The following is a 118558-nucleotide window of genomic DNA, read 5'->3' as shown; positions in this document are numbered from 1 at the left end:
GCTTTTCTCTAGTTGCGGTGAGCGGGGGCTACTCTTCGTTGCGGTGCGCAGGCTTCTCACTGCGGTGGCTTCTCTTGTCGCACAGCACGAGCTCTAGGCACGCGGGCTTCAGTAGTTGTGGCTCGCAGGCTCTAGAGCGCAGGCTCAGTAGTTGTGGCGCACAGGCTTAGTTGCTCCGCGGCATGTGGGATCTTCCCGGACCAGGGCTCGAACCCGTGTCCCCTGCGTTGGCAGGCAGATTCTTAACCACTGCACCACCAGGGAAGTCCCTATGTGTAAACTTTTAATTGAGTATAGCTGTCAGAATTTAGGGCATTTTCAATCAGTCAGCCAACCGTATTTACCGTGAACCGGGCTTGTGAAGGCAGTGGCAAGCAAGACAAAAGGCCCTGCCCTTGGGGAGCTGACAGGGAGTATCATCGACTTTGGGGAAAACAAAAGTAAACATATAAATAAACAAGAATTTCAGAAAGTGCTAGAAGTGAAGGAAATAGATCCCACTTACGGTATAGAGAAAGACAGGTATGGAGGTGGTAGACGCAGTGGGGAGGGGGCAGCTGGCTACTTAGATAAGGTGACCAGGATGGCCTTGACCTTCGAGCCATGACCTGAACCATAAGAGGCCAGTCTTTAGGCTGAGGGAGGAGCTTTAGGAAGTGGGAACAGTTAGGAGGTGGGAAGGAGTTTGGTGTGTCTGAGGGACAAAGCGGGCGGAGGGCGGTTGGTTGGAACAGAAGGGAAGGGAGGCAGCTGAGTCTGGAGAGGTGGGTCAGGGCCCCAGGGGAGGAGGCTGTGCGCTCCTGTCACTGAATGTGTTCAAGGAGAACTTAAAGGGTTCCTTATCCATCTTGGGGCAGTGTGGACGAGATAACCTATAAGGGCCCTCCCAGGCGAGAGCACACTCTGGTACTTTCCACCGTGTACCTACCCTGCCTCAGCTGCTCCATTCTTCTGCAAAGCAGATAATTTTAAAAAATAAAACAAAAAACTGTCTTAGGATAGCCTGAGAGATGGTTCCAGAGCCCATTCCATCCACTTCAAGAGGAGCTACTAGAGTTTTTCTACAGAAGTAAGCAAGAGAGAGAGAGCAGGGAGCATTCAAACCGTACCAAGAAAGACGAGTGCAGGGGCTTCCCTGGTGGCGCAGTGGTTGAGAATCTGCCTGCCAATGCAGGGGACACGGGTTCAAGCCCTGGTCTGGGAAGATCCCACATGCCGCGGAGCAACTGGGCCCGTGAGCCACAATTACTGAGCCTGCGCGTCTGGAGCCTGTGCTCCACAACAAGAGAGGCTGCGATAGTGAGAGGCCTGCGCACCGCGATGAAGAGTGGCCCCAGCTTGCCACAACTAGAGAAAGCCCTCGCACAGAAACGAAGACCCAACACAGCCATAAATAAATAAATAAATTAAATTAAATTAAAAAAAAAGAAAGACGAGTGCAGAAGGGCTTCCCATCTTCACACAATCCTGTTCCCAAGTAACTGCAGCTTCTATGAATGAGACATTCCCTCCCTCTCTTCCTTTCCCTTTGTGGTAATGTGTAAAGGGCTTGGATTTTGAAAAGGAAAACAAAGCAAAACAAAACAACTCTGGCCAACTGATTCCTAGTTTTCAATCAAATTGTGTCACAGACCCCAAGGAAGAATAGTCATCTTCATGAGAAGCAAGACTGGTTCTGAACAAGTTGTCCTAACTATGGGAATGCTCATCTGATATTACTTAAAAGGAAAAATCCAACTTAACCAATGACTATGGCATAGTCAGCAACAAGGCTCACCCATGCCACACGGCCGGAGAAATGGGAATTAAAGTGCAAGTGCCCTGGAACTGCCAACAGCAAATAAGAATTCAGCTACTCTTTGACGACAAGCCAGAGCACATAGATGGATCCAGAACCACATCCTGGAGGAATGTCTCATTATCAGGTCCTGGCTTCTTGGATGTGTAGGGTCAGCATGACTCTACATGTCTCAAGAGGAATCCTGGGGCTGGCAAGGAACTTCCAGAGGTGAGAGTGTCATTCAAAGAGTTACAGGGGGAGACAATTCATACCTTCTCCTTTCCGAGCTCACCCAAAAGTTAGAAAGTTCTTCCAATTCAGATGTCTGGCTAAAACTCTGGCCCATTTCCTTTAATCTTCAGCAGAGAAGACATACCCGCTATTCTTTGTTTCTCGACATAGGATCCTAATTTTACTTGGAAAATAGCTTTTATTAAATATTTGGTTATGAAGATTATCTTTTTTATATATTGTTGGATTTGGTTAGTAATATTTGATTAGGAATTTTGCATCTGTTTATGGGGGAGATTTGCGTGTATTTTTTTCTTTTACTATCTTTGTCAGGGTTATGGCAGCCTCATAAAATAATTCTTTATGCCATAAAATAGTTCTTTACATCTTTCCTCTTAATCTAATCAAGATTCCCCAGAGAACGCTTCCAATCTCCTGCCCACTAGGGTTCTGGGAGCCTAGTATGACTGAGGACACAGAACCCCTTAAGGTACTTTCATCCTCAACTCAGTTTCTGACCTCTAGGCCATAAACTATTTTTCTCTATGGAGAATAAATCTTCAATTGGCTGCTGCTGAGAGGGGGAGGGGCAGTCACCTAGCTACCCAAAGCAGGGAGGGAATCTAACAGACATTCAGTAACCCTCTTTTTACTCCCAATTCCCAGAGTAACGCTCTCTGGTGCTACCATATCTGAGCTTTGGGGGGATTATGCAATTATAGATTGGTTTGCTTATGACTAGCTGTCTCCACCACTGGCTCAGGATTCAACTTTTTCAGTTCCGCTAAATCTTTCAATGTCTCAATCTGCTCTTCAGTTTGTTTCCTCTTTCCCTTCTTCCCGGGGTTTGGGGATTTATGTCTTCCAAACAAATCCCTTTACTGTCACTTTTGACAACATTAAGGGTATCTTCTATTTTTCAAATATCTGCAGTATAATAGTATGCTCCTTTCAATTTCTTTTGTGTCTGTGTATGTACTTTTTTGGGATCAGTCTTGCCAAATATGTTAATTTGCTTAATTTTTTTTTAAGAGAACTACTTCTAATATAAAATGGGAAAAAGACAGTCTCTTCAGCAAGTGGTGCTGGGAAAGTTGGACAGCTGCATGTAAATCAGTGAAGTTAGAACACACCCTCACACGATGCACAAAAATGAACTCAAAATGGCTTAAAGACTTAACCATAAGACATGACACCATTAAACTCCTAGAAGAGAGCATAGGCAAAACATTTTCTGACATAAATCGTACCAGTGTTTTAAGTCAGTCTCCCAAGGCAATAGAAATAAAAACAAAAATAAACAAATGGGACCTAATCAAGCTTACAAGCTTTTGTACAGCAAAGGAAACCATAAACAAAATGAAAAGACAACCTACAGAATGGGAGAAAACATTTGCAAATGATGCAACCGACAAGGGCTTAATCTCCGAAATATATAAACAGCTCATACAACTCAACAACAAAACAACCCAATCGAAAAATGGGCAGAAGACCTAAATAGACATTTCTCTGAAGAAGACATACAGATGGCCCTAGGCACATGAAAAGGTGCTCAACATCACTAATTATTAGAGAAATGAAAATCAAAACTACAATGAGGTACCACTTCACACCGGTCAGAATGGCCATCATTAAAAAGTCTACAAATAACGAATGCTGGAGAGGGTGTGAAGAAAAGGGAACCCTCCTACACTGTTGGTGGAAATGTAAGTTGGTGCAGCCACTATGGAAAACAGTATGGAGGTTCCTCAGAAAACTGAAAATAGAACTACCATATGATCCAGCAATCCCACTCCTGGGCATATACCCGGACAAAACTATATTCAAAAAGATACATGCACCCCTGTGTTCATAGCAGCACTATTCACAATAGCCAAGACATGGAAACAACCTAAATGTCCAACAGATGAATGAATAAAGAAGATGTGGTACATATATACAATGGCATAGTACTCAGCCATAAAAAAGAATGAAATAATGCCATTTGTAGCAACATGGATGCACCTAGAGATTATCATACTAAGTGAAATAAGTCAGAAAGAGAAAGACAAATACCATATGATATCACTTATATGTGGAATCTAAAGTACGGCACAAATGAACCCATCTACAAAACAAAAACAGACTCACATAGAGAACAGACTTGTGGTTGCCAAGGGGGAGGGGAGAGGGGGAGGGATGGACTGGGAGTTCGGGGTTAGTAGATGCAAACTATTCCATTTAGAATGGACAAACAGCAACGTCCTACTGTATAGCATAGGGAACTATATCCAATCTCCTGCGATAAACCATAATGGAAAAGAATATTAAAAAAGAATGTATATATACATATAACTGAGTCACTTTGCTGTACAGCAGAAATCAGCACAACATTGTAAATCAACTATACTTCAATAAAAAAATAAAATGAAAAAAAGAAAGCCAAAAAATAAAAAGAACCACTTATGGGAATGTTGATCCTATGTTTAATTTCTGCACATATCTTTCCTATTTCCTTCTACTTTCTTCAGGTTTTTTTGTACTTCTAATTTCTTGAAATAGATGCTAAACTCAATTTTTAGCCTTCCTTACATTCTAATAAACTTTTAACTCTATAAAATCTAAGTACTATTTTATCTGTATCTCATTTTGATATGTATTTTTATTATTGTTCAGGTTAAATTTCCTTTTAATTAGTTATTAGTTATCATTTTTCTTTAGTTTTTTTTTTTTAATTAATTAATTTATTTATTTTTGCTGTGTTGGGTCTTCGTTTCTGTGCGAGGGCTTTCTCTAGTTGTGGCGAGCGGGGGCCACTCTTCATCGCGGTGCGCGGGCCTCTCACTGTCGTGACCTCTCTTGTTGCGGAGCACAGGCTCCAGACGCGCAGGCTCAGTAGTTGTGGCTCACGGGCCCAGTTGCTCCGCGGCATGTGGGATCTTCCCAGACCAGGGCTCAAACCCGTGTCCCCTGCATTGGCAGGCAGATTCTCAACCACTGCACCACCAGGGAAGCCCTTTTCTTTAGTTTTTATAGCTTTATTAGTTATCTTTTAATTTTTGGTTTCTAACTTGATTGCATTGTGGTTTGAGTGTGGTCTGCATGGTAACAATCCATTGAAATTTGTTGAGATTGACTCTATTGCCCAGCATCTGCTCAATTTTTGCAGAAGTTCCATGTGTGCTCAAAACAGAATTAGTAAGGACTTCTCTCGTGGTCCAGTGGTTAAGACTCTGTGCTTCCACTGCAGGGGGGCATGGGTTCAATCCCTGGTCGGGGATGAATGAGAGATCCCGCATGCCATGTGGCATGGCCAAAAAAATAAAAAAAAAGAATTAGCAGTTGTTAGATGCGGTAGGATACTAGATGTCTATTACATCAAACTTATTAAATGCTTAAATCTTCACCTGATTTTTTTGGTTGCTTGATCAATAATTGAGAAGTGTTAAAATCTTCCATTATGATATTGGGTTATTTGTTTTTCCATGTAGCCATCAGTTTCTGTTTTATATATTTTGAGGTTATTAGGTGAATACTAATTTAGAATCCTTCAATTTTTCTGGAGAATCAAGTGAGCATATAATTATGTACTGATTCTATCCTTAGTAATGCTTTTTGTTTTAAAGCCTACTTCCAGAGCCACTGTGCTGTACAATTCCAGGGAGGCTGTGAAAAACATATCCCAGAATTAGTCTGAGTGGCCATAATTTTACTGGTTATTAAGATAGCTATACCAAATTTATTTCGGTTAATACCTGCCTGATATATCTCTTCTATCCTTTTTTATCCTAGGTACTGATGTCTCTTATAATCAACTTATGGCTGAATTTCTTTTAAAAATCCCATGTGACAATTTGTCTTTTTTCTGAAACATTTAACCCATTTATAGACATTGTTATAATTATTGACACATTTAGATTTCTATCTTATTTGGATATGGTATTTGTCCTGTGTTTTCTTTTCTTTCCCCCATCTTGTTTTATTTTAAAGTTAATATACTTATCTTCTTCCTCAATGACATGAGGACTTCAGAGTATGTTTATTTTATTCCAATCATCTCCCTCATTATCTATTTTCATGTATTTTGGTTTTATCTTTTTTTGAACCCTGTAAGACTACCCACAGTCACTTCTTGTTTAGATGGTGCACGTGTTTATCACTTTGATTCTACATTCTTTTGTTGAATTTCAGACCTTCTATATTAGATCACTATTGTTCTGCTTGGGCAACAGTTTTTGACTGAAAATGTCTTATTTCACCCTTGTTTCCCCCCTCCCCACCCTTGTTCTTCAAAGACAGTTTCACTCAGTATAGAATTCTAGGTTCATGGTTAATTTCTAATTGTACTTTGAAGGTACCTTTCACTGTCTGCTGTCATATATAGTTGCTGATGAGAAGTTAGCTGTCAATCTAACTGTCTTTTCTTTGGAGGCAATCTGTATTTTCTTCCTGGATGCTTTTAAGATCTGTTCTGGGGTTTCATCATGATATGTCTAGAAATGGATTTATCCTGCTTGGAACAGGATTATTAGAATATTGTAAACACTGATTAATGCTTGAGCCTTTAACTAATGTTATCTTGGAAAGTGCTATGACAAACAATATTCCATGCTAGAACTGAGAAGGTTCTTGGAGAGCCCGAAAGGTAGGGACTCAGGCACTGATGGAAATGTTGATTAGGGTGCTGTATTTATTTGCTTTCAATGAAAGAAAGGCCCAGTCTTAGTAAAATACATACTCTTCAGCCCATTCTAAGGCTGGACCTAGCAGAGCCTTACTTCCCACCCTTGTAGAGACCCTGGATCTTGGTGAAAGAATGGTTAAGCGGCAGGGGCACAAGCCCTCCTAAATATGGTGCCTGGAAGCCCTCTGCAGAAGCCAGTGAAGATCAGCACAGGCTGGGAAGGATCATACATCCCATAGAGAAGCTAAAGCAGGGCAGCCCTGAACCATCTTGCTGTTTTTTCACTATCAAGAACACAAGTCACCTGGTTGCTTTCCTTCGTAGCTAAACAAGCACACACTTCCTAGATCAAATAAGCCAACATACTCTCATTTAGCAAAGTGTTTTATTCAAAAGCTTCTCAGCACCATCTAGTTGTCAGAAAGAATGGATATCCCCTTTTTATGCCCACCCAACTCCCAAACCCAGAGGCAGAAGTTAAACCATTTGGCGAGAGCTCCCTCTAATGATTATAATTCAGATCATGATAAGGTTTTGGTTGTTCTCTCACCTACTTTCTCCAACCCTCTACTTAACCATGACTCAAGTAGAGCTGTGTTCCCCCACAGTTCAGAACAACAGGAAGGAATCATGTCAGTTTTGATCAACCTCCCAATCCTGGGCTATTAGAGGCACATGAAATTACCTTGAAAAATCCGAATTCAGTGACTGCCACCTAGGAGGGACAGTGTTACTGTCAGGCAGCATGCAGCTTTGAGAGCTCGAGTATCAGGGCGCCCTCCCCCCACTCTACTCTAGGAACAAGGAGCACTAAGTCCGCTTTCTCTCCACACACCTCAACTGCTCATCCTCTCCTGCCTCATAAAACAGACACTGAACCAGACTGGTGTGACAGACGGAAGACGAACAATTACATCTGATTAAAATGCTAAGAGATCCTGAGCTGCTGGAGATGAGGAGAGTCGATAGTATGAGCTGATCTTTCCCTTTTTTTTCTTTAGAGAGTATTTTGTTTCAGCATAAAGCACACTTTCCCAAAGAGGTTCCTGGAGGAGAAATCCAAGAGTCTGACTGTGTCCCATGGGAACACACAGTCACCTGTGTAACTCTGGCTTCAGTCCCTGGATCTGTCCTTTGCAGCTACTTCAGGTCCCACGGGAGGAGGAAAAGCTGGAGGCAACGTCACTCGGCCAAAGCACCCATGGGGTCCCAGGCTGGCAGGACAATGGGCTCCTGCTCCAGCACAGCCAGCACCCCTTCAGGGACGTGCTTCCTGTCTACCACCACTTCGTAGACGTATTCAGAGAACCACTCATCCGTCATGCACAGGTAGCCTGGAGGAAAGAACAGAAGCCTCATGAGTCCGGAGGGTGAGGGGCAAAGAGCAGAAGCCTTACTGGCACTATAAGAAAGTCTCTTACAAAACTAACATTTGTACATGTTTTTCAGCTTTCCCATCTATAACCTCACTTAATCTGATTAAGTCTTATTAGCAACCCTGTGAAGCAGACAGGACAGGATGGCTATATTTTTACCAATTAGAAAACTGGGGCTCAGAGTAACTAAGTGATGTACCCAGGTCAGAAGTTCAGGGCTGCGCCTTGGACCTAAGGCTGCTACCAGATCCTGCTATTCCACTGCCCAGGCTGCCTTCCTGACGGTGAGTCAATGACCCTAAAGGTAGGTGGAAATGTTTCTTGCTCATACAGCCATACATACATAGGGGGTTAATCTCTAGGGTGAGAAGGGCAAGCATACCAGTTCGATTCTTACCCTACCCACCTTCTCAGCATCCGTGGCTGCTGTCTCTCCTTCCTCTCTACCATAAATTCCTACAACAATCAGCTAAGCTATTAGGGGAGTCCTGATGGGGCCTGATCATCATTCCCAGGTAGCCACTTATTTCCAGATGATACTGGGTGAGTCGCTGCTTTCTTAGAAGGAAATCTGTGGTGAGGATGAGGCAGAACTGAAGACGAGACAGTTGCTCAACGTATATTCCTCACAAAGGCCCTGGGATTTATGGATCTCTCCAGTGGCAGGACTGTAGGGGGCTCAGCTGTACTAACACCCCAGGCTGAGAGCTTAGCTGAGAAAAAGTGTGGCGTCATCAGGTACCTATCCTAGACACCTGCCTCTTCCCCTCAGGGAGATTGTATCTCAGGCTCCACTAGGACAACACAAATTCCTCTTCAGGATCACACGTCCAACAAACTGAAACAGGGGGGAAAATGCTTCACCTGAGCCACTGCTAATACAAAGAGCAAAATTAAAGCAAGAGATGAAAGAGTGTGTATTTAAAACAAGGATGGGCCAGGGAAAGAGCACAGAGGACAAAATTGTGTACCTACACAGGGGTACTGTGTGCCCCTACACACGCAAGGACTCACAGGAACTAGCAATCTCCCTCTTCATCATCATCATCATCATCTTACCATATCTGGCACCTGCTGTATACTAGACACTTGAGCAATTTTTCTCTGAAAGTGTCTGTGCAAATCTAGGTCTATGCTATATCATTTCCCACTACACAGGACCAAGAGGAAGGGAGAGGAGGTAAGTATTTCTCCTAAGGTGATCTTCTAGTACGTCGGTTCTCAAAATTCCTGGCCCCAGGATCAAGACTGTACACTTAAAACTACTGAGGACCCTAACAAGTTGTTTATGTGGGTTATACTTACTGATATTTACCGTAGTAAAAATTAAAACAGAAAGTTAAAAATACTGGTGCATTTAAAAATAAGAATTAAAAAACGTGAATATTAATAATATATTTTTAGGAAAAATATATTTCAAAACAAAATAAATTTTAGTTAGGAAAGTGGCATTACTTTACAACTCAGAAGATAGCTGAATTCTTGTACCTGCTTCTGTGTGCAATCTGTTGTTTTGGATGAAGTAGATGAAGCAAATCTGGCCTCACACAGATACGTTGTCAGAGAAGGAAGACCTTGTAGATACCCTAAAAGGGTCCCAGGGACCTGGCAGGGGTCCTCAGACCACACTCTGAGAACTGCTGCTCTAAAAGCAAGACTGATTTAAATAATTAAAAGGCATCATGACGGTTAAGTCTAATTTTGTAAGCTAAATGGTGTGACAGAGGACATTATTTAACTTGAAAACACAGCTGCTCTGGGGAGCTCATCTACGCCCAATTCTGCTCCTGCGACAGCAGTCAGACAGCTCGTCCTGATGAGGCACCGCACGTTTACCCTCACCAGAAAATGTCCGGGCAAGTGTGCGAGGGCTCTCATCCCCTCACGATCCAGTGTTCCTTTCTCAACAGGAGATTCAGGGAAGAAGAACACAGACAAACGCTGTAGCCCGTGCCATTCCAAAGTCCCTGGCCCCTACCATCACCTACATTACTGCCACTAAGTTCTAGCAGCCAAAGCTTGGTCGGCCGAAGGGCCAACCAGTACCATTCCTTGCTGCAAGAAATGTAAGTAAGTGCTTCCTGAGAAAGTCAGCGTCTGCCTTGTCTAAGAGTTCTCGTGGGCAGGAGACCAGGCTACTAAACGCTACACCATTTGAGACATTAGGCATCCTTCCCCTCACCCTAATGCACGCTGAATAAATCCTTAGAGGAGCTCGGGGCAGTGAGGCAGGTGAAGGATAGAGGCAGATTCATGTAATAAAGTTCTGTATCCTTATGACAATACTATCATCACACAATCAAATAAGTCTTCAAAGAATGCCCAGAGAAAATGGACAATAAGTACATCTACACCATCTTGTTCCAAAAGCAGGAGATAAGAGTAAGTCCTTACAAATTAAAACTCCTATCAATTGCAATCCACCCTTTCAGTGTCCCTGCCAAGAGGGCCTGCCTTGATTAGTCTCTCTCTTCAGGATATGAGTTCTTTGGGGGCCCACAGAAACCTCATAGTCTAGGTGGCTGCCAAGTAACTGCGCCCTGCGTAGGTAATGAACTTGTGGCCGCTGTAACTGTTGATACTGCGTGTCTTGGAGTTTGAATGAGAAGATTAGGATCAGTGTGTCTAAAACCCAAGTGAGGGCTGTGCAGAGGAGCAGTAAGGCAGGATGAAAGAGGCCATTTTGATTTGAGGAGAGTTGCAGCTTCTAGCCCTTATGTACTCTGGCCATTAGAAACTGGTGTTCCCCGAAGGAAAAAGGAAAAAAGAAAAAAAAAGGAAAACAAAAAATCTGCTCCAAGGATCCCGAGGTTCAGGGAACAAGGCATTCAGGGAAACAGATAAATGGATAAAGTAAGTCAGCTTTAGGAACTAAATTAAATTTTGTTCAAACTTTAATGTCTTGTTTACATGCTATGAGGAAGAAATAAAATAAGTGAACAGTCCCTCAAAGACACTGGCAATGTTTCTGTATTTGTTAAGAGAAAGGGCAGTATCGGCCTGTAAGGGGAAAAAGTGTCTGTGGATACAGCTCTAGGCCGGTTAGGCCAAATTCACTCAGAAACAGAAGAGTTTCGGATGGGTTCGTTTAAGGGAAAGAAGAACTTTACCCTAAGAAAACAGTTTTCTGAAATCCTGCTAAAGATCTAAGTTTTAAACCTCTCAAACTAAATTAAAGTGATAAATATATTATCATTTATGAATTAGATATATTTTTTGCTTTGTTCTATGAAGTATTTCACCTCACTAACAAACTATTTGTGGTTAAAAAAAAATATATATATATATATATATTTTGCTATTTTAAAAAAAGGTATGACAAAATCAAGTTATCAGCTCTGCTGTGATGGATCTGTCTGGCAGCACAGACCTAAGGAAGCCAGACGACTGAAGCCTCATTAAGTCACTGCCAATCTTTCACCTGATGCTGATAACTCAAGGCTGAAGAAAGGCTCCCAGAAAGGAAAGCAAAGGCTTTACTGACACTTGTCTCGTATTTCAAACTTCCTAATAAATAGTGAGAAACCACTTCACCCAACATTAATCAGTCATTTAAGATGAAGTTGCAAAGACTACATAGTAACATGTATATAAAAAACATGGATATAAAAACAAGTATATAAAAATGGCATATCCTATATAACTATGTTAAAAATCCAGATACACAGGGGGAGAAAACATGAAAAAAAAAAAAGCAAAATGATAATTTTATATCACTGGGTAGGTGATTTTCCCCCTCAAAATTCTGAAATGTTATATTGCTTTTTGATTCCTTAAAGATTACCCAAATAATTAATGCCCATTATAAAAAATTCTGGAAACACAGGAGGAGGAGGAAGGTGAGAAAAAAGAAGGAAGAGGGGCAGAAGGAAGAGGTGGATGGTAAGAAGATGAATATAAATTTTAAAACTGCCTACAATCCCACCACCTTGGGATAAGCCCTATTCAGATTTATCATCCTCTGATAAAAGTTTCTACATATACTCTGTACATTTAATAAAAATGAGACATCATCGTGCTCTATTACTAGAGTACCACACATGCTGTTTTCCAATATTGCTCTTTTCACATGGATAAAAAAAGACACCTATCTACATCTTAATTTTTAAGCTGAATTTGTATGAATAAAACCAAAATGTATTTAATCAATCCCCTACTGTTGGAATCTGGATTGTTTTTTTAGGCTTAGAAACAACACTGCTATAAACATTTTTGTAATTAAACCTTTGTGTACATCCTTAATTATCTATCTAATTTCCTTATATCCTCATCAATACTTGGTATATATAATTACAACTTTCTTTTTGGGTCCAATGTGAACTTTTGTCTGTGTGTGCTTGCTATTCACAGTTTTCTTTTATAAAGAGTCTGTTTCGGACCTCTGCCTAATTTTAACTGGTGTGTTTGTCATTTTCACAGTGATCAGTAATAGTGCTCTCTATATTAATATATTATAATGATTGCAAACTTTTTTTTTCCTATTATGCAATTTGCCTTCTAATTTAGTTGATGATGTGTTCTCTAGTATACTAAAATTTTTTTTATTTTATGAAGTCAAATTTATCAATCTTTTCCTTTATGACTTCTATCTTTTTTGTTATGCTTACAAACATTTTTCTGCTACTATATTAAAAAAATAAATAAATAAGAGAGAAAAGTAGGGTTAGTGGTAAGAAAACATAAGCAACACAATCTCAGTGAAAAATCCACCACTCAGTAAGGCCTCGGCACAGTCTAGTCCCCAGCTATGAACATACACAATTTTAACAGGTAATTAAGTAGTGACAATCTGTCAACCACTTCTGTTGGTTACCCACTGTGTAAAGCATGCCTTACATTTGTACAGAGTATGCTGCAAATGTACAAAAAGACACAATCCCTATGGAACGGAATTTGGCAACGTAGAAAAAATTCAAATGCATTTACCCTCTTCACTAAGCAATGCCATTTCTGGAACTTCATCCTACAGACAAAACAATACTTACATGCAGACAATACATGTTTATTCAGGCACAATAATAGTTAATATTTATTCAGCTCTTACTATTGTCAGGCACTGTTCTAATCATTGTATGATATTAACTCACTGCAATATAGTTTGTAATAGCAAAAGCCTGGAAATGACCCAAGTTCCATTAGTAAGGGAACTGGCTAAATAAATTATGGTACATCCAGACAATGGAAGATAATGAAGCTGTACTGATGTGAAAACGTACTGACAGGCCTCAAAGACATGCTGTTAAGTGAAGTGAGAGCAAGATGCAGAGTGGGGCATAAGCTATGCTACCTTTGCTGCACTAAAATACACTGGAAGGATACAACAGAAATGAACAGAAATGGGAAACTGAAAGAAGGGGAGGTGAAAGGAGTAGAGAGTGACAGAGATGGAAACAAGATTCCCCTTTATATACTTTTTTGTACTTTGATTTTGGAACAATGTAATTTTATTATTTATTAAAAGAATTATACCTTAGAAAGCAAAATAAAACAAAACACACACAGGGATCTGTAGGGAGCTTAGACTTCAAAATGCAATTTTACATCCACTATCCTTATTTTGATTTTAATCCTCACAGCAACACTACGAGGCAGGCGGGGTTGGTATGAGCTGTTTAAAGTCACATAGCCAGTAAGTAAGTAAAGCCCAAACTCAAATCCAGGTCTTAACTTCAAATTCGGTCTTTTCCATGGGGCTCAGCTTCCGCACTCAGGGGGGCAAAGAGAGTGGCAGGCAGTTATGACCTTGGCCAACAGGTAACTGCTTTATCTAGCTCCTCATCTAGGCACTGTCTAGAACCGGGTCCCATCCGCTCACGCACCCCACATCCAGAGCCATGAGCCCAGGTTTTGCGGGGTCCATTTATGAGGTATTTTGTGTCTTTAAATCAAAGAGATGTCATGTGTTCTAAGTGCATTTATTTAGAAGGCTGGAGAACAGGATGGGCTGGACGTTTTTCAAAAAGAAACAAACCCACTACTTATGAGACAGATATCTGGACACTGATCTGAGGAGAAGCTTCTTTTTCCTCCAGAGTAAAACACAAACGTCTGGTCTGTGGTTCAGGTTCCTGAACCTTTTGCTGATAAGAGAAGGGATACTCTTACAGCTGGATATTACCTGTAGCCTCTTTCAGAAACAAAGGCTACAGAAGATTGTGTTTCCCTGGTAAGAAGGCAGAGTGGAAAATGTGGTTGGGAAAGAGGGTTGTTTTGGTTTGTGGGTTGCATTTTTTTCAACCATCAAACCACAACAAAGTTCAGTCTGCAGAAGTGCACACTTCCTGAGGAAGTGCCCTCTGCTACGGAGTCCAGAAGAAGCCTGTCCACCTCTGGGCTGAGGCGAGAAGGCAGCACACCAACCAGTCTGATTTTTTTGTTTCCCTGGACGGTGAGCATGATCCAGGCAAGTCCGAGATCGCACAAAATCCTGCCAGGATCTCTGATGTTGGACAGGAGGAGGAAACACAACTTTAGGTGTCATCCAAGGGTCTGTTTCCTCACCGAAACTCAATGACTTCTCTCTAACCCCACACATCATTACTCCTATTTGTTTCAGGCAAAGCCTGCTTTCTGATCATTCCTCAAAAGCTCCACTGATGGCAGGCCACATTATTTCTTGGCCCCAGGCCTCGGACTGGCCTGAAGCATGCTTCACAGGTCAAGAGCTACGCTTCTCAGCTCCCCTTTCCTTGGCCTTCCACTTTGCTTCCCAAAAGAGCCACAACCCTAACATCTTTCCCAAAACTCTGCTCACCTTTGAAGAATCACTAAGGAGCCTTCCCTGTTCCAATCACTCACCATCTCTCTTGTAGTTTACCCCCTTTATTATTTTGCACTTATAATTATAAAAGCAATTTATTTTGTTTTTTTCTTAAAAGGTCTTTTTAAAAAATATTTATTTATTTATTTATTTATTTTTGGTAAAGCAATTTGTTTTTACAATAAATTGCTCTTATAATAAATTGCAAACACCATACAGAACAAGATTTACAGCCTCAATGGTCCCAGCTCAATTCCTGGCCTCCCCACTCCCTGTACCTAGCATTTGAAAGAATCAAGTACAAAATGTTCCTGATGTGGTATTAATAGCACAGTTGGGCTTCTACCCTCACCCCTCCTAAAGTTTCCAAAACCTGCCTTAAAGTCCAATCCCGAAGCCTCTCCCACTGACTCATTTTCTGGCTGCCCTGCTGCAGCACTATTTACCACCAAGTTCTCCCTGACATCATCTAGTTCCATGACTTCTCCCTAACCCCTCACCCATTTCAATAACCTCAGCTTCAATGTCTTTCTATTGTCTCCCCACTGAGGGGGCTCTGCCCGGTTCCTCCTCTTCTGCTGTCATCTGCCTTCCTGAAGAAATCATCCCTTCTCCTGCTTTTCTTGGTCTACTTATCCTATATCTTACAGTCTGAGGAGCACACCATGAATGCCACTTTTGTCCCATCACAGCCCTCTTCAAATCCCCTTCCATGTCTCAGGTGAATAAGTATAAATTCCTCTGAGGGTCAGAGACATTCGTTCCACCATGGTCTGTGCACGGTTCCCTGCATCCCATCAATAAATGTGAGGTGATGCTATTGCTAATGGGTTTTCCTGGGCACTAGGTTTATTCGCCTCCACTGCTTTCCTTCATGCAACTAAGCCCACATGACGAGTCATCCATCCAGTAAACTGGTATGTAGTCCAGTGGTCACACGAGGGTCTTGAATTCTTAGAGACCTGACGCTAGAACCATGGGCAAGTTAAGACAGCCCTCTCCCAGAGGGAAGGATTAAGGAGCCTTATGTTCTCGCTCTCCTGCTCTCACCTGTCTACAGATAACATTAACAACAGTAACAACAATAGCTAATATTTTCATGCACTTCTTATATGCCTGGCACAGTTCTCACAACAACCCTATGAGGTAGGTACAATTATTAACCCCATTTTACAGGTCAGAAAACTAAGGCTTATAAAGGTTAAATACCATGACCAAGGCTACACAGCCAATAGGAGGGACTGCCAGGATGTGTTCCCAGGCATCTGGTGCCAGGTTCTGTGCTTAACCTCTATCCTCCTCAAAGCAACGCAAACACACCTGGGACACAATCTGGTGAAAATGACAGATCCTCTCTAGAGGAGAAAGCAAATACACACACACAAATCTATATTAAATGTGAAGAGATTTCTCCCTGAAACCAATGCCTGCTTGCAGGTTAGGAGGAGCCTCTGTTCCATAGTTTGTCCCCCTCTCACAAATGGTAGCCCTCTGCTAGTCACACACTTGAATAAGGAAGCAACGGTCAATCTTCCTCTGTTCCACTCACATGAACTATTTTTTAGCTTGAGTCATGCAGGCTCGTTGGTTAATGAAGATGGAGGATGAGGAGTCCCTCTGAAAGAACTCAGATACCCGAATTTGATAGTAGCAGTGCTTTTCCCAAGCCTGGAGAGACATGAAAACCCTGAGGTGACAAAACAAATTTTTATCTTGCTCTTTTACAGGAAATCAGAAGCATCCACTTTTAGCTCATATAATTTTCTCTTATTTCTGCAAGTTCAGCTTAATATTGTCTATAATTTATATTATCTGTGCTAGAAATCCACTAAATCTCAAACTGATCTGCAAATAACTGGTTATCTTTCATAGGTAATATACATTTTCAGGGAAGCTGCCTGTGTCACATTAAGAAATCTGAATTCCAATTCTCTCTCTGACACTGTGCAACCTGAACAAGTCAAAACCTCTCAGCATGTTTTCATTTTTTCACATCAAACATGGGTGTTCATATCCTGAGTTACTCTACATGATGCCGTGGGGGAAAAAAATACAAATACATTAGCAAATGTTGAATTCCTATGAAGCAAGATGTTATTAACTCTATGTCCTGAGTACCTCTGACAGAAATATGGAATATTCATTGAACTTTTTAGAGTTATATAACAGTATACAGTTTGATGGCTATATATAAACTATAGGACCTCATAAGGAAGTAGTCATTATCCGTTGTTACTGATAGAGAAATGTGAAACCATAAGGAGACAAATTACTGCCCAGGATCTATAATCAAGAAAGTAGTAACTGTCTCTCTTGGTTCCACCATATAACATTATATGAAGGATATGATGAATTTTGTGCCTAGCTTTGGACATACTGTTTCCAAAATCACATGGTGAGGCAATTTAAAGGCCATACTTTTGGTTTTTAGAAAGCAGCAGAAGTCCAGATGTAATGTGAATCAGCCACATAAATTTCTTTCCAGATTAATCTCTAACATGCCAAAGCCTCTTTAACTGAAATCATCAAGAGACTCCCTTTTATGAGGAAGTCTGGAAATTTTACTAAAATGAAATCAGGAACAGAAAGGCTTATTTGTAAGGAAAGATGAAGAATGTGAGTTAAAAACAACTTCAAAGTTGAAGTTGAAAGGCACAAAAGCAATTTGAAAAATGAAAACTAATCTTGGTTCAAAATGAAAATGTAGAGAAACAAATTTTTGAAAGATAAAGATTTTCCTTCAGTGACCATTGCAGAGTTAGAAAATAATATTCCTCCTAACCTTACTAAAAAGTTGTATTATTTAGCATATTAAGAAACTAGACTACAAGCATTAAGAACTATGTTATGATAATTCTACCTTCAGAGCTCTGATGTATCAGACTTTAGAACTGGAATATCATCTCATGACTAAGTGAACCAATCATAAAAAGAAGTTCCATAATAAGACTGGTTCATTAGGGAGACCATCCAAGAATTTAATTTATTGAGTATCAACACTTTTGTTATATGCATGGCAGAATGTTGATAACTATTGAAGCTGGGTGATGGGCACATGGGGACTTCTTAATACTATTCTGTTTATATATGCTTGAAATTGTCCATGATAAAAAGTTAAAAAAAAAAACAGAAACAAAAACAAAGAACGATGTTATAAAGCAGCATGGACAAAATAATCCTGGGAAATTTTTGGTGGTTACATACAGTTTTTCACTTGCCCAACTCACAATGTGCTAACTCTGGACACAAACCACTCACGAGGTGCTCCACCCTCCCCTCCTTATTCAGATTCCCAGACATAAGCAGTGCTCTAAGAGCCCTTTCTCCTGACAGCAGACATTTACTCGTCTCCAGATACTTTATACAAGTTTTATGTCTCCGTAGCCACTAGTTTCTGGTCACCAAGATCATAAATTGATCTGGTATGCCCATGAGTAGACTAGATGTTACTAGAACAGAGAAGCTTGGAGGAAGCACAGTTTAGTGGTTAAGAAAACAGGCTCTAATGTCAGACTGAATTATAATTCTGGCTCTACCACTTTTTAGTGAGATGACCTGTAGGTCACTTTGGCTTAAAGATTATGCTCTTCTCAGATGAATTTCTGACCAAGAGTAAGAAGCACCAAAGGTTATCACCCCTATTTTAAATTCTTAAACATCTTACAAACTACTTGATTCTAACAAGCCTATCAGCTTTTCAAAATGAAAGACAATGTAACAAGTCCCAAGGTCTGTTCCCTCATTCAACTATGAAATCCATTTCTAATATGATCCATAAACACACAGTCAAGTACTTCAAGAAGCAGGGGAGAAAAGAAAGCCACGTTGGTTGTACACCATCTTAGATATGTATCCAATTTCCAGCCCATCTGACTAAGAATACTAGAATTCTAGAATACTAGAATACTTCACCAATATGAAGTAACCCAATGGCTTCAATAAGATAAGAATTAATTTCTCCCTTTATGTGTCTAGTGGTCAGAGGTAATATTTGTCCCCTTTGGGAAACAGTCAGGTTATCTGATTTAATTAGTAGTCTCATGACCAATGGGAAAGACCAAAGCCAGAACTGGGCAGAGGGAAAAGGCAGCCTGCCCAGGTATCTCTGCTCTGTTCACCTCCAGCTTGTAGTATTATCAACATTGCTTTTTGAGAAACCATCAATCTTAACAAGCAGAAACCCCATAGAGAACAGTAACAAACTGTTAACAATGTTATCTACAGAAACAAAATCCTAGCAATGCTGTTTAAGGTTGTCCTGTCTCCTGAAAGAGCACAAAAGAGGTTCTGTCTCACACATGGCAGCCAATGCCCACCAGGATGACAGACGGGAGGGTCCTGCTGGGGTAAACACACATCGCCAGCATAATAGCACACTACGTATTCTCCTAAGGTCAGGCCAAGTGTGCCAATTAAATTAGATCATGTTTTCTTTCCTTCCTTCCTGTTAAGTCAGAAAGAACATTACCAAGAAACACATGAGAATAATTTATTTTGGCTTTGAATGAACTATTCGCTACCCCCACTCAGTTCAATTTATCTTTTGGCTCTCTACTGAAATGCTTTACTCTGTGTAATCTCAGGCATTTCAGTTATTCGAGAACAACAAAAAAGTTAGTTTAGTCTTAACTAGACAGCTGCAGGTTTCGCTAGGAAGGATTATAGGCAGACCACAGGGATCAAGACCCCAGCTCTTGGGACGAAGTGAGAGAGTGGCATGGACATCTATACACTACCAAATGCAAAACAGCTAGCTAGTGGGAAGCAGCCACACAGCACAGGGAGATCAGCTCAGGGCTTTGTGACCACCTAGAGGGGTGGGATAGGGAGGGTGGGAGGGAGACACAAGAGGGAGGAGATATGGGGATATATGTATATGTACAGCTGATTCACTTTGTTATAAAGCAGAAACTAACACACCATTGTAAAGCAATTATACTCCAATAAAGATGTTAAAAAAAAAAAAAACCAAGAAGGGAGTATCACTGTCATTAAAGTAAATTTTAAGAAGTAAAATGGTGATATAATGCAAATGTAAAATAAACACGTGTTAAAGATTTTATTCAACTCACTACAAGAGTGAACCAGTAAGATAACACAATCAGTTCAAAGAGCCAAAGGACATTTGAAAATGTGTGTGTGTGATATAATTATGTGTGCTTTATAATATAAATTATAAAATTCATATAATTATGTAAATAATTAAATGTTAGACTTCTGGGTTGGAAGCAAAACTGGTTAATGTGCTATAGTACAATAAGCTATAACCTTTGAACTTAAAAAAAAAAAAGACCCCAGCTCTCTCAACATAATAATAGAATGAGTAAGTCAGCAGAAGCAAAACTTTTATTGAGTTAGGAGTAAAGAGGTACAGTTGAATGGAAAAAAATAAATTAGCAAAGTGGCCTAGAATCCTCTTTAAGAGTAGGGATTTAGGTTCAAAGTAATAAAGACAATAACTCACACTACACAGAACACAGAGCTTTTGCCTGACTTTACAAGTGTTTATCCTCTCTTAAATGGGTATCACTACTATCTACAAACTCAGTGACTGTTATAGATAGAAAAATATCTCAGAAACAAGCCAACGTGTCCAGGCTGGTCTAAACAAACCATAAATTTAGTCCTTTTCCTAGACACTAATCTTTACAATAACAAACCATTTACAGGGACCAAATAAGACCAAAAATGAAACAGAAGCTACAGAGTTTCATCTGAAACAATAGCTTATGTTTTAAAATGTTACAAATACCAAATCCTTCCAATTCAAGACAAGCTTTTCCTTTGCATCCACTTCTTAACCACCATCAACTTAAGGGATATAACTGAATTCTGAGTTGTTTGTTTTTAATCTTTTTGCTAGTTTCCTTATACCCACCTCTACCTGATCCCAATGTTTTTGTGTCTTAAAATGAATTTATCTTATAAGAAATCACCAATTAAAAAATATGTTGCACTTTAATTCATAATAGTTAATTTAGCAAGTGCCCCATAATCACAGAACAATAACAGAAATCACAGATGGGGGACATGCAACTACCTGATGATGAACAGATACGTACCAACAGCACTGATACTCGTTTACATATAATCACTGAGCTGCTGAGTTTCACAGCAGATCCCAGGGATAGTTAGCCAAAATCCACCAATGATCATTTCATGGGGAGATGAAAAGACTTGGAATGACAGATTAAATGGCCTCTAGGTGTTGGCCATCACCTACTAGCCTGTGCCACTCAATTGCAGCATACTCAAGTCTTGTCAAGGCTCTTCTAAGACAGTAGTTTTCAAATATAAACGACTGAAGCCCCATCTGCTCACTTCCAAACCTCCACCTTTTACCCTTGGAAATCTTAGAGCTCTAAAGAACTTAGCTGTAAAATCACTTAAACAAAGAGGGAAGCAACAGGTAAAGAGTTGCTGAGATCGCTATTTTCTTTTTCTTTTTTTTTCTTTCATTTTGTTTTACTTTTTTTAAAGAAAATTTCTGGCTGATTGCTGCTTGGGTGAGATAGCTGAAGTTTGATTCCAAGTGTCTGGGTAATCTCACTGGATTCCCTACCTATTTCCTTCCAGTCTTCTAACTAGTCTAGAGAGCTGTGGTTAATGCGTCCTTCCTAGCCAGAATCTACTGGCTAAAAGTAAGAAATATGGACTCTGGGAAACAGCTGCTACAAGATGTGACCAGCACATAACACACACGCAAATACATGCTGACATGCATAATATTCTCTGGTAGTTGCCACTTTTTGGTCTGAAACTCTAAAAATTAAAGCATAACAACACCTTAAAAGGCTTTTATCTACTAAATCTACTATGAAAAACAGTCTTAAGAAATATGGTCTCTAAGATTTGCAAGACTACACCCTAAACAGTTAATCAATGGTGATCGCTGGGTAGCAGGATTATTAGAGATTTTTTTCCCCTCTTTTGGCTTATCTGTAGTTTTTATTTTTCTACAATTCATATATTACCTGTGGTTTTTCTTTAAGCCTAATTACTATAATTTACTTATGACTTCTGCCTGCGTTTTGATTGTCAGAATAAAACCGTCTAAATGGTAACCATGGCATTCTTTTCCTCTTTAGACTTCACAACTTCTCATGAGTCTCCAATACATGCCTAAAGTTTCTTGCCAATCCCATTCTCCCACTAGAAAGCTTCTGATTCTCTAGAGAGTTAGTGCAGTAAACGAAAATGCACCAAACTCCATACAGCAAGTGTCCTGGCAAAGGGCAAACTTCTTACTGGCCAAGTGATTCTGGTACAAAGAGGTCTACTAGGGTCAGCACGGTTTGGAACAAATGCCAGCACATACTGATCTCAGAGCCAACCAGGGAGTTCAGGCCTACCATGCTGGTCGTAGGGATCCTGGGGGCAAACTAGATCCTCAGATTTTTCTCCAGAATAGTCTAGCTAATAATCTAGCTAATGGGACCAATTACTGAAAAATAAAAATGATCCACACTAGGGCAGCTTTTTCTTCCCATTAGGAGGCAGAGAGTAGAGCAGACCTAGTCACTCTGAGTTAGTATTACCAGATTAAGCTTACCTTTGTGGCCGTGGTCTTCACCCCACGAATTTTCCACTCTCCATTTCACGAAAGCACCCTCCTGATCATCCTGCAAAAGAGTGGATGACAGTGTGTAGTCTGAAACTAGATCCGTCCTGATGAGGTGTCATGTAATTTTAGCTCTTATTCAGCCACTCAGAAGAAAGAGCCTTCGCTATACAGCAATGATATACATGACCAGGGCCGTATATCTTCCACTATAACCAAAGGGATACTCTAATAGAAGTGGAGTTTGAATCTCTTGGGGTGAAAATGCAATAAACCCAGCAAAGCGATAAATACTATTTTCTCCTTTACATTCTATTGCATACAGAAAATAAGCACATTAAAATGCCTCTTGGCTAAGAAAAACAAAATATTAAATTACTGAAAGCAGTGAACACCATCTGAAGCCAGAGACTCTTGCTTTTAATTAGTCAGCATTCATTGCAAAGGTACCCCACTGTATTTATTTTAGAAATGATTCTAAGACCTAGTCAAGAGTTTAAAAAAGAAAACAAACACATTCTCATCAATACAGCCTACTTTTCTTTCTTAGGGGAACCGAGTAATGACACTCTCCAATGTGTTCTTTTATTGATTCAGTTACACAAATACTGAATTTAATACAATAGAGATTGAATGGCAAACCAAACACTATTTTCATAAAACAAAACCCAGACAGTTCTGTTCTCCTTCTATCTTCATTAATAAAATAAGCTCAATTTTCATCTTCTTAAAGGGACAATGATACTCATCCTGATAACCTTCATTTATAGTCTTTATTACAGTGACGCAGAGAGGGGTACGAAGGCTGCACTTGGGAAAAGACTGTTCTCTCTCACGTTTACCCAGGGCATTAGCTGATGTCAAAACAACTTAAATCTTTGTAGCATGAGAAGAGAGCTGGCTCCTGAATTATCTCCTAATGATTTCATCTGTCAACTCCCACCTGCATAAAACTGCATGAGTCTCATCTACATGGGATTTGATTTTACTCCTGACAGTTTTCTTGAATCTCAGTAATTTTCAGTCTCAGAAATAGCCAACAATCAAACCCACAAGTTTCAAACACCCTTATCTGTACTACCTACCCCTTAATCTTAGCCCCAGGTACCTTTAAAACCACATCAATAAACTATACATTCTGGGGCTAGCTTATTAAATGTTTTGGTTTTCTACTCCCTGCATTATAGTCCATCTTTACTTTCCTTTTAAATATAACTGTTAGAATCTGTATCACCTAAAGTCATTTATTATAGTAAGTTTGAAAATGTTTCCTCTTCTTTCCTTTGCCAATGAATTCCTGCATGACCTAGATCAAGCCATGTCATCTACAAATATAGAATAATATCTGGACCTCCCTCAGAGGGATTCCAAGAAACCAGAAACAAGAAAGAATATCCCAGAATACTTACTAGCATTTATCTCTGCATTATCATTCAAATGCAGTGCAAACTAGTTTTGTAGTGGTCAAAAACTCAAAGTGGAAGGAAGAGAAAAATCTCAATATAAAATTCCAGTTATGATAGTGTCGATTCTGCTTTATAATATTTACAGGTAATGCAGCTCCATTTCCCAGAGGGGGAAAAAAAGCATATTAATAAACCATGCCAATGAAAGAATGGAAGTTCCAGAGAAAACGACATGGAGTATGTATGATTTTTATTTCTGAAAAACAGGAATACTCTATAATAGAGATGGAAAATGATAAAACCCAAAACTCTCTTGGAAATTACAAGGTTTTTAGTTTGTTTTCCTTTTTAATAATCCTCTGAATAGTTTAAAAGTTTAACTTTAAGGAGCTTTAGTTATAAATCCACTGAATTTTACAATATAGGAGGTCTAAACATAAATATGAACAACTTAATATTTTATTCTAAGTATTTTAGTAGTATTTTATTCTAGTTTATTTACTATAGAAGTTTATTTCATTATTTACAGTATTTTACAAGAAGTTCCTTCTAATATTTTGCTTCTAAGGTCAAGGTAGTTATTCTGTGACTTTCTTTCCAATTAGGCTAGGAAAAGAACACTTTTGCTTGCAGTGGTAAAGAACTAAAGTATTCTGAAGTCTTCTCTTCTTTATGATCCCAGAGCACAGGAGTAAATATCTATTCTACAGCCTAGAAATGAGGAGGCTTATTTGTGAAATAAAACTGCACTTGTTGTTTCCAACAGTGTGTCTTAGAAACAGTGATATTACTAGTCAGAGTATTTCATAGGAAATTCAACATACTTTTTACATCCAATTTCCTGAAGCTCTGCATAAATCCAGTAATGAGCATGGAGTCTACAAATTATTGTTATTGACATTTTACTGCAGAAGAATCTGAATGACAAATGAAAGGAAGGTGAGTCTGAACATAAGTCATCAAGATATGAACACTTTCAGGGCACATTTTAATTCCTTATTAAACTCAAGTTATTCTCTCTCAAGTTCCCTTGCTGACCTCTTTTCACACCAAGAATTTCCAAAGTTACAGAAAAGCAGTTACTTCCTTACTCCCTGCTGACACAAATTCTGCTCCTCATGGAAAGTTTCTATTTTTATTACTTCTGAGCATCCAGCCAAACCCCAAGTGAGGCAGGTACAATGTCTTGTTAACTTTTAACAGAAATCATATACACTATGAAGAAGCTCTGCTGGATTAAATGGTCTGCAGGAGCATGTAGATCCATCTATGCAAACACTGGAGTGGGCACGCTGAGGGTCATACCTTTTCTGAGACAGCAGTGAAGGTCATGGCGTGGGTCATAAGTGACTCACCAAAAGTCAGCCTCTCAGCTTTATTCATGTTCTTCATGGAGACACCAAACACTAACTCGTGGTCATAGCTGTAAAAGAGAACAATAGCACAGAATATAGAGAGTACAATCATGGGGGATAATTGGCTTCTGGTTGTAAAAGGATCACAGAAGAACCTGAAGGGGCTTTGCAGCTCCAGATATATCTGGGCTGTAGCTCTTTAGAGAACGTGGTACATGCAAAATTTAGCCTCTCAATGGGATTCCATTCTCTCTGTGTCACAAGAGTACTCAGAAAAATACGAAGTTATTAAACATAAATTCCCCAAATCAAAAAGCTGACAAGATAAGCTTGCACTGTCATTTTGGCAAGAAAACTTAAAAGTTTCTGAAGTAATTTCTTTCAAAAATGGTCTCTTTTGAGCCGGCAGAAACACTCAGTTTCTGAATTCATTTAGACCACTGCTAACTGTGAAATTTAAATAGTGTCAAAATATTGGAGAATATTTTCAAAGTTTAAAAAACTTCATGAATTCTCTCTTTTAGCAGATTTCCTTTCTCCTGTTGTTAACTGTCAAGATATTTACTCAATTTCCTACAAGTAATAATTACTTACAAGTAATGTTAAAGTGATATATTTTAAGTCAAGGAATTTGAATGATTCAGTTCACAAATGAATCTTCATTGTCATAAACAACCAGGAGGAATGCTTTAAAGTGTGTATGCATATTAGTCCTAGTTGTCATAAAGACAAAATACATAAGGTATCAAAGTAATAGAAGTAGTTAAGAAGGCTCAAATAGCAAACAAGAGATCTGGAAAACCTTTCATTATATCCCCAAACGCACTGAGCAGATTTACACGGTAATCAATTACTATTATTTTTATAACCTTTCGTAATCCAACTTTTTGTTTTTTGGCTGCATTGGGTTTTCATTGCTGCGTGTAGGCTTTGTCTAGTTGTGGCGAGCTGGGGGCTACTCTTCATTGTGGTGCGCGGGCTTTTCATTGCAGTGGCTTCTCTTGTTGCGGAGCACGGGCTCTAGGCACGTGGGCTTCAGCAGTTGTGGTGCACAGGCTTAGTTGCTGTGTGGCACGTGGGATCTTCCCGGACCAGGGATCGAACCTGTGTCCCTGGCATTGGCAGGCAGATTCTTAACCACTGTGCCACTAGGGAAGTGCCAGTAATCCAACTTTTAAGTTGCCTTTTTTAAAAAAAATATTTATTTATTTATTTGGCTGCACCGGGTCTTAGTTGCGGCACACAGGATCTTCATTGCCGCATGCAGGATCTTTAGTTGCAGCATGTGGGATCTTTTAGTTGCATCATGTGAACTCTTAGCTGCAGCATGTGGGATCTAGTTCCCTGACCAGGGATTGAACCCGGGTCCCCTGCATTGGGAGCATGGAGTCTTAGCCACTGGACCACCCATGGAAGTCCCTTAAGTTGTCTTTTAAAAAGTAATTATTGTACAAAAAAAAAGACAAAAAGTATGTGGTATCTTTGATAAATACTTGGTATCAAATACTTGGCATCACACTGATTATATCTTTTACAATACTACTTTGAGTGTTACATTGTTTTTTTTTTTTAAATCAAAAAAAAATTTTTTTTAAGTGTCTTTCTGATGTAGGATGACTTTTTAGGAACGTCCAACAATTTCAACTCAGATATGAAGTATGATCTTGACTTCCCAGGTTAGAGCATATAAATATGTGGAGTTTCTGCTATGAATCCTCAAACTCTACAAAATAGAAAAAAAGAGACCCACCCTCAGGCCAACCTTAATCTTTGAGTGAACCCGAGCTGAGTCACTTCGTACCAAGAGTGTACTCCAACAGTCACAACCCACAAATTATTTTCTATTTTAAATTTCTTGCACTCACACATTCATGTCACTGAGGCCCAACTTGCCATTGAAGTGCTTTCCAACATCACAGCCAAACCATACAGCCTAGAAATAGAGGAAAGAAGATGAAAGAAGTCAACATAAGTTCTTCCTATTACACCAAAGAAGTGGGAAGAAAAGGTTTTAACCCCTATGCAGAAGACAAAGAAACAATACCAACCTCTCCATCTTTGATGGAGGCAGCAACCATCTTTTTCAATAAGTCAATGGGCTGGTTGTTATATAGAGTTTTCCTCCCTCCAACCATGTTGCTTAAGTAGTCCACCGTGTAAAGTCTGCTGTACTTATGGTGGGGCCGAGGGTCATTCACTAAACAAATCTATTGAGATCAAGAACATGTTGATTAGAACATAAAACCAGGAGTGTCAAGCAAGATACAGACCTCTCCTTTAAGTTCATATATTTGTATCAAGCTTAGCGCCTCTGCCTACAAGAACAAGCATTACACATTGTTAAATAACTGAGAAACAAAAGGTGGCAAGGTCATGTGAGAGAGGTCCCTGTATATCCTAATTAGTATAAGGGACACATTTGGGAGTTGCATCAACCTGTTTTTCCTACTGGCGGGAATCACCCCGAAACTAATTCTGCAGAATTGTGTGCACTGAGTAAGGCAAGATGGCGATTCACGAGTCCATCACTACAAGACCTCTGCTCTCAAGTTACCAGAAAGGCTCAACATCTGGCAGTACCACAACTGAGTTGGGACTCCAATCATAAAACAACGCCATGTGCTTTTAAGACGGTCAAGATGCCAATGAAGAAGGGGCGCTAGTCATCTTGCTAGGCAGGTGGAGAAGCCCTGAAGTGAGCGGGAAAAACTAGGATGGGACACTGCTCCCTTCCGCAAGAGCGTCCCAAGAGGGGCCCACAGTAGAGTGATGCTCTGAACCCATGGTAAGAAACACCCAATATACTTTTATTGTCTTCGCACCTGAGAATGACTCAGGGCCCAAATCAGGGGAGCATATGGGAATTAAACTGACTGCTGGCCCATAGTTAGAAAAGTCTCTGAAGAGGAGCACTGGGGATCCTAATATGACCAACTGAATTGGTACATAAAATACCTCAGAGGAAGGAGGAAAAATTTTGTTTACTGTCTAGTTTGATGACCATGCATGGTAACCCAGGAATCGAGTATTCTTTCTTGTAGTCAACAGGCATTTGAAAGTAAACAGCCAGTGGCTGCCAGTGCCAGTCTCCAACCTTATCTTCCATATTGAAGAGTGGCTTGACATGTTCCTTGTAAAACTTCAAGGGTGTTATGGGGCCAATCTTCTGATAGTTTTTATCTTTGTCTCGATACTCCCAGGTAAACGTCTCTGGTGGATTACCCAAACAGATGCACACCACTCTGAATATCTGGAAAAAAGGAGGACAGATGAGCGATGGCTAGGGGGAAGCAGTATTTTTTACCTCTACCTCTTCATTTTCTTCTAGCTTGGGAAACACAAGAAATCAGTGGCTAAATTCAAGCCAGAAATTTCACAGGAAATCTAATATTGCTCCAAAAATTGGAAGGTTGATGTCCAGGATTTGATATCAGCCAACTTCTGAGTTCTTAAATAAACACTGTGAACAATACAATTCTGAAATGTTAATATTTAGTGCTTAGTATTTGCCCTGCAAGTTAAACTTCCTTAGCCAAGAAATCACTCACCACTGATACACAACAAGACCTGGGTTGCTGCTCTGCTGATTATATTTCAAGTGACAAATAATTACATACATTTTATAAATGGATTGCCTTCCCTTTATGCTTCTAGGTTTTGCTTTGATTGTGACAGGGGTCTCTACTCACAGAAAAGTCATTAACTTTTTGGTGGAGCTTAGATGACAATGTCTATTAAAATTATTATTAGAATAAGACTAAATTTAGTAGTAAGGTACCATTTTTTTGGGTTGTGAGACCTTAACATACTTTCCAATGATGTCATAAAACCTTCAATTAGCATTATTACAATCCAAGGATATTTCAATATTTTATATTATTTTCATCTTATAGAAAGAAAAAAATAGAAGTATAGAGACATACCTTCCTCTTCTGTATCAAATTTGCTTTATCTTTTAAAAAATACACATTACAATCCGCTTCTTCTTTCTCCACCCCAGGCACCACCCTAATCCAATCTTATTATCTGTATTATTTGCTCCATACATTTGTATTGATATACTCCAATACAGTCAAAAGAAACAGATCCTGTATTTATTAGGTGTGACTATTTTGTGCTAGATACTATATATCTGCTAGGTTAACTTAATTCTCACAGAACTCTCTCAAGGCATAATTTCCCCTCCTTTTTCTTTTTTTCCCCCAAAAGAGATTGAGACTCAAAGAAAGTAAGTAACCTACTTAAGATCACATAGCTAGTAACTGGGAGAACCATGGTCTAAACTGATGTCACACACTGTCCAAAAAAAAAAAAAGTATTGCTCCATTGGTACAGGGTTTAAAACAAAAAAGGGAACATTTATTGACTTTTCTGTGCTGTACTACAATCTTTAAATATCATATCTCTCAATCCTCTCTAAAAAAAAATGGTAGGTATTATTCACATTTTACAGATAAGGAAACCAAGGTTCAGGGAAATAAATAGCTTGACTGAAGTCTTAAAGCCAATAAATCACAAAATTAGGATTTGAACCCAGGTCTGACCTCAGCACTATTTCTATAACACCATGAATTAAGCATTTATCGTTTACTGTAACTTTCTGGGTTTCCTATAACCTGTCTCTTACAAAAGGTCATAAACTTCTCAAGGATAAGGACCAGGTCATGGATATTTTGTATCTCCTATAGCATCTAGCACTATATCTGACCTAGATATGATAACTGATGTGAACACTATTCCACTCTCCACCACAGGATGAATAATTTCAGAAGTACCACCCTTTCTTCAAGTCACTTCCTTGTTGAAGATTCAATAATGCTTTCCTATTACCTCCCATAACAAATCTAAACTCCATGACCTGATCTATTTGCCTTCTTTTTTTACTTCGGCATAACATACATTCAAAAGGTATGCAAAGTGCACTAATCTTACATATACAGCTCGGTTCAATTTTTTACATAGGTATACACCCATGTAACCACCATTCAAATAAATATACAGAATATTTCCAGGGTTCCAAAGGTTCCCTAGCTCCCTTCCAGTCAATAACCACACCTTCCCCAAGGTAAGCATTATTTTGACTTAAATAACTACTGATTAGTTTTGCCTGTTCTTTAATTTCATATAAATGGAATCACACAGCATATTCTCTGCTGTGTAGGGCAACCTTTGTTGACATAATGCCTGTAAGATTCACTCATGGTGCTGTGGATATCACTAATTTGTCTTTACTGCTGTGTAAATATATTATAATTTATTCACTCGTGTTGGTGGACATGTGAGTTGTTTTCAGTGTAGGGTTATTTATAAAGCAGCTAAGAATATTTTTATCCAGACGGTTTTCCAGGGGCTTGAAGGAATTTACATACTCTCCAGCAAAGGAAGAGAGTTCCAGTTGTCCTAACAATACATTCTTGCCAAACCTCGCACTGTATTTTTAATTTTAGCCATTTTGGTGGGTAAGTAATGGTATTCCCAATGTGGTTTTAGCTTGCATTTCTCTGATGAACATGGTTGGATTTTGAAGGCTCTCTGTAACTTCACCCAACCTCATTTCCCATCATGGAGCCTGCTCACCCGTCAGTTCTGTCTATGTCTCTCCTTACTGTCCACTCAATGCACTCAGCTCGCTGTCACCTTCATAACTTTACTGTCTCTTCTGTGCCTCAAAACCCAATCCTACTCCCATGCTATAAAACTCAGTGCAGGGAATTCCCTGGCGGTTCAGTGGTTAAGACTCCACACTTTCACTGCCGAGGGCCCGAGTTCAATCCCTGGTCAGAGGACTAAGACCCCGCAAGCCATGTGGCACAGCCAAAAAACTAAAATTAAAAAAAAAAAAAAAAAAAAACTCAGTGCAGGATGACCCTTTTCCAGCAAGTTTTCACTAATTAAATTTTTATGTCAGAAGTATTCAGAGAAAGGAGAAGTTAGTGTGAGCTAGAAAAATTAACATTTGATTCCATAGTGTCATTTATGTTTCTCTACTGTCTCCCCTGCTAGACTTAATCTACCAGGGACAGAAACCAGACCTTAGACGTATCCCAACAAACACTAGAAGAACCACATTAAAAACAGTTTTCTTAAATTCAAAGTTCTTCTCCAGTGACTGGTGTAAAACTTAAATTTAGGAGTTCAAACTGGGCAGACCCTAAATGCAGAACAAAAGGGAAGGCTTAGAGAATAAAACAAAGCTATAGCCTGTAAGAAATAAACCTTCCTTCCCCTCCTCTCCTTGGACCCCAACTCTGGAGAACTCTGTTGTCCTTAACCTGATAGACCCCACCCTCTTCCCTCATTTTACCCTCCACTCCCTTCAGAAATGTCGGCTCCTGCCTCTGCTCTAGAAAGAATCACCAGAGAATGATCTATGACAGCCTGATTTCTTAATACGCCCAACCCCACCACTTTCAGCCAGAAAGACCACTTAAGGAGCTTAGTTTTTGATACTCCTTAGCTGTACATTAGTAGTTGTTTTGAGCAGCCAGGACTTCTCCAGACTGACCTTTAGGTAAATTCATTAGATACCCCAGTCCCTATCTGGCTTTAGGGAACACACGTCCAAGATCCCCCAATTCTAAGTCGGCATCCATATGTCATCATCAGCCACTGAAATTGTATTTATTTCTCTTCATCATCTCCAGTGCATTCATTCTAGGCCTCAAAAAGCCCTGAGACAGACTGGAACCTGATACCAAGGCTCAAACTTATCCTCTGAACCAAAGCTAGAAAACTAGACATAGGCCTGCCTATGACATTAGGCCTATAATTAAGGATAAAAAGACTCTTAATTCATGTGTTATTTTGGAAGACAGAGCCTGACTCTACCATCTTAACAGAAACAGATTAACCTACAGATGAAGTTATGTTTGCCTTTCATTTTATGTTTTGTTTCCCAAGAGAGAATCTTCCTTTACTAGGATTTACTTTGTGTTTTATGAGCCTGAACAGCTGCTCCTTAAACCACCTCTCTTTTAATGTTGTATCATTCTCAGGTTGGTTTCTAGTACAGAAAAGCAGCAGCAGGGCATCACATCAGCAACTGTAATTGAGCTAATCTAGCCATGGATTAATGAGCTATGTTTGGGATTCATAAGGACCAGAGAGTCATTTTGTATTTGCTCAGCACCAAGGCCACAAATGGCACCTTTCATCATGAGGACACTGCCACTGGTAACTAAAGACAATGACAATGAAAGTATATAATCAGAACATGTTTAAATAAGGAAGGTTTTATAGACTTAAATGATGTGTATTTTTAACTAGTAATCGTTGTCACATGTGTATGAACATTTTATATGGGGTCATTCTGATTAATTCTCAGTCATCCAAGGGTGGTTTATCCAGTTCAGTTAGGCTCTGGCCAAAAAAAAGGAGGCTAGGGCTAGGCCTAATGAAGATTTAAGACAACTAAGTGAATTTCTGTTTACTTTTAAACACATTCTAAATATAAATGAGTGTTTTACACTATAATTTACATATACCTCATTATGCACTTGACTCCCTATCTAAAATAAAAAGTGTTAAATCATTCCTTCCTTCTCCCCAAAAATGCATTAAAGGAAACCTGCATTTTAGTTATCTAAATGAATTCTATGATTAATCTTTTTGGAATACAAATACTTATGCCCTACTGCATATGATTTATAAATCTAAATTTTTATCAAAGATACACATAAGGCATGAATGAGGATAAGGGTGACATCTCTTTCTCTTGGATTTTAGTAGAACTGTAATTTGAGACATGTTGCTTTGTTTACTATGACTATAATTATCCAAAGCCATTCAGATTCAAGTCAGTTTACAACACTTTGGAAGGAATATTTGGCTGCAAGTCAACTAACAATAGTTAAACAAGCTCTAATTTTTTAAAACTCTCCAAAGTATAGTCTCCAGGGCCCCTGACACTACATTTCTTGATAAGAGACTCTGCTGTTCTGAAATAATATTCCCGGTTCCCAAAGTATAAAGCTGGCAGTGAGCTGTGGATATCTGAGTCTGCTCTCTGGTGAGCAACTTGGGAGTGTCACCTGCTTCTCACAAGATGCACTTGGTATTCAGGATAAAAAAAGATACTGGCCACTAAACGCAAGTCATTATGCAGAACTGAATACTGGTGAATAACAGAACCAGGAAAGGGAATGGAAAAAAGAAAAAGGACACAGAAAGCATGAAATACAGGACATAGGGAAAGAATGTGTGGACCCCAATTTAAAGACAAATGATGTGAGATGGAGTCAATTCCTATACCCATGGCTAAACTGGGAGACAGACATCAAGTGAGAGGAGGAAGGCAGGATGCAATAGTTGAGCGTCAGTCATGAATACTTAGAAGGGTGAGAGTTGAAAGCCAGCTACAGGCAGACGCAGAATGGAGGAAACTGTAATAATTAGAAATGTTAGAATGGGAAGGTAGTGCAATGGTAACAACCAAGCTACTTGTAATGGAGCAAAACTGGTAAAGCTAAAAGATTTCAGTGCTTGGAACCACTGCAGAAGTGACAGAATATTAGAATCTTCATTTGTATTTACAATACTGTATTGCCTAGTAAAGTCTAAACCACTGTAGAAATATTACTTACTTCTATTGTTATAAAAATGCAAAGCTACAGTGCCATTAAGAAATCACCTACTCTGACTTTTTAGTTTCACTGATGGAGAAATTAGGCTCATAGGTAAAATGACCTATTGATCACAGAGTAGAATGACCGCAAGGACACAAAAGTGGTCAAAGAATATAGCTGAACTTTGAAGAGAGTTCAGTGCTAAGGGTAAATGAACCAGTTACAAGAGGGAAGTAGAGACCTTAGTGACTGCTGATAATGCAGAGAAAGGAGAGAGAAGACAGCTCTCTACTGCTTTCTGGTGGGGAATGAAAGAAAGGCAAGGATCTGTTTTAAAAACAAAAATCTTACCTGTGCCTGCAAAAGCAGGCAGAGAAGGAGATACTTTCTGGGGGCACCAAATATATTTTCAGGCAGGGAAAGACATAAAAAGGTACACTTAAAGGGTATGTGCCCTTCTGTGATGTTAAGGGAAATGAGGTCATACAGATGATAACTAAGAGTCAAATGATCATCTTGAGACTCCTTCTAGAGTGGTGGTTGAATCAAAGAAATAGTTAGAAATTCGGACTCTCCAGTCCCACCCAGACCTACTGAATCAATCTGCACTTTAACAAGATCCCCAGGGGATTTGACTGTACATTAAAGTTTGAAAGCACTACTTTAGAGCACATTTATTCTTTCCCTCCTCCAAAACCTTGCTTCTTCAATTATTGCTTCTCTCATTCGCATCTGCTATCCCTTACCACACACAGGTTTCCTCATCACTGCCGAAAAGCCCTCTCTCCTACCTGTAACCCCTCCTACTTCAGATACCATACATCACTCCAATTCTTCCCTCTTCCTTGTCCTCCACATCAGCAAGTCCTGACAGCTTCACTTCCAAGATACACCCCCAAATGTATTCATTTCTCTTAATCCTCACTCTCATCAATCTGGTCGGAACCACTATGATAGCTCATCTACACAACCACAAGAGCCTCCTAACTGGTCTCCCTACTTCCTCTCCCACTGTTTTACCATCCATTCTCAAAACAGCCAGAGTGGCATATTTTTAAAACAAAAATTAAACCATGTCACTCCTCAGCTTAAATTCCCCGGTGCCTAGCTCACTTAGAATAAAATGCAATATCCTTACCATGGCTCACAGGTGCTATATTAGCCGGTTTTCATTTCCTCCGAGATCTATTCCAGCCATTCCCACCCTCTTTCCAAGCTCGAGTCACACTGCCTTCTTTCTGTTCCTCAAAAATACCAAGCTTCTTCTTGTCTTAGGGCTTTTGCACCCACTGTCTCCTCAGCCTGCTATGCTCTATGTCCAGATCTCTGAATGGATGGATTCTTCCTGCTATTCATATCTCAGCTCATATTTGACCTCAGAAAGGCCTTTTTTTTTTTTTTGGCTGTGCCACGGCTTGCAGGATCTTAGTTCCCTGACCAGAGATTGAACCCCGGGGCCACAGCTGTAAAAGCCAAGCCCTAACACTGGACTGCCAGGGAACGCCCTGGAAAGGCCTTTCTTAACCACCCTATCAATCACCGCATTCTATGTTCTTCGGAGTACATATCACATCAGATTGTTTATTTACTTGTGTATCGTCTGTCTCCCTCCACTAGTATGTAAAATCCATGTGAGCAGGGACCAGGTCTGTTTCAGTCATCACTGCACCCACAGTGCTTAAAACATGCTTAATATTTAGTAGGTACTCAATAAATACTTATGGAATAAATGCGTATCAACTTCTCTCCTCTGCACTGCCGAGCTTCTTGAAACTCCCTGCCTCTCCGTGCCATGGTCTGACTCCTCTCCACCTAGCTCCTTCCCTTCTCCATTCCACACACCCCCTACTCAGGAATCGGCAGCCTTTCCTCAGTCCTCAGAGTCTCTGGCCTGTCTGCAGCATCTGACACTGATGACCAGCACCTACATCACACAGTTCTGGCACTCACTTTTATAGAAATAGAAGTTTTATGGAAACATTATTTTCCAGAATTCTTTACTCAGACCTATTCTATTCTTCCATTCTCCCTCAGGAATTTCAATAATTCGCAAGGCTTCAGCCACCTGTACTAGCATCACTATCACTTTTCTAGATCATTCTCTTTCCTGAACTTTGGAATGATTTCCATATGCTTGAAACCTATTTCCAACTGGACAGTGCCTTGGGACTAGGCACTCTGAAGTCAATATTTCTCCTCTTCACGGTGGCCTCTGAAAAGAGCTTCTCTTACTGACGTGTGTGACCCACAGCAGCATTCTCCCAGTTGCCAGGCTTAAAACCTTAAAGTTATTTGTAATGATGAATCCTTGGCAGATAAGTTGCCAAGTGCTACAGATTTTTCCTCTGAGATATCTCACATTTCTCTCATTTCCATTTCTATCGTCACTATCCTCGTTCAGGCCAAATTAGTACCACCTGGACTGCTGCAGCTTCTAACTGGTCTTCCTACCTCTTCCTTCCAGTTTCACCTATTTAACTAACTTAATCTCCTGACGTGCAGCTTTACTTCAAAAGGGAAATGCAATTTGTGAACATAATCTATTTCCTTCAAGAACCTCAAGGGAAAGGTTAGTCCCCTCTTCAGTGTCAGAAATGTCCTCTACCACTATCAAAATAATAATTCCTTTCCTCTTCCAGAATCCAAAAGAGAAGACCATATTAGAAAATGTTACTTCTTAGCAGCAGTGGCTCTTAAACGAGAATCACCTGAGAAGCTTTTAATGTTATAGATGCCACAACTCGACAAATGCCAAAACAAAATTCACCACGAAAACAGTAATAGAACAATGAGATGGGGCTAACTCTACAAACACTAAAACACTATAAATAGCTTCAGTAACTAAAATACAGAGTTACTGGCAGATGAATAAACACACTAAAAGAACATAATTGCATGCCTGGAGACTTTAGAAATGATAGATGGCATCTCAAATTAAGGGGGAGGGAGAGGATGGACTATTTGAAAAGATGTGGGTCAACTGGGCAGCCTTGAGAGGAAAAAAGTTAGATCCATATCTCATACCCTATGCCAGGATAAATTCTAAATGGATCAGAGATTCAAACACAAAAATCAAAACTCTATAAGTACTGGAAGAAAAATGGAAGAATTCTTTTATAATTCGAGAAAAGCTTTTCTAATTAAAAACCACAAAAAATTTCAAATTTGACTATATATAAGTAAAAAATTCTGCATAGCAAAAAAAAAAAGCATATCACAGATAAGCAACAAATTAAGAAAAAATTTTGCATCTCATATCACAATGGGCTAATTTCTGTAACATTTAAGGAATACCTAGAAATAGATAAAAGACCAAGAAAAAAAACAAGGAAAGGATAAGAATAGACAGTTCACAGAAAAGATGCTTAGCCCCACTCAAAGTAAGAAAATATAAATTAAAACTACAATGAGATAGTTTATCTATCAGACTGTTTACCTGTCAACTGTGTACCTTATCAGATCGGTAAGGATCTGATTGTTTGATAAATGCACTGCCTTGATAAATCTAAAGGGAAACAGGTTCTGTCAGATATTGCTGATGAGAGCGTAAATTGATAGACCCTCCAAAGAGGTTAATTTGGCATTATATATCAAAATTACACATGTATATTCTCCCTGACTCAAAAATTCTATTTCTATTATGTTTTTTAAAAAAAAAATCTCTGGAAGGATGACTAATAGCTAAAACTAATAACAAAAACTAATAAAACTAATTTGGGGGTACATGGTAATTGGAAGGATGGAGAATAGGGTGAGAAGACTTCTCACTGTAAATCTTCTTCTATTTTTGATATTTATGCTAAGTGAAATGCCAGACAGAAAAATACTGTATGATATCACTTACATGTGGAATCTAAAAGATACAAAAAACTAGTGAATATAACAAAAAAGAAACAGACTCACAGATACAGAGAACAAACAAGTGGTTACCAGTGTGGGGGGGGAGGGGCAATACAGGGACGGGGGAGTGGGAGGTGCAAACTAATGGGTATAAGACAAGCTCAAGGATGTATTGTACAACATGGGGGATACAGCCAATATCTTATAATAACTGTAAATGGAAAGTAACCTTTAAAAATTGTATTAAAAGAAACTATAGGCTTTAGAGAAAGACAAAGAAAATGAAAACACCAAGTTATAAAACAGTGTATAGGATCCCTTTTTAAAGCTATTTTTATACGATCTTAAATGAAAAAAATATGGAAGAAAATGCACCAGAGTGTTAGCAGTGATAACCTTTGGCTCACAAGGACTTTCTATGTCATCCTTCCCTGTGTTAGTTAGTATGTAATTTCTTATATTTATAAAGTTTAAAAGCACAAGCATTATTCATGCTCCTGGTGTAACACTCAAAAGCCTCTAATGTGCAACAGGGTAGAATGATTAGCAAATGTAATTCAAATATGTTGTATGTTTCAAACTAAGAAGTTAATTGTTCAGTTGAAAAAATAAAATAAATGGGTATACCTCTGAAAGAAAGATAACTAGGCCCTAATCTCAAGGAAAATGACCTTGACCTTAGGTCTGGAGCAAGCCTAAGCCCATATATTGTTTTTAAGACCTGAGAGCCACTGCTATAGAATTTCCTGAGTAAATCATAATGACTCCCTGTCTCTTCCTACGGCACTGATAAATATTGTTTCTGGTCTTTGTTTTATGTTTTGTTTTTTAACAGACAGAGTTTTGGTAGAGAATACATTTAATAATCCTAAGGGAATCTGGAGGCTAAAAGAGAGTAGACACACTAAGAAAACACTACAACAGAAGTGACTACACGGTTCCAGATCTGCCTTGTCCGTCATCACAACAAACAACCTGCCCTTCTCTTCTCTTAGAAAGAATGCCTTTAGCATAAATACATTTCATTCAAAGCTATCTGAGCTTCATGGCTGTTAAGTCATCATTTTGATGTGCCTACAAGGCTAGGCAAAACATAGGTACTAATTTGTGGCTTTAAAACCACAGCTAGACTCTTCATTACATAAGAGTCAGGTTAAATAAAGAGTTATCTAGGGGACTGTAAAAATCTAAAGACCTATACCACACAGAATTCTGTAGTCAACAGCTTACCTAGAATCATTAAGTAAACAACCCTATTTATAAAACATCCATACTCAGGACTTGGTAAGGTGGTGTTATACTATTTTTCCAAGGTTAGGAACAGGAGAGAAAAGATATGTGAAATATACCTGCCCTAATTTTTTTTTTTTCTTTTGGCCGCACCACACCACATGTGGGATCCTAGTTCCCCAACAAGGGATCGAACCTGCACCCCCTGCACTGGAAGCACAGAGTCTTAACCACTGGACCGTCAGGGACGTGAACCTGCCCTAATTCTTATCAGCTAATCCCAGAGTCAGAACATGGATTTTAGACATATCATTTAAAAGATCATTAAAGCAAACATCTTAAGCCAACAGAATGCTTGTGATTTGCAATAAGTATTATCTGAGCCCGTTTCCATAACTCTTTATAGAACCTTCATCCTTACTACACCCCACCATCTTACTATAATCATAAATAAAGGCAAATTATGCAGGAGATATGGCCTCAACAGGAGAGATCATTCCAAGGAGGAAGGGAAGAAAACTAACATTTATTGGACCACTGCTATGTACCAGGCACTATGCCTTATACTCTTATACTTAATTCCTTATTTGATCCCCACAAAAATCCAATAAGAAATATATTTTAAACCCCAAATGGAATCTCAGACAGGTTAAGTATTTTATCCAAGATCACAGAGCTGTTAAGTGATAGAGCCGGAACTGAAACCCATGTCCTACTCCAAAACCTATTTTCTTCTACTACAATCAGATACCTCTCTTAACAAAGAACACTTAAGGAGTAAAGAAAGAGGTAAATATGAGATAATTTAAATGTATCTAGCAAAATGAAACCTCTGTGTTCATCCACTGAACAATATTTAAGAAATGAATATTGTATCAAGCTAGACGTGTTACACTTGAACAAACTGAGACTTCAGAGCTTCAGGAACCTGTCTCAGGTCACATGGCTGTTAAATGAGAAGATTAGATAGCCTGACTCCAGAGACCATGCTCTCGACTACACTATGCTGCCTCTCTAAAATTCAAAGGAAAACACGAGTGAAGCATTAATGTTGTGCACTGCAGTGAAAAAATTTAGGCCATCTTAATTCCATACAAACAGTCTTGAAAGGGCTGTTAATTGAGTGATTCCTAGTAATGGGCCCACTAGATGAAAAAGGGAAATGTTTGTACTTTTCTCCAAGTGATTTCACAGTTTTATACATATTCATCTGGATTATGAATAGTATTTAGTAATAAAGATTTTTAACTGCCTTGATAATAAATATTACTGCCTTATATTTGTTTAATGCTTTTTAAGTTTTCCAAAATGTTTTCACATACATTATTTTAACTGTTATAACCAACGATAGCTTCTCGTCTTTATTCCTACAGAATAAAACCAAAAGACATGGCATCTACCTAAGATCCCTCACAGCTCTGCCTTTCTAGCTTAATTTACTACCAAACACACTCACAAAATGTTTTGTTTCAGCTACCCTGTTCTCTGAAGAGTCCACCTTTGTTCATGCCACTGTACATGCAATTCCTGTTGTCTGGAATGGTTTTCCCAGTTACCCATCTGGTACATCTTTACTGCTCTTTCAAGAGCTGGTTCCAATATCTTCCCCATGAAACCTTCAGTTCACTGAATTAGTCACTCCCTCCTCTATGACCACTAAATCCTTTATAACACATCTCTAGCATAGGATTTATTATAATTATTCATGTGTTTCTTTTACCAAGAGATTGAGCTCCTTGAAAATAGAGACCATGTCTTTCTCATCTTTGTATTCCCAGTGGCAAACTCATAGCACGTATTCAATATTTATGAAACGAATAAAAGAGTGAATTATAGAATAATAAATTGGGAAATAGAAGTACAAGTCCCATACTAAACTGCAAAGTTTATACCTCAGCCTTTTCAGCTGTAAAATAAGTAATTTTCTTTCTTTTATTTTTTAAAGATTCTATACTTTATTTTTTATTTATTTATTTTTGGCTGCATTGGATCTTCGTTGCTGCACGCGAGCTTTCTCTAGTTGGGGCGAGCGGGGGCTACTCTCTGTTGCAGTGCATGGGCTTCTCATTGCGGTGGCTTCTCTTGTTGCGGAGCACGGGCTCTAGGCACGCGGGCTTCAGTAGTTGTGGCATGCGGGCTCAGTAGTTGTGGCTCGCAGGCTCTAGAGCACAGGCTCAGTAGTTGTGGCACATGGGCTTAGCTGCTCCGCGGCATGTGGGATCTTCCCGGACTAGGGCTCAAACCCGTGTCCCCTGCATTGGCAGGCAGATTCTTAACCACTGCGCCACCAGGGAAGCCCTTTTTTTTTTAATTTTAATATTTATTTATTTATTTATTTTGGCTGCACCAGGTCTTAGTTGTGGCATGCAGGATATCTAGTTGCGGCATGCAGACTACTTAGTTGCGGCATGCATCTGGGATCTAGTTCCCTGACCAGGGCTTGAACCCAGGTCCCCCACATTGGGAGCTCAGGGTCTTACCCACTGGACCACCAGGGAAGTCCCTAAAATAAGTAATTTTCAATTCAATTCAACATTAACTACAATGACCACGTTTCCCAATCAATGTAACAGATAGGAATATTCTGAGAGTTCTTTAGAAGGGTCACAAAAAATCCAAATAATTGTTATTACCTCCTCCATCATGGCATCCTGTGTGGCTGAGATTTCGCCTTTGGTTGCGCCGCTGTGTACCAGGTTCCTTAGTCGTATACAGAATTCTCTCATCTATGACAGAAACTTATTCAGTTACCCAAATTCAACTATAAATGAGCCTAATAGACCAGTGCTAGCTCTATTTTGAAGTATAACTCAGCCAAGACCCCGGGCAAAATTCATAAAAGCAAATGCATTTTTCCCCAACCAGTCCACTTAAACACAGAGCTAAAAACACTCTCCATAAGGAGAAAAGACATAGATCATTCCCCCAAAATACTAGATGGAACTGCTCCTGCTCTGCAACTGATGGGACCCGCTGTGATACATGTCTGGGGATGGGGAAAACATGTAATTCCATAATGCCATCACCCTCGGAAAAAGCAAGAGACAAGCTGATTATGCCACTAAGTCACTCTAATAGATTTTAATTTACAATTTTACTGGTTGTCCATTTCTTCTCTGTAAAATCATTATGACCATGGCTATGCCAACCCCCAATATACTTTTCATTTTTGTTTTCAATTTTGAGCGATGCCAAAGATAAAGGTGAGTCATAAACCTAACCACTGTGCTAAAGAGAATCTTGCTCCCACCTGAAATGGAATCCAATGCTATACTATTAATGACCTTTTAGCCTGTGGATAATATTCCCCAGTTTCCTGGGTGGAAAATAACCTACTTCTAATATTGAGGAAACACATTTACAGTTTATTTTAAAATGTAGTCTTTCTCCCAGGGATGACAAATCCAATTTTAGCCTCATAGATCAAGACAGCAGATTCTGGCAACTCCCAGTTCTTAAAAAAGATGTCTGGCTGGCAGAGCAGCATCCCTGTAGGATTCACAATCCTCCTTGGGAAAATGGGTTATGTAGAGAAGAGAGAATGATTCATTAAGACAACTGAGGCAATAAACAGCAGTTCAGTGACTACATCAAATGTTAAGTGAATGGATAAACTACACTGATATAGTTTGGGGAAGCCGCAGAACTCTGCATACTCTTTGAGGAAGTCTTCCGAAGAGTTCTTTTTGGTTTTACTAAAACATAATGCTGCCCCAGTCCACCTCCACTAGAACCAAGTTAGCATGCTGGTGGCTGAGAATGGGACTTTCTTTCCTCAGTACCCATATGAAAATATTAAAATCAACAGAAATAAAAGTGGGAGATTTTTAAAGAGAAGGAAAAAAAACACCCTAATCTCAATTATTTTTAAAGTTAATATGAGGCTACACTGCCTTGGATAGACACTGAGTAGCTATCTTGTACACAGACTGTGTATACTGAAATGCCCAGGAATGTCCCTGGAAAATCAGTTAGGAGTTTTAAGGTAAGTATACGACATGCAATCCCACCCTGCTCCATATGCTGTACCTTGTGATTCAGAATATCATTCATCCTTCTGGTTGCCTCTGTTGTATAAGATTCAGGGAAGCACTTCTTAGGGATAACACCGTATTTTTCTAAAAGAAAACAAATTTTAATGTTCAATAAAGTAAACGTATACTCCAGTGTCAGGAACCCTGGCAAAAATAGCTATTGCTTTTAAAAATAGGCCATATTTTGCTAGTCTAACTCAGAAAACTTAATGACACCTTACAATATTATTAAACAGGTCATTTAATCTGCCTATTTATCCATCTATCTTGAATTAATTCTGTTCTTTTTAATCTAACACACTTTGTAAAGTATTCAGCATGATGAAGTTTCTCCAAAAGACAATTTTTTGAATGAGGACATTTTCAAACAGCTGCAGTTTCAATGAGTTTCTTGATTACATCAATGGATAAGAGATAAACTTTTTCATAGAAAGTTAGTTCTACTTAATACAACCTTTTCTTCTCTAACTCAACCTTCACAGTACCTATCTCCTTACCTCTAATTTAAGAAAGGTACTTAATAGGTAAGAGTGTGAGATAAAGGTTCTTGGAGCTAACTGTATACCCCTCTGGGGACCAGTTCTACTCTGTACTTAACCACCAAAGAAATGGCCTATGCCTAACTACAGAGCCTTGCTTGATCATGCTGGGTTTCAGTTTCATTAGAGGAAGGCTCTTACCAACAATATTGACAAGCATATCCCATTGTCCTCCATCATTTGCAGGATTCGTAAGCAAATACTGCACCAGCCTACCATCCTCAGGCTCCTTTTTCTGGGCTGTGTCCACAAAAGCATTTAAAAAGAAATAACAGCGTTCAACCTAGAGTAAGAGAAGTTAAATAAAATTAAAGGAGAAGAGAGCTAATATCTTTATTGGCATTATCAACAGAACATGAGTCCTGGAACTACTGTAGACCCAACAGAGTAGGTATTTTTAAACTAAAGTTGGTAATTACAAAGCAGTATCTCTGGGGCTTCCCTGGGGGTCCAGTGGTTAAGACTCTGCACTTCCACTGCAGGGAGCACGGGTTCGATCCCTGGTCGGGGAACTAAGATCCCACATGTCACGTGGTGTGGGGGGGGGGGGGGAAAAGCAGTATCTGGCTTCATGAGAATGTCTGAAGTGTTTTCCTTTATCTGTGTGTACACATTGTAATAGTTTATCCAAAACAAGGCACTGCTTTATTCTGAAACAGAAAAATCTGATATTTAGAGCCTTCAATCAATAAAGATCTAATGGACACATATAACATACACTTTAAAGATAAAAAACTGGAATAAAATTATTTACTCTTTTTCAGACAAGTATTACCCGGAGAAAGGGAATTAGGTCCTAGAAATACAAATAATCTACATAAAGATGCTAAAAGGGGAAATCACTGAAAACAAAATAAAAAATTTTAAATAAGAAAGAAACAAGGAAGTAGTAAGGTGAGTCATCAGACTTATTTCATTGCAAAAAGTAGCCACCTACCAACCAAAAGTAGTTCTGCCTTTGAAAAGAGTCAACTTTTGATTCTTTGGAAATCAGAATAAATGCTGTCCCATATATAATGGAAGGCAGACTACAACTAGAAAAGCAAGAAACGAAGAGATAGTCCCTACCAAGGTTGATATTGAAACAAAAAGAGTATTTCAAGATCAGTCCCATACCTTGTCCCAGAAAAAGAGGTAAGATTGACTAAATTCAAATTCTTCAATATTTAATTTTCTCATGAATGGAAGTCTCATAACATTCAGACAAGAAAAGATCCAGCACCGCCCTGAAAAAAGAAAGCAAATCAAGAAATTATGAATGTTCACATAGATTACATTGTTCCAACTGTATTTCCCAACAGTGAATCCATGACAAGATCTTGGACAATTTAAGACCAAATCAGAAAGAGCAGAAAGATACAAAAACAAAAACAAGAAAGGTAGTACTTACTATCTGCAATATATATGCAAAGGTTTAGATCCTTAACATATAAAAAAAATCTCTTTACGTATCACATAAAGAATCAATTATAAATCACCTAAGAAAATTACATTAGAAAAAGAAATACTGGTAGAGGAACATGAGCAAAGATCATGAACAGCTAATTTAATAGTCAAAAAAGATACAAATAGCCAAGAAACATTTTTTTAAAGTTCATCATAAGACACCTGTTAAATGGAGAAACATTATTTTTCACTTAATAATGCCCAATATTGGCAAGGACCTGGGAAACAGCATTATTATACACCCTGGATAGGAATCTAAACAGGTAAAAAAATATCTGAAGGCAATCTGGCAATATATGGCAAAACCTTTAAAAAGTCTCTACCCTTTAATGTGGAATATATAGTATATGCTTCAATATAAGATGACTCTAACATAAGTCAATCCCCATGCCCCCAACGAGAATTTTTTTTTAAAGTTATTTAGTTAACTGGATTATATAAGCACTTAAAAATATAGATGAAATAGTAACTGTCTGCCTATAATATTTAATTTAGTAGCTTTAATATTTAGATATTTAAAATCATATTAATATAATAAATTGATGTAGAAGCATTGTTTTTTCCACTTTCACATGTCATTTTCACACTGATCCACACTTTTCACGTGCATCTTGGCATCAGTGCCTTTACCATTATTAGACCCACTCTTTCAAACAGAACACATCATCTTTCTTCCATCTACTATGTTTGAGTCACAGCAATGCTTTGAATCCATGCATAATGCTGTCCCTAAAAAATGTTATGCCACCACTCAACCATATAATCATATTTGTCATTTGTCCTGTAAGTGGATAATCACAAACTCCACAACGTCACCATCTTCTGTACTTCTGTACTTCATCTTAAGTGATCTTTAGAGGTCTATTTACAAGGATATCCAACATTTACACGTGAGGTCATGTCCTAGAAAAATACTGCATTCAAATTTTCTGCTTTTTAAAAAAACTGATTCAATCAAATGATCTCCATAAGCATCCCAAACTAGCATGGATCAAGGTCATTTCAGAGTAATTAATGTCTTTGCCAGAATGTACTTTACTTCAAATTAAATTAACTGAGAATGCTCATTATCAAAGTCTTTGTAAAGCCTCACTCTTTTCTAACTCTTTTCTAAGGAAGATTCAGAGGGGAAAAACCTTGACTTTTATCTGGGCATAACTTTTTTACTAATATGAAAATACGTTCACAATATATTGGTAAGTGAAAAAGGTAGGTAGGTTACCTAACAATATGTAAGGTATCACACATATTAAACACACACACACAGAATAAAGACCTGACAGAATACTTACTCATCGGTATTTTGCAAATATTCTACATTGAACAACAGTAATCTTACAAGAAGAAGAAATAATTAAAAATAAGTAACTACACACAGTGTTTTTCAAAAGTCACTAATGGGGCTTCCCTGGTGGCACAGTGGTTAAGAATCCACCTGCCAATGCAGGGGACACGAGTTCGAGCCCTAGTCCAGGAAGATCCCAAATGCCTCGGGGCAACTAAGCCCGTGCACCACAACTACTGAGCCTGCGCTCTACAGCCTGCGAGTCACAACTACTGAGCCCGAGTACCACAACTACTGAAGCCCGCACGCATAGAGCCCGTGCTCCACAACAAGAGAAGCCATCGCAATGAGAAGCCTGCGCACCGCAATGAAGAGTAGCCCCCATTCACCTCAACTAGAGAACAGCCCACGTGCAGCAATGAAGACCCAATGCAGCCAAAAATAAATAAAATAAATAAAATTTTTTTTAAAAGTCACTAATGACTTAGTATAGCTCATCTCTACCTTGGTTTTATCTGTATGCCACCTCTCTCATATGCACACTATTATTTCCTAGTGAGGAAATCTGGATGAACTGTTAATGTGAAAACTGCAGGAAAATAACCTACATAGCTCATGTGCTATTTGTACCTTTTGCAAATAAAAGTGACACTACAGGATATATAAGACATGATCTGTTCCAGATGAACATTTCCAGGCTTTTCCCTAAAAGGGCACTGCAATCTAAACCATGTAGGACCACTAATAACATTACTAACCGGATCTAACTGGATAATCTGTAGCCTGACAGGCCACACCACCCCAAGCACTTTCTACTGTGGTAAAACATTAATTATTGCAAGATCATAATTTTTTCTTAAAACTTACAAATGAACTTTACTGAGGTATAATTTACATACAATAAAATACATCCATGTTATAAATGTACACTTTGAGTTCTGACTGGCTTTAAGCAAGCACTGATCTGCTTTCTGCCAAAATAAATAGACTGGGAGTAGTTTTAAAATGGATAGACTTTAAAAAGTCCTTTTATACAATTCTGCCACGAGAATGTCCTTATTTAGATTCCTGGATAACCCATCTTTCACTGTAGCTGTTTTTCTGTTTTCTAGTGGTGCTAGATAGCAGATAGCAAAGCAAGAGCTCTTGACCTGCAAGGCATGAGAAATGAGTATTTTTCTGTATTACAAACTAGTCTACTGGTGGTAACTTAGCCCATTAGCACATGTGTTCAAATTGCAACCAAAAGATACACTTAAAAATAACATTTGATGACATTTTGATGCAATTACATTGTGTCTTTTCCATCCCATACATTTGTACATGGCCTTCAGGGCAACGTGGAGGTGTCCTCTAGGGCATGAACCTTTTTGCATGATCTGTTTCGTACCAAGAATATGTATCTCCAAGACATGGGGCTGCAGTCACATAACTTCAGGACAGAATATCGTGAATTACATTCAAACAGATGACCATGGGTTACTCAGTCACTTTAGTGCTCAAATCAAATATACTAACGAACCACAGAGCACCAAAACAAGTCACAAAGTAACCTTCTTGGACCTGCCTGTACTTGGCGTCTGTTCTCTAAAAATTTACTACAACTTCTTTCTATCCAAACGTCTTCTTCCCTAAGGCCATTCTTAGGTAAGACACCACAATGGGACGCTGTCAACAAAGTCAAGGGAAGTGTGCAAGAAGTTTGAAGACCTCACCTGAGCTCTTCTGGTTGCTGACGGGCTTGCCTTCAGGATGCACGGCGTGCTGGAACACATGCTGAACACCCTGGACCGTGGCCCTCTTCAGACAGATGTCCAGGAGGTCGTGGGTGGTGCCGACATTCTGGGCCAGTACGAACTGAGGATCGGAATTCAGTTTCTGAAGCAGAGCAGCTACCTTCTCCGAATTCAGTCCTGCTAAAAAACCAAACAGGATTGATTATAACATCAAAAAGAGGCTGAGAAGGGCTGATCCGGGACTCCCACACTCGGGCTCTAACTTGGTAAGAGCATCCCGAGGTGACCATAGCAGCGGAGAAGCCCTTCACCGGCGTCCTCGCCCACGATGCTGCCTCCCTCCGGGCCGCTCCAGCCCACCCAGAAAGCTCCACCCTCACCATCGCCCCGGGTCCCGGCCCCGGCCCTTCCCCGCCGCCGGGCCTCCGGGGCGCAGCTGAGTCCCCAGGGGCCACCCGCGCCCCCCGGCTTACCCTCGGCGGGGAAGAGCGGAGCCTCACCCGCGTCGTTCATGGCGCCCACGCTGCCCGGCGGGGGAACGGTAGTTTCGGGGTCCTCAGGCAAGAACCGGGGCTGCACAGCCGTTCGCTGCCTAAGCTGCCCGACCTGCCTCTCGCACCCCGACCGCCGGAAAGAGGAAACCGGCTCAGCGGTGGCGGAGGGCTGAGAGAAACGGGGTCCGCGGAGGGACAAAACTCCCCCCACGCGTTGCTGAGTCAGCGCCATCGGGGCTGGCCCCGCCCGTGGGAGGGCCGAGGGGGCGGGTCGCTGACGCGCTGCAGTCGCCCGCGCCCCCGCCCCGGGCGGGCCCCCTCGGCTCAGGCCCACGCTCTCCATCCGCGCTCCCCGGCGTCCGCCCAGGCGGCGCCGGCGTCTACAGCCAGCCGTGATTACGCTTCCTGACCACCGGGGCGCCCTCCTGGGATAAGGTCAGCCCCGAGCGTGGAACTCGAGGGGTTCCATGCTGGGCCCGGAGACCGAATACCCTAGCATTGTGAAATTGGCCCCATGAAGCCTTTTCAGAGGCCAAAAGGGGGCTCCAAGGCGGTAGGACGGGCTCAGGGACCGCATAATTAAGCACTGGGCTTAGGATGGGTTGACTCGTTTCAGAAATGAACCCAGAGGCTCTTCCAATAGGCATCCTTCGCTGACCAGTCACTGCACTTTCAATGGCAATGTTTTTGTGTTGAGGGGAAATTGGAATCAAGCTCTTTCCTACCCACTCAGTTGCTACCCGGGTTCTACAAACATACAATTGCTGGGACTTCCCTGGTGGCGCAGTGGTTAAGAATCTGCCTGCCCATGCAGGAGACACGGGTTCGATCCCTGGTCCGGGAAGATCCCACATGACGCGGAGCAACTAAGCCCATGCGAGCCACAAGTACTGAGCCCACATGCTGCAACTACTGAAGCCTGCGTGCCTAGAGCCCGTGGTCCACAACAAGAGAAGCCACCACAATGAGAAGCCCACGCACTGCGTGGAAGAGTAGCACCCGCTCGCGGCAACTAGGGAAAGCCTGCGCGCAGCCAAAAAACCCAAAGCAGCCAAAAAAAAAAAAAAAAAAAAACCAACAACATAAAAAACATATAATTGCTAATTTCAAGGAAACTACCCATTCTGGGCTTCATGGAGTCAGTGAGTGTGTCCTACCTAGCTAAGGGAAGTGACAGAAGTCAGTCTGATGCATCGATACTGTTTGTCCAGCCCTCTACAAAACCTTCAAATGAGCGGGCCCTCCTCCCCAGGCTTTCAGGATAACTGAGAGGTTTAACAAGGTTTTGAGATAGTGAAGCCTTTTTATGTTGTTTTTCGTGCTCTAAAATCTCAAACCTTAGTGAGATGTTGGGATGGGACCCAAAGGTGATGAAACAAATCCAGATAGATCTGTCTACCACTGAAAAGCCTGACTCTGCTACTCAGAGCAGTGAGAGTCTTCTGTGGAACCTAGCATCTAGGTCCTAGATTGAAAATAATCTCTGATTCTAAGAAACTCTAATATCTGGGGAAAAACCATACTCAGACACCAATCAGTCATTTGAGAAATCACAGTCTCTGTGTCCCTAGAGAGACCTAGCCAAAGTTTGGGGATATGACATAGCAACTGTCTCCAACAGGGCCCATCAGCTGTCCCATTCTGAGATTCTTCTGATGTCTGAAGAAAAGGAACAGGTTGAAAATTATGCTGAAAGAAATCATTGGTCCTTTCACAAAATGATGTTCAAGCATCCTGCCCAATTCAACTCAAAAAATTTTATTCAATATCTACCATGTACAGTCACTGGGCAAACTGCTGATGATATGGAGACCAACAAGCTTAAACTTGCCCTTAAGAAACACACAATGTAGTGAAAAAGATGCAAAATAACTTTTGGAGAATCTGTATTAACATAACAATAGAGATGTAAAAGCAGTGAGGAAGGAGCTGTTAATTGGACCAGTGGTGCCTGAAAAAAGGGGTCACAGTGAGCATAGTCTTAAAGAGTGGATGATGGGGTTTCACAAGGCAAAACACAGAGGAAGGGCATGCAAGGCACCAGCAAAGGCACTGGAGCATTAAAGCATGTGGCAAAATTATGTTCAAGAAACTGTGCATCATAGTGTGATGTGGTTAAGATCAGGGAAGGTGTTAAGATCAGGGACAAAGTGTAGGACTGGAAAGGTAGATTTGGGCCAGAATATGAAGGCTTTTGTATGCCATGCCTGAGTATCTGGACTTTATCTTATGGTTAACTAGAAGCCAATGTAGGTTTTTGAACAAGGGAACAATATGCTCATTTCTATGTAAAGAAAGAAATGCAAGAGCAGTGGGGAGAGTGATTTGGAGGGGAGAGATTCTGGACCTAGGGAAACTAGTTAGAAGGCTAATCCAGCAGTGCACTTGGGGGATGATAGAAGCTTTAAACTGTGGAAAAGGAGGAAGCACAGATAATCTGGAAGTTTTCACTTGATGAGTGAAAGCATGGTGGTGTCATTAACTTAGAGAAGGAATGCAGAAAAATGGATATGTTTGGGAATATGCAAGTGAGTGGGTAATGAAATTAGTTTGGGCCTTGGCAAGTTTGGGATGCCCACAGGACACCCAGGAAAAGAAGTCCAGGAGGAAGATTAAAAGATGTCTAGACTTACATAGGTCTTCGAACCATGAAAGTCAACAAGGTTGCACAGAGAAAGAGAATAAAGCAAAAAAAGATGAGCACCAAGAATTGTACCCTGGGCAGCTGCATGCTGTTGTGCAGGGTGTTAATGGCACAAGTGTACCAGGCTGAGTGGGGTGAATGGGACCTGAAGCCACACGCCCTGGCCCAGGGCTGTGCCCAATCAGATTATGGTGCACCTTTTAATGCTTGTTACAAGGATACCATAAGGGGGTACCATTAACTCTGGAAATAGTGACATTAAAGAATGGGTGAAGACAGAGAAGCCAGCAGTGAATCACAGAAAGAGCAGTGAGAGAGGGAGAAGACCCATAGAGTTATGCCCTGGAATCCCAGGAAGGCAAGGAGAAGATGGTGAATAGGCCTGAAAGCTCCAGAAAAGTTTAGTAACTACATCAGAGGCGACCTTAGAGAGGACAGCTTCAGTCAATGTTGGGGTGGGCAGAAGCCACCACATTGCAGTTAAGTTGAGAGGGAAGGAAATACCAGGGAAGGTCTTTTGGGAGAAAAGGAAAACTAATGTCTACCTGGAGGGTGAAAGGCAGGAACCAGTACAGATGAGAGATTAAATATGTGGCAGAGAAGGTACAATTACTAGAATATAAGCACTGGGAAAGAGGAGGGATGGAATCACTGGAGAAGGTGGAGGGGCCAGTTTTACAGCTACTGCTACCCTTTTCATGCCAATGACTACATTTCCCCACCCCATGCCCAGAAATTCCTATCATCATCACTTTGCCAGGTCTCCTGCTCTGCCCTCATTGCCAGGGTGTCACCCTTAGTATCACTTTCCCACCCAGCAACTCACACCCATACACTCAGCCCCTGTTTGGGCACGGAGAAGAAGAGCAGAGGAAAGCTGGTTTTCCAATGGGTCTGCCCCAGATGACCGAGCCAGGAAGACGTTTCCCTAAGAGTAGGATTGTTCAGAACTACCCTCTAACTCCATCCGGAAAAGATACTGTTGAGCCCTGTGACATCTCATGGAACAAAGCTACAAGAAGCAGAATTCTAGCATGAATCCACAATTTTAGAAAAGAAAATCCATATAAATTCAGTGAGTGGCATCACCTGCCGTTGCAGATATGCCTTCTGCCTATCGCTTCTATGGGGCTTCCCTAGTTAAACAGATCCAGTGTCAAGGCAAATTAAAAAATAATACTAAAAATATGTAGAGAACTCCTAAGCATCAGTAGGAAAAAGACAAAAAACCCAATAAAAAATGGAAAAAAGACCTAACAGGCATTTCACACAAAAGGAAGAATGAATGGCAACAGTAATGTTGGAAATGCACAATAAAATTTTAATAAGATGCCATGTTATCTCTTGATAGGCAAAAATTTTAAAGGCAGGTATTAAAAAGTAATATTAGCAATTCTTACATACTGCTTGAGGAGATATAAATAATATTACCAAGTTGGAAAACATTTGTCAATATTTGTAAAGTTGAAGATGCAAGTACTCTATAGCCCAGAAACTTTATTCCTGGGTTTGTATTCGAAAACTACACTGTCCAGTATGGTAGCCACTAGCCACTTGTGGCTATTTAATTTATTCATTAAGATTAAAGTTAAAAATCTACTTTCTCAATAGTAGTAGTCACATTCCAAGTGCTCAGTAATGACGCGCGGCTACTATATTGGAGAGCATAGATACAGAACTCTTTCATCATCACAGTAAGTTCCATTGGACAGCCCTGCCCTAGAGAAATTCTTGCATACGTGCCCTAGGCGTCACAGTCATGACTGTTTATGTGAGCATTGCTGGTGATTGCATAGAACCTGGAAAAAACCCAATAGTTCATCAACAGGAGTGTGTGTGAATTGTGAATTGTGACATATTCATACACTGGACTATTACAGAGAAGATGAAAATCAACGTGGGTGAATTTCAGAAACATTATGTTGAGTGCAAAGAGGAAATTGCAAAGCAAATGACACACAACCACCTTTTAAAAGTTCAACAACAAAATTACGTAATGTATTGTGTAGACATACAGACATACATGGTAAAAGAATTTGTTTTTAAAACAAGGGAATATACAAGCAGCTCATGCAGCTCAATATCAAAAAAACAAACAACCCAATCCAAAAATGGGCAGAAGACCTAAATAGATATTTCTCCAAAGAAGATGTACAGACTGCCAACAAACACATGAAAGGAGGCTCAACATCACTAATCATTAGAGAAATGCAAATCAAAACTACAATGAGGGCTTCCCTGGTGGCGCAGTGGTTGAGAATCTGCCTGCCAATGCAGGGGACACGGGTTCAAGCCCTGGTCTGGGAAGATCCCACATGCCGCAGAGCGACTAGGCCCGTGAGCCACAATTGCTGAGCCTGCGCGTCTGGCGCCTGTGCTCCGCAACAAGAGAGGCCGCGATAGTGAGAGGCCCGCGCACCGCGATGAAGAGTGGCCCCCACTTGCCGCAACTAGAGAAAGCCCTCGCACAGAAACGAAGACCCAACACAGCCATAAATAAATAAATTAAAAAAAAAAAAAAAAAAAAAAGCTACAATGAGGTATCACCTCACACCGGTCAGAATGGCCATCATCAAAAAATCTACAAACAATAAATGATGGAGAGGGCATGAAGAAAAGGGAACCCTCTTGCACTGTTGGTGGGAGTGTTAAGTTGATACAGCCACTATGGAGAACAGTATGGAGGTTAAAAAACTAAAAATAGAACTACCATATGACCCAGCAATCCCACTACTGGGCATATACCCTGAGAAAACCATAATTCAAAAAGAGTCATGTACCACAATGTTCATTGCAGCTCTATTTACAGTAGCCAGGACCTGGAAGCAACCTAAAGTGTCCATCGACAGATGAATGGATAAAGAAGATGTGGCACATATATACAATGGAATATTACTCAGCCATAAAAAGAAACAAAATTGAGTTATTTGTAGTGAGGTGGATGGACCTAGAGTCTGTCATACAGAGTGAAGTAAGTCAGAAAGAGAAAAACAAATACTGTATGCTAACACATATGTATGGAATCTAAAAAAAAAAGGTTCTGAAGAACCTAAGGGCAGGACAGGAATAAAGATGCAGATGTAGAGAATGGACTTGAGGACACGAGGAGGGGGAAGGGTAAGCTGGGAAGAAGTGAGAGTGGCATGGACATATATACACTATCAAATGTGAAATAGATAGCTAGTGGGAAGCAGCTGCATAGCACAGGGAGATCAGCTCGGAGCTTTGTGGCCACCTAGAGGGGTGGGATAGGGAGGGTGGGAGGGGGACGCAAGAGGGAGGAGATATGGGGATATATGTATATGTATAGCTGATTCACTTTGTTATACAGCAGCAACTAATAATGTTAAACAATGTAAAGCAATTATAATCCAATGAAGATGTTAAAAAAAGAAAACAAGGGAATATTAAACATCAAATTTAAGGTAGTGTTTGCCTTTGGGAAAGAGACACAGCCAGCTTCAAAGGTATTGGCAATATTGTGTTTCTTAAACTGGTGGTGGGTACATGGGTTTCATCTTATTTGTTACACCTGATTTCATACATTATCTATATTTTTGTATATATGAAATATTTCTTCTTAAAAAGGTCACTCTAGCTGCAGTGTAAATGAGAGACTGAAGGGAGATGGGAATGTAGGCCGGAGACCTGTTAGGAGACTATAATTGTCCCGGCAAAAGGTAACTGGTGACCGAGATCAAGAGGACAGCAGTGGAGATGAAAGGAAGTGGATGAAAATGGGATATGTTTTGGAGGTGAATCACCCTAACCCCAATCCTAACCCTAACCATTATGCTCTGGTAGAGGTTTGCATGGTGTACATGAAAGAAGCATGAAAGAAGAATATGTAAGTCAGACCGGGAGCTTTAGGGAGAGCTCCTTGGAAGAGAGGAGAGATGATTTGAATTTGGAACAATTAGGGGTTTGTTAAATGATAATAATGAGGAAAGGCATTCTACTTGGAGGTAATGGCTTTTAAGAAGAATTTAAGGCAGCAAGTCTCTGGGAACTGTAGACACTGAGCATAGTTGGAACTAAAGAGCGAGAAGGCAGGGGCCAAACGCGGAGAGCCAATTGTGCCCATTGGGGGTTAAAACCGTATTCTGGAAGATGCAGGGAAATTGCCCCTGTTTTTCTTTCCTTTTGCCAGATCCTTGTGAACAACAACAAAATAAGGAACCGATATAACACTGTGAAGATCTAGCCACAAGGAGGCCCTAGCTGGGCTAGTCTGAAAATGCTTCTCTTTGAACTAATCGTTTTTAGAAAATGATCACCTGTGATCACCAAAACCTAAATTGTAGAATCACAGAAAGATTGAGATGAGTATGAAAGGAAAAGAAAGGCACATGGAAGAGAAAATGATAGAGATTAAAAAGGAGAAATTGGACTTGAGAGAAAATAATAAACATCATTGGAGACCATAGATCCCGGTTTCCTTTTAGGAATGCTGTTAGACTGGTTTTCCTTAATCGTGCAATGAACAAAACCAGAGCTTTCTTTATTTCTTCTTTTGTTCATGAACTACATTCTTTGCTATCTTAAGCAAATATTTAAGTGTAATAATTATGACATTCTTGTACTCTTTTCAGAGGTGTTTCTTGAGACAAAGTATAAAAATCTGAGAAATAAAGTTAACACGAAGGGGGTGGTGACTCAAATCCACCTTTCCTAATGCACATTCTTTATAATATTTTCTCATCAGATTCCCATTTGTGCATCTCATTTTATTTTTCTTTCATTTAATTTTCTTTCTTCCTTGTTCCAAGAATAATTCATCAGATAAAAGTAAAACTGGGGCTTCCCTGGTGGCGCAGTGGTTGAGAATCTGCCTGCCAATGCAGGGGACATGGGTTTGAGCCCTGGTCTGGGAAGATCCCACATGCGGCGCAGCAACTGGGCCCGTGAGCCACAATTACTGAGCCTGCGCATCTGGAGCCTGTGCTCCGCAACAAGAGAGGCCGCGATAGTGAGAGGCCCGCGCATCGCGATGAAGAGTGGCCCCCGCTTGTCGCAACTAGAGAAAGCCCTTGCACAGAAACGAAGACCCAACACAGCCATAAATAAATAAATAAATAAATAAATAAAATTTTTTTAAAAATTAAAAAAAAAAGTAAAACTGAACACATTCACCGGGCAAATGAAAAACTAAAAAAAGATAATATGCATCTCACCCTGAAAGTAGATGAAAAACTTGTCCTCTCTTTTTAGGACTAAAAAAAGAAAAGAATATGTTCCTTAAAAGCTCTCTGTTAGAAAGCCTGGTTTCTTCCGTTAAATAAGAAAAGCAATGTGGAGTTAAGAGGCCAAGGTTTGAAGTTCATTAGACCTTGTTTTTAATTCCCAACTCCTGTTTATAGGTGTAAAAAATCATTTAATCTGAGGCTCAGTTTCTTCTTCTGAAAAGTGGGATAGTCGCTATAATAGCTAAAATTCAGTGAGTGCTTAGTGAGTCTTACAGTGTACATGTCTCATCTCATTTAATCCTCATAGTAACCATAAGTGAGGAGGTAGATTCTATTTCTATCCCCATTTTATAGATGAGGGAATGCAGGAACAGAGAGGTTAGGTAACTTGCCTATCACCACACAGCTAGTAAAGTGGTAGAATTTGGATATATACCTAGGTAGTCTGATTCCAGAGACTAAGAGTTCAGGCTCTGTAAGCCTAAGGATCAAAAGATATAATGTAAGTGAAAGAATTTTGAAACAGGTACTTGAGACATGTCAGTTTAAATAAAAAACTTGCAGATTTATAAATTGCTGAGCGTTGTGTGTCATTTTTCAATTTGCAGTGAAGTAACCATTGTGGATATTCCATTTGTGGATGGTTTAGTTTTATAGGTGCTTTTACTCTAGGCTTTGACAAATGGAACATAATCAGGAAGTTTTTCTTGGGCCCATACATATGCAGCTGTTAAGTTTTCGCATTGGCCCATTTTAATTGGTCTAATATAGGTAGAAAATCATGATGACCACTCATCATGACAAACAAGGATCAATGATAGAAGCCTTAATAGCTTAATAGATGCTTAATAGCATTGTAGAATCATAAAGAGGTTGTGCAGAAATCTTAAGCAGAAATATGAAATTGTTAATAAATCGCTAAATATTTTCTTAAAAACAAATATGATCCACCTGTCAAATTGGGGCAAAGTCCTTTAGACTGGTGATTTCCAAGTGAGCCAAGTTTGTTATTAAACACTTTTATGAGTACCATAACTATAAAATTCAGGAATTCAAGGCTATGATTCTTTATCGACAGCAAAGTCTATATCCTCTTTAGTGCAATGTTTTAAATGATGCCCTTGAGCTGCCTATAAACTGCCTACAAAAGACAGCTGGAGTGAAAAATGACCTGTTTTGGGATGAGAATCTGTTGCAAGAGGAACATACAGTTTGCAGAATGACACACAAGGAAGTAATAAGACTTCCTAAGTTTTGTTACCATTAAATTTTTTTTTTTTTAATGTCAGTCATATAATATGAGGGCTCGCAGGATCTTAGAGATTGTCTTTTGGTATAGTCCCTTAGTTCAGAGTCTCTGAAAGATTATGTGACACCCTTGAGCTGAGCAGCTCATTAGTGGCTGAGCCAGGAGGAGAGGCCTGTTTTTCTGTTCGTACATGTGGTAGCTTCATGTACATCTGGTAGCTGAAACTTTTCCATGAGCAATGTTGAATATATGCAGCAGAGTTGCGTTACAGCTATAGGAATCCAGCTACTCCCTTTGACCCGGGTCATGTTCAGTGATACAAGTGGGTTGCAGCTTACTCAGAGATAAAGTTCCAAAGTCAGGCAAAAATAGACTATAGTCAACACTATCCTTGGAAATTCTTTGGGAAAGTATCACTTCAGAGACCCAAACACCTCCTCTTAATAAGCACTGCAGGGCAGGTTTCTATTCCAGTATGGGGAGAGATTGCTGTTTCTTCAGTTGAGAACCAAATGAAGTAGTTGGCAAATCGTGAGCACTAGATTCATCCTCAGCACATGAGATGCTCACACTTTGAGAGCCAGGAGGGAACTAACTGGGACTGGCCAGGGGAGCTGATTCTCCTCCTCATCTAATGCTCACTTCAGGGCACATGTTCTTTCAGCTGAATGGCAGATCTCATTGCAGGCACTTTTAAGTTGTTCTTCTTGTCTGTCTGTCTCCCTCTCTCTCCGCACCCCTCCTGTTTTACCCATCCTCTTTTTCCTCCCTATCTCCTAAATCTAATTTCGATTTGAATTCAAATGTTAAATGTGTCGCTTATAGGGATTAAATGAGTTTATATATGTTTGTTCCTGCCATGTAGGAAGTACTATATAAGTTAGTTACTAATGTAAGAGGCAATTTTGTATAATGGTTAAAGACCCAGGAGCCATACAACCTTGGTCTAAATTCTTATTCAGCCACTGACAAGCTGTGTGACCCAGGACGTGTGACTTTAATTCTCTGTGCCTCAGTTTTCCTCCCCTGTAAAATGGGTGTGATAAAAATAGGACCCTTCTTATGTGATTGTTATAAAGATTAAGTAAGTTATATATAAGGTGCTTAGCATAGTACAATATAAGGTAAGTGCTTATCGGAGTATAACTATTGCTATGTGATGTCACTATACTTCAGGTAACCCAGAGAACTCAATTTTGAGAAGTTCTAAAAATTACGTGTGTTAGTTTAATTTCTCATCTCCTATCTCAATTCTTACTGGCATACAGTGATTACCCATAAGGCAAAAGGGCTGAATGATTGTCCTGTACAAAATTGAGAGCAATTATAGTACTCAACTAGAGCCAAAAGTCAGGGTGATGGGAGGAGTGACTCTTCATACAAGCTGTGTGACCTTGGACAGATCACTTAAGCTTTCTGAACTTTGGTATCTCCAGTTGTACATCATAAATAATGACATCACTACCTGTCTCACAGAGTGGCTGTGAGGATCAAACGAGGCATGTGTAAAATGTTTTATAAACTATAAGGTAACATGAAAATGTAAGAGATTGCTGTTAATACCTATAATTTAAACAGAGGCTGACACTATTGTTACTACCAAGATTTGCCCAAAGAAATAAAGACAAATAATTCATGAGTTTCCACAGCAACACTTTAGGAATCTGTTGGCAGGAACACCAGATCTCCAATTTTTTCTAAATATGTACACAATCCTCTGAGAGTGCAGGTTTTTGGGAATTCACAGTAGTGTCCTTCATGTTTTCCAGTATTACATACACAAAAACTACCCATGATGTTTGCTATACAACAACCTTGATGTTGCAGAGATAGGCTCTTGAAAAAAGATTATATGAGTGTTAAGGAATTTGTCATTAACTTATAGATTTTATTTTCTATAGTTGCTGGCATGAGATTAAGTATAATTTGTCTTTTTTAATAAAATGAAACAAATGAATTAATTTTTTTCTAGCTGCACTACTGCTGCCCTATTTCCTTAAAGATGTGTTGTCAATAGATGTAAGTCTATTCAAAGGGAAAGTTATGATTTTACTGCAGGTTATTCAGCATTTTATATGTCCCTGGTGGGAGGGATGGGGATTATTATGAACTTGCCCTTGAAATTAAGCATTATTTCATTAAACTAGATTAAACTTTCCCCTGAATTCTTATTATAATGAAAGTTTTGTGAGTATTTGAATTATGCCAATGAAAATACCTGCGTTAGTCAGGATAGGCTAAGTTATGCTGCAGTAACAAATTAACCCTAAAGAATAGTGGTTTAACACAAGGGTCTATTTCTCACTTACATGTGAGCAGGTAGCTCTGTTCCACAACGTTATTCAGAATCCCAGACTAACAGATGTTCTCCCCAGTTGCCATGTCAGAGGAAGAAAGAAGTGAAAGAATATGCATCCATTCTGCTTTGCTTTGTCTGAAAGTGACACCGTTAATTCTACCCATAGCCCGTTGACTAGAACTAGTCACATGGTCTAGTTAATGGCAAGCGAGCAGGGAAATGTGAAGAGCACCAGGATATTCAGTGAATGATGAATATCTCTGCTACAACCCCCAAACTCCTAAAGCAGTAAGATGTTCTCAGTCACTTTCTGGTAGCTTTATCCTAATCCTTAGGCTCCAAGATAGTGCAGTGCAGAGAAAGGAGCATGGACTGTGGGGTCAAACTGCCTTAGGTTCAAATCCCAACTACACCTCCTGCTAGTTGTGTGAGTTTGAGCATGTTATTTTGTTTCTCTAATCCTCAGTTTCCTCATCTGTAAAATGGGGATTCCAACACCTACCTGTTAGGGTTGTTGCAACAACAGGAAATTATAAGAGAGGTGGTTTGTCTTTATTATTCAACTTTTGCCCCTTCTGTGATAGCTTCTCTCCTACTCCAGTCCCCAGGCTTTGGATCAGCTTGGTATGAATTCCAGCTTAGTCACTCTCTATAACTTAGTTAAGCATTCTGAGCCCAAGTGTCCTCATCATCAAAGTTGGGACAATCATGACTACTTTATAGGGTCGTTCACAGGATCAAGTAATGCAGGTAAAGTTCTCAGCACAGCTCAGGCATACTTTGTTTTATTGCACTTCGCTTTATTGAGCATCACAGATATTGCGATTTTTACAAATTGAAGGTTTGTGGCAACCCTGCATCGAGCAAGTCTATTGGTGCCATTTTCCCAATAGCATTTGCATACTTTGTGTCTCTGTGTCACATTTTGGTAATTCTCACAATATTTCAAACTTTTTCATTATTATTATATTTGTTATGGTGATCTGTTATCAGTGATCTTTGATGTTACTTTTGTAATTGTTTTGGGGTGCCACAAACTGTGCCCATATGAGACAGCAAACAATCGATAAGTGTTGAGTGTGTCCTGACTGCTCCATCGACCAGCTGTTCCCCTGTTTCTCTCTCTGCTCAGGCATCCCTATTCCCCGAGACACAACAGTATTGAAATTAGGCCAATTAATAACCCTACAGTGGCCTCGAAGTATTCGAATGAAGGGAGAGGCGCATGTCTCTTATTTTAAGTTTAACGAGGAAGGCATGTCAAAAGCCAAGATAGGCTGGAAGCTAGCCCTCCTGTGCCAAACAGCCAAGCTGTGAGTGCAAAGGAAAAGTTCTTGAAGGAAGTGAAAAGTGCTACTCCAGTGAACACACATATAATAAGAAAGCAAAACAGGCTTATTACTGATAATGGAAAAAGTTTGAGTGGTCTGGATATAAGCTCAAACCAGCCACGACATTCCCTTAAGTCAAAGCCTAATCCAGAGCAAGGCCCTAACTCTCTTCAATTCTATGAAGGCTGAGAGAGGTGAGGAAGCTGCAGAAGAAAAGTTTGAATCTAGCAGAGGTTGGTTCATGAGGTTTAAGGAAAGAAGCCATCTCCGTAACATCAAAGCGCAAGGTGAAGCAGCAAGTGCCGATATAGAAGTTGCAGCAAGTTATCCAGGAGATCCAGCTAAGATAATTAATGAAGGTGGCTACACTAAACAATAGATTTTCAGTGTTGACAAAACAGTCTTATATTGGAAGGAGATGCCATAGCCAGAGAACAGAAGTCAATGCCTGGCTTCAAAGCTTCAAAGGACAGGCTGACTCTCTTGTTAGGGGCCAATGCAGCTGATGACGTTAAGCTGAAGCCATATGCTCTCTTACCATTCCAAAAATCCTAGGGCCCTTAAGAATTATGCTAAATCATAATCTAAACATAAACTTTAGTTAAAAAAAAAAATATATATATATATAAATCAGTAGAATACCATATTACAAATGCCCAGAAATACAGAATAAAGATCAGAAACTGCTTGGAAATATTTCTAACACTTTTGGGGATTATACTCATAATCTAATAAAGATTATGAACTAGCACAATCATTACTGGGGCCAACATTTCAAAATTCACCTGTCAAAGCTAACACCAGGAGAGTATTATACACATAGAATTGAGAAACAGATAATCTTTACTTCAGAAAATCACAGTCCTACAGAGTATTGCTCTCATTATTTAGCTAGTATAAGGGTCAATCTGTCTCACTGAGGCATGTATCTACCTTTGCGCCATTAACATCTTATCTGAAATGCTTTCCAGTTTTTTGGTACCTGTTGAAAACCTGTGCTCTATAAATGGAACAACAAAGCCTGGATGACAGCACATCTGTTTACAACATAGTTTACTGAGTATTCGACGCCCACTGTTGAGATCTATGGCTCAGAAAAAAAGATTCCTTTCAAAATATTGACAATGATCATCGACAATGCACCTGGTCACCAAGAGCTCTAATGGAGATATACAATGAGATTAATGTTGTTTTCATGCCTGCTAACACAACATCCACTCTGCAGCCCATGGATCAAGGAGTAATTTCAACTTTCAAATCTTATTATTTAAGAAATACATTTCATAAGGCTATAGGTGCCATCGATAGTAATTCCTCTGATGGATCTGGGCAAAGTCAATTGAAAACCTTCTGGAAAGTAGTCACCATTCTAGATGCCACTAAGAGCATTCATGATTCATGGGAAGAGGTCAAAATATCAACATTAACGGGACTTTGGAAGAAGTTGATTCCAACCCTCATGGATGACTGAGGGGATCAAGACTTCAGTGGACAAAGTAACTGCAGATGTGGTGGAAATAGCAAGAGAACTAGAATTAGAAGTGGAGCCTGAAGATGTGATGAATTGCTGCAATCTCATGATAAAACTTTCATGGATGAGGAGTTGCTTCTTATGGATGAGCAAAGAAAGTGGTTTCTTGAGATGGAATCTACTCCTGGTGAAGATGCTGTGAAGATTGTTGAAATGACAAGAAAGGATTTAGAACATTACATAAACTTAGTTGATAAAACAGTGGCAGAGTTTGAGAGGATTGACTCCAATTTTGAAAGAAGTTCTACTGCAGGTAAAATGCTATCAAACAGCATTGCCTGCTACAGAGAAGTCATTCGTGAAAGGAAGAATCAATTGATGTGGCACACTTCATTGTTCATTACTGCCTTATTTTAAGAAATGGCTACAGCCACCCCAACCTTTCAGCAGCAACCATCCTGATCAGTCAGCAGCCAAGGACATTGAGGCAGGACCCTTCACCAGCAAAAAGATTACATACAACTCACTGAAGCCTCAGATGATGGTTAGCATTTTTCAGCAGTAAAGTTTTGTTTTTTTTTTCTCTGCTGCGCCCCGCAGCATGTGGGAATCTTATTTCCCCCGACCAGGGATCGAACGCGCACCCACTGCATTGGCAGCCCGGAGTTGTAACCACTGGACTGCCAGGGAAGTCCCGGCAGTAAAGTATATTTAAATTAAGGTATGTACATCGTTTTTAGACATAATGCTATTGCACATTTAATAGACTACAGTGAAGTGTAAGCCTAACTTTTATATGCACCGGGAAACCAAAAAAATTTGTTACCCGCTTTTTTGAGATGTTTGCTTTATTGCAATGTATCCGCAATATCTCTGAGGTATTCCTGCAGAACTAACTGTCCTCTGATTTGGTTCATCATGATCATGCTTGAGCTTTGGGAGATAGTAGGCTATGAGTGAAAATTACAAGAGCTGTTTCACAAAAATCTCCATGAAACAATGAAAGCCCAAGTCAACACCAGGTTGTAACTTACCTAACAGAGAATGACACATATTGGGGTGAGAAGATTCTTCTACTCCTAGATATACAAGATTTTTTTTTAAGTTTTTTTAAATTAGGAGAACTACACATAAAAATCCAGATTTCTGACTTCTCTTACAGAGTCAGAAGATCTGTCCCCAGTGGTAACTATTAGCCCCCTTTAGACATAGATATGCTATTTGCCACAGTCCCCACCACTCCCTATTGTTGTACATCTAGCCTGCTTCACTCATTGATCTGCTTGACCCCTGTAAGAATTTGACTTTATGACCCCTGGCTAATAGGTTCAGGAAAGTAGTCATGATCATGGTGATGACAGGCGTAAAGTTGGTGAACTATTTGGTAATAGTTGTAAGCTATTTTCAATGATTCAAAAAGCCTGATTGCAATGATTATATTGCTAACCTCTAAAAAACTGCACAGGTTAACTATAGTACGAGATTTATTTTCTTTTAAATGGAATTACGTCAAGTGGGTAATTGTATTGTCATAAAAGAAACTTAGACTGACAAGTAGGTATCATTGATAAATGTTTTTTAAATTGGGAAAACAGATGACTCTTATTTAATAAATAAAATTTGTTTGATAGACCAGTTTTTTCAAAATATGGGGCCCAAGAAGGAGAATAATCATTATGAAAGTTGTCCTTATTGATAGGAAGGTTGAGAAGGGAGCAACTGGATTTTTCTGTCACTTCTCCACTGGTATTTGTAGTCCAAAGGGTCAAAACCAGATGAGGGAATGTTGGAATTCCACGTACCTCACAGTAGGTAGAGAAAACATTGGGGAAAGGTTATGGAGTTTCTTTGTTTTTTTAATTTTATTATTTTTTAATTGAAGTATAGTTGATTTACATATGGGGTTTCTTTTGAGTCCTGGAATTTCACATCTTTCTAAGACAGGCTCTAGGCTAACTTCTAATTTTAAATAATAGACATAGTTTTAGTACAGACTCTGTTTCAAAACTGTAAGGCAAAATGAGAGGCAATGACTATTTATAATATGGCTGTGCTCTGTTAAAACTAGTTAAGGTTGCTTCTCTGTGCTAATGTACAAGGTCATTGTATTTAACAAGGGTGAAGAAACTCTTTCCTGATGACCTGTAATTAATTCTCAGGGATATTTATATGTCCTAGAACAAAGCTGATTCATAACTCTGCTAGGTGGGGCGAAGGTATTACATTTTCAGTCTTTCTTGTCAACTCCTTTAGACATTTAACTGAACTATGTGGAGATCTTCTGAGGATCACAGAATTTTCAAGCTAAAATGAAAATGAATCTTAATCCTCCTCTTAATCCAACCTCCTTATTTTCCAAAGGCCCAAGAGGGGGAAAAGCGCTTGCCCAAGGTAACACAGCCAAGACTGGAACTCAGATCTCCTGATTCCAAGTCCAATTAAATATGTTAAGTTTTTCTGTTTCCTCTTCCACTTTAAACTATCCCACTCCACCATTTTTTAATTTCTCGTTTCCAGGGTTCTACTTAATTGTCTAACCTTTCAGATTTGCACAATCCTCCTACCTTATCCTTACAGCATTTTCACAGGGCTTCCAAATTCTAATTTGAGAAATCCTGAATGAGGGGCATGATCTGAAGGCTTCCCCACAAAACCTACTAGGGCCTCCAAGAAGACAGAGAAATCTGTGAACCACAGTTTTTAATGGTCTCTCTCTCCATTTCATGCTGACGTTTCCAAGGAAGCAAAGAGGAGCCTAACAAGAGGATGTGTCTGTCCTTCTTAGAAACAAAAGACTGTTAAGATTTAATACATTCTGCTCATTTCTTCTCTTTGCTTCTAAGGAAATAAAGGGATTTTAACCACCTGTCTGACAGCAGCTCTCTCTCTTTCTCTTTCGCTGTGGCACATTTAGCTCCTGCAACATTAGACAAAAAATTTTTTTCTAAGATACAGTGAGAGCACAGCAGAGACAATCAAGGGTGCTTCTGGCCAAGGCTGCCTCTCCCTATAACCCACCCCAGCTGTGTGGGAAACTGAAGCAGAGACTCTTACAGGGAAAAAAATGAAGAAAGAATGGAAGTGGGGAAAGTCAGTGATAAATAATAAGAGAGCTGCAATTTTAAATTGAGGTATATGAGAAGAGTACAGGCTGATTCATAATATCGCTGGATCTATGCAAATGGCTATGCAAAAAGAACAAAGGATACTAGGAAACAAACATGCTATCCCCTGTCCCCTGACGTTTTCATCTTCATCACCACACAAAACTCACAAAGTTTGTGACTGTTAACCACAATAAGATGAGAAAAATAAGGACATATGTTGTTTTTTATAATACTGAATTTTTTCCATTTAAAGGAATACCTTATATTCTGAGATTATATCCTTCCTTTTTCAGTCCTAGAACATTTCTTTTTTGAAATGACAGTGAAGGTAGATATAATTGATATTACTTATGTGTTTCCTTGGCAACTTTAGAAATTGATCCCTCTATGTTGCCCCATCCCCCAGTTTTTTTTGGTAGTGTACTGATTTGTGAAACCCAAATGTCTGTTAATCTCCTACCTAGAAGAATACACACTAAAAGTAAATGGTTACCAATCTTTTCAGGACAAATTTCAATTAATTAACATATCCTTCAAGGAGAAGACTTTAAAAATCTTATCTTTCAATCTTTACAGCTTTCTTCCTGAAAGTGTTCTTGCAAGTATATTAAATTAGTCATAACAACTGCTGCTAAGTGCTTAATGAAACACTTCATAACCTCTGACAATTTGACAGGAATGAATTTAATAATAGCAATAAATACAGATGGGACTACATAAATCAAGGAAGTCCTGAAGCAAAACTCTTGCTGTATTAGATGTCATCTTGGCTTTTTCATCTGAAATGAATCAAGAAATTAATTATAATGGTGATCACAACACTAAGAAAAAAAATCGAAACAAAATTCATACTCTTGGAAAGAATGCCTCTGTTCTTTTTAGCCACTGCCCACTTCAGGTATGCTGGAGCCAACAGTCTGAAGGAAGCTCCAAAGAGAAGGTGATATTTAGAATGAGGAATGTGGCTTCTGACCTGGTTGTGAAGGAGAATGCAGCAGTGGCTTCCCCCAGGGTAAGCTCTCTCAGACATTTACATTGTGTGGCAATAAAAGGCAGTTGCACAAGCATTAGCCTGAAATTGCTTAAAGAAAGAGTAGGCTCAAGACCAAAGGTGTTGTCAGTTCTAAGCAACCTTCCAACCTAGCCTCACCTGTCTTCCTCTAAAGTGGAGGCAGATTCTCCTCCACCCTCCATTCTCCTCTGAACCACTTCACCTTCTAGCACCTTCCATCTCAGGAGGAGTTTGCCCAGGATGGGCTTTATGATGCACACCACTGACTGCTACCCATCTGCTTATGGAAAATCATTGACCCCAGCCCAGAGTACTTACAGAGCTGTTCTGCTTTGAAGATCTTTATCCTTTATGCAGAGCTAAAAGCAAACATGACAAGGGCAATGAATTTGCCTGTTTTGCTAAGGCCCATGGATAAACATTTTGAATGCATCAATGTGGCTCAAGGGACAGGAAACCCAAATGTCTGTTAATCGTCTATGTAGAAAAATACATACCAATACAGAGGTGGCTGGGAATACAGCCACATCTGCACTGGTCTAGGTCTTATTTCTTTGACCACATTAATCATTTTTATTTAACCTAAGAAAATGTAATTCCACACTGGCCTTTTCTTAGAGGCTTTCTGCCACATTTGCCTGCCTTTGGCACTGGATTAACTGGTGGAGTCAAATGCATAGCATTTGCAGGTCCTCTGCATCATGCTAACCAACAAGGTTAACCATTCAACAATTCAACCTCCAGCCCACCACAGCCAGGGCATGTGGCTGTACTCAAGAGGTGAGCAGTAAGTGCCATCTTTTTCACACAGATCTCTGAATCCAGAGCAGATGTGCCTCTATATTTATTTATTTATTTATTGTACCAAAGGAACCATAGCAACAATAAAGAGAAATTTAAAAGGAAGAAAAATCAGCACCTACTTCTAACACCACAGCTATTTTCATTCAGGTCTTGTCCATATGAACTTCTATTCTTCTACTCTATTCTTGTAAAGCTGTACTCATAATAGATGTACAATTTTTATTCCCTTGAGCAACTTGCATTTTAGATCTCATGGTAGAGAGATCAGATTGTTCAAGTATGGTTTCTAATTCTATAGTCACTTATATAGCCAGTTCTCTGCCTTTATTTAGATGACTTTTTAGCTTAGAATACTTAGATACCTTCATTATTCTTTTTCTTCTGGCAATCAGTCCAAATAACAAGGTCAGAAAGACCACAATACATGCAGCAATAATGGGTTCTTTTGGTACAGATGAAGCTTTATCTGTTGGAAGTGCAAACACAGGAAACGAGAAAGTTAACATTTATATGCTTCTAATTTATGTACTTCTAGTATGTCCCAGCCACGGTGCCTTGCACTTAACATTTTTCCTCTTAATTAAAATTCTCCAAACCATCCCGAAGAGTATTATTATCATTTTTTTTTATAGGCGAGGAACCAGGGGCTTTGAGTTTACTTGTCCAAAGTCACAGAACTAGTAACTAGCAGAGACAGGCTTTGAATCCATTCCTTCTTGGAAGGATAATTTACTGTAATATGAATAACTCCCCAAAGTCAGATCATTTTGTGCTTGATCCATAATTTTTGCCATGCAGAAAGCAGAAGTAGGCTGAAATCAATGCTTTTTCCTGCCATTTGAAAAGCCTGAAAGATGTTGGGAGGTATCCTCGAGGGAGAAAGAGAGGGAGGAAGGTTTTAAGAGCAAGAAGAGAAAAGGTGAGGAAGCTGCTGGACTAAGGAGAGAGGAACAGTGGGACCCTTGTAGCTGTGCTGTGATAGTGCCCCAAGTAGGTGACAAGACATTATACAGGGTGGCTGCATAGTGCCCCTAGGAAAGTAGAACTCTAAGCATCAGCCTTCCCAATCTTGGCAAAGATTTTCATCTTTCTCTAAATGATATGGAAGAACAGAGAGTCTACTTCTAACTTGGGCTAGGAAGACACCAGCCACCTAGAAGTGAAAGCCCATTCCCTTGTTTTATGAACACCAGGTAAGCTCAGAGCCATTTTGTACTACAGGTGCAGTCCCTGTGCTTGTAAGCTTTCCAAGAGCCTATGAAAATATTTGAGACCGGAAACAAAAAGTATTGGCTCCAAAATATGAAAATAAAGTGGCAAAGTTAATCAAAATTCATAAATGTTTAAGCATCTATAAAATGTAACTTTGTGTCGACTATCACCCAACTGTTAAATAATAATAATAACGTTTAAAACTTAAGAACCAAATTAATAACTTATTTATAGAAAACTTCAAAATGTATGCAAGTTTTAAATACCCTTTCAAATTTTTACAGCCAAAAAGTATCCTTAATACTTCATTTTAATATATTTTATATGGGGTGAAACTTACAAAAGTAAGAGTGCTAAGGTCAACAAAGGTATTTAAATGACTCTGTCTAAGCTCCTGGATTCTGATGCCACCCTAGGAGGGAAAGAGGCTCCAATCATGGCTAAGATAAAATTTTTGGAATTTATAGGAAACAAAGAGTGTGCTATTTATTGTATAATTGAGTTTGTAGAGTGAATGAAATCAATAGATTTTTGTTAAATGACTACTGTGTGTTAGGTGCTGTTCTTAGCCCTGAAAAAATAGGACAGGCATGGAAGGCTCCTGTCTCTGAGGAGCTCATTTTTTAGTGGGAGAGACTGACATTAAAAAAAAAAAAACTACTGCAGATTGAGATAGTGTTGTAAAGGACAAAGTGTTATGAGATAGTATATGAAGGGTGAAAGGAAGAGAGAAGGGGAAGAGAAGACTTTTGATTAATCTAAGTTCAAAGCCCAAGCCCTATACGCCTCAAGATTATGAAATGGGGTTTATCCCTCCATAATTGTATGACACACTAACTATTTACCTTTTAACTGTTTTCTTCTCCATTATGTGTCCGGCTCAGGATAATTTTAGGGAGTAGATTAAGCATCTTTTACTTTTGCTCTCTTTTGGCTGTTGCTAAAAATTATTCTCATGAGGGTATGGGTGGCACCAACCCTCTGGAGAAGCTCTGCTCAATGGGATTTCTTTTTTTTTTTTTTTTAATATTTATGTATTTGGCTGCACTGGGTCTTAGTTGCGGCATGCGGGATCTTTAGTTGCAGCATGTGGGATCTAGTTCCCTGACCAGGGATTGAACCCGGGCCCCCTGCATTTGTAGCACAGAGTCTTAGCCACTGGACCACCAGGGAAGTCCCTGGGACTTCTTGTAAACCCTGACTCTGTAATAGCCAGCCCTGGGACACACCAAAGGGCCTCTTACTGGAGACCCCATGAACTTACAGTGCCAAGAAAAGATGTCAAAATGAAGGAGAGGCAAAGGTGGTACAGTTGGGGGAAAAAATCAGAACTCAGTCATAGATCAGAATATTTTTACCAAGCTGAATAAAATGAAGCCACACGTGACAGCTTTCACTCCATAAACAAACTGAAATAAACTGCCTGACCCGCTGGCTCACTTTGGATTCCAAGTTTCTGTTGAAAGTGAGTTTGGAAAGTGTAACTGCATCTCTTCCCTTTACTCTCTTATTTATAACCAGATCTGGTATTTCCACCCAACCTATCCCAGCCCATATTCATTATGGTAAAATAATCTCAACACGTGGCTAAAATCTTGCGCTCAAGAAAAGATCCGTGATGTCATTTCTCACTTTGCACAGCCTCATTTAGAAACTACCCCACTGAGCTGTGAAGCTGGGAGAGCTCATGGCAAACCTGGCATTTAGCCTGAGCGCCAGCATCGGAGTGCTTATGCTCCTAAGGCAGCTAATAGCCAGGCAAGTAATAACGCAGGAAGAAATGAGAAAAACCAGTTGGTTTGGAAGAGCTCAACCCAAAACAGGATCCTGCCCACCTGAAAGCTAATTTGCCAAGCTGGCATCCTGCTTGCCACACAAGCTGTATGTTCAATGTGACATAGAGCAATTATGATTCCTTCTTAACCAAGAGTTTGTGGGTTTGGTTTTTAAAGCAAGTAGCCCCTGGGCATACTGTCACTGTTCTGCAGGACAAATTACTGAACGCACCAGTAATCACAGTGATGGGCATTCAACTGGCAGCCCTTCCTACCCACAGCCGCTCTATTGATACCATAATAAGAAGCCCTATGGTCATATGTCCAACGCTTCTGGCTGGGGCTCAATTGGCTTCCTGAGGACTGGCAAGAAAGGCAATGAGTGGCACAGAGAGGCAAATGACAAAGTGAATGATGTTCTAACAAGATATAGGAGCCTCAGCTTGTTTGGCTGCTTCTAGCATTCTGGGCCCAGACCAGGAAATGTGTGCGTGAGCATTATCTGCATCTGCCACTCCAGGTATCTCGCCTTCCTCTTTCTATATGAGTGAGAAATAAGAGGAGGGAAAGACACTTGGAGCTTCTTTTGTTCCTTGTTATTGCAGAGATCATAAACCTGGGTAGAAGAAGCATGAAGCCAAGAGAAAGAAGTTGTTTCCCCCATTCTCCCCCACTCCCTTTTCTGATTAGCCTATAGGTTACAATTTCAGAGTTAGGAGTGATTTTATAGATCTATTTTCTTATCTAGTCAGTATATTTTTCCCCTATGTGTTTATGACTTCTCTTCTGTTTGTCACTAAGCTGTTAACTCAAAAGTCCAGTTCCGGATTTCCCGGGTGGCTCAGTGGTTAAGAATCCGCCTGCCCATGCAGGGAACATGGGTTCCAACCCCAGTCCGGGAAGATCCCACATGCCGCGGAGCAACTAAGCCCGTGCGCCACGACTACTGAGCCTGTGCTCTAGAGCCTGCAAGCCACAACTACTGAGTCCGCGTGCCACAACTACTGAAGCCTGCGCGCCTAGGGCCCTTGCTCTGCAACAAGAGAAGCGACCGCAATGAGAAGCCCACGCACCGCAACGAAGAGTAGCCCCCGCTCGCCGCAACTAGAGAAAGCCCGCGCGCAGCAATGAAGACCCAACGCAGCCAAACAAACAAAAAAAAAGTCCAGTTCCTACAAACCTTGTTGCCCAGGAAAATTCATGGAAATACTCCTCCATAAAAGCCAACCAGAACTGTCTTCTACTACTTGATTCTAGAAAAGGACCTTTGCTCAAAAAGCAGTATCCTATATGGAATGGGAATAATTCCCCTAAAAGAAACAACTAGAATTCCTTGGATCGAGATAATTCTCCAAAGAAAATCCTAGCTACTAATCATAATTGTCATCATCATTTGTTGTCACAAAAAATATTTACTGAGCATCTCTCTGAGTTTTGTACTATGCTAGATATTACTTAAAAAGAGAGTTACCTTTGTGGATGGACCTCAAAAGTATTACGCTCTCTGTCGATTTGACAGAGAAAGACAAATACTGTATGTTATCACTTATATGTGGAAAAAAAATAAATGAATGTATAAAACAAAACAGAAACAGACTCACAGATATAGAAAACAAACTAGTGGATACTAGTGAGGAGAGGGAAGGAGGGAGGGGCAAGATAGGGCTATAGGATTATGAGATACAAACTCTGTGTATAAGCAGCAAGGATATATTGTACAACACAGGGAAATATAGCCATTGTTTTGTAATAATGTGAAAGGGAGTATAATCTATAAAAATATTAAATCACTACGCTGTACACCTGAAACTAACATAATATGGTAAATCAACTATATTTCAATAAATAAACAAGAGAGTTACCTTTGACAATAAGGTGAAAGTCCTTGGTCTTCGTTTCCATAAGTGAATTTGCAATACAGCTGTAGGTTCCGTTGTCAGATTTCTTGACTTTGTTGATTGACAGTTGAAGATACTCACTTGTCTGTTGGAGTTGGTGATGGTTTTTCTCTAAATTAAAGACGCCACTGTTTTTGTACCACATCATTTGAGCCTGGGGGTTGGATTTCACATTGCAAACCAACTTCACATCACTGCCTTCCTCAGCTGTTTGGAAGTCGTTTCCACTTAGGAGAGGAGGAACTGCAAGACGCAAGCATTTAAGTTTAATTAGCAGATAAGCAGTAGTTTATTGCCAGTGTTCAAGATGTCCCTTCAGTCTATCTCATGTAGTCATTCATTTATTTGACAAAACTTTATTGAGTACCTACTGTATGACAAGCACTGGGCTAGGAACCAGGGGTACAATGGTAAATAACATACATCCATTTTCAAACTTAATAGCACTTTTAATGTGGTGGGGAAGACAAACCATGAAACAAATGTATATAATAATGAATCTGTATTAAGTAGACAATTTGTAACACATGGAAGAATACCCATACTTGCCCTGGCCAGAGATTTACCAACGCATATTTGCATTTCCTCAATGATCTTCTAGAAATAATGTCCTTCTCTCAGAAGGCACTCCAATCGTGGCAACTCTGGCATCCATGGAAGAAGAGCATAACCTCGAGTCCCTCTCAACCTTCTGTGTGAGCAACTTCTTATTCCCTTCATGATAAGGACATCTGTAGACCCATAGATTGTCAAACACATTTATCTTCACCAAATAATTCCAACCCTTACTACCACCAGGGCTTTCCAACATCTAGGGGGAGAAATGGCTGAGCTGACTCTCCCCTCTTCTCCATGCTCCTTGCATTTTTTTGGCCAAGGTACAGAAGAGTAATAAAATGCATGAAAAGTGGGCAGTAGGAAAGAGATAGACGCAGAGAAGGAGGGAAAAAAGGAGCTTGTATAATCTGCACACTGAATAATTAGACCCTGAGTAGGCTGTGCTATTAATAGCCCTCTCAGAAGAATGACATTTTATTGCTCTTTGGAATGTGTTTGAATTCTGTATCCATGTCCAACAAGAATGTTATATGGTATTCAGATAGTTGTTCCTTTTTATTTAACTATTTAAAATCAATTTTTAAGCATATCGGCTCTATATGAGCATTCCCTTTTAAAAGTATTAGTACATTTCAGATAAAGTTAAGGTTCTCCTTGACCCCATCCTGGTCACTTCCTGACTCCCCAGAGACACCCAGTGCTATGCATTTGATGTAAATACTTGCAGATCTTTTTTTTTTAAATAGTATTTTAAAAATACATATGATATACCCATAGGAAATATATTGTATTGCTCTAGGAGGGTGAGAAGTGTTTACATAAAAGACTTCACTCTCTCAACAATTGCACGCTTTGAGATATAGTCATGTTGAACCACAGAATTCCAGCTCATTGCTTTTAGAGTGCTATAGTATAATATCTGACTCTTTAATTATTTTATTTTGATGGGTATCAGGTTATTTTCATTTTAAAATGCTAAACAGTGCTTCAATAAACATCCTTGTAAAAAAAAGAATGGGCTCAGGACAGAACCCTGTGTAGTGGCTATAATCTAAAGACTAAAAGCAAAAGGAGAAAAATGTGACCAGATATTCAGCAAATATTTGAATAAAATCTAAAAGGAAAAGTCAAAAAAAAAATCCTTGTATATGTCTCTTTATGCATATGTGCATATGTTTCTCTAAGGTTAACATCTCAAAGCAGAAACGCTGGGTCATAGGGTAGGTGCACTTTAAATTTTGATAGATATTGCAAAAGAGGTGGTCTCAATTTATACTTTCAGCAACAACGTATAAAAGAAGTTTCTGGGGCTTCCCCGGTGGCGCAGTGGTTGAGAATCCGCCTGCCATTGCAGGGGACACGGGTTCGATCCCTGGTCCGGGAAGATCCCACATGCCGCGGAGCAACTAAGCTCGTGTGCCAGAACTACTGAGCCTGTGCTCTAGAGCCCGTGAGCCACAACTACTGAGCCCGCGTGCCGCAACTACTGAAGCCCACGCGCCTAGAGCCCGTGCTCCACAATGAGAGAAGCCACTGCAATGAGAAGCCCGCGCACCGCAACGAAGAGTAGCCCCCGCTCGCCGCAACTAGAGAAAGCCCGTGCACAGCAACGAAGACCCAACACAGCCAAAAAAATAAATTAAAAAAATAAATTAATTAAAAAAAAAAAAGTTTCTGCACACCCTCCTCCAAATAGTGTATTATCAAGCTTCCATTGAGTTCTTGGTCTGCAATTTATAACAATAATCCATAATACTTCTCAAGATTGTACATGATATTCTTGTCACTTTATGACCTTATCTTGATTTATTGATTGATGAGTTTGTGTCAGTTATTGTTACTGTGAATCACTGACCAATTGGTTTTTTTTCTATATATGTGCAACGATGATAATATTAAATGTAGAATCAGGCTGGAAAACGGAAAATCATTTTTTTAAGCCACTGAATCATATTATCGGCATTTCTACTGTGTCTCTCTTAAGAAGTTACAATGGAAAGAGCACTAGATTAGGAGCCTGGGGATTTGTGTTCTGTTCTCAGCTCCAGATGTGATAATTAGGGCCTTCATTCTGGGCCTCAGTTTCCTCGTCTGTCATTTTATAAGGATTACAAAAGCTCCAAGGTATGCTGATAGTCTTGGATTCTAACAAAGTTGCCAAGAGATAGCTTGTTAAAAATCACATTTTATCAATTCATAGGAAATAAAAAACAAAGCTCCTTTGCCCAGAAACATGTAAATGATTCACTCTGGAAGCTCAAGCTGCAGGATGCCGGCAGATTCCAGCACTGGATTCCTTGACATTTTTCCCACCCTTTTATCTCAAGAACAATGGCATCAATTTTTCACAGAAAAGTTTGCTGAGCTCATGGGATCAAATGGCTTTGACATTTTATTACTAGGTTCCAAGTCCAGAGCTCTTTCTACCAGACCACACCATATTATCACCCTTACTCACATCACCCCTCACCACACTATCCACACCCCCCTCACGTAGAACCAGTTTTCCACCCAAACCACCTACATGATCACCTCCATAGACTCATTCAAAGGATGACTAACCTCAAATAGTTCCACCAATGGGTTCCAGTACCTGGAACCCAAATATCAAAGAGCTTCACCTTTGAGGGTTTAAGGTGATGTTAAAAGATTCCCAATGAATGAATATCTTTCTAAGTAGAACACAAAAGCTAGAAAAACTTGGTAAGAAAGAAAAGATTGGTAATTTTAAATACACAAACATTTAAAATTTCAATATGGCAAAAAAAAAGAACTATTTTAAAATGTCAAAAATAAATAGACGAAATACTTATCATTCAAAATGACAAAAGGCTAATTTCCTTAATGTACAAAGCACTTATACAAATCAATAAGAAAAAGGCAAATAATCCAATAGAAAAATGGGTAAAGGACATGAGCAAGCATTTTGCAGACAAGAACCATGAAAAGCTAATGCATTTACGAAAAGGTGAACACCCTCATTCCTGATTTAGAAAATGAAAATAAAATTTCAAGTCAGGCTGGCAGATTCTTAGAGCTTGAGGATACTCAGGCTCATGAGGGTGTGGGAAACAGGCACCCTCATGTGTTGTTGTGGGATCATAAATAGGGCAATTGGGCAGTATCAAGCAAATGTTAAAATACACATACTCTTTAGACCCAGAGTTCATCTACCACTTAGTGTAGTACAGACAACACAGACTAGCAGTTTCTTTCCCCTCACTCACAAGTGACATTCAGCACCACTGAGATGGACGTCGACTGATTCCTCCTCAGCTTGCAGGTAAAGGTGATACCGTTGTCATTTTCACTGATGGAAGTGACACAGACAGAGCTTGAGTTGATTTTGTTTCCAGATTTCAAATCCACTCTCCCATCTTCGCGGTACCAGAGAAGTTCTTCTTCTCTGGTATGGTTTTGAACAGCACAGTTCAGAGATTCTTCGAGGCCAGGCTCAGTGTCCAGAATATAGTTTTCAGTTTTACCATTCACAGTTAAAACAGAACCTGGGAGTGCAGGAAGAAACTATTAAGATAGAGTGAACAATCTAAATGACCATAACAATCTAATTAGACCATAATTAGAGAATTGGTTAAATATATTACATCAGTACAATGAAATGCTCTGCAATGATTAAAAATAGTCATATTGAGCTATGTGATTTTACAAGGAAAAGATCAAAAAGGATTATTAATTTTAAAAAGGAAAAGGTTAAAAAATGATGGTTACCAAATTTTGCTGCACATTGGAATCATCTGGGGATCTTCAAAAACGTACTGATGCCTGGCTCCCGCCCCCAGACGTTCTGACTAATTAATATTAGTGTAACCTGGGCACTGGGGTTTTAAAGAAGCTCCCAGGCAATTCTAGTATGCAGAGAAGTTTGAGAACCACTGGGTTAGAAAACAATATGTATGGAATTACCCCATTTATACACACACACACACACACACACACACACACACACACACACACACATATACATATATATATATGTATACATACATATGTATGGACAAGTCTTGGGAAAATCCTATCTATATATTGACTAGGATTGATAAAAATAGAGAAAACGGTGGAGAAATAGTTACCAGATCTAAACTGTTTATTTCAAGTGCTTGGAAATAGCATAGTAAGGGGATGGGAGTGGGGAAATACAAAGGAGAAAGAAAGAGCAAAATGGAAAAATATTTAAGACATAATATTAGGTGAATAGGCAGAATGTAAAGTACATCTCTAACAATTCCTATAAATATATCAAAATTGAATATGCATATGGGCAAATGTTAATTTGAAAACATTTTTGATTAGATGTTGGGATTATAGACAAATTTGGTTCTGTATATCTGATGTTTCACTATTATATTGACAGTGTAGTAAAATAAGATGTTTAAACATCTGTGGTTTGTGTGGTAAAGTTGTTGTTGTGGAGTGGATGATCAGGATATATAGCAGTTAATTTTTACCTCTGATTTTTAGAAATCCATTGTAACATACCTAAATTTCAGTTTGTACTTTCCTCATTTAGAAGCAAGTAACAAAGCTAAAAAATGACTTTAGCTGCCACAAACTTGCCCCCTATATATCATTTGTTAATATATTCTGTAAATGCATTAACTTTTCCTTTAAAAAGCATGAACTACTGGTGATTGCTGCCTAGCATTTTTTTAAAACCTGGAAGAATATACATCAAAACGTTAAGTGGTTATCTCTTGATGATGGGATTTGGGGGGATTTTTACTTTTCTTTATTCTTTTATATATTTCCTAACTTATATTACAATGACTGCTTATCACTTTTTAAATCAAGAAGGAAAAAGGTATTTCCAGGTTGGGGTGGGGAGCAAACGCAGAAAAGATTTTTGTGTATGTTGTATGCTCAAATAAAGAGCAGACGTTTATTTTAGATATGATTAGTAATGAAATGCATTAAAATGTAGGAAAATTCTGGCTGTGACTCTGGAGAGAATAAAATACTTCACCCTGTCTTATAATATTAGAACCATAAAAATATTTTTCCACTTAATTTTTCAGTATTTTATCTGACTTCTGTACTCTGAACCATACCAGCTGTATAATCATTCCAGTTTGGATTTTGTAATTTCCCAAAGCCCCCAATCATTTTATAATCTGAAATTTTCTTTATTTAAAAAGAGGCCCAAAAGTATTAACTTACTTGTCATCTCATGTGGCAGAAATAAAATCGCTAAGAGAAGACATCTGTACATTTGCATTAGGCTGCTGGTCTTCCATGCCATGTTTAATGAATTTAAGTCTGATCTGCTGGGGAAAAAGAGTGCATTTGGTTCTGCACTTTGGTCTACACTGAGCTTATGAACCTTCCTCTTGTCTATTATATACTTAAAATAAAGTCCCAGATGAGTCATCCCAGTTATAATGGTGCTATTTCTAGTTTTTAATTAAACAATCTTGTTCTGACTACTAAGTTCAAAGTACTTCTAGTATTAGGGGTTTTTTAAAAGACAGCAAAACACGAAACCACAAGGAAATAGGCCATAAAATAGAGGGCAGCTACAGAGCAGCCCCCGGGAAGGTGAAACCAGTCTTCCCCAGAGACATTGATAGAATGTCATTTTAACAGTAGGAAAAGTGAAATTTCCTTTCTGCTCAGGTAGCCTCTGTTGAACAAAGTAATTCTTGTCTTGAAAGCCTCTCTTGGGTCATTTTTCATAAAGTTGCTCTCTGCTAATAGAGGGTTTTTGAAACTGTTCCAAATCCCATAGATTCAAATGGTTTGCACCTTAGAAAAGACTCAATTCGAACGTGGCCTCTAGTTTGTTTTTTTTTTTTTAAAGATTTATTTATTATTTATTTATTTAATTTATTTTTGGCTGTGTCGGGTCTTAGTTGCAGCGCACAGGATCTTTGTTGTGGTGCGTGGGCTTCTCTCTAGTTGTGGCGCGCAGGCTTAGTTGCCCCGCGACATGTGGGATCTTAGTTCCCTGACCAAGGACTGAACCCGTGTTCCCTGCATTGTAAGGCAGATTCTCTACCACTGGACCATCAGTGAAGTCCCAGCCTCAAGCTTTAAACCACATTAATCTCTGCTTTCCCCCTGCCCTCTACTCCCTCATAACACTCTTCCCCCTTGACCCAGTATGGGCTAAAAAGAATAAATAACAAAGGCCTCTTTTCTCCCTTCTTCTGCGCTTTTCCTGCTGCCATCTCTCTCCCAAAGATATTCCCTGCTTCCATCAGGGAGAAACATGTATTTATTACTTCCTTTCAGGAGTTATCACTATCAATACAGTAGAAACACATATGGAATGTTTTCTAAGCAACAGGCAGTGTGCTAAACCCTTTACATACATTATTTCAATCTCAGTTAAGCCCCTAACAAGCTTCTTGAGGTCATTTGTAAAGGTTTTGAGAGATTATATAATTTGACCAAATGTCAAATTACATAATCTGTAAATGTCAGGGTGACGATTCTAACCCAGGACTCCTAAAGCAACGTTCTTCACCATGCTGCTGCCTAGGTGAATATTATCTTCCTTAAAGAAACTGCTGTTAATCCCTTCCCGTCCCTGTCCAATCCAAAGACCTCAGCAACTTGGAGTTTTGTCCTCTTAACACAAATATTAATCTTCAAGAGCTGGAACATACCTATGACTTTTGGGGGTTGGCTCTGCTCCTCCCCAACCCAGGCCTGTCCTGCCAGGAGCAAGTTTCATTCCTGCCAGGCTCACTCTTTCTGGCTGGCAAGTCTTCATCAAACTTTCAGTAAGATGCTATTAGAAATAATATTGATTCTTTTATAATTTAAAAATTTTGTCAATAAGATTTCCAATACAGCGCTGTTAACAGTGGTGATTTCAGAATTTGGTCATTAATAGAGTTTTCTCAAGCACTATCCACTGTAGGTACTTAGTAAACAGTGAGAGTGTGGGCTTCTTAGCAGACCTCACCCTACCCTATTAAGGAGGATGATTGCTGTCTCCCTTTCTCTTCCACCCCATTAAGACAACAACTTTTCAAAATGAATTTCTCTCACTTGACTTGTTTTTAATTTTCATGACTCTCTACTTTCTATACAAGACAAAGTCTTACCACTTACCCACTGAGCTCTGAAAGCTGACTTCCGTGGCCAATCGTTCCTCCGTCTGGGAACCCTGAATCCTTTTCCTTTTACCATCTTTATAATACTTGAATTTGAACACTTTATGACAGTAGGGTCAAGTAAATAAGATACATTGGGTTCAAAGTCTGTTTCTCTTTGTGGATTCTTAGAGAAGACAGTAATTGGGAAAGACATCTTCCTAAGATCCAAGTTTTTCTGTGTACTTAAGTTACTGGGTGGGGCCAGGTATTACTAACAAGGATGTAATTGTTCCAAGAAAGCCTGACCTTGTGCAAAAATTGTAGCACAACTCACTGAGAGTTGTCATGCTCAAGTTAGATGGCTGTGCTTGATAATCTGACAGCCTGAGAATTGTGATGGGGCAAGTCTGAGGGGAGTCTGATTTTCACAGCAGCTGAAACACTGGAAGATTCCACACAACTTAAATAATGCTGGAAAAATATTACTTACCACTGGCAACCCAAGCATAGTATATAAGCTGTGCTAAGACAGGCATGGCAGGGGAAAGTTTATCCCTTTGAGCTCTCAACTGACTGGGAATCCTTGCTTTACACTTTCAAGAATTAGCAATTTGAAGATAACATTTTAATTTTTTTTATTATTTATTTATTTTTTATACAGCAGTTTCTTATTAGTCATCAATTTTATACACATCAGTGTATACATGCCAATCCCAATCTCCCAATTCATCACCCCCGCAATCCCCGTGGCTTTCCCCCCTTGGTGTCCATACGTTTGTTCTCTACATCTGTGCCTCAATTTCTGCCCTGCAAACCGGTTCACCTGTACCATTTTTCTAAGTTCCACATATATGCGTTAATATACGATATTTGTTTTTCTCTTTCAGACTTACTTCACTCTGTATGACAGTCTCTAGATCCATCCACGTCTCAACAAATGACTCAATTTCCCTCCTTTTTATGGCTGAGTAATATTCCATTGTATATATGTACCACATCTTCTTTATCCATTCATCTGTCGATGGGCATTTAGGTTGCTTCCCTGACCTGGCTATTGTAAATAGTGCTGCAGTGAACATTGGGGTGCATGTGTCTTTTTGAATTGTGGTTTTCTCTGGGTATATGCCCAGTAGTGGGATTGCTGGGTTATATGATAATTCTATTTTTAGTTTTTTAAGGAACCTCCATACTGTTCTCCATAGTGGCTGTATCAGTTTACATTCCCACCAACAGTTCAAGAGGGTTCCCTTTTCTCCACACCCTCTCCAGCATTTGTTGTTTGTAGATTTTCTGATGAAGCTCATTCTAACTGGTGTGAGGTGATACCTCATTGTACTTTTCATTTGCATTTCTCTTATAATTAGTGATGTTGAGCAGCTTTTCATGTGCTTCTTGGCCATCTGTATGTCTTCTTTGGAGAAATGTCTATTTAGGTCTTCTGCCCATTTTTGGATTGGGTTGTTTGTTTTTTTAATATTGAGCTGCATGAGCTGTTTATATATTTTGGAGATTAATCCTTTGTCCGTTGATTTGTTTGCAAATATTTTCTCCCATTCTGAGGGTTGTCTTTTCATCTTGTTTATGGTTTCCTTTGCTGTGCAAATGCTTTTAAGTTTAATTAGGTCCCATTTGTTTATTTTTGTTTTTATTTCCATTACTCTAGGAGGTGGATCAAAAAAGAGCTTGCTGTGATTTATGTCAAAGAGTGTTCTTGCTATGTTTTCCTCTAAGAGTTTTATAGTGTCTGGTCTTACATTTAGGTCTCTAATCCACTTTGAGTTTATGGTGTTAGGGAGTGTTCTAATTTCATTCTTTTACATGTAGCTGTCCAGTTTTCCCAGCACCACTTATTGAAGAGACTGTCTTTTCTCCATTGTATATCTTTGCCTCCTTTGTCATAGATTAGTTGACCATAGGTGCGTGGGTTTACCTCTGGGCTTTCTATCTTGTTCCATTGATCTATGTTTCTGCTTTTGTGCCAGTACCATATTGTCTTGATTACTGTAGCTTTGTAGTATAGTCTGAAGTCAAGGAGTCTGATTCCTCCAGCTCTATTTTTATCCCTCAAGACTGCTTTGGTTATTTGGGGTCTTTTGTGTCTCCATACAAATTTTAAGATTTTTTGTTCTAGTTCTGTAAAAAATGCCATTGGTAATTCGATAGGAATTGCATTGAATCTGTAGATTGCTTTGGGTAGTAGAGTCATTTTCACAATATTGATTATTCCAATCCAAGAACATGGTATATCTCTCCATCTGTTGGTATCATCTTTAATTTCTTTCATCAGTGTCTTATAGTTTTCTGCATACAGGTCTTTTGTCCTAGGTAGGTTAATCCTAGGTATTTTATTCTTTTTGTTGCAATGGTAAATGGGAGTGTTTCCTTAATTTCTTCTTCAGATTTTTCATCATTAGTGTATAGGAATGCAAGAGATTTCTGTGCATTAATTTTGTATCCTGCAACTTTACCAAATTCATTGATTAGCTCTAGTAGTTTTCTGGTGGCATCTTTAGGATTCTCTATGTATAGTATCATGTCATCTGCAAACAGTGACAGTTTTACTTCTTCTTTTCCAATTTGTATTCCTTTATTTCTTTTTCTTCTCTGATTGCTGTGGCTAGGACTTCCAAAACTATGTTGAATAATGAAGACAACATTTTTAATTGGTTAAAAATACATATGTTTATGATATCACTTATATATGGAATCTAAAATATGACACAAATGAACTTATCTACGAAACAGAAACAAACTCACAGAGATAGAGAAGAGACTGTGGTTGCCAAGCGGGAGGAGAGAGGCAGAGGGATGGACTGGGAGTTTGGGGTTAGTAGATGTAATTATGTATAGAATGGATAAACAACACAGTCCTACTGTATAGCACAGGGAACTATGTACAATATCCTGTGATAAACCATAATGGAAAAGAATATGAAAAAGAATGTATATATATGTATAACTGAATCACTTTGCTGTATAGCAGAAATTAACACATTGTAAGTCAACTACACTTCGATAAAAGAAATTTTTAAAAATATATGTTTATGGTGTTGTTGCAACATGAATTTTATCTGGCAAGTACTATTGTTCCCATTCATACAAGAATAGAATAAAAAATATTTATGGTCATCTGTACATTTTAATACATTGGTTAAGAACACCAGAGATCTGCTGCTTGCTAGCTGTATGACTTCATAAAGTTATTTTACTTCTAGGGGCCTTAGGTTCTTCATCAATACAATGGGAATAATAATAGTGCCCTCCCTACAAGGTCACTTGAGGATTAAATGAAATAAAGCTGTGAAGCAGCCACACAGTAAGCTCTTATTAAGCAGTAGCTATTATTATTATTAATATAGGCTGGGCAGGGCATAATAAATAAACACAGCCTCACTATAGCATTGTTCCAGTAAGAATCATAACTAAGAGCATTTCCTGTTGACTGGGTTGCAAGCACCATCTAAGCAAGTTTTGAGTTTGCTTCTGTATGGATCTAAGGGCACTGTGTTTTGCTATCATTTTAAAGATTTTTACATTTATTTATTTATTTTATTTATTTATTTTTGGCTGTGTTGGGGCTTCGTTGCTGCGCGCGGGCTTTCTCTAGTTGTAGCGAGCGGGGGCTACTCTTCGTTGCGGTGCGCGGGCTTCTCATTGCGGTGGCTTCTCTTGTTGTGGAGCACGGGCTCTAGGCACGCAGGCTTCAGTAGTTGTGGCACACGGGCTCAGTAGTTGTGACGCACGGGCTTAGTTGCTCCGCGGCATGTGGGATCTTCCCTGACCAGGGCTCGAACCCGTGTCGCCTGCATTGGCAGGTGGATTCTTCACCACTGTGCCCCCAGGGAAGCCTTGCTCTCATTTTAAAATGAACTTAGCAGAAGATTGATGTCTTCGTTCTGGGTCCCTCCAAAGCAGACCTGAAGATAAAACTTTGCATGCAAGTAGTTTATTTAAAGGTGATCTCAGGAAGCACAGTAAGGAAGTGAGATAGGGAAGGAAGGAAAGCTAATAAAGGATGTGTTAATGAACAGGTTACTGTGGGCGACTGTTGCTGTGGACCCTTTGACAAGCTCTGCGGAACACACCTCAGAATCAACTCATGCGGGGGAAGGAAGCTTGAGTATCTATCTACCAACTTCCCTCCATCATTGGTTAAGGGACACTCTTGGGGTGTTGACTCCCCAGCACTTCCAGCCTGCCCTGTGAAGGCAGAGTGCACTCTCTTGGTCTGGCTGTGAATGTCCAGACAGACACTCAGGAAGTCATTGGCTATACGGGAATTGTTTGCGGGTGACCTCTAGGCAGGCCAAGGGGATGTGAGTAGGGCACCAACATCAACTTCTACAAGTGGGTGTTAGGTGGTTAGGAAATAACGGTTAATTACTCTTAGGTGTGATAATGGTATTGTTGTTATATAGGAGAATGTCCTCATTCTTAAGAGATGCCTGCTGAAATATTTAAGTGTCACAATGATTGCAACTAACTTTCAAATGATTCAGCAAAAATAAATAAACATACTCACAAAGCAAATATAGCAAAATGTTAACATTTACTGAATCTAGAGTCTAGGTAGTGGTCTATAGATATTCATTGTACTATTCTTTCAACTATTCTGTATGTTTGACATTTTCATAAATAAAATGTTGAGGAAAAGTATTTAGTATTTATTGAGTGTCTGCTATGTGCTGAGTACTCAAAGCAATGGGGTTGCCAGTCCCATCCAAACCAAGATGGTATCTTTGTCATGAATTAGTAAGACTTGGCTTTTCAAGTCACTCTCCTGCCATCTGTGAAGAACTGTTTTAATAACTATACAATGGATGATGTCTATAAAACGAATGGTGCTCCCTTAACTCCACAACATTAGGTTGGTACCCTGGGGGATACAAAGATGAGCAAAACAAAGCTCCCGGTCTTCAAGCGTCTTACATTCTAGAGGGGTAACAATGATTAGGAGCCGGTTAGAGTGCATTTTCAGATTAAAAAACGTTATCATGGAGCCCCTTCTTGAGAGTCAAAGAAGTGACGTGATTTGTCCAAGACCGTATAAGTTGTCCCTGGAACATTCCTCTTTCCTATGACCGACAGAGAGAGGAAACCATTTCGCCATAAGTAGTTAAGCCCAGTAGTTAACCATTAAGCCTAAGTAGTTTGGCTGGTTGGAGTATTAACAGAGTCCAACACTCCACGTCCTCCACAAGTGGCTCAGGCCCAGAGGGAGAGAAGACAGGCAGCCTCAAATGTGGAAATTCCTGGGAGTAGAAACAGTCTGCTTCACATCAGGCCCATGTACTTCTGGGCAGAGGAGGGGGTCCAAGAACTGGCAGCCATGGCCATCTGATTTAAGTGAGCCCAAGAAGCACCTGGGGAGTCTCTGGGCACTTTCCTGCATCAGGAATCTCATCTTTAACAAACTCCCAGGTGACTGACATGGTGGTTCAGGGGTCTCATCTTGAGAACCGTGGACTATGGGACTAAGTATTGATGAGGGTGATGAAGGTAGAAGCCCCTCAGCTCAGGGTAAGTGCCTAGCACAGTGCCTAGTGCATGGTGGGTACTCAAGAAACAGTAGTGAAAGGAAGGAAGGAGGGAAGGAAGGAAGGAAAAAAGGAAGGGGGGGGGAAAGATGGGGAAGATGCCTACTCGGAGGTAAATTGGGTGCTCTGCCCCGGAAGAGAATGTGTACACAGGGCTGCCCCGTGGGAAAATGACTCTGCTGGTGCACAGACCTCACAGTGTTTCCTGATGTGTGAGAAAGAAGAACAGGGAGGGAAACAGACAATCAGGAGGAAAGACCCGATGGGCAGCACAGCTGACTGCTGACAAGTGCCATCCCCAAAGGCCTTTGAGCTGCAGCCTTCACATCTGCTGTCACCAAGCTTGATGTGACAGAGGCAGCAGCTCAGCAAATGGGTGGAGGGTCACAGGCCATCAGGGTCATCTGGCCAGGTCACTGGAAATACAACTGAGGGTTTTAATGTAAAAGAAAAATTAGAAATCTGGTAGTCACAGCCTTGCAATGACAGAGTGGTTCTTTGAGCAATGCAGGGACCCAGTGTGGTGCCTTCCCATCTAGAATCCGACACAGTATCAACTAAACTGCTTAAAGTTGGTCATGGAACTTCAGAATTTCCAGCTTGTAAACAGTAATTAATGATCCTCTAACTTCCCATCCTCCATTAGGATTCCTTCATCCCCAAAAATCCTAGACCTTAAATCAAGACCTGAAAGGTCACCTGTCTGGGGTTGCCAGATTTAGCAAATAAAAATACAAGACACCCATTAAATGTGAATTTCAGATAAGTAACAAATAATTTTTTAGTATAACTATGTCTTGTGCGCCTACTATCTGTTAATTTATGACAAAGCCAATATTTGGAATATACTTATACTAAAAAAAACCTTTATTTATGTGAAATTCAGATTTAACTAGGTGTTCTGTCTTTTATCCGGCAACTCTACTTCTGTCTAATCCTCCTGTTTTTTAATAGGTAAGGAAGTGAAGTTCAGAGACGTAAAGCGACTTGTTCAAAGTGACACAGGGTTAGAATCTATTCAGTATTCCTCGCTGCCACACTGTAACCTTTTCCAAATGCCTTACTTCAGAGTTTCTTAACTTGGCTTCTTGAACCACTAGGGATGAATTTTAGAGTGTCAGTAAAATCCCTGAATTTTAGGCAAAAACATGTGTGCGTGTGCGAGCACGTGTGGGTATTTTTCTGGGGAGGTCGTCTCTGCTTTTTCAATTAGCTTCTCAAGAGTCAAGATTTTAATAAAATATTAAAATATACTCTTTCAGGGACTTCCCTGCTGGCACAGTGGTTAAAAATCCACCTGCCATTGCAGGGGATATGGGTTTGATCCCTGGTCGGGGAAGCCCACATGCCGCGGAGCAACTAAGCCCGCGAGCCACAACTGCTGAGCCTGCGTGCTGCAACTTCTGAAGTCCACGCGCCTAGAGCCCGTGCTCCGCAGCAAGAGAAGCCACCGCAACGAGAAGCCCTTGCAGTGCAACGAAGAGCAGCCCCCGCTCGGCGCAACTAGAGAAAGCGCGCGTGCAGCAACAAAGACCCAACGAAGCCAAAAAATTTTTTAAAAATAAAATAAAAAAATAAAACATACTCTTTCACAGTACTACGTTCTGCTTTCAAAATGCAGAACATCAATTACTTTGGGCTGAAATCACATTTCTGCTTCCCCTATATCCCTTCATTCCCTGGCACAGCACTGGGTCCAATCATGCTAGGAGATGGGTAGATTTTGAGTGCAAGTATATGGAAAAACATCCACTACATCTTCTACATGCCATGCAGTGGAAGCCATCTTACCCTCCACAACCTACCTATATCAAAATGCAAAATTCCTCTTATCTATCCTATATTTTCCTTCCTCCACTTCTTAGACTGGCAACCCAGAGTTGACAGGTCAGAACACCTTTCAGAGGATAGGTAGGAGAAGGTTGCAGTGATGTGACCTCTGAGATTGACCACTAGAGGTCCCTTCTTATCCACAGTGATTCTGAAGTTAGACTTTGCTGGGGGTTAGAGAAGATATTTCCTTGGACAAATGGGGCAGATCTCTGCCTGTTACAGGCATAACTGGCGTATTCTGTATCAAGCAGTGGGGAAGTAGCCATGTGATACAGCAGGAATGATGCAGAATGAAATGGCTTCCTAAGAAGAAATTGGATAATGTCTTCCAGTGTCAGGCTCGAAGGCAGAGTTTTAAACAGAAGCAGGGGTCTGGAGCTTCCTCCTCAAACAAAAGGAAAAAAAATGAAGGACATTCCACCACTCACCAACACCTGGCAAACATCCAATTTCCTTCTGAGTGTAGTCTGGCTCCAGGGGCATATTTACTGGAAGCTAATGATGCTTCTGCTGGAGACCCTCATTTGCACAGGCTCATTCTAAAGGCCCTGACCTCAGTAGCTTTATATTTGTAATTATATTTGTAATTCTTTTCCTTAAAGAAGACCCCTGAGTATATAAACATTAGGCCCCGTAGGGCTTGGATCTAGCCCTGTCTGGCTCCAGGATACAGGATTTCAGGAAGGAAGGAGGTGGGGGAGAGTTTCAAAGTCCCTGGAGAGTAACCAGAGTTTTCTGTAGGATGAGGAAGAGATTCATACATGTGCCAAAAAACCAGACAGCAACTTAATTTCCAAAGAATTGTAACTGTGAGGGCACCAGAAGTGAGGGGGCTCCCTCTTGCCTGCTCAGAGCTTTCCTTGGCCAGTAGAAGTTTGCCAAATCTTTAGGTGAACTAACAAGCCTGTAGCATCCTGTTGGCTCCTTTCTGAATAAACAAATGGTCTTGCCAACCATTGTGTAGATTTCGGAGGAAAAAACCAACCAAACAAAACTCTGGTTCCAGGATTCCTGTGAGCCGGGATAAGCCATGAAGTTTACAAAGGATTAAATAATCAACCAGGGTTGAATGAACAATTCTGTTTGGGACTTATGGATTGGATTTTGGAATAAAAGTTAAAGCAATATCCACAAATTTAGAAGCAGATGAGTGTAAGGAGTTGTTTCTGTTTCTGAAAGAGAATGGTGCTGGAAACCTGCAGCCAGCAACGTGGTGGAACTGCTAGTACCGACCAGTAAGAGCTGCCTCTGCACTTTTCTTCTCGACTCTGCATTCAGTGACTTCAACTTGGCACATTGAAATTGGCCTCATTGGGAGCATTTACACCACTGAAATTGGCAACCGTTACAAATCAGGGCTCTCCTCTCCAGGACGGGCTGTTAGACCTTTACCAGCACATTGCTGCCTGCACCCCACCCCTAAACTACCCTCCCCCTCCTGCCCCACCCCACCCACTGACACATCACAGAACCTGCAGGCACATCCCCCTGCATATTTGTATATGTGTAGACACACAGAGGATCATATATGTACACTTTGCCCTTTACGGCCAGCTTGGATGTCAGCAATCCTCCTTGCTCTGTCGTGCCGACATCTTTAGTGTTTTTCTACTAATTATATCCTGATCTCACACAATGATCTCTCTCTCTCTCTCTCTCTCTCTCTCTCATTCACAATTGTTCTCTCCCTTACATCAGGAGGCCCTCAGTGCCTCAGGGATTAAAGTAGCCAATTGTGAAAGTTCTGAGGCAATAATACTGGTCAGGATAGCAGATTTACCTTAGCTATCCATAAGTGAGCAGTAAACATGACACGAATATCTGCACAGTATCATCCAAATGGAAACCGTGTTAATACTTGGTCAGTGTTCTTTCACAATGCTCAGTTTTCACCACTGTACGTCCCGTTCTTGTAGCACTCAGAGAAATTTGAGATGAGCAGCTTTGTGTCAGATGGACAGAAGCAGGCAAAGAAAAGTCATGTGACTTGCTCAGGCCAGTCAAACCCAAGAACGGATGTCACCTCTCAGCCTGAAGACCTCGAGCTACAAAATATTACATGGGCGACAAAGGGGAGGGACTGACATTTTTATGCCTACTTTATGCCAGGTACTCCTGTAGTAAATAGTCATTATTCCCAATTTCCGGACAAAAGAACAGAGGCCCAGGGGATTTAATCTATTCAAGGATATGTAGCTAGTAGGTAGTAGAATATTTTGTTGATAATTAAAAAATTTTTATATCTAAGAAAGTGTGTGTACATACATATCCTAAATCCACTCCCCAAAGGAACTCTTTTCAGACTTTTACTGTTTCTTCTGGTAGTCATCTTAATGTCTCCATCTTTAACCAATAGGCTTGTTAGTAGAATAATGAGTACAGTGGCTTTTTTTAGTTTAGTATTTTATGTTTGTATCCTTGATACCTAGAACAGTGCTTGGTACATCATAAACATGTGTTGAAAAAATATCATTATTTCTTTTTTTAAATCCTTTTCCACTACAGTTTATTATAAGATATTGAATATAGTACCCTGTGCTATATGGTAGGATCTTATTGTTTGTCTATTTTATACACAGCAGCTTGCATCTGCCAAACCCAAACTCCTAATTTATCCCCCCCCCTTTCCCCTTTTATAACCATAAGTCAGTTTTCTATATCTGTGAGTCTGTTTCTGTTTTGTAAATAAGTTCATTTGTATCATATGTTAGATTCCACATATAAGTGATATCATATGATATTTGCCTTTCTCTGTTTGACTTACTTCACTTAGTATGATAATCTCTAGGTCCATCCATGTTGCTGTACATAGCACTAGTTCATTCTTTTTTATGGCTGAGTAATATTTCACTATATATATATATATATATATACACACACACCATATATATATATATATATATATATATATACCGTATATATATATACCATATATATATACATACATATATATATACATACCATATATATATACATATATATACACACACACATATATATACCACATCTTCTTTATCCATTCATCTGTCAATGGACATCTATGTAGCTTCCATGTCTTGGCTATTGTAAATAGTGTTGCTGTAAACACTAGGCTGCATGTATCTTTTTAAATTAGAGTTTTCTCCGGATATAAGCCCAGGAGTGGGATTCCAGGATCATATGATAACTTGATTTTTAGTTTTTTAAGGAACCTTCGTACTGCTTTCCATAGCGGCCACACCAATTTTCATTTCCACCAACAGTGCAGGAATATCATTTCTTGATTTATCAATTGACCTCCTGCTGTGAGAGAAAAGGCTCTAGTGCAGTAACAGCATCTCCCTTTCATCTCCCAAACTGCTTCCTGGTAAGGTTTTATCAATATTTTTAGTTCTTCAGCTGGTCATCTTGTAACTCTAAGTAATGGATGTACTCCTTCATTTCTTGTTCCACAACTACAGATAGTATCTTTGGACCCCAGTGTGAGAGTCTTGATCTCAGTGTAGGTCTGCCTGACTTGAGGACCCAAACACTTTGTATTCCACACTGAGCCTCCCACACTGACCCCTTCTGGACCAGTGAAGGTCCCTTTGCCTGATTTTGGTATTTTAAAATAATTGGCACTGGTAATGGATTATGAACAAGAGGCATTCTTGGGCCAGTGTATACCAAGATAGAACAGTTTGAAGATAATGGAGTAAGTTTATCAAACTAAAGTTAAATTTAGATCAGAAGCATTCAGAAAAATGTGCATGGTCCAGAATTTTGACAGTAGGTTATAAATTTGCTGAAACTCTCCTGTTCCTTAAGGTGAATTCCTGCTCTTTCCACAAGGCTGGACTTGCATAGGAATACTTTGAGCCTAAGAAACTGGTGGATACCTTGGATTCTCCACTGCTCTCATCGGCACAAAATGCCCCAGAAACATCCCCTGTGTGTGCCCTGAGGCAAGTTATTTCTTGGTATGCTGTGAAAAGGAGAGTGGGAGCTGAGCATAGCCCTGGCATAGCGTGGGTGTGGGTTTCACTAGAGAAGGTCATTGATACCATAGAGCAGAGGCCGTGAAAGGAAAACAGACATGGCCTTTGTTTCCCAGGGCCCTCTGGCTGGCATTGCACACACAACGCAAACACTGTGCACGTTGGTGCTTGATATGGGTTTTTTGTTTGTGTCTATTCCCTGCCTACTTTCAGAAGACAGCTTTGCTTATCTTTTATCTGCACTTCCTTGTCCCTGGCAACTCCCACCCCTTGTTCTTAAAGGTACCTGCTGGCTCTGCATATCTGAGTTAGACAGGGACTTGACCTGCAGATCGTAAACCTATCAAGCCTTTGGACTTAGGCAGCACCCATGGCAGATGGCAGGAGAGCTCAGGGTCCCACAACCTCCTGCTAGTCCTGCTACCCGAAGAGAACCCCAAGGACTAGCCCCTGCCCTGATGTAGCCCCACCCCTGCAGTTCAACAGGTACATCCAGCTCACTGCAGATTGCCCCATAATCTGGATACAGCCAGTCAGCCCATCCTAGGTCCTCACCCATTACCAGTGGGAACCTGGCAACGTTTGCTATAGCTTTTTGCCCTATACTTAGAAACAATACCTGCCCACTAGAAGAGAAGTAGGAAGTAGTGGGGCAGCTCAGGTCATAGCAAGACTAGATGTGAATTGCATACATTTAGGATCTGCACTTGGACAAAGCCACATCTGTAGTTAGGATTAGATTCAGTTAGGAGTAACAGAAAAATCAAGACATGGCTCAAACCAAAATGCAACTTTATTTCTCTTTCACATATAAGAAATCCAAAGATAGTCATCCCAGGATTGATGTGGTCTGCCAGAGTGTCCTTCTTTCATGTTGTTTCATCCTGCATAGCTTCTACTCCCAAGGTTAACTCAATATGACTGCTAGAGTTTCAGTCATTACATGCATATTCTAGCTAACATAAAGGAAAAAGGCTATAGAAGGGTATACTGCTTTCCTGTAGGGCCACTTCCTCAAAATTGCTCACACCATCTACTTGTATTGCTTATACCAACTATGCTTATATTTCATTGGCCAGAACACAGTCACATGACCACATCTGACTGCAAGAAAACTGACCATTGTTGTCCTTTTTCCTGGCAGCCATGTGCCCAGCTAATAATTGAGATTTTGTTACTAAGGACAAAGAGGAAAATGGAGATTGGAGGATGACCAACAGTCACTCATCCCTGGTAAAGCAGATCAATAAAAGACTCACTGCCCTAATTCAAGCCACTCTTATTTGGGTTGACTGGCCGAAACAAAAAATGCCTAAAGTTTGAAAGCCTACTTCCAATCCATAACGATGGAGAATCCTCTCAGGTCAAACCCACTCTATTGCTGATTCAGTCAGGTCAGACCAACTCTATTTGAGGAACTAGGATGAATCCATTTCTCAATGTATCCCAGCTGAAATGGCATGCTAACTGAAGACAACCTTTATCCCTGCCATGGGAAGGAAGAACAATAGGTTTAGACCTCTCCCACCAAACAGCCATGCCAGCTGAAGGGGGCGGGGGAATACCCACCAGCTCTATAATACACGTGTACCCACGGACACTGGACTTCTAAATGAGGTTTTGATTTAGACCTTACACCCATCTTCAGCAACTGACATGGCTGGTCAAGGTTTGGCCTCCTGGATCACAGAACACTGAGAATTCAGCCCATGCCAAATGGAGGAGTAGAGAGCTTCACTGACCAAGACCTGGTGAATTGTGTGACACCTGGTCCAAGTAAAACCACACCCACGAAGTATATGGATACTGTGGCAGGCAGCCTCTGAGAGGGCCCTAATGATCCCTACCTCCTGGTCTCCATACCTGTGTGTAATCTCCTCTCCTTGTGCATGGGCAGGACCTACTGACTCATTTCTAACAAATAGATTAGGGCGGAAGGGATGGATGTCACTTCTGAGATTAGGTTACAAAAAGACTGTGGCTTCCGTCTTGCTGGCCTTCTCTTACTCTCTTACTTACTCTGAGGGAAGCCAGCTGCCATGTTGTGAGATGGCCTCGGGGTGGGTGGAGGGGCACGTGGCAGTGGACGAACTGCCATCTCCAGCCAACAGCCAGGGATGACTGAGTCCTGCCAACAGCTGCCCAAGTGAGCTTGGAAATGGATCCTTCTCCAGTCGAGCCTTGAGACAACTGCAGTTCCAGCCAATAGCTTGACCACTGCCTTGTGAGGAACCCTGAGCCAGAGGCACCCAGCTAACCTGCACCCAGATTCTTGCCCCACAGAAACTGTGAGATCATAAATGTTTGTTGTTTTATACTGCTGAGTTTGGGGATAAGTTGTTATGTAGCAATAAATAATTAATTCAGCTTGTTTATATCTTCTTAAGAAATTCTGCTGGTTTATTTTCAACTTAAAACTTGTTGCTATATCCATCTTGAAGTGACAGGTTCAGGCCATGCAAGACTGTGAACACAGAGCCGAGATAATCCACTTGAAAATAGAGAAATGTCTCTGCAGGCATTATGAGTGTAACAAAAAAATACCAAAAATCCCTTCCTTTATTTAAAAAAAAGTGTGGGAGCGACTTTCTTCAGCAGACAACATGTCTCCACTTAGAAAAGCAGTATCTTGTTTCTTCTCACTAAAAAGACATTCACTCAGTGGTTGTGACCTGAGCATATTTACGATCTTCACTCTTTCCTTCATCCTTGATTCAAGGTCAGGGTGCATGTTGTCTGCTAATCATTCTCTAGGAATGAAGCAGAAGATTGGCATTCAAGTGCAACCTTTCTTTGCTAAACATATGGCCGGGTTTCCATCAGTACCGACTCCAACATATATTTTCTCAGAAAATAATTTTTGTAGATGAAAAATTTCTTCTCCCATAACATGCATCTGTAGTGATAAATAGAATTAAATGTCATGGAGCATTTTCCCCTCATATATGTAGCACACGTATGTCAAGGGCTGATTTGTACATAGCATATCAGCCGTTTCCTTCCTATGCAATGGGAAACAGCTTCCAGGATGCACACATGATAGTAATTGCTCTTTCACATTGTATGCCATTGAATTTTTGCAATTGCCTAGACTTTATAAAGGACTTTTGTTCACTATCTCTTCAAGCATAAAATGTGTCATTAGCTTCGTAATTGGATTTATACCTATTTGGCAATAGAATGATTTACAGCCTTATTTTGCTGAAGAAGGGTAGATTTCATTACTATAGCAATGATGTTGCTATAGTTTGATATTTTCTGTCTGCCTTTAGAAACAAAATTCTTCAATTTGGAAAGTATTGTGTTGTTCTTTTTTTTTTTTTAAACGAAGATGCTTCACGCTCCTCTTTCTTTTTTTTTTTTTTAATTAATTAATTAATTTTTGGCTGTGTTGGGTCTTCGTTTCTGTGCGAGGGCTTTCTCTAGTTGCGGCAAGTGGGGGCCACTCTTCATCGCGGTGCGCGGGCCTCTCACTATCGCGGCCTCTCTTGTTGCGGAGCACAGGCTCCAGACGCGCAGGCTCAGCAATTGTGGCTCACGGGCCCAGTTGCCCCGCGGCATGTGGGATCTTCCTAGACCAGGGCTCGAACCCGTGTCCCCTGCATTGGCAGGCAGACTCTCAACCACTGAGCCACCAGGGAAGCCCTATTGTTGTGTTCTTATTCTAGAAAAATATTATTTCTTTACTAGGCAGGTCACTTTTGTTTGAAAATTACAATAAAAAATCAAGGGTAGCTTTATGCTCATATATGAACAAGTTCATAATAAATAATACACTGAGGAATAGAGATGAATAACTTGCTAGCCCAGTAATATCCAATTTTCAGATACTCATCATCCCTTTTACTATTTGCACTGTTATCTTTTGCTTACTTGTGCAATTTAATCGTATTTTCAGATGCTTATTCTATAACACACAGAATCATACTCTATATTTTCACTAGAGTCCTGTTCACTATTTAACTTTATAATGCTATTCTGATTTATGGTATCACATTACCGTATTAATGATTTGTTAAAAAAACTTTAATAATAGGTGTATTGATATATAATTCACATAAAATTTGCCCTTTTAAAGTGTGCAATTCAGTGGTTTTCAGAATATTCATAGTGTTGTGCAACCATCACTATCTAATTTTAGGATATTTTCATCACTCCAAAAAAAACCCTGTGCCTCTTAGTAGTCACTGCCTATTTCCCCCTTCCCTCCAGTCCCTGAAAACCACTAGTCTACATTCTGTCTCTATGGATTTGCTTATTCTGGACATTTCTTATAAATGTAATCACACAATATGTGGTCTTTTATGTCTGACCTCTTTTACTTAGCATGATGGTTTCAAAATTCATCTGTGGTGTAGCATGTAACAGGACTTCATTTCTTTTGATGGTCAAATATTATTCCATTGTATGGATATACCACATTTTGCTTATTCATTCATCAGTTCATGCACAATTAGATTGTTTCCACTTTTTAGCTATTGTGAATAATGCTTCTATGAATATTCACGTACAAGTTTTTGTGTGGACTATGTTTTCATTTCTCTTGGGTATATACCAAGGAGGGGAATTGCTGGGTCATATGGTAACTCTATGTTTAACATTTTGAGGAACTTTCAAAGTGACTGCATCATTTTATGAACCCACCAGCCACGTATGAGTGTTGCAATGTTTTGACATACTTGTCATCATTTGTTATTGTCTGTCTTTTCTATTTTAGTCATCCTAGTAGGTGTAAAGTGGCATCTCATTGTGGGTTTTCGGTGATGGCTTTATTAAGATATAATTCACCTGCATACAATTCACCCATTTCAAGTGTACAATTCCATGGGTTTTAGTACATTCACAGTTGTGCAACCATCACTACAATCAGTTTTGGAACATTTTCATCATCTCCAAAAGAAACTTGGTACCTTTTAGCAATTTCATTGTGGTTTTCATTTGCATTGCCCTAATGAGTAATAATACTGAGCATATTTTCATGTTCTTATTGGCCATTTGCACTTGTTCTTTGAAAAAATGTCTATTCAAGTCTTTTGCCAAATTTTCACTGAGTTATTTTTCTTCTTATTTTTGAGTTGTTAGATTCTTTATATATCCTAAATACAAATCCCTTATCAGATATATGATTTGCAAATATTTTGTGGGTTGTCTTTTCACTTTCTTATTTATTCATTTATTTTTATTTATTTATTTATATTTTTTCTGTTTCTTTTTTCCCCCGTGTCCTGGCTCTTGAGGATAGAACCGGCAGACTAGAAGCCGCCGGTACCGAAGACATGATGCCAAGGGGGCCAGAGCCTTACCTCTTTCCCTCTACTCCCTGCATTACGGGGACCAGGACCGCAAGCCCCATCCCTGCCAAGAAATGAAGGGTGCCTTTTCACTTTCTTGATACTGTCCTTTGAAGCACAAATTTAAAAAATTTTGAATAAGTCTAATTTACCTATTTTTTTCTTGTGTCATAGGAATGCAAGAGATTTCTGTGCATTAATTTTGTATCCTGCTACTTTACCAAATTCATTGATTAGCTCTAGTAGTTTTCTGGTGACATCTTTAGGATTCTCTATGTATAGTATCATGTCATCTGCAAACAGTGACAGTTTTACTTCTTCTTTTCCAATTTGTATTCCTTTTATTTCTTTTTCTTCTCTGATTGCCGTGGCTAGGACTTCCAAAACTATGTTGAATAATAGTGGTGAGAGGGGACATCCTTGTCTTTTTCCTGATCTTAGGGGAAATGCTTTCAGTTTTTCACCATTGAGAATGATGTTTGCTGTGGGTTTGTCATATATGGCCTTTATTATGTTGAGGTAGTTTCCCTCTGTGCCCACTTTCTGGAGAGTTTTTATCATAAATGGGTGTTGAATTTTGTCAAAAGCTTTTTCTCCATCTATTGAGATGATCATATGGTTTTTTTTTTTAATTATTTATTTTTATTTATTTATTTGTTTATGGCTGTGCTGGGTCTTCGTTTCTGTGCGAGGGCTTTCTCCAGTTGCGGCAAGTGGGGGCCACTCTTCATCGCGATGCGCGGGCCTCTCACTATCACGGCTTCTCTTGTTGCGGAGCACAGGCTCCAGACACGCAGGCTCAGTAATTGTGGCTCACGGGCCTAGCTGCTCTGCGGCATGTGGGATCTTCCCAGACCAGGGCTCGAACCCGTGTCCCCTGCATTGGCAGGCAGATTCTCAACCACTGCGCCACCAGGGAAGCCCAATCATATGGTTTTTATTCTTCAGTTTGTTAATATGGTGTGTCACACTGATTGATTTGTGTATATTGAAGAATCCTTGCATCCCTGGGATAAATCCCACTTGATCATGGTGTATGATCCTTTTAATGTGTTGTTGGATTCTGTTTGCTAGTATTTTGTGGAGGATTTTTGCATCTATATTCATCAGCGATATTGGTCTGTAATTTTCTTTTTTTGTAGTATCTTTGTCTGGTTTTGATATCAGGGTGATGGTGGCCTCATAGAATGAGTTTGGGAGTGTTCCTTCCTCTGCAATTGTTTGGAAGAGTTTGAGAAGGATGGGTGTTAGCTCTTCTCTAAATGTTTGATAGAATTCACCTGTGAAGCCATCTGGTCCTGGACTTTTGTTTGTTGGAAGATTTTTAATCACAGTTTCATTTTCATTACTTGTGATTGGTTTGTTCACATTTTCTATTTCTTCCTGGTTCAGTCTTGGAAGGTTACACCTCTCTAAGAATTTGTCCATTTCTTCCAGCTTGTCCATTTCATTGGCATAGAGTTGCTTGTAGCAGTCTCTTAGGATGCTTTGTATTTCTGCGGTGTCTGTTGTAACTTCTTTTTCATTTCTAATTTTACTGAATTGAGTCCTCTCCCTCTTTTTCTTGATGAGTCTGGCTAATGGTTTATCAATTTTGTTTATCTTCCCAAAGAACCAGCTTTTAGTTTTATTGAGCTTTGCTATTGTTTTCTTTGTTTCTATTTTATTTATTTCTGCTCTGATCTTTATGATTTCTTTCCTTCTGCTAACTTTGGGTTTTGTTTGTTCTTTCTCTAGTTCCTTTAGGTGTAAGGTTAGATTGTTTATTTGATATTTTTCTTGTTTCTTGAGTTAGGCTTGTATAGCTATAAACTTCCCTCTTAGAACTGCTTTTGCTGCATCCCATAGGTTTTGGATCGTCGTGTTTTCATTGTCATTTGTCTCTAGGTATTTTTTTATTTCCTCTTTGATTTCTTCAGTGATCTCTTGGTTATTTAGTAACGTATTGTTTAGCCTCCATGTGTTTGTGTTTTTTATGTTTTTTTTCCCTGTAATTGATTTCTAATCTCATAACGTTGTGGTCAGAAAAGATGCTTGATATGATTTCAATTTTCTTAAATTTACTGAGGCTTGATTTGTGACCCAAGATGTGATCTATCCTGGAGAATTTTCTGTGCGCACTTGAGAAGAAAGTGTAATCTGTGGTTTTTGGATGGAATGTCTTATAAATATCAATTAAATCTATCTGGTCCATTGTGTCATTTAAAGCTTGTGTTTCCTTATTAATATACTGTTTGGATGATCTGTCCATTGGTGTAAGTGAGGTATTAAAATCCCCCACTATTATTGTGTTCCTGTCGATTTCCTCTTTTATAGCTGTTAGCAGTTGCCTTATGTATTGAGGTGCTCCTATGTTGGGTGCATATATATTTATAATTGTTATATCTTCTTCTTGGATTGATCCTTTGATCATTATGTAGTGTCCTTTCTTGTCTCTTGTAACATTCTTTATTTTAAAGTCTATTTTATCTGATATGAGTATCACTACTCCAGCTTCCTTTGATTTCCATTTGCATGGAATATCTTTTTCCATCCCCTCACTTTAAGTCTGTATGTGTCCCTAGGTCTGAAGTGGGTCTCTTGTAGACAGCATATATATGGGTCTTGTTTTTGTATCCATTCAGTGAGCCTGTGTCTTTTGGTTGGAGCCTTTAATCCATTCACGTTTAAGGTAATTGTCGATATGTATGTTCCTATGACCATTTTCTTAATTGTTTTGGGTTTGGTTTTGTAGGTCCTTTTCTTCTCTTGTGTTTCCCACTTAGAGAAGTTCCTTTAGCATTTGTTGTAGAGCTGGTTTGGTGGTGCTGAATTCTCTTAGCTTTTGCTTGTCTGTAAAGCTTTTGATTTCTCCATCGAATCTGAATGAGATCCTTGCCGGGTAGAGTAATCTTGGTTGTAGGTTCTTCCTTTTCATCACTTTAAGTATATCATGCCACTCCCTCTGGCTTGTAGAGTTCCTGCTGAGAAATCAGCTGTTAACCTTATGGGAGTTCCCTTGTATGTTATTTGTCATTTTTCCCTTGCTGCTTTCAATAATTTTTCTTTGTCTTTAATTTTTGCCAATTTGATTACTATGTGTCTTGGCATGTTTCTCCTTAGGTTTATCCTGTAATGGACTCTCTGTGCTTCCTGGACTTGGGTGGCTATTTCCTTTCCCATGTTAGGGAAGTTTTTGACTATAATCTCTCCAAATATTTTCTCGGGTCCTTTCTCTCCCTCTTCTCCTCCTGGGACCCCTATAATGTGAATGTTGTTACATTTAATGTTGTCTCAGAGGTCTCTTAGGCTGTCTTCATTTCTTTTTATTCTTTTTTCTTTATTCTGTTCCGCAGCAGTGAATTCCACCATTCTGTCTTCCAGGTCACTAATCCGTTCTTCTGCCTCAGTTATTCTGCTATTGATTCCTTCTAGTGTATTTTTCATTTCAGTTATTGTATTGTTCATCTCTGTTTGTTCTTTAATTCTTCTAGATCTTTATTGAACATTTCTTGCATCCTTTCGATCTTTGCCTCCATTCTTTTTCCGAGGTCCTGGATCATCTTCACTATCATTATTCTGAATTCTTTTTCTGGAAGGTTGCCTATCTCCACTTCATTTAGTTGTTTTTCTGGGTTTTATCTTGTTCCTTCATCTGGTACATAGCCCTCTGCCTTTTCATCTTGTCTATCTTTCTGTGAATGTGGTTTTTGTTCCACAGGCTGCAGGACTGTAGTTCTTGCTTCTGCTGTCTGCCCTCTGGTGGATGAGACTATCTAAGAAGCTTGTGCAAGTTTCCTGATGAGTGGGACTGGTGGTGGGTAGAGCTGGCTGTTGCTCTGGTGGGCAGAGTTCAGTAAAACTTTAATTCACTTGTCTGCTGATGGGTGGGGCTGGGTTCCCTCCCTGTTGGTTGTTTGGCCTGAGGTGACCCAACACTGGAGCCTACCCGGGCTCTTTGGTAGGGCTAATGGCGGACTCTGGGAGGGCTCACGCCAAGGAGTACTTCCCAGTTCTTCTGCTGCCAGTGTCCTTGTCCTCACCGTGAGACAGAGCCACGCCCTGACTCTGCAGGAGACCCTCCAACATTAGCAGGTAGGTCTGGTTCAGTCTCCTGTGGGGTCACTGCTCCTTCCCCTGGGTCCCGATGTGCACACTACTTTGTGTGTGCCCTCCGAGGGTGGAGTCTCTGTTTCCCCCAGTCCCGTTGAAGTCCTGCAATCACATCCCGCTAGCCTTCAAAGTCTGATTCTCTAGGAATTCCTCCTCCAGTGGCCGGACCCCCAGTTTCAGAAGCCTTACGTGGGGCTCAGAACCTTCACTCCAGTGGGTAGACTTCTGTGGTGTAAGTGTTCTCCAGTTTGTGAGTCACCCACCCAGCAGTTATGGGATGTGATTTTATTGTGATTGTGCCCCTCCTACCATCTCATTGTGGCTTCTCCTTTGTCTTTGGATGTGGGGTATCTTTTTTGGTGAGTTCCAGTGTCTTCCTGTCTATGATTGTTCAGCAGTTAGTTGTGATTCTGGTGTTCTCGCAAGAGGCAGTGAGAGCACGTCCTTCTACTCCGCCATCTTGAACCAATCTACTACTAATCCTTTTTTAAATTTTGGAAATATGGTGCACTGTGATTTGAGGTATTTGAGGTGGCTTTGGGCAAACTAATAGAAATTATGGAGAGACAGTGGTTGGAGCACTCCTCCACACCAAACCATCCTTTAGCATACGTAATTCAGACATACCTAGGTTCAAATCCTGGCTGAGCCACTTAGTTTAGCCATGGGGCTTAGGAAAATGGCTTCGTTTTTCTAAGCCTCAGTTTCTTTGTCTAGAAATTGAAGGCATAACAGTACCTTCTTTACAGGGCCACTGTAAGAGTTAAAGGGACAATGAACATAAGGAGAATAAGACAGTGTTTGGGACATAGTAAGCATGAACAACTGGTGGCTATTGTTCGTATTTCTCTGTCACCCTATTCCTTGGCAACCAGATCCTTTTCCTTGGACTCAACCACAGTCTCTGTTTTTCACTCTAGCTTTTGAACCATTTCTGGCTCCCAGTCTTTTTTCATATTTCAACCCCCAACCAGTGCCAGTGTTTCTGAACTTGAGTATCTGATCCACTCAGAAGCAGCACCGCCTCATATTGAACTTGGGATTGGCCATGTTATTGGCTGAAAGCTGTCTGACTTAGCAATGCCTCTCCACCCCTGTTACAATTAGCCATGACAAGTTGGCATGAGACAGGGCAGAACAATGAAGTGCTATAAGCACAGGCTCTGGAGTTAAACTGCCTAGACTCCAACCCACCCACCTCTACCATTTACTAGTCAGTGACGTTGGGGAAGTTGTATAATCTCTGTGCCTCAGTTTTATCTTCTGTAAAATGGGAATAATAATATTATTTTAGAGATTACGAGGATTAAATAAATGTATGTAAAGCATGCAGAACAATACTAGGCAAGGAGTAAGCTCTGTAGTATTTGCTATTATTGTTGTTGTTATTACTTTATCTATTTACCTATCTGTCTATCTATCTATCATCTATTTTAAATCCGGGACTCAAACCCAAGCATTGACGAATGAGGACACAAGGCGAGAAAACCATAACTGGCAACTAAGTTGCTAAGGTCAGACTGTGCCCAGTAGAAAGACTGGCTCAGGCCAAACAGTGCGTTCCTGACGTTGGCCTCCTGGTAGGAGAGGGACAGGGTCAGAGCAATGTTTTACTACAGTGGGCTCCAAAGGGGGTACCTGTGCTCTTTCCTGAGTGTACATTAGATGCTGCCTTAGGATACAGAAAAAATATTACAATTTCTATTTATTTTTCTTTAAAAAAATTAAACTAAAAAAAAATTAAACTTTACTGATATCTAATATATCGATTCATGCTGGTAGCCACACTTGTCTGTACACAAGTTGTGTCATAATAGTAAGAGAAATCTCCTGAGAGGAATTTGCGTGCTCTAGGGTGTCATTGTTAAGAGCATTTTCATAAAAACAAAAACAAACCTCTGAAATTTTTAAGTGGTAGAACCTTTATAATATTGTAATGAGATGGGGAGCAACAGTAAAAATCAATTGTATCAAACAGGTTCACAGGTCACTTGAGGGTAAAGGAGTTAAAAGAATTGTCAATTTAAAGATGAATTACTTATTCTCTTACAAAAAGACTGGTGTTCCAAAATTCCTGACCTTTTCTGTTATGACAAGTGACTTTCAATACTGTGCTACCTAGCAGATATTAAAATAATAAATACATTTATTTAACCAGTACCTTTAAGGAAAAGATGGTGTTAACAATGAATGAAAAAGTAACTGCTTTTGCAAATAAACACTTTTTATTGAAAGAGCATTTTATTTGAAATGCTTGGAAATGTTTCCATTATTATTTTATTCCTGAAATTAATACAACTGTATCATTGCCTATGAAAAATTTATATTTGCATGCTTAAAAAAATTTGGAAACAATCTTCTAACCTATTAATATTCCAGATATAGACTTAAAATACCTTTCAATGAGCTTGCAAGAATAACTCTTTGATGGGACTTCCCTCGTGGTGCAGTGGTTAAGAATCCGCCTGCCAATGCAGGGGACACGGGTTGGAGTCCTGGTCCGGGGAGATCCCACATGCTGCGGAGCAACTAAGCCCATGCTCCACAATTACTGAGCCTGCACTCTAGAACCACGAGCCACAACTACTGAAGCCCACGCGCCTAGAGCCCATGCTCCGCAAAAAAGAGTAGCCCCTGCTCGCTGCAACTAGAGAAAGCCCGCACGCAGCAACGAAGACCCAGTGCAGCCATAAATAAATAAATAAAAGATTACTTGTAAAAAAAAAAACTTTGCATAATTGGTGGATGAAAATGAATAATAGGATTCAGTAATACATTTTTGGTGCATTTGGTACTATGTAACTTTGTGAATATCTTCTTCGGCTATGATGACAATTAAAACCTATTTTCAAAAGACAGTGAAGTTAGAAACATACTTGTGAATCTCTACATCACAAATTATTAACCAATAATTTAAAAAAACAGTGACATTTATTCAATTATAGGGAGAACAAAAATGATTTTGTACCTTTAAGAAAGCAAATAAAAATTTAAAGTATTCGTTTCCTCCCTAGTTCCTTTTACTTTCTATTTTTCTGTACATTTTACAAAGTACATGTATGTTTAGTCATATGTGTACATTAGTTAGAAATAAATAAATATAGTAGGAATTCATGCTCAAGCATTTTTATTGGTAGAGTGTGCTTTCAAAAGGGTTTGAAGACCACTGCTTAGAAAGACAGGTCTGAACCTGTGTATGAGATAAAAGTAGAGAGAGGGCAGAAGGATGACAGGACAGGAGATTAATCAAGCCCTCGAACAATGCAACATTCCAGGTCAGGGCAGAGGCTAAATTAGAGTGGTGACATTTTGAATGGAAAGGAACAGATTCAAGAAAATGAGGGAATGAGGGGAGTTCCCTGGTGGTCCAGTGGGTTAGACTCTGCGCTCCCAATACAGGGGGCCTGGGTTTGATCCCTGGTCGGGGAATTAGATCCCAAGTGCATGCCGCAACTAAAAGAGTTCACATGCCGCAACTAAAGATCCCTCATGCCGCAGCTAAACATGCCGCAACAAAGATCCCACGTGCCTCGGCTGAGACCCAGCACAGCCAAAATAAATAAATAAGTATTTTTAAAAAAAGAAAAAGAAAATAAGGGAATGAAAAGACAGGAGCAATAAGTTTTGATGACTAATGGTACGTAGAAAGCAAGGGAGAGGGAGGTGTCAGTGAATAAACTGGGAGGAAGAAAAAGTTCTTGGGGGTAAAACAATGGATTTCCCTTTAAATATGTTGAACTTGAGTGCCTTTTGGAACATTAACTGAAAGGATCTAAGGAACAGTTGAAAAAAGACCAGGTGACAGTGACTAAAAATGACTTTTTAGAGAAGTTTTACAGTCCATATGTTTTACAATTCTGACATATATTGCTGTAAAGATAATATGCATTCGTGGGAACCAACAGATTTGACTTCTTAAAATATGAATACCCTTTAGAGGCACACACATCTCTTTTTTTCCTTCAGGACTTCCCACTATAGCAGAATATGGGAGAGAGAGAGGATTAATGTGGAAACACTGCTTTGGGAAACTCTGGTTCCAAACCCAGTCTACCATTTAGCAGTGAGGCAACTCTGGAGATTTATTTAACTCTTCTGAGGCTTGATCTCTTTATTGAATGATGGTCTAATAATATTTGTTTTGTATAGTTATTTTGAGCATTGAATGAGTTAACACGTGTAAAGTGCTTATGTCTTTGCCTTGTACAGTTTTGAAGCATTATTTAATGTTAACTAAAAATTAGTTCTAAGTATTGCTTGGTCACTGTAGTTCTTGGAAAACAAACTGACTACTGTGTTATCTTTTATCTCAGCCTACTACATCATTATCACACATTCACATGCTGATAAAACCTGGACCTTGTGGTATGTCTGTTCCTAAATAAGCATTATTTTCTCCCCTTCAATATTGCTGTAAACAGTGGCACACATGTAGCATATGTTTGATTTTTTTTAACTGTTTCATAAGAAAAGTACATACATGCTCAAATGTGTACACACACACTCAAACACGCACTAAAGGTCATTCACAAAGTTTTTAGTATCTGAGACCTGAGCTGAGAAAGAACAGTAAAATTCCCATATTTGGATCACACTTGCAACAATAATTATGATCCTTATGTTCTGGAATAAATGTTTGTGTCCTCCCAAAATTCATATGTTGAAATTCTAACCCTCAATATGATGGTATTAGGAGGTGGAGTCTTTGGGAGGTGATTAGGTCATGAGAGTGGAGCCCTCATGAATGGGATTAGTGCCCATACAAAAGAGACTCCAGAGAGTTCTCTTGCCCCTTTGGCCATGTGAGGATACAGTGAGAAGATGGCCATCTATGAACCAGGAAGTAAGCCCTCACCATACACTAAATCTGCTGGTGCCTTGATCTTGGACGTCCCAGCCTCCAGAACTGTGAGAAACAATTTTCTGTTGTTTATGAGCTACCCAGTCTATGTTATTTTGTTGTAGAAACCTGAGCTAAGACACTTTACAACTACATAGAATTTTGCAGTTATAGAAATGATATACATTGATAAGTGACAAGAGAAATCCACTATATAAATATATTTGGTGTCCCTGAGGTAGAGAGCACAGCAAATGGAGAATAAAAGTATTCAAAGAGAAAAGTATACTTTCCTGAAATGAAGAACAGAATCCACAAATTTAAAGGATACACTGTGTTGTTGGAAAAATTAACACAGGAGCATAGAAATATGACATGGCCACATGAAATGACTAAACTCATGAATTAAGTGAATAATCCTATGTATATCTAGGCAAAAAAACACAAGCCACTTGTAATAGGAAGAGGTAAATCTGGGTTCAAACTTACTCACAGCAATGATCATCACTAGAAGATGATAGAGCAATGTTTACAAAGTTCTAAGGAGAAATGAGGTGACCCAAGAATTTTATACCCAGCCAAATTTCTGTGTATGAAGGAAACCAACAAATAGTCTCAAATATGCCACGGCTTGGGTCAGGTAAGGCACATACAAATACTTTTTGAAAAAGTTGGGGTCTTCCTTGGTGGTGCAGTGGTTAAGAATCTGCCTGCCAATGCAGGGGACACAGGTTCGAACCCTGGTCCGGGAAGATCCCACATGCCGCGGAGCAACTAAGCCCTTGCGCCACAACTACTGAGCCTGCGCTCTAGAGCCCACGAGCCACAACTACTGAGCTTGCGTGCCGCAACTACTGAAGCCCACGGGCCTAGAGCCTGTGCTCCACACCAAGAGAAGCTACCGCAATGAGAAGCCCGTGCACCGCAACGAAGAGTAGCCCCTGCTCACCGCAACTAGAGAAAGCCCGCGTGCAGCAACGAAAACCCAATGCAACCAAAAACAAATTAAAAAAAAAAAAAAAAGCTACCTGATGATAAAATCCAGCCAATTAAGACATTTCAGAACGGAAAACTAGGGAATGGGGAAAATAGGATATAACAAGACTTGTTGTGAAGTCGAATCTATGTAAATCTAGAAATAAGGCAAAACAATTACAGATCTTGCAAAATATGACCTACATGTTTGAACAAGGAAGATAAGCTGGCAAGCAAAGTGAGGAGGACATCCATGCAATGGTGCAACCCAGTATGGGGTGTCAGAGCCTGAGTGGAGCAAGGAGAGCATCCCCTCAGGGGAGCAACTCAGCACAGGGTGGGTGTCCGAATCTGAGTAGGGTGCCTGTGGTGGAATGCAAGGAGCTGGAGCCTGTGCAAGGTGAGAATGGTGTCCGTATCTGAGTAGGGTGCCTGTGGTGGAATGCAAGGAGCTGGAGCCTGTGCAAGGTGAGAATGGTGTCCTCATGGAGCAGTGGTGATGGTGGTGGCTCAGAGCAGGGTTTAGGGTCTGAGCCAGTTGAGGAAAATGTCCGTGCATAGGGGTGACTTGGTGAGGGTATCAGAGCCCAAGGAGGGTGGAGGAGAGCCGTCCTATGGGTGCACAAACTGGCATAGGGTTTGAGAGCTTGAGCAGGATGAAAGGGAATCCCCACTGGAGGGACATAAAAAAGGTTTTGTTCTTATTTATGATTTTTCTGAAAGTATGTTATTTTTTAAAATGTGTCTTAACACATCAGATTTTTTTCTGATATTGCAGCTACTTACCTGGGAGGAAACAACATACAAAATATATTTAAAGTCTTATTTGATGTACTATACGTCTACAAATGCTGGGATTATCATATTAAATCACATGACACCGATTCCTTTCAACTGTATCTTGCTTTCATAATACATAAATCATTCTGGATGTATCACTAAGAATTTTGTTGTGCTAATTTAACAGAATATTTTAATGCTACTTAAAGATTGTGAAGTCAGTAGAATGCATATAGACCCTGAAAATTCCTGGACCACCTCACTTTGCAATGCCTGTTCACCTCTTTCCTAAACGGGCACATGAAACTTAGTCAGCGTTCAGGCACCCAGAATTTTCTGGGACGCCACTCACTGCAAAGGTTGAACCTTGGAACCAGCTCTGAATTTCCTTGTGGTTTCACACTTACTGCATTTTCTTCTCACCTTGCCACTACCCACGCAGACTCAGCCTTCCTGGCTGTGTCAACTTTGGGTTGCTCCACTTCCTGGCTTCTGTGAAGCTGCAGCTGCAAGAGCTTTTGCACGCTAAGCAGGCGCCCTATATAAGGCACACAAATTAGAACATAGATGCAGGAAAGTCACAAGTGTGCTTTCTCAGGGTGTCAGGGTGAGAAGAACATTGTGTCCCCAGCCCTCACTGTCATCCTCTGGTGAAGAGGTCTCTCTGATCTTCAGTCTGTCAGAAGCTGTCTCTGGGATATTTTTGTGTGATAGTCTCTACACGTGAATGAAAACACGGTTTCAGGACACCAGAAATGTCATATTGGGTCAAATAATGGTTCGGTGGGCTCGGGCTTTTTATCACTGCTTTTGGTGCCATCAGCCCCCACTTTGTAGTAACTAGTGGTAGCAGTTCCAAACTCTGGTCTCCAAACAGCTGCTGATATGGGAATTTTTTTTTTTTAATTAATCTATAATGAAATAAGAAGAGTAAGAATAACATGGGAGAACATGTCCAAAGTCATTTTGGGGTAAAGAACTGTTCTTTATCGTGAGACTATGTCCTTCTTCCATTTTTTTTACCTTCAAAAATATCCCTCCTTTTGTGAAATGCAGGCAATAGTAGATGGCGGGTTGTTTGTTATTTTTTGTGTGTCTTACCTGGCAAAATAAAAAGGAGACAATCAGAATCCCTGTGCAACTTTTTTCAATACTCTTTTTAAAAAAAATTGTGCTGACGGGGAGATCAGCTCGGTGCTTTGTGACCACCTAGAGGGGTGGGATAGGGAGGGTGGGAGGGAGATGCAAGAGGGAGGGGATATGGGGATATATGTATACATATAGCTGATTCACTTTGTTATACAGCAGAAACTAACACAACATTGTAAAGCAATTATACTCCAATAAAGATGTTAAAAAAAATTGTGCTGAGATACACATAACTTAAAATTTACCATAATTTTACTGAATAATTTTTAAGTATACACTGCAGTGGTATCAAGTACATTCACAGTGTTGTGCAACCTTCACCAACATCCATCTCCAGAACTCTTTCCATCTTGCAAAAAGGAAACTCTGTACCCATTAAACAATAACTCCCATTCCCTCCTCCCCTTCCCAGCCCCTGGCTACCATCATTTACTTTCTGCCTCTATGAATCTGACTATTCTAGGTACTTTATATAAGTGAAATTATACAGTATTTTTCTTTTTATGACTGGCTCCTCTCACTTAGCATAATGTCCTCAAGATTCATCCATGGTGTAGAGTGTGTCAGAATTTCCTTCCTTTTTTTTCTTTTTTTAAATAAATTTATTTATTTATTTTAAGCTGTGTTGGGTCGTCACTGATGCGCACGGGCTTTTTCTACTTGCGGAGAGCGGGGGCTACTCTTCGTTGCGGTGTGCGGGCTTCTCATTGTGGTGGCTTCTCTTGTTGCAGAGCACGGGCTCTAGGTACGCAGGCTTCAGTAGTTGTGGCACGCGGGCTCAGTAGTTGTGGCTCGTGGGCTCTAGAGCACAGGCTCAGTAGCTGTGGCGCAAGGGCTTAGTTGCTCCGCGGCATGTGGGATCTTCCCGGACCAGGGCTCGAACCCATGTCCCCTGCATTGGCAGGTGGATTCTTAACCACTGCGCCACCAGGGCAGCCCAGAATTTCCTTCCTTTTGATAGCTGAATAATGTTCCATTGTATGTATACACCACTTTTGTTTATCCATTCTTCTGTCAATGGGCACTCGTATTGCTTCCACCTTTTGGCTATCGTAAATAATGCTGCTATGAACATGGGTGTACAAATATTCTTTTTTATTGAGGTATAATTTACATAAAATGCACAGACTTTAATGAACTGTTTGATGAGCTTTGACAAATATATAGATCAATGTAACTGCCACCCTGTAGAACATTTCTACCACCTCAGAAATTTCCCTTGTGCCTATTTCAGTCAATGTCTCCTCCCAAACAAACTCCTCCTCCCACTCTCCTGATTTTTATCACCATAATTGATTAGTTTTTCCTGTAACTAGAATTTAATAAAAATGGAATCATACGCTATGTACTCTTGTGTCTGGCATTTTTTGCTCAATATAAGGTTTTCGAGATTCAGCCACATTATTGTAATTCATTACCCTTAATTGCTAAGTGTTATGCCATTTTATAAATATATACAATTTGTTTATCCATTCTCATTTGAGTTGCTTCCAGTTTGGAGCTATCATGAATAAAGCTGCTAAGAACATTCTTGTACATCTTTTTGTGGACATATATTTTCATTTCTCTTGGGTAAAGACCTAGAAGTGGAATCTCTCTCATAGGAAAGGTGTATGTGTAACTTTATTGGAAAATGACAAAATGTTGTTTTATTTTATGTTTATCATCTTACCCCTTGTTCTCAGCAATGTCTGAGAGTCCCAGTTTTTCCACATTTTCGCCATTTGGGTATTGTCAATTTAAAAAATTTTAACCATTCTAGTTGATGTATGGTAGTACCTGTGCAACTTTTAATAAATTCCTCAGGCAATTAATTTCCTTCAGGAATATTGCCAGATGGCTTTGCTAGGATAGGATTCTTTGGATAAAAGTTAAAGAAACACAACTTAAACTAGTCTAAGTGGAAACAGAATGTATTGCCTCTTGCAACCAAACCATGGAGGTCAGAGGTGGAACTGCCCTTCAGATCACTCTCCCGTGTGTCCTCTCCTCCCTACCTCTCTTTGCATGTTGGCTTCATTCTCCAAATTCCATTGTCCCCATGAAATTGGAGCTTTGTCTTCAAGCAAGTCTAAGCTTTCATCCACATAGCCTTCCAACTGAACAGAGAAGAAATCACCTTTCCATCTGTTGCAGTTAGAGAACTCTGATTATCCTGGCTTGGGATTCATGCCATCCCTGAAACCAATCATTCTTCAAATCACTGACGACCACAAGTCAGAGATAGAGCCCAGACACTTCTTCATTTTTTTTTTGGCCATGCTGCATGGCTTGTGAGATCTTACTTCTCCGACCAGGGATTGATCTTATTTTCCCAACCCAGGCCCTGGACAGTGTGAGCACAGAGTCCCAACCACAGGACTGCCAGGGAATTCCCCCAGACACTTCTTTTCAAAAAAAAATTTTTTTATTGAGTATAGGTGATTTACAATGTTGTATTGGTTTCTGGAGTACAGAAAAGTGATTCAGCTATATATATATATATATATATATATATATATATATATATATATATATATATACACACACATATATACATACTCTTTTTCATATCCTTTTCCATTATGGTTTCTTACAGGATATTGAGTATAGTTCCCTGTGCTATACATTAGGACCTTGATGTTTATGTATTTTATATACAGTAGTTTGTATCTGGTAATCCCAAACTCCCAGTTTATCCCTCTTCCACCCTTTTTCCCCTTTGGTAACCATAAATTTGTTTTCTATGTCTGTGAGTCTGTTTCTGTTTTGTAAATAAGTTCATTTGTATCATATTTTAGATTCCATATATAAGTGATGTTATATGATGTTTCTCTTTCTCTTTCTAACTTACTTCACTTAGTATAATAATCTCTAGGTCCATCATGTTGCTGCAAATGGCATTATTTCATTCTTTTTTATGGCTGAGTAGTATTCCATTGTATATATGTACCACATCTTCTTTATCCATTTGTCTGTCGATGGACATTTATGTTGCTTCCATGTTTTGGCTATTGTAAGTATTGCTGCTATGAACAGTGGGGTGCATGTACCTTTTTTTTTTTGCATGTATATTTTTTGAATTAGAGTTTTCTCTGGATATATGCACAAGAGTGTAGTCTAGACACTTCTAATCTCACTTAATTTGTTGCACATCTCTCAGCTATGGGCATACTAACCATCCATGAACCAATTCCATTTAGGTTCTGGCTTGTATGGCCTCTCAGGTGAACTTAGGAACTGGAAGAGAAGTGCCACGTAAGCAACATTCTGTTGGGCCCAGTAGCCAAAATCCCATCTAGGCTTCCTAGCAGACCTGCCACACCTTGCTAACATGTTGACATTCTCTCTTTCATACTCTCCTTTGATTATTTAATCTTGCCTTTAGAACCCAACTCTACACAGTAAATCATTGGCTTTTAACTCCTCTTCCACTGTCCAGCTTTTTTTTTTAAATAAATAAATTTATTTATTTATTTATGGCTGCATTGGGTCTTTGTTGCTGTACCCGGGCTTTCTCTAGTTGCAGCGAGCGGGGGCTACTCTTCATTGTGGTGTGTGGGCTTCTCATTGCAGTGGCTTTTCTTGTTGCGGAGCACAGGCTCCAGGCGCGTGGGCTTCAGTAGTTGTGGCACTTGGGCTCAGTAGTTGTGGCTCGCGGGCTCTAGAGCGCAGTCTCAGTAATTGTGGTGCATGGGCTTAGTTGCTCCGCGGCATGTAGGATCTTCCCGGACCAGGGATTGAACTCGTGTCCCCTGCATTGGCAGGCAGATTCCACTGCACCACCAGGGGAGTCCCCAGCTTATAACTTTGGAAACTTTCTTTCTTTACAGTTCTCAGGTTCCAAGCCTCATTATTTTAGCTATTGGAAGCCATCTCAGGAACTCTCTTTTCCTCCCTGGTCTTGACCCATACCTATACTGCTTTTCTGTGGACCTGCCATTCTTCAAGTCCTGCCTGGTTTAACATTATTCCCAGACTTTAGCCACTGGATTCCAATGGTCCCTGAGGTCGGTTATAAGAAGTGATCTCTAATTCTAGTGTTCAAGGATATGATGGACAAGGCCACTTTTGCTGAAGCCATAGCTTTATGATTTGGGTCATATAACCTCCCAATTTTTATATGTTTAGATAGTGTTGAAAGTATGAAATGATTTAGTTTATCATTAAGATGGAAGTCATTTCATCCCTCTGATATCTTGGTGTTCCTCCTCTCAAAACCTTCGGCACATCTTGAAGCACAACTACTAAAAGTTCATTCAGTGTCCTGATGTGAGAGCCCAAATGATTTTGTGGGATTTTTGTCATCAAGAAAGCTGGCCCCTTTTCCAGCATATTAATTCCTCCCCTTGTTGCCATCCTATTCTCCTTCCACTCATTAACAACCATGGTGGTTACCAGAAACTGGGAAAGAGAAGAGCAGCCATTGTAGCCAGAAAGGCAAGCATCATCCTCCCTCTTGAGAGCTTTTTAAGGGCTGGGAAAAGGCCCATAGCTAGGTTACCCCTTAAGGCACCGGCAAAGAAGGAACATCAAATGAGAGAAACATTCATCTTTAATGTAACCTGAACTTTCAAATCCTCAAATCTAGAAGGAAGCTATTTTGATTCTAGAATATATATAAGGTTTGTGTCATTTTGAAAAATAAAATTTTAATTTGAGTTTTATTTTGGGAATGGGATACCATAATTCTTTAGTTCTTAAGGCGCTGAGGCTCTTCTTAATCTGCCCTTAATTGTGTTTTCCTTACTTCTATGTCCAGAGCCTTGTACTGGATCTGGCACAGAGACTGTGCTTAGTCAAGTTCTATTGCATGAATTAATAAATGGATGGAAGACTTGTAGGGTAGAATGAAGTGCTGGGTAAGGAGCAAAGATGGGAGTTGGGGGAACTCTGCTCTGGTGTCCCTAGAGATTTGCTGTAATTGCCATCTATGCTGTCTTGTCTTTGATTGCATCAGTTTCGCCTGTTTTATCTGGTTTCATTGTCATTCTTTCCTTTCTGCATAAAGTGTTTCCCTTCTCTATTGAGCATATGAGCTAGTAATTCCTTCTTATAAGGGTCATTTTGCAAACCAACTGCTTTGTTCTGTGTCCCTGGCACTCAGGGTCTCCTGGGGAGCCTTGGCTTTTCTGTGGGCTTGCAGCATTTCAGTAACTGCTTTCTCCTTGTAACTGCTATCATTCCCTTACACCGTTTTCACCCAGACCTGTAACAGAGAGATGACTGCAGATTGTTCCCATAAATAGTATCAATCTCTTCACCTTCTGGAACTTCTTCATCTTGTACTCTTGAGATAGAGTCCAGCTGGCTGGGTGTGAATGTGCTTTGTTTGTGCCAATCCAGTCTCGGCAAGTATTTTCATCAAATTAGAGGCTGCAATTGCTGACTGCCAGAGCATCCTTGGTAACAATATTTTTCTGGTTGGGAGGTGTGAGTTGTGCTCTGGGGCCTTTATGCAAGAGCGTACAGTCCTAGTTTATTGCTGTTTTTATTGGAAGATGTCTTTGGATCGGGGCATACCTGACTATGTCTGGGCAAGAGAGCACTTGGTCCCATTTGAATTTGTTGCTAGAATCTAGGACCAGCCTTGGGCAGACTTATACAATAGGTATAAGTTATAACCCAAGTAAGACTAAGCTCTACTCAGCCCTGTCTCAGCACGGTCACATCCAAAGGAAATCCAAATCTGATTCCTGAAAAGTATGGTAAGTCTTCACTGAATTATCTTAAGGGTGTGTCTCTCCTAAAGTCTCACACTTTTCAGGAACTCCTCCAGTCTTCCTTTTCTCTCTGAAACTCCTCCACCTTCATACATGCTCTTTATTACCTCCCCACTCTCAGGGAATTCAGGGTGCTAGTTGTTTTTTTTTTTTTTAATTTTAGCTCACATAACATAAAATTAACCATTTTAAAGTGTACATTTCAATGGCATTTAGTACATTCACAATATTGTACAACCATCAGCTTTATCTAGTTCCACAATTTTTTCATTGCCCAAAAGGAAACCCTGTATCCATCAAGCAGCCACTCCCATTCCCCGCTACACCTGTATTTTCAAAAAGCTCCCAAGGTGATTCTAAGCAGGGTTGAGAACCATCAGTATGAAGCAATCTAGTCTCCCCTGGGGCTTCCCCTACTGACATCTCCACTCTTTACCCCGGTGGGCTAAGTAGAGAAGCCAAAGATCCTCCTTAGAAATGTGAGGGCAAGTTCTGTTTTTAGTCCCAGTCACGTGGAAACCCTATTCCTCCTCTTTTAGTGTTTTTCTCCCTCTCCTGTCCCACCCACCTATATCCCACTCTCATGGGCCCTTACTCTTAAGCAGCTGTTAAACAAGTCCATCCTGGTGTCAGCTGACAAGACCTCAGGATCCCTGGAGTGTTTGCCTTTTAATTGAGGGAAAAGCCTTTCAGACTCAGAGGAACCTCTCTCTAGTGATACCCTCAGGTACTAGACAGATGGGGAGAGAAAGGGACTATTTTGGGAATGAAGGAGTCTTTCTGTTTCTCCTTTACCTGTGAGTGAGGCATATGGTGAAAAAAGTATGCGTTTGAAGTTGGAAGATAGTGTGGTCCTAGGTACAAGTTACTTAATCTCTCAGAGCCTGTATTCTCACCTGAAAAATGAGGATGATAATGATAATACTGACCTCAAAGGGTTGTATTTCAATAAATTGCAGCCTCAGAAACTGATTCTGATTAAAAACAGGTTTATTGAAAGGATATTGGTTGGCTCGCAGAATTGCTGGAAGCGTTGGAAAATCAGAGCTTATACACAGATAGAACAATGCTCCAAAACGAGCAGCGGAATTTGCTGCTACTGTCACCAGGTACCAACTGCTGCAGCTTGTCCCCCTACCACCACTGGCACTGGGAGCTGGATGTTCTTTCTGTTTCCTCTGTCACCCCAGAAATTGTACGTTGCTGCCACCCTCACCCACCACAGCCAAAAAGAGTTATCCACAGTCTCCGCTTCTTTGTGTCACTGGCTCCCAGTTCAAAGTCCGTCACAGGTTCATCTGCTTGACCAAACCGAGGCTATGAGCCCACGTTCCAGGAGGCATTTTCAGCCTGAATAGTAGGAGACCCTGCCCTCCACCGAGACCCCTAAGATAGAGGGTCCCCCAAATGAGGGGAAGGGGTTCAGATACTGGACAGCCAAAAATAAGGACAAATATTCCTTTTCCAAATTGTGAGGATTAGTGAGACAAACTGCAGATTGTAAACTCTAAAGCCCTGTGCGGGGCTCAGTTATCAGCACTTTGTACACACTGTTACTTATTTCACTGTGTTACAGCACTTCCTCTTCCTTCTCCCTTTTTTCTTCTTTCACATGCCCCCACCCCCATCCCCGGACAGGGCACACAGATACGCCTCATAAATGTTGAGTGAATAAAACATTCTGCTGCTTTCACTTGGTTGGTGAAGCAGGTTGGTATTGACCGGCTGTCTCCCCAGCTTCCATCCCCCCTTCTGCCTTGCCATAGGCCCTAATTTCCATTTGGGGAACCATGTAATTCTTGGGAATCAGATTCCACCCCCGGCCCCAGCAATGGAGTTCACATCCTAAGCCAAGCCAATCAGCATACTCCATCTCCCTGGCCATAGTGATTGGTTCAGGGTTAGGCATATGACCTAAGCTGATCCAACATGAGTGTAACTCAGCAAAATCGATAGTACAAGGGCATCCTCTGTTTGTTGCTGAGCATGAAAAGAAAGCATGTGGCTTTAGGACCTTCTGGCATGTGGCTTTAGGACCTTCTGGCAGCCCTCTTGGGACCACAAAGGGAGTCAGACTTAGAATAAAGTGAACACTGTAGAAGGCAACGTCAAGGGACAAGAAGAAAGCAGGTGCCTGGTAACCATTTAGCCACAGGATAAAGCTATGCCTAAATCCAGACGTCTCCTTTGGACTTCTCAGTGATATGAGCCAATACATTCCATTTATTATTCAAACTAGTATGAGTCAGGTTTTCTGATATGTACAACCGAAAGTAACTGATACCTGCTTCCCTCCTTCTTTGCCTCGTGAGAATAGAACTGCTGTCCATTTGGTGCTGGCAAATAGTGAGTTTTTTTGAAATACTGATCAAAGTCATTGTCATGGCCTCAGGTTTGGGCAGCAGCATGTCTATGCCCTAGAATCAGGCCTGACTAAAATTTAAATAGAATGGGCCTACCTAACCATGGGCAATTTTTGAAAGTGATTTCAATAAACATCTTTCATTTCTCTTTGGCCTGGAAAGATAAGGACTCTGAGGAAGTAAGACCAAACTCTGTAAAAACCAAAACAAACCAACAAACCCTTCTGTTCCATGTCTCATTAGCAGGTCCAGATGACATGTTAAAAAAACTGCTGGTCCCTATTAAGTGTCAATGGCTGAAAACTATTACTCTCCAGTTCTCTCTCCCACTCTTTGAGATAATTATTTCACATCTTTCTCTCTTTCCTCAAACCTCCAATACCACTACAACATCCTATTCTCAACTGATGGCTACAACATCCCATTTCATTAAGAAAACAAAAGCAATCAGCAGAGAATACCACCAGCTCCCAACATGTCACATACCCACTTAATTGTACTTATGCCCATACATTCTGCCTTTCCACTTGTGACTACAGGTGAAGTGTCTGTGCTCCTACTTAAGACCAAGCCTCCAGTGGTGTATTAGATCCTATGCCCTCTCAAAGGCTTGGCTCCAGCAATTCTCCCTCCTCTCTAATGCATCATTAAAGTTTCCCTCTTTACTAGATCATTCCCATCAGTATATAAACAATCTGTAGTTTCTCCCATCTTAAGAAAAAAACCCAAAGCCCCCAAAACTCTCTTGGCCTTCCATCCCCATTCAGCATTGTCCCATTTTTCTACTCTCCTTTATAGACTCCTCAAAAGAATTATTTCACCAACTCCACTTCATTACCTTCTAGTCTCTCTTGAACCCACTCCATTCAGGTTTTCCCTGCACCATTCCACGGTAACTGCTCTCATAAAGGTCATCAGTAAAGGGATTTCCCTGGCGGTCCAGTGGTTAAGACTCTGTGCTTCCACTGCAGGGGTGCAGTTTCCATCCAAAAAGTAAAAAAAAAAAGTCATCAGTAACCTCTGCATTGCTAAATCCAATGCTCAATTCAATTTAGTTCTCATCTCAAAGAGATTTTTCTCCTGCCTTCCTTGTCTTGGATACTGGCAAGGCCATCTAATCTGGTCATCCTCACTAGTTGTGAAGTCATCTTTTACTTCTTCTTCCCTCTTATCCAAGCAGTTGCTAAATCTTGTCAACCCAATAACCCAAATATCATTCTAAATTATCTTCTCTTTTCTGTCCTCACTAACCTTGCCAGAATCAGCTCTTGTCTGGATGGCAACTGCGTTGTTTTTTTTTTTTTTTTTTGCCATGCCACGCGGCTGGCAGAATCTTAGTTCCCCGACCAGGGATCGAACCTGTGCCCTGAGCAGTGAAAGTGTGGAGTCCTAACCACTGGACCACTAGGGAATTCCTGGCAACTGCTTTTAAGTCTGCCCCACACAGCTCCTGGAATTCTGTTGCTAAAGCACGGATATGATCCACACCACTCTCTTCATAAACAGCTCTGTAAGTTTTTCATTTGCTGTGGAATAAAGCAAAACCCCCTTAGCATAATATTTAAGGCTTTTCATCATCTGGCACCATCCTACCTTCATAGCTACGGATCCAGCTGCTCCTCCCAACACATCTTATATTCCAGCCACCATTACTGCATGCTTCTGTCCCTCTATCCTCACTGGCCCCTCTGCCTGGAGTGTTCTTTTCTCCATTTTTTTTTTTTTCCTGTTTGAGAATTCTTCGTATTAAGCACAATAAAAATAATGATGATTTCTGAAAATCTCTTATATGCCATGTATCAACTATTACATTAAATATTATACATGTATTATCTCATTTAATTCTCAGAAAAATGAAATAACTTCCCCAAGTTAAAACAGCTAGAAAATGGCTGATCTAGGATTTGAACTCAGTTCATGATCTAACAGTATTGATGAAGTTTTCTCTGACTCCTCATCACAATTAGTTGCTTTTTCCTCTGTGTTCCCATAGAAGGTTTTTTTTGTTTTTTTGTTTTGTTTCATTTTGTTTTGTTTTAGTTCATTACAAAGAAGCAGTTTTATCATAGAGTAAACACACAGACTCTGAAGCCAGACTCCCTGAGTTTGAGTCCTGGATCTGTGGCTTGC

General features: G+C 40.0%; 2 protein-coding genes and 2 non-coding genes across 7 annotated transcripts; all 4 read right to left on the bottom strand.

Moving 5' to 3' along the window:
• Nucleotides 1-7061: 7061 nt before the first annotated feature.
• On the bottom strand, nt 7062-48499 carry BLMH (bleomycin hydrolase). 4 transcript variants are annotated; one of them, XM_061175083.1, is made up of 12 exons: nt 48280-48499; nt 47786-47983; nt 44456-44565; nt 43481-43622; nt 42796-42884; nt 41400-41492; nt 28227-28382; nt 27181-27339; nt 26998-27065; nt 25083-25200; nt 22363-22432; nt 7062-8008 (listed from the first exon to the last, which is right to left on the bottom strand). In XM_061175083.1, exons 1-12 carry the CDS (start codon nt 48317-48319, stop codon nt 7857-7859), a joined length of 1395 nt encoding a protein of 464 aa, XP_061031066.1. In that variant the 5' UTR covers nt 48320-48499; the 3' UTR covers nt 7062-7856. The 4 variants fall into 4 exon arrangements, with proteins under 4 accessions (XP_061031066.1, XP_061031067.1, XP_061031065.1 ...); XM_061175084.1 differs by having other exon boundaries at nt 47786-47986; nt 48307-48499; XM_061175082.1 differs by having other exon boundaries at nt 47786-47986; nt 48280-48486.
• Nucleotides 48500-66317: 17818 nt separating this feature from the next.
• TMIGD1 (transmembrane and immunoglobulin domain containing 1) lies at nt 66318-78122 on the bottom strand. Its single transcript, XM_061176270.1, has 6 exons — nt 78022-78122; nt 76074-76352; nt 72253-72531; nt 67766-67869; nt 66918-66958; nt 66318-66366 (listed from the first exon to the last, which is right to left on the bottom strand). The coding sequence occupies exons 1-6, from the start codon at nt 78101-78103 to the stop codon at nt 66363-66365; spliced, it is 789 nt and encodes a 262-aa protein (XP_061032253.1). The 5' UTR covers nt 78104-78122; the 3' UTR covers nt 66318-66362.
• Nucleotides 69716-69788, bottom strand: TRNAC-ACA (transfer RNA cysteine (anticodon ACA)). The gene has a single exon. It is a non-coding gene; the product is annotated as a tRNA-Cys (tRNA).
• Nucleotides 78123-96454: 18332 nt separating the features above from the next.
• Nucleotides 96455-96608, bottom strand: LOC133081063 (small nucleolar RNA SNORA57). Its single transcript, XR_009698732.1, has one exon. It is a non-coding gene; the product is annotated as a small nucleolar RNA SNORA57 (small nucleolar RNA).
• Nucleotides 96609-118558: the final 21950 nt, after the last annotated feature.

This window comes from Eubalaena glacialis, chromosome 19 (assembly GCF_028564815.1).
Source record: "Eubalaena glacialis isolate mEubGla1 chromosome 19, mEubGla1.1.hap2.+ XY, whole genome shotgun sequence".
Taxonomy (NCBI): Eukaryota; Metazoa; Chordata; class Mammalia; order Artiodactyla; family Balaenidae; genus Eubalaena; species Eubalaena glacialis.
Note: the sequence above shows the minus strand (reverse complement) of the source record. Positions and strands in the feature narration are given on the sequence as shown.

Coding starts and splice junctions, on each gene's coding strand:
- TMIGD1 (XM_061176270.1), bottom strand. CDS start 78,103: ATGGCATGGAAGACCAGCAGCCTAATGCAAATGTACAGATGTCTTCTC. Junction 72,532..76,073: donor AGTGGTGCTGAATGTCACTT/GTGAGTGAGGGG, acceptor TGCGTCTTGCAG/TTCCTCCTCTCCTAAGTGGA. Junction 66,959..67,765: donor GAAGAAAAAGAATAATGAAG/GTATCTAAGTAT, acceptor GTTTGCTTTTAG/CTCTGCATAAAGGATAAAGA.
- BLMH (XM_061175082.1), bottom strand. CDS start 48,319: ATGAACGACGCGGGTGAGGCTCCGCTCTTCCCCGCCGAGG. Junction 42,885..43,480: donor TATGCTTGTCAATATTGTTG/GTAAGAGCCTTC, acceptor GTTTTCTTTTAG/AAAAATACGGTGTTATCCCT. Junction 28,383..41,399: donor AGGATGCCATGATGGAGGAG/GTAATAACAATT, acceptor CCTTTTTTCCAG/ATATTCAGAGTGGTGTGCAT.